This window comes from Vicugna pacos, chromosome 31 (genome assembly GCF_048564905.1).
Source record: "Vicugna pacos chromosome 31, VicPac4, whole genome shotgun sequence".
NCBI lineage: Eukaryota > Metazoa > Chordata > Mammalia > Artiodactyla > Camelidae > Vicugna > Vicugna pacos.
The window spans coordinates 15634369-15745082 of NC_133017.1; the positions used below are offsets into that span (position 1 = coordinate 15634369).

Genomic DNA, 110714 nt, shown 5'->3' on the forward strand with positions numbered 1-110714 from the left:
TTCTCTGCCTCTCCTGCCCTTTCCTTACTTCCAAGGTGAGATCATGACAACATACTTTACATACTTGAAGCACATCCTTTCCACACCTCTCTCGGCTTCCTAGCTCATATTACCACCTGGAAGAATCTGATCAAGTTTAGCTGATCACCATCATCCCATGCTTGGCCAGCTTTTCTCACCAGCACACATCAGTGACTGCTGGTCTCCTGTGGACTGGCTGCATACTTTGTTCAGTCAGCTGTGGCCGGGCAAAAAGGTTCAAGGGGCAGAGATGGGGTTTCTGTACATGAAACAACCCAGGGCTGAAGCTCTTAGCTGAGCAGTTTCTCACAGCAAGGGATGACAGATGTGGCTGGCGTCTTGATTGCTATTAAACTGTAACATGATTCACTTAATAGTTCCCCTGCTCTTGGAGCTTTGGTTTGTTTTAGATTTTTCATCTTACATCTGAGGTTGCAAAAATCACTTTGGGACATTGATATTTGCTTAAAATTGGTAATGTTTCTTTCTAGACCCCCTAGACGTTGTATTATGGGGCATGAGCACTTGACATTAGTGATTTTCAAACTTCAGCGTGCATCAGCATCGCCTGCAGGCTTGGTTCAAGCACACGGTGTGGGGACCCATCCTAGAGTTTCTCATTCGGTAGGTCTCGCAAGGAGCCTGAGAATGAGCATCTCTAACAAGCTGCTAGATGATGCTGACGTTGGAAGTGGGATGTCTCTCTCCTTCTGATACGTCTATAGGACTTTGTGCCACTTTAGAGCAGTTAACACATTCTGCCTTGTGTCCGAACTAAGTCTGCATGCATTCATTTCCTTCCTGAGAACAGGAGCTTAACTTAAACAGTGCCAGAAAGGCAGACACCTAGATATTAAAATTAAACTTTATCATTAGAAGGCTTGAAATCAAGATCAAAATGAGATGTTTGTGAAAGGACTTGGAAAGTGGTAAAGCCCTCTCTAAATCATGAGATTATTTATATGATACATAGGTCATATAATAAAGAGAGGAGATGTAAATATTTAGAAGCTAGCTTCCCCAACTTTATCCCCATCACAGTTCACAGAGACAAAATTCCTACATACTTAGAACATTTAGATCCAAGTCAGGAGAGCCCCCATGAGTCTGTGTCACAGAAGATAAAAAGGCCATTTGGACTCAGATTTGTGAAACTTCCACACCCAACAGTAAAAGATAAGAGGTTGTGAGTGAACTGGCCTTAATTCCCTCGGCACATTTTTAGCTGAGAGTCTTTCCCTCTAGTAGATTTCTCAAGGAAAGCTCAGAAGTGTAGCATTCCCTTACTTCTGGCATGTTTAAAACTGGTTGTTTCATAGACTTGATACTTGAAGAAAAGCTTAGCTGAATATACAATTTTCTTTCATCTTTTCTTTCCTTGAGTTTCTTGAAAATGCTGCCCCATGGTTGCCTTGCTTTCTACACTGATACTGATAGCATTGCAAACTTCTGCCTTAACCTTTCTGACCATCCTGGGGACCAAACTATCTTCCTGAAATCATATAACAACATGCGTGGTGCTTGAAAAATGCTGACTTCTTGATCAGTTCACTATTGTCCACTCTATTTAACTACCTTTCATTTTCTCCAGTCCAATCAAACAGGTCACCTCTTTGTCCCAAGATCTGGGTGATCGTGCCTTCCTGATTTTGTGCAAGTCCAAGTCTGTACTTTAATCCTGTTCCTCATGTCACAACTTACCTGCTCCCTGCCCTGGCTGTGACAATTCCATTGATTTTGCATTTCCTCATCCCCCTCAGCTACTGGGTATTCACTGACAGCAGCAACTATTCTTGTGGGTTTCTTTTTTCCTGATTTTTTATGAAACTAGAGAAATCTGCCTTGTTCTTCTAGATACCTAGTTAAACAGTGAGTTTATCTAGAACAGGAGTCTAGCCCTTCACATACTTTCTTGGCACCAGGCTGCTCTCTTTATGTTCCACTTACTAGGGGGAAGGCTTCTGTTGTAGTGCCACCCGAAGTTCACTGGAGGGTCACCTGTTCAAAAACACGTCTTTCCTGTCTGTCTGGGATTCTCACCGCCAGGATCTCATCAGCATTTCATTGGAAACAGAGGTGCTTTAGTTAAAATTCACACACGTCTATGGAGCCCCTACCATACTCAAAATATTTTGCTAGGTGCTAGTGTGGATACAGAGCTGAATAGGATAAAGGCAAAGTTCAAGAGTACACACTGTGATGGAGGGGAAAAGAACACCTTTGTCTTATTGAAGGCATCATGTTATTTAAAGAGAGACAACTTTTCTCCCAGATTTAGTTATCTGCTTAACTTGGGATCCCATAGATAGATAAGTAGATATCTATCTGTGTATCTATCTACCTATCTATCCATCTATGAATCTATCTACTTACCTACCTATACATATCTGAGGTAGGACATTAAGAAAAGAGATGCGACACCACAGTGCAGTCTTCTCCTCCAGCTGAATTTCCCAAATGCCTTGTACACACCGTTTTAATAGCGCTGACGGCTCTAAAGACTGTTGTTCACATATTTCTTTTCCTCATTGGACTGTGAGGCTCTTGAGGGCACAGTTCACGTCTTCTTTCCAGAACTCATCAAGCCTGGCATTTAATAATACACGGTGATAATGACACAGGTAACCTACTCTTGCTCTCCGGCAGACACTCATAAAAGCTTTACGTATTTCCAACCATTTAATGCAGGAACTTGCTCGAGCAAAAGAATCGAGTCTCCTTCTCCCTCCTCCTGTAGAACCGGGGACCTCCGACCTCTCCCCTCCAGGGGTCAGCTTTCCGCACCTCCCAGGTCTCCGAGCCCCGCCCCCGGACCTTCCGCGCTCCGCCCACTCGCCGCCGCGCTGTCTAGGAACTGTCGCGCCTCAGTGACGTCAGCAGCACGCGCCCGGGCCGCTCAGTCGGCCCGGCGTGCGAGTCCGGTGTTTCTAGCTTCTTCGCGCGTCGGCCGCGCGGTAACTGCCGTAGCTCGGGTCCGCAGGCCCTCAGCGTCACAGGCTCCGCGACATGTCGATGCTGGCTGAGCGTGAGTGTTGGGCACGGAGGCCGGACCAGGGTGCTCGGGTGAAGGTTCCGGGAGACTCGGCGTCCAGAGCGAGTGGCGGGGGGCGCGGGTAGCCAGCGCTCAGTAGGCCTGGGGGATGCCAGGGGCCGGGCGGAGATTTCCCAGCCCGGCCTTCCGCGAAAGTTAGCTGCAGGTTTGCTGGTGAGAGATTGCGAATGTCCATTCGGGACGCTTGTCCTCACGCTCAGACCCGAGCACGCGCGCGGTGGGTTCCAACGGGGTCAGGACGCCGGTTACGGGAACCTGCACTGGCTCTTTCACTCCCGTGGGGCCTCCCAGCTTCCTGTGGTTAAAAAGAGGCGGTTGGTCCGGCAGAATCTCTTCAGGCAGTGAAATCCCGTCCTCAAAGATGTATTGAATCCAGAAAAAGAAAAGCAAAGGAGTTAAAACATAAAACACAGCAAGTTAGCGTTTTTTAGGGAAGGCTAGGCTAATGAGTGATTCTAAGTAAGGCTGTGGCGGTTTTGACTTTGCTAGTTGAAATTATTAACACTCTTCTATGGGGGGAGTGTCAGCCGCAACGGCCCACCCTGCCTCAGTTTGCTTTCGACGTTTACCATCGCTTTGTGAAGTTCTTTAATTCCCTCCCTCAGGGAGGCTATTTAACTTTTGAACGGTACCTGTAGCTGAGGCCACTTGCCACCAGATGGCAGTCGCACTTTGGTCATGAAAAGCCGGCTGGTAACTTTCTGAAAGTGTCTAGTGAGCAATGACCAGAAACACCTTACTTAACAGACCAAGAGCAACCACACAGAGATTCCGTGACATAAATGCTGTTGGCATCCTCTAATCTAAGGGGGTGGAGGAATGGGAGCACAAAACGAAGTGAGTAAAGCACTGTTCACATTTTACAGGGGCAGAATTGAGGTTCAGAGGGAAATAAATTCACCCCCAGTCATTGAGGTAGAAAGTGACAAAATTGATCTAATTATCGCTGTATCTTTACGTTCTTGTTAAAACAGCAGGTTTTTAAAAAAATGTTTTTAAAATAAGGACTTATGGAAGGGCATATGTTTTAGAGTGACCCTGGGGGCTCCATTTCTTCATCTGTGTTACCAGCATGGCTACTTCTGGTTTTGATATTCTTTGGTGCATGCTTAATTCAGCATGCACTTGGGAATATTGGCCTTGGCTATTTATTTATGTCTCTTTCCATGATCAGTGTCTCTGGGGCTGTTAACTTTTTTGATTATGTTCATTGCTAGGTTGGCTTAAAAAAAATCAGTGAGATGGTGAACGTGAAAATAGTTGAAAGTATGAAGTGATATGCAGGCGTGAGTGCCATCTATGGGCAGAAGTAATTCACACTGCATGATTTCAAGAGAATACTTTCAGTTCTGTCTGCACCTTGATTCCAAATTTTCAAATTTTGTCATCATAATAGGTAATATTTTGTGTTGCCTTTCAAAATAATTTGCTAAATTAATGCCTATGGCATCCCTTGTGATTTGATACTTAGCATTGGTGTCCTTATTTTTGGAAATGAGAAAATACAAGCATAGAAAAGTCCCAGTCTTGTCATTTTACAGCCTAGCAATTATTTTCCCCAATAGTTTATAAATTGGAATAATTCAGTAGGTATGGATTTGTAACCTACTTCTTTTTCCTAATTAACATTAGTGAACATTTTCGTTTAACTGTGCTCTTTCCTTTGTTTTCCCTTGTCATAGGACTTGTTTTGTTTTCTTTTATCTTCTCCACATTCTTTAATCCTGCATTTCTCTAATTATAAATTATTTTATGGATTCTCCCCTGTGTAAGGTACACCACCCCATCTTCTCTAGCATAGTCTGGCCAAACTTGGAATCCTCACTACTACACTCAGTGTTTCTTGGATCCGCTATGTAAGGTACATAGGGGAGAATCTATAAAATAATAATTTATAATTAGATAAATGCAGGATAAAGAATGTTTTTGACAAACACAAAGAAAACTACTAGATTTTAAAAATAGGATAAGCCTCTGTGGAGAAGAATAAGACCTGAATGTGAGCCTGAAGGAGATTATGGTCTAACAGCAAACATCAGAGATGGGTATAAACAGCCATAATGCAGAAGAATGTTAATTAAATGCTGTAAAAGAAGCAGATAATTTACTGTGTAAGTTCAGAGAAGGGGTCACATGGCTTCAGGGCATTTCAGGGAGAAGGGATGGTTGTTACTGGAGACTGCATGGTGGTTGATTCTGCCGAAGGTCGGGACCCTTGTATGCTGTGGGTTAAGAATATAAGCTTTGGAGTCGATAGGACCTTGGTTTGTATAATGGCTCTAGTTTTTGCTTGGGGACATTCGGTATGTTTCTTTCTGTAGGCCTCAGGTTTTCTCATCTGCAAAGTGGAGATAAGAGTATCTCCCCTCGTTGGGTTACTGTGAAAACTGAATCTGAGAATGTACGGGTGGCATTTGGCACATAACCTGTGGCAGCAAAAGCCAAACTGACTGCTGCTTCTGGTGACACTGACGCTGGCATCACGGGAATTACAGGTTGCTGTCGATAGCTGAGTTGGAAGGCCTGCTTGATGGTATATGACGTATTTCATTTTGTCACATTTGGAGGGAACATTTTTATTTTAATCTTTAAAGGTCAGTCTGTATGTACAGTTATTGGGGAAATGGTGAATGATGCAATCTGATACTATTGTATAGGATGCTGCATCTGATATCTGCATCTAATAAAACATAACGTGAGTCATGTTTATGCAGGTGGTGTGTGTGCAGATTAGGGATTGTGTGTTGGTGGAATGTTTCCCAGGTGTGAAGGGTAAGTTGCTGATGAGCTCCTCTCATTTACAGGTCGGCGGAAGCAGAAGTGGTCTGTGGATCCAAGAAACACTGCGTGGAGTAATGACGATTCCAAGTTTGGCCAGAGGATGCTGGAGAAGATGGGGTGGTCTAAAGGAAAGGTATTGTGGAGAAGAGCGAAAGAAACGGGAGCCATGCAGAGAGATTACAGATCAGGAGAATACATCTTTCTTAGGAGACTGGGAGAAATTTATTTTGGATCAATAAGTGATTTTGGAGAAATACCTAAATTGTAATGACCTTGTGATGATAAAGTTAGGATTGAACATAAATGTCAGCTGTCTTTGTTTATCATTTAACCTGCTGTGATTTTCATAGATGTGCCTTTTACTTAGTTGCATTTGGAATCATACTTAACCACCAGAGTTTTTATTGCCTAAGAGCAAGATTTTATTCCCTTTTGTAGCGAGACTACGCATTTTCTCCTTGTCGTCACATTCCATTTATTCCTGACTCAGATAGGACTTCTACTGATATCACTGTACTTAACTGCTTCTTGTCAAGGTCTTTAAAGATCTTGTTGCGAAATCCAGTGGATTCTTTTTTGTTCTCACATTACTTTATCCCTTAGCAGCATTGGACATACTTGACTACTTTTCTTGAAATACCTCTTTTTTGGCTTCCACAGTACTGCCCTCTGTCCTGTTTTTTTTCCCTTCTGCCTTACTGGCCAGTCCTAAATTTGTTGCTGGCTCTTTCTCCTCTAGACTTTTGAGCTTTGGAGTTCCTCGAGGTTCAGCCCCAGGCCCCTTCTGTGCTCTGCTCGGGTGAGCTCACTCAGTCCAGACCGTACTTTCAGTTATCTAAATGCTGAGAACTGGCACTTCCCTTTATTTAGACCAGATCCAGCTCTCAGGTTTATCATTTTTATTGTAAAACTCTTGATCCCTCCGAATCTTTTCCTTCTCGAGTTTTCTGTATACTTTCACGTAGTACCCTATCTGTCACCTTATTTAAGCGAAAGCCTGACAGTCATGCTCGACTCCTCGACCTCTCTCAGCCCCGCTTCCGCAGTCGTTGCTCCTATCTGTCCAGTGTTTCATCCCAGACCCGCACCGCCGTCACTTGCCCTGATCAATGCCACAGCCTCTCAGCTGCGTCCCTGCCTCCCTTCTTTTCCTCCTTTAGGCTGTTTGCCATATAACAGCCATCCTGAGCTTTTAAAATACAGACATTAGATCCTGTCACTCCCATGCTTCAAAGTTCAGTGGTTTCTCATTGTTTTAAAAAATAAGATTCAAGTTCCTGTCCTAATTGCCAAGATCCTGTGAAGTCTGGCCCCTTTCTGCCATTGCCATCTTATTTTTCCTTCATTCAGTCTCTTGGAGCTACCCTGGGCGCCTTTCAGCCTTTCAGGTTCTCCAGTACACCAGGCTCTCTGGGACACCTTACGAATGAGTGTTAATTGATATGGGGCACTTGGAGTCCCCTTCCTCAGTGTTGTTTGTAAAATTATTTAGTGGAAAGTGCCTTGGACTTGTAGTGCCTCTCTTGGGCTTCTATGAGTTTGGTAGTCATACTCTGCTTTTGAGCATTAGAAAAAGGCATATTGTCCTTAGTGTTCCCATGGTCCTTGAAGTGGGTCTCAGGTTGAAGAATTGGCCTTCATTATTGTAAGTGCATCCTTGGGATTACAGACATGTCTTGTAAGAATCCAGTAGACTGTGTGTCCTCTTTGAGGGCAAGGATAGTGCCTCCTAGATGTTTAGTGATAATTGAACAGTTGGTGAAGGAAGAAAGGCAGTCTCTTTTAATACCTAACAAAAGTGCTAACTCTGTGTTTGATCTCCATAGGGTTTAGGGGCTCAGGAGCAAGGAGCCACAGAGCATATTAAAGTTCAAGTTAAAAATAACCACCTGGGGCTTGGAGCTACCATCAGCAACGAGGTGAGTACCAGCATGGCTGCCGCGGGGGTGGAGTTGGGCATGTTCCTTGCAGAACTGAGGTTTTCGTCAGTATAAAAAATTTAATCCAGTCAAACTGATTGATCGGTTTTTAGCTCTTCGAGCCTGTGTCATGCATGCTTTGGAGAATGAGTGAGCCCGTACCTAAGCTGGCTGCCGGTCATGTGACACGCCATCATCTTCCTGATTGTCCTGACGGGATTCTTTACTTATTCCTGAGAAATCCAAGCTTAGTTTTATTGCTAAACTACACAAGAAGTATTCTTTTTAAAGGAATAATCATTTCAGGACAAAAAGGAATTTTCATCTTAACCTGTGTTGTAATATTAGTTTATATTGTTAAAGACTGGTGGCGTTTAGTTTCAGAAATACTGCAGGAAAGCAGTATTCTTTTCCTGTCCCATTGTCTGTTGCTTACTGTTGGTGTATAGCAGTTGAATTTATTTACATTTCCTCTTAAATGCTGACACTTTGAAAATAGGACACTGTAATTAAAAGTTCATGGCTTACCATACCTTTCATTTTCAATGAAAGTATCTAAGCTAGAAGTTCACTTTAAAAAGAATCTAAGCTGAAAGCTTTTTTCTTACATTTTTACAGCCAACAGAATCTGGTAGAAAATCTGGAGAATTATTTTAGGTAAACTGGATTACTTTGATTAGTTCAGTAGCTCTGAACTACTGAGTAGAATTAGTTGAGTAGCTAAAATTATTTGGACTAATAGCAAAAATCTTAAACCACTAAAGGAAGAGTTTAATATATACATTTGTCAAATCACCATGTTGGATACTGAAAACTAATACAGCGTTGTAGTTCAATTATGTCACAATAAAACTGGAAAAAGGCGACAGGGGCGGGGGCAATGCTGTAACTATTTCTGATGATGAAATCCAGGACAAATACTTTAGAATGTTTGGACTGTCACACTCTTACTAGATGGAATGTTTAGCATTAGCCTCTGTATTTTCATCAGTTAGTAAACAGACCTTGGATAATTTTTAAAAAAGAGTTTCTATAAGGTTGATTTTGAAGATGGATGTTGAGAGATGGATATGCAGATACACTTAATTTTTTAGGAGACACAGTAAACCAGTAAACCTATTCAGTATGCCTTAACCTTAAGCATTCTTTAAAAAGTGTGTATAAGGCAAATTTTTAAATTGAAACCCTGCTCCCCACAAGTTTATATTATTTTGGAGTTGTTCATTCTCTTTTAAAGCCAGTTTCTCCACCTTGTAAATGGGTGCTGATTGATTCAGGGATCTTGGAGTCCTTTCTCCTCCCTCCCCCAGTGTTATTTTCTAAAGTTGGGGTGGATGCGAGCAAACAGAATTGGGCAAAATACATTCAGCTCAAACGAGCAAAGAAGACAGCCCTCAAATCCATCACTGCTTTTTGCCTTTGACCTACATAATTTTCCCTTAGTGAAAATTTAATTTGCTTTGTTTTAATATTTGGCACATAGATTGCCTGTTGTTTATTTGACTGTAAATTGACTTGATAAATTATCCACTTTTGAAATTAGGGCTTAAGCTTCCAAGATGCCTGTTTTTAATAGTGATACAGATAAATTACATTTTAAATTTATACTATTTCTTCTTCATCCAAATTAATAAAATATTTTGGTGAAACATTTAAAAATTCACTTTAACTGCCAGATTTCCTTGATTCCAATGTGTGTCTTATCTTGGTCAGTGTAGGTAAACTACAGGCTTGCCTCTAATTGAGGATTTTTTGGGTATTTTTCAGGACAACTGGATTGCTCATCAGGATGATTTTAACCAGCTTCTGGCTGAACTGAACACTTGCCATGGACAGGAAACCGCAGGTGGGGAAACCTTTGCTTTTTATCCATTAGGTTTACAGAATACATAATCTCAATATAAAATGTGTTTATCACCTGTTTTCACTGCAAGTACCATGTGTCTGACAGCTAACTGATTGAAGCTGTTCTAGATAGTCATTTCCGCTTCCATGTTAATGGTGCTCTCATTGAGTGGTGCTCTGAGTCACAAGCAGATACTTTTTTCCTCTTTAAGAGTTGAGTATGACAGGGTAAATCTGTTCCGTTTACATCTCTGTGTAAACTTATCCCAGCCTGATAGTGTCTGGAGTCCTGTGGTTCAATCCTTGGCTCTTTCTCCTCTTTCATCTGCACGAATTCTCTTGCTATACTGTCTGGTCTCGTGGGGGTAGGGGTGGGGGTGTGGTGACAACTGCCAGACCTTTCTCTACTGCTTCACCCACTCTCCTCAACTCCTGGCTGGTATTGAACCCACTACGCAGCATCTTCATTCTAGAACTTCACATGTCCAAACTCCAGTTCTGCTCCTCCTCCACCCCAACCCTGCAAACTGTTTGACCCCCACAACCCACAGTCTCCCTGTCTCAGTTGATGTCCACTTCCTCCTCCTGTGTCTCCTAGGAAGTTGTGTTGGTTCTGCCTTCACAGCGTGTGCAGACCCTGACTGCTTCATGTCACCTGCCCTGTAGCCAGCATGGTCTGAGCGGTGGTTATTTCTTGTCTGGATCATTACAGGAGCCTCTAAAGCCGCTTTTCTCAGGCGTGGCCATGCTGGTGTTCATGCTAGAGAATTCTCTGCTGTGAGGCGTGTCCTGTGCATCTTAGGATGGTTGGCAGCCTCCCTGACCTCTGCCTGCGGGATGCCACTAGCACCCCCTCCCCCTAGTTGTGGCATCCAAAAATATCCCTAGATATCGCCACGTGTCCCCTGGGCAGAATGCCCTGACTGGGAGCTGCTGCTCTAAATTGATCTTTCTCTGTCCGTCCGTGGACTCCTTCAGTCTGCTCTCAGCCTGACAGCCAGCAATTCTTTTAAAGCGTGTGTCTGTCTGTGCTTCTGCACAGAACCCCTGTCAGTTCCTCTTTTTCGTTTAGGATAAAAGCTGAAGCCCCTGCAGTGGGGTTGCAGCCTCACGTGTACAGACCCTTTCCCTTTTTGGTTTCATCTCTCCTTCCCTCTGACCGGTTCCGTCCTGACAGCGCTGACCCCCGTGCTGCTTTGTGAAACACCATGTGTGCTTCTGCTGTGGGGTTTGTATGAGCTCCTGCCTCCCTCTGGAATGCTCTTACCCGATGGCTTCTGTGTACCTTCTTAACAAGGTCCACACCTAGTGGCCAATTTGAAATTGCATCCTGTTCCTCGATTCCGTTTTTAGAAGTCAGTTGAAACTTGGTAAGAATTAGCAGCATAAGGGTATTATTTAGAAATAGGAGTAAGGAAAACCCGGAAGAACCAACTAAGAGTCTGGGGAGAGATAAGGCAGGAAGTTGCTATGTTTTTTTGTGTTTTTTTATTAACAGCTTTGTTGAGGTGTAAATCACACGCTGTACTCCTTTTATTGCCAAATAATAGTCCACTGTATGTGTATTCTATGATTTGTCTGTTCATCAGTTGATGGATATTGAGTTGTTTCCACTTTTTGTCTGTTTTGAATAATGCAGCTTTGAATGTTAACATACAAGTGTTTGTGTGGGCATATATTTTCATTTCTCTTGGGTATACACTTGGAGTGAAACTGTTGGGAGACACCAGCAGTGTATGAGGGTTGTGATTTCTCTGCATCTTTGCCAGCACTGTTTGTTGTCTGCTTTTTGGTTACAGTCCTGCTGGTGGTGTGAGTGGCATCTCAGTGCAGTTGTGACTTGCATTTCCACACTGGCTGATGATGCTGAGCATCTTCTCACATGGTTATTGGCCATTTGTGTGTCTTCTTTGGAGAATATCTGCTCAGATTTTTGTCCATTTTGTAATTGTGTTATGTGTCTTTATTGTTGACTTATAAGAATTTTTAATATATTCCAGGTATGTCTTTTGATATCTGATTTGCAAATATTTTCTCTGGTTCTGTGGGTTATTTTCTCACATTTCTTTCTCTGAAGAAACTTAAAATCTAGTATGAGAGAAAGAAATGAAATACCGAAATAACTAGATCCCCCAATTTTTTCAGTTCCTGAATAGTTGAGAGAGAGTAGAAAAGATTTGAGGGATTTATTTGAAAATTTATCCAAATCTCTGTTTCCTAAGCTTTTTCTTTCCCCTCAGGTAGTCATGAATTTGCATTATTGATGACATTAGCTGACTCCTAGCACACATAGCTTTGGGTGCAGAGTGTGCTATTGGGTTTAATAACAGTATATACAGCTGAAAAAAGTACAAAAAGTAAGTTAAAAGATATTGTCCAGAATACAGGTGTGAAAGAGGAAGAGATGGAAATAGATAGAAGTTTAGATGGAGGGTGAAATGAGAAGACTGAATGTCTAATAAAAGTTCAGCAGCACAAAGAAGAGAGAATTGAACAGAGGCGATATGTGAAGAGACCAGAGCTGAAGACTGTCTAGAATTGGTGATAAAGCAAGTCCTCAGATTCAGAAAATTGAGTGAATCCAAACAGGTTACATTAAGAAAACCTCACTTGCAAACGTCATAACAGACAACATAGCATCAGAGCAGAGTATCTCATATACACACACAAAATCGGAGATGCTTAATGCAGCCGGAGAAAAGACACTTACTGTTTTCAAAGGAGCAACAGTTATCAATGAAAGCAAGTTCTTAGCCTTGGGAGCCAAAAGATATTAGCGTAATATACTGAGGGAAATAAAACCGGCAACCTAGAGTTTTACATTCAGCACGTATATCTTTCAAGAATGAATTTCCAGACAAAAAGTTTACCACCAGTAGAGCCTGAATAAAGGAAATTTTTAAGAATTTACTTCAGTCAGAGGAAGAAATCTGCACTATCTGCAGTATCCTGAAAGTGGCAGTAACCCAGATGCCTACCTGTAGTGGAGTGGAAAAGGGACTGCCGTGTGTACATGCAAAGAAGTAAAGTACAGGTTCACGTGAGGGGATAGAGCAGGGGCGGGCGGACTTTTTTCACAAAGGGCCCTATAGAAATGTTTTGCAGACCGCAGCGTCTCTGTTCTAACTCCTCACCTGGGCTGTTGGAGTGTGAGAGCAGCGATAGACGATACATAAACAGGTGGATGTGGCTGTGTCCCACAGAACTGTTTACAGGAGCAGGTGGCGGGCTGGGCTTGGCCCACAGGCCGTAGTTTGCTTCTGGTCTGGAAGAATCTCATTAACCCAGTGTTGACTGGAAGCAGCAGGGCATGTGACAGCCATTGTGGTTCCGCTTATGTAACACTTCAAATGGCAGGCAGAAACCTGATATTTAGGACCCATTCTTGGGTGGCAAAATTACTTTAAAACACAAGGAAATGAGTTCTACTCTATTGTGAAAGTCACATTAGTGATTACCCTTGGGGACAGGAATGGGTTTGGGGTTGAGGAGGGGCTGATGAGACTTCTGGGGTGATATTCATGCTCTGTTTCTTGACCCGGTTGATAGTTGCACAGGTATTTGTGAACATTGTGCTTTACGCCCTGTGTCCCCCACCCCTGTTGCCCGCTCTCCTAATAATGGTTAAAACCAGAACGAAAAGCAAGGAGAAGGATGATGATCCCCCAAATCAGGGCAGTGGTTACTGTTCTGACAGTGGTTCTCAGCCGGGGGTGATTTTGCCCCCTGTGGGGTATTTCACAACATCTGTAGACATTTTTGGTTCCCACAACTTGGGGGGGAGGGGGTGTTACTGACATCTAGTGGGTAGAGGCCAGAGGTGCAGCTGAGCATCCTGCAGTGCACAACACAGCTGTGCCTCTCCCCCTTTCCCCGCCCCAAACAAAGAAGTATGCAGCCCCAAATGCAGTAGTTCAGAGGTTGAGGAGCCCTGTTGTAGAAGGAAGGGGCACAGGTGTGCTGATGCTTCTAGATGCAGGCAGTGTCCTGTTTTCTAATCCAGAAGTTGGTTACAAGGGGGTTTGCTTTATAACTAACTGTACAGACTTCAAGTACTCCTGTGTATGGCGACGTCTGTCACAGTAAAAGATTTCTAAAAATTGCATTGGGCCCCTTTCTGGTGGACTTGAGGGAAAACATGACCAGTGTGATTTGTGTCATTTAAGCCTGTAGTGAAGGTTAACTGACGAGTTTGAGTCTGGGCTCTTTTTCTGAAAAACATCCACATGTTGATTCTTGAATAGGGAAAATTCTCACTTTGGTGTCATCACTTTCCCCTTTGATGTACGGAGTTAGAGAATACGTTGTAACTTGCCGGGTGATAGGGGTGCCCAGAAGTGATCATCTCCAACATTCCACAAAGCAGGCGCTGTGAGGCTCGGTTTTGGATCTATGGGGAAGAGCGCAGTTTACTTTCGAGATTTGACAGTGACAGCTAGAGAGTTACTTTTTTTCCAATTTGACAGTACCGTGATTACTGTTTTCTGTCTGAGAAATGCCATTGTGGTAGTTATGAAAACCCTGGTTTGGCACAGGTCCGCTTTGTGCTGGTTGCCCAGCCAGAGCACCGTCGCTGTAGTTGGGCCTTCCTGGTGGATTCCTGGATGTGCGGGCAGTGAAGTGTTGAATGTGACTCGGGAACCCTGTTTACTTGTCAGGAAGAGTGCATAACAGATTCTAAGTGCTGGCACCAGTCCTTGGGCAGCCCGGTCCACAGGCTTATCTGTGCGAGCTGGTTCTTTTTCTGCATAAGATCTAGAAGCGTCTTAAGTCATTGACAGCCAGTTACTAATCTATAGATGAAGTTGCCCCTCAAGACCACTAGAGGGTGCTGGCAGCCCCGCAGAGCCCCTGAGGGACTCTCAGACAACATTATACCCTATCTCACATTTTCAGGTTGATATGTATAATGCTTTTAATCATAGCTTTAAATAGTTGCAAAGAATACAGTATCTGGCCAATTGGGAAATATTGGCATTTTAAAATAAAAGCATCGCATCAATCCCAGGTGTGTCCAGTGGATGTTAAATTCCAGAGCAATTTGATATCCATGGTTATCTATTTAGAAATACACAAGCAAGTCTTTCTTTAATATTCAGAAATATTATATTTCATAGTTCCTTTTGCTCTGCAATAATATTCCCATTGTATATACCCCATAGTGTTTTGTTAGTTTTTTTTTGTTTAAACTGAAAAATTTATCACCTTGTTCTGTTTCTCTGCTATAAAGCAAACAAATACAAATAAATTTTTGGTTTATTTCTGGTAACCCTAAGACCTAAGTGTAAATACTTTTCCTTTGGATTAAATTGTTGTTATTAATTAGTAGGTTATAATTAATAAAACCGGGATATATATTATAAATTGTGACAAATAACTGTTAGAACAGTAAAACTTTCTTGGAAGTGAATCTCTTAATGAGCTAGATGGGTGTCGGGAGAGGGCCAGTTTCACTGCTTTGATTAAGGCCACCTCCCCGACACCAGTATTCTGGCCTGTTCCCTTCTTACCCTGGTGAGAGGAGAGCTGTGCTCCCCCTGCGTAAAGTGGGAGGGGGCCGCATGATGTGTCCCCGCACAGAATCAGAGCCACCTGAGGGGAGCGTGCGTGTGGACGGGCAGGAAGAAACAGTTCCCCCGGGACGTGGTCTGGCTCTGGTGTACTTTGGTGGGGGGAGGCTATGTTCTCGGAAGGTGGAGAAGCTCCCAGGAGGTTCTGTGTCCTCTGAGGTGCGAGCGCAGCCCTGCTGGGGACAGTGCAGAGGTTGAGAACGTGCGCTCAGCTGCCTGGGTTCGGGTCCCGTCGTGGCCTCCTCCTCTATGTGCCTCATTGTGGCCTGCTGTGCTTCAGTGTCCTTGAAGTCAGTTTAATGATCAGAGCAGCTACCTTTAGGGTGCTTGTGAAAGGAAGTGCAGAATGTGAGGAAAGCTTAGTCTAGCGCCTCGTACAGTGAGCCTTCTATTGATGGTAACTGCCTTAAGCTGGTAGGTTGCTGGGTGATCTGGGTTCGGAACACCCAAATTGGGAGTGGTGGGTGCCACAGGGAGTGCCTGGCCACGAGAGCAGAGACAGTGTCCTGGTAGGTGTGTTCGGAAAGAATCCCAGGCTGTCCCTGGGAGGTGGCTGGAGGGGAGAGCGCTGGGGGTTGTTGGTGTCGTTAACCCGTGCTCGGCGTCATCTGAAAGCTTGAACCGCTGTCTTTGCGTTCTTCAGATGTGATTCAGCTTGGCCTTTGAGATGGCTCGTTCCCGGGAGGGGCTGCAGGTAACTGACATGGTTAACGGACACGTGCTGCTTGTGTTTTAGTATTAAGGTGAAAGTGTCCTTTTCTCTTCTTCCTCTAACCTCGTATTTATATTTCCTAATGACACAACTTTAGGAAAACTCAGTCTCTTTTCTACCTGTGATGTCCTCCTTCTGTTACCTGAACTTGACAAACAGACAAGGACGAGGGGATACAGGCAGCTAGTCCCAATCCTGTAATTGACTCTCACCCCAGACCTACTTGCTCTGATATTTCAGGCAAGGGACTCCTTTCTGGCTCCCATTTTCCTTGTTTGTCAGAGGAGTAACCACGTGAGTTTATTCCTCCGCGATTTGTTTTGTTGCTGTTTGTGCCCTGAAAGGTAAGCCTCTGGTGGAATCTAGGTTTGAGGCAGAGGCTCAGTGCCAGCCCTGTGGGATCATTAATCTGTCTTACCTTTATTAACTTTTTTAAAGAACTTTTTATTTTGAAACAATCATAGACTTTTCAATTATAGGCTTTGTAGAAGTTGCAAAAATGGTAGTGGAAAGAGTCCTGAGTATCATTCACCCAATGGTGACATCTGATGTAGTCATAGCATAATATCACAACTCAGGAGTTGGCAGTGCTGTTGTTGACTGTTAACTAGACCAGTGACCTTATTCGGTTTTCATCACTTTTTTAGCCTTTATTCATGTGTGTGTGTGTGTGTGTGTGTGTGTGTCTGCAGTTTTATCACATGTATAGATTCATGCAGCCACCACCACAGTCAACACTCAGGATTGCTTCATCACCACAAAAGAGCTGTCTCGTGCTGCCTTTTTGTATTCCTACCCACCTTCCACCCTTCCAACCTCCAAACCCCACTTTCATCTTTGTCCCCTAGAAACCTTAATCTGTTCTCTGTCTCTGTAGCTTTGTCACTTGAGGACATTATAGCCTGAGTGGGTCATACAGTACGTAGATCCCACACTGCAGTGGAGCGCCCTTGACGTCCTTCCAGGTCGCTGTCCGGTATCAGTAGCTGCGTCCTCTTCGCTGCGGGGTAGTGCTCAGGGTGAGCGAGTCCCAGGACGTGCACAGCTGTCCACCCATTGAAGGAATTTGGGGTTATTTCCAGTATTTTGCTGGAAGGTGATCATGAACATTCGTGTGGAGGTTTTTGTGTGAACACAAATTTTTATTTCTCTTCCTCCAAGATTTTATAAATTTCTGGAGAATAACCGTGGCTGATCTGTAGCACACAGTTTAAGAATATGTGTGATCACTCGGTTAGAGTTCAGTAATAAATGATGGGGCTTCTGAAGGTTTTGTTTAAATAATTCCACTTCACTGAGGAGAATGAGAATGGGGTGCAGAGTTTAATGCTTTCCTCCTTTTTTTTTTAAAAGACTCCTCTGACAACAAGGAAAAGAAATCTTTCAGCCTTGAAGAGAAGTCCAAAATCTCCAAAAATCGTGTTCATTATATGAAATTCACCAAAGGTAAAAATTCATCATGTCTCTATTTGTTTGCAGTCTCTGTATTCACACTGGGCTTCTTAGAGCAATTTTAGCCATTCACCAGCTCCGCTTGTTTGACGTGCAGGGGAGGGGAGCAGACACCGCGGGTGGACTGGTGGGAGTGGCGCTGGACTTCCAGTGTTTGTTGTCAGTCACTGGGGGCTTGTTGGTGTGGGGTGACATTCACTCGCTCCGAGGTGGGGCCCCAGACTCTGTTTTACAGTGTGTACAAGTCCTTTGGCAAAGCAGAGTGCAGAAGCTAACTTGCTTATTCAGAGGAGAAAGGGAACTTCACGTGGCTAGATCAGAAAATAATTTTAATTTATTGCTCAACACTTTTAGTTACATTTTCCTGTTTCTCAGAGCTTGATATTGGTGCTCCAATTGCTCTAAAAAAATGTACCAGTTTAGGAAATTATGCTCTACCTTGAGAACTCCAGTACGAGAAATCTCACTCCCGAGCTGACTCGCGTTACTCCATCCCAGTCCTCCACTTCATGTGGTAGGTGTTCCGTGGCCCCTGCAGAGAGCGCGTTAGGAAGCGCTTGAGGACTGGGCTGTCCTGTCACCACCTCCCCACTTCACCACGCCTCCCCGCGGTGCACGTGTCAGGCAGTGCAGTTGTCCTCTCTCACCACTAGGCGGCAGTCGTGTATTGGTAAGAAACCATTTAACTTGCCCTCAGCTCCCCAGGTGTTTTCCCAGAGAACAGAGTTATGCATTCAGTGTACTTTTCAGGCACAAAAAGCGTACTATTACATGATATACTTAAACTGTAAACACGGTGATATTGTGTCATTTAGTCATCACTTGATGGTTCTTCTATGGGAGATTGGTTGAGTGTGTCTGCCTCTGTGTGCTGGGAAAGCACATCTTGGCTTTGGTCTTGCTGCAGTGATTGAGAATTCCCTCAGCCCTGAAACCCCCTGAACAGCAGTGGGAGCTGGAGCCCCCGCCCCTCTAAATTGTTAATGGTGGTTCTTACTTGGAGCCAGGACCTCAAAAGGTGGATGGGGCTGGTTTGCGGGCGAGGTGGTGGCGGATTGGATGGAGTGGGGAGCTGGTCAGCTTCGGGGCTGTGTGAGGGATGGGCCAGTGCTCCCCCCAAGTCCTAGCGGGTGTGGCTCTTCACCCCAGTCCCTTGTCTTTCTCTCGTGAAGAGCCTTCTTCATTGTTTTCCTGTGTGGCTTCTGAGCAGGGTTTTTTTCCACCCCCGACCTGCTGCAGAACAGGAGACAGTCCTTTTCAGGAGAGGCTAAATGGTCACTTCATACCCAGTCCCTTAAATATCCCCCCTTCTCATCAGACCTGATGGAAGAAAAATAGATACAGCGGAAGGGCGATGAGCCAGTTAAGGAAAGAAAGTGCCCTGGGACTTCTGGGCCTACGGCGGCCTCTTAAGCTTTCTCTTTTGCAAATAGAACCTTCTCGTTTTCCTGTGGCACCTGACTGCAGGCATGGTTTCATCTGAAGCGTTTGCTGATGCCCAGATAAACCGCTTTAATCTACTTTAATCTACTGGATGCCGGGACTATCTCCTTTCTATTTCTAGTTAAACCAAACCCCCTTGCCGGATGACCCTGTCCACCTGCTTGGTGTGTTGTCTTCACTTTCCCTCTTTTAAAATGAGGTTTGCTTGTTTATTAGCCTTGCCTGAGGAGAAGGGGGCACTGGTATGCAGGGAAGATAATTCCAAGATACATTGTCACAAAGGTGGCTGATAAGCTGTTTCCTCCAAGGTAGACTGTCTCATGTCACAAGAAACTGGGTTCTGGTCATGGCTCTGAGACAAATCACTTAACCTCTCCCCTTCTTTCAGCCTCAGTTTCCTTTTTTGTGAAATGAAGAAAGATTTTTAAGTCATCAGAAATGGTGCCATTAATTGGAACTTTTGGTTGTTCAGCATAATGGATACTAAGGGTTTTAGCCCATGGATGTGCTCATAATTACAGTACTAATGTACTTATCTGATGAGGATGATTGATATAACTCATCAGTGGTCCAGGAAACTAAAACATGGGAAGATGGCATTTTACTTAGCTTGGTGTGAAGAGTGAAGATAAAAATGTTGCATCAGAGAGATTGCAGGAGCAAATAGCGTTGTAAAATTTGCTGCTGCTGAAATATTTTAGTTCCAGTACATAATTTTTCCTTTCTCTAATCCCAAGATTATAATTTAAATTTGGCATAACTCATTACATAATTTTAAAATGTTTATTTTATCTATATTTATTTAAAAACCTAACTTCAACAGTCATTTCTTTTAACTTGAAAATGTTTGGCAAGGCCCTATCTGCAAAGAAGAAAATGGAGAAAATACCCATTTCCCTAAAGCCATCTTTGAGGTTTGTGATGTTATACAGCGAGAAGTCGTCCAGAGAGCGTTGCCTTCTCCTCCCAGTCATGCAGTGGGTGGGCGGGAGGTTGTGTGGACCTGGCTTTTGCAGCTCCGTTGTTCTCATTGATTCAGACTTCTTTCTGTGACAGTTGTGAGATTTTGCTTCTTAAACAAGAAGACTGCCCTTGCAGCACATGTCCCCGTGTGAGCCAGCTGGTGTGGACGCTTTCTGTGGGCTCGCTGGCTGGACTGGCTCTGCATAGTCGGCTCTGCTAGTGGTGGGTGTTAAGATTCCTCTCCTGGCTGTGGCTCTTTTGACATTCAAATATAAAGTAGCACCATTGCAGGCTTTAGAAAAGTTCTGGCTGTCCTGTTATTGGTTGTGAGGGTCTCACTAACTCCATCCCCACTCTGATTCTTTCTGGCTTCCTGGCTTCCTTACACTCTCACCTGCTCAGTGAGGTGGTTGTAATCTTCCGTTCTAGGCTTATTATCAGTCCTGTGTGTTTTCATTAAAAAAAGAAACTCAAAATATAGTATTATTTATTTTCTCCTTGATTGGAGAATTCAGATAAATTTTCTAAGCAAGTGAAGCTGCCTACATAAACCGCCAGTGATTTTTATTTAGCAGACATATTTCTCAAGCTTGCATTTCCTTACCCTGGCCCCTTTACTCGGAGTAGAAAAACTCAGCTTCTCAAGCCCTGTGCAGTGCTATAATACAGTTTTCTCCTGAGAACTTGGGCTCTGTTTGACTTTTGCCTTTAAACCAGGAGGCTCCAAATCTCCGTGAATCTTAGGTTCTTATTTTTTTTTTTTATAGTTTTATTTGCTTCCCGGGTGGACCTGTGTCTGGCTGTAGCACGCATATGGGTCTCTTCTAGGAAGCTGCCCTGATGTACTTGTGATCACAGATAAAGTGCTGTTGTCAGAATGAGCAGATCATCCTTTCATGGACTTTGTTACACCAGCTTGGCTACTGGACCTTTTCTCCTGGTCTGGAAACGTCATGACCAATTGAAGCCAGTAGATAGATAAAACCAAATCCAAGCAGATAATATTTATTTTCTATTCCCTTCAATTTTTTGATTATCATTTTCTCCAAGAGATAAGTTTATCAACAGGATTTGACCACCATTCAGAACTGAGACCAATAACTTTCAAACTCATTTTTAATATATATATTTTATTCCAAAGTGGCCACAATTGTGTAACATTTATAAACTATTCAGCCAAGTCCATTAACTAATAATTATTTCAGTATCACTTCCATCTTCACATTTTTAGCTACCTTTTTAAGTTCCTTTCCAGTAGTCTCTGACTCTTTCTTCTCTGTGTTTTGTTTTCCAGATCAAATCCAGAGCAAGGCCTGTAACAGTCCTGGCTTCTACATTTACTTAAGTGAACTTGCTAAAGGATAAACATTTCTGATACAAGAACCCATCACCAAAACTGTAGAAACACTTGCACCTTCATTGGTACATCTCCCCCAGCTTGGCAGCTTTCCCTTTGATTTGTAGGCTTGTTTTTAATCTCTGCGTGTTCATGTTTTGACATCCTGTTTTTAAAGTGTGATCTCGCATGTACCCTCCCTTCCTTAATCATTACCTTCCAGCATTCTTTTTAGTTCATTTGCTGTAAAAGAGATCTTAATTTGCATTTCTTTTAGGGTATCTGTTCCATTTCAGAAGCTAGCTTAGGGGTGGATGGTCGCTCTACATTTTGAACCATGTACAAGCCCTTTCTCTGAGATGGAAGCTGCCGCCCTGCGTGCGCTCTGTGGTGCGGAGTGGGGTATGCTGGTGACAGAGCCCGGTGCAGATCTGTAGACCCCCTGAGGGTCGTCTACTGCTCCCCACTGGGCCAGTTTTATTCCCCACTTTTCTGGTTTATTTTCTGAGTTCCCACGTGGGACAAGCTTCGTTTTGTTCCTGAGTAGGTTTCTCTGGGGTCTTTTATCTGGGTTCTACTTGATAATCAGGAAGAACCAGGAAGTGCCATTTCTAGCTCAGGAAGAGAGGAGAGCACGCCGGGGGGCCTGTCCTGCCTGGCAGGGACAGGTCGCGCTGCCTGGCAGGGACAGGTCGCGCTGCCTGGACTGGTGAGCCTGGTGCTGCAGCCTTGGAAACTAGTTTGAGCACCTGGTTTTGCCTTAAATCGAAGGGTGTTTGTTTTTTAATTTCATAGAGTCACTTGGCAACATCATATTTGAATGCTCCAGTGATAGTCAGTGAACTTGAACCTTCCTGGGTCATGACATTACTTTGCCAAGTCAGTTTGCTGCAGGAAACCAGGAAGACAAGTGAGTCTGTGACAGTGGAACTTGGGCTTCCAACCCAGAGCAGAAATTCCAGTGTCTAACCCAGAGCCTCGCTCCCCCGGAGCCTCAGGACTTTACATGTAGTGGTTACATTTTACAGTACATTTACCGTGATGTTGACAGATGGGAATAGATCTGGTCGACTGCTCACAGAGTGTTATTGGTAGAAGTGGAAATTTCAAAGAAGTGAATTTTAAATTAGTTGGTCTGTGGGTTTGAAATTAAGTTAAAGAGTATAGTGTTTTTAATAAGAATCATGGATCCTTTGCATGCTGCTTTTGCCAGAAGCCGTTTAATTTCCTGCTCTTATTATGTGTCCTTTTATTTAAAAATTATATCTTAGCAGGATTCTTACTTCTGCATTTCATAACTCTAAGTAAATAGCTCATGTTCCCTTGAAGTAAATGGGGTCTATTTTGTAAAAGGGGAACCAAGAGACCCAGAAAGCATACCCTGAACGCATACCAGTAGTAGAGCAAGCTTTAGAGTGTAATTTTCCTCTCAGTCTACATGCTCTGGGTTGTTTCTGCCATGAAGAGAAAGGCGAGGATTCTGGTTCACTTATTTGATTTTTAAGTGATTTTTAAATTCAGTTAATCGTATTTATTAATTAAGCAGTTGTAATCTGTGAAGGGGAGACAAAGTCAGTAGTCTACAGAATTTTTTTTTGTTTTCCAAAACCCATCTTGTTTTCAGGAGTTTCACAGTTTATACTGGTGCTCCTTATTTTGGGAAGAATGTGTGACTGAAAAGCGTCATGTTGTTTCTCTAGGGAAGGATCTCTCATCTCGGAGCAAAACAGACCTGGACTGCATTTTTGGGAAGAGACAGAGTAAGAAGACTACTGAGGTATTAAGCCACACACGACTGATATGTTGTGTTTCAACACTGATTTTCAACTGTGTATAGAACTATTTAGATCTATTACTAACAGCACTTTCCAGACAAAGTTACCAACAACAACAAAAAAAACATTTAGACGCTTCATATGAAGGCTAAATGTGATCCTCTGAATAATAATACTTGACAGATAATATGTATTACAAGGAACCTAAAAAAGAATATACGTTATTTGGGTTTATTTTCTGCTGACATGAGGGCCAGACTGACCTCCGGGAAGAGTGCCGGTCGCTGATGCACGCAGAGCGGAGTGCATCTCCATCCCCACGGGAGAGGGAGGCTGCGGGCAGCGGTTTGGTCTGCTCTGCTCAGACTGCCAGCACCGTCTGGAGGGCAGCCTGAGGGGGGTGGGGGGAGCAGACTCTGGTCCTGGCTCTTCCGCTGTAAAAGCATTTTGAGGCAGTGTTGGATCGGCGGGGAGAATCTGGAGGGGATTGAGGTGTAGTATCTCCTCTGTTGTACAGTACTGTTTGTTTCAAAACCGGAAGATTAGAAATAGGGTGACCGAACTACCCCTCAAAGGAGGTGGCTCCGTAATCCACAATCCTGAGTGTTAAGCTGGGCTGTGTTATATACCATGGTTTTTGGTGCTGTTTCCAACTGTAAGAGACAGCTCTGGTTGTAGTTTGGATGTCAAAATATTATAGTGTTTTTGAAATGTGGATTTCTGGAAATAATGAGATAAATATACTTTAAATTGACCTTATCTATGAAAGTCTGGGTGCGTGGTTGCTACAACCATCACTCTGCTCATCTGGTATGTCGTGTTCGTGTTCCTTTACTGGTCCCGAGGCCAGGCCCTGTCTATAGAGCAAGAAAGACTTGTTCTGTTTATTTCTGACATTTCTGCAGACTGACAGAAAATTTTCCCAGGATGGTAGCTATTTGCTATTTCATGTTCTTTTCAAAGACTGTAGAATTACTAGCTATTGGAAATTTTGTTTGGTGATTTCCTTTGTAGGTTGGGGCTGAATTCCTGATCTTTTAGCCCCTTTATGCACCTGCACGTTTCGCAGTGAGGACAGAGGAAGCAGGCCCGGGAAGGGAAACCTGAGGGTGGTGTCTGCAGGTCTCTGCTGAGCCTTGTCAAAGGTGGCCGGGTTGTTAGGAGGAGGTGTCCTACACCAGGCTGTACTGGATGCTTCATGCTCAAGAGGCTGCTGGAAAAAGCCAGGATCCTCAGACAGCCCTGCTTCTGGCCATACTCTGCCCCTCAGTGGTTACTGAGTGACATGGGCTAGGCTGTCTGCTGGGTTCACTCAGGACTTGGCATCTGGCTTATCTCAGTCTTCCTCTAGAACTCCTCTCCTTTGGCCATCCTCAGCACATCTGTACCCTCGGGAATACTCTCACCTCTGCTCTGCCCTGACAACCCCTGTACGGTCACACCCTGCGCCTTGACCTCAGCCCCGCCCCGCTCCCTGGGCCCCTGACCATAACCTTTCTGCTCCAGCTCTCCCAGGCTTGCATTCGCGCTGGACTGCTCTTCCAGATCCCTGCATTCTTGGATTCTCCCTGCTGCCAACCTCCATTGCCCTCATTCCTCATCTTTAGAACCCTTCTTGAAATTTTACAGTTGAACAGATCAGGGAAGGAAATATTAATGGGCTTTTGGTGGAACTTTAAAAAAATTTATGTGATAAGCACAGGAAAAGAGATTAGAGGTTTCTAATCCTCTGGCCAAACGTCGGCTTGAGGGCTTACTGGTGTTAGGTGCCTTGAGGCTTTCCAGCACTATGCGGTGTCCCTTGACTTTTCAGTGGTGTGGTCATTTGTGATCATGTTAAAGTGAGAGGAACTTCAGAAGTAATTCCTGAGCACTAGCCCAGGCAAAATCTACTTTGGTACACTTGGGGGTGGAGAAGACCACCTTGTTGTAATTCTGTGTTTTGTGCGAGAATTAAATCCAGGCATGTCTTGATCTCTTGTTCTGATGATGCGTTTGTGATTCTGACTGTTGGTGAGGCTGCGTCGTATCAGGCTGCAGGACCTGCTCGTGAGCCTTGCTTCTCAACGGTGGTTGCGCTTGAACGGCCTAAGGAGTTGTGAAGAAAATGCTCTTGTCAGGGTCCCACCCAGGATGAGTGAAATCCTAAGTTTGGGTTAGGGTCCAGGCATCAGTATTAAAAAAGAGAGAATTTTTTTTTTTTAATTAAAAGGGGAAAAAAAGCCTACTCAGGGGATTTGGGTGATTGGCCCACTGTGTGATGAGGAGTGAAGATTGAGAACCACCAGGAGAATCCCTGCCACATGCCTGTGCAGGTAGAGCTGGCTGTGGTACCAGGACTGTCACCTGGACAGGGCGTCTCAGTCCTAATGTGTGCCCAGATCCCCTGGGGATTTGCTTAAGCTGTGGATTCTGTTCCATGAGGGTTGGGTGGGGCCTGAGAGTCTGCATTTCTGCAGAGCTCCCGGGCAGCATGCTACATGTTTCACGGTGAGCGCAGTGGGCCTCTGCAGTGTTTACATTTGACGCATACCTACTCGTGTGTGTAAGATAGAGTGTATTTAAATCTAATCACATTTTTAGGCACCAAATGAAAAGTCTTTCTCTGAAGCAGTCGCTTTTAAATTTATCTTTTACACACATTTGGATTCTCCTATATTGAAATAGCTTTTACTGAGGCACGTTTGTGCCTTCCCCGTTGCTAAGTAAACTGTTGCTAAGAAACCGTACCCTGTGAGTTACAACAGCCTTTATAGCCAAGGGCAGGAGTCCTTTGATCACATTTGTTTGGAAATACAACCTCTTGGCTCCTGTTCTCAGTTGGAAGGAATATTGCTTTGTTTTACTCCCTTGACCCCCATAGCAACATTGGCCTCAAGTTGTATTTGGCATTGCCGAGGCCAGGGTGCCGCTGGAGGCCAGATGCCGAAACGTCTCAGAAACCACGGCAGTTTGAAACAGCAGTAGTGCCTCGCCGGGTGCTCTGGGCAGGGTGCGGATCCTGATCTTATTGTTGTATCAGGATTTAAAGAACCTTGGGCGTTGTCCACTTCGGGCTTGGGCTGCATCTTAGCTCTCACGTTAAGCCCAGCCCGCTGATTTCTACAACCCCTGACTGTTAAGATAATAGAAATTACAGCTCTATTAAGGGTCTATGTGCCAGGCACTGTGCTAGACACGATGTCATCTATGTCATCTTCATACCAGTCCCATGAAGTAGGCATTATTATCACCTTTTTTTATAGATGTAGACACCCATGGAACCACCACCACGGCCAAGATAGCTAACATTTCCATCACTCCCCAAGAGGTGCAGTTTTCAAATTCCCAGTTTATCCCTTATTATCACCTTTCTAGCAGTGAGGAAACTGAGGCTCAGAAAGGGTTGTACCAGGCTCTAGAGTGGCACCAGTGGGGTTGAAATCCAGGTCTCTCTGACTCCAAAGTCAGAGTTCTTTCCCTTACCACACTACTGCCAATGTTAATTAACTTTTTTGCATTTAGAAAAAAAATCTACATTTAAATGATTTAATTACGTTTAGAAGTTTTATTTGAGATTTTGTCAAAGGGTGAAAACCGGGAAACCGATGTTGGTGTGCTCTGTGGGTGTGGGTCTGAGCCGCGTTGGTGCGTTTGTGGCTCCTGTAACCGCCGTCTGGGTTAAGACACAGAACTGTTCCCTCCCCACAAACATCTCCCTCATCCCTCCCCCAGTTATAGTCACACTCCCTCCACACAGTCCTAACGCCAGCAATCACTGCTGCTAATTGACTGTCTAATTCGAAATGGACTATCCTGTATCTGGACCATGTGATCTCTCACACTGTGATGCTGAATCTGCTCACATCGGTAATGATCGGTACCCAGGTTTTAAGAGCTGATGGTAGTTTCCATGACCTGCCTCTTCCACATACCCATACTAGATTTTATGTCTTCTAGCTCATGGATCTTTAGAAAACGCCTTGTAGAAATCAGATTTTTGATGTCTTTAAAGTCCAAGCCTATCAGTTAAGTCACTTAATTTAGTAAGTTTGGAATTATATCAAACTGCAAAATACTATATAAATACAAGGTGTTACCATAACGGGACAGTTTGTCTTCTGTAACGTGTCAGTCTAGGAAGCCCCCTGGGCAGTACTCGGGGCGCACTCGTGATGGGGAGGTTGGCGAACTCCTTTAGGCTGCACACGGGACTTGTGTGAAGGCCTGTGTGAGTGTGTGTGTGGATACACAAAGTCCAGTGCTTTCCTCAGGGTTTTCAGAGGAGTCCTTGAATCAAAAAGAAGGTTTAAATCTAGGACTAGGCATAAAAAATTCTCTTCCCAATCCAAAAAAGAATCACTTAAAGTGAACTTTTTTTTGGTGAGGATAGTAGGAGTTGCATATAACATATAGAAATAAAAAGAAATTCACATCAAAACAGAACAACAACCCAGGCTTAACCCAAGATGTCTAGTATACGTTTTTGAAATTTAAATTATGCCTTTTATCCTCTCTCTGACCTTCATACATTTAATGAAGAAATTGATCTGCTGTGGTTTTACATGTGGACTTTCTCATCTGTCATGTACACTGGACAGTGGCCTACTTAAAGAGAGAGGACTTGTGCTCTCCTTGTTTCTGGGTCCCCAGCGTGTCATTGATTCCGTGCTTGGCACATGGTAGGGATTCAGTAAATGAAAATCTCATAAAAAATGAACTTAATTGTTACTCATCTTTAAAATCAAGTTTGTATAGCTTCAAGGTTGATTTTTGAAATATTTTTTCTTTTTGAAATGTTTTGATCAATCAGTAAGTCTCTGAGAATAGGACATTTTCATCAGTTGATTTCCAGTCCAGTGCCAAGCATAATCCACTGGTATAGCTGGTAGATTTTTGAGAAAGGATTATTGAATGAATGATTGCTTATGCCATTTTATGCTTTCAAAAATCAACCCTGTTTGCTAAAAATTGGCTTTCCGACATTGCATTTCACTCTGGAATGGTTTTTCTCAGGCTTAACTGTTTTTTATTGCAGTAGAAGTTAAAGCCTTCCTGTCTCTCTGGGGACTTCACTTTGACTTTGTTGGCCCGTAGTATTCCCTCAAGCCGCAGAGGCTGTCCAGGGGCACTGTTTTCTTGCCTGAATCTGGCTGTTCAGAACTACTTGCTTAAACAATGAAAGATCATCTCAAACTACGAACTGCTCAGAAAACTTTTAATCAGCAGTTCTGTGTAATGGTTGGTTGTACATTTCTGATTTCCACATCCTTCGTTTTCCTCAGTCTTTGTACTGTATTAATTGGAAGACAGTAACTCTGGGCTGGAGTACGCCTAAATTGGAGATGTATGTACTTTCTACAGAGACAAAGAAAGGATCGAATATATTGAATTGAAATGACTAGGGCCTCTTGAGACCTGCAGCACATACTTGTGCTGACCAGTGCCTGCCAGGAGTTAGAGATGTGTGTGCAGGCACGTGTGTGTGTGTTCACACTTGGTTTGCAGGTTGCAGTTGGAGACACTGAAAAACAAATTCCATTAGTTCCTATCTGGTTGAACTTCCTGATACTCCTTTTTTTTCCTTTCCTTCTCTCATTTTTTCCCTCCCCCACCTTCCCAGTTTCCTTCCTCTGTCCAGCTTGTTTCCTGAGTCAGCCTTATCACTAGAGAAAATGCTCCTAAACTGTATCAAGGAGTGAGAGTGTGTAACCAGCATTCCTGCTTTCTCTAAACAACGTGCTTCTGGCATAGGCTTTTGGCAAAATAATTGTCAATTTCTTCACCTTTATGACCTGATTGAATTAGACACCTTGTGAGTATTTTTTTATGCTCTCTCAGGATCCCCAGCTAATGATCTTTTTTTTTTTTTTTGCATTCCTCTGACGGCTTTTGGCTTTTTGAACCAAAGCATGACTTCTTTATGGTTTGTGTCCCTTTCTCATCAGTTATCACAAATCTCCCTTTTTTCCCATTTCTAACTGTGATATTTGAAAGTGAATTTCCAGGCAGACCCTTCTGTTTTGGTTGGTTGAATTCATGGGGTATTTTGGACCATTCTTTCTTCTAGTTCTATAAACTACCCTAAGCATCTCATTGGGAAAAGAAGTCTTTTTTTGTTTTTAATTTTTTACTTGAAATGTCTTTGAATTGGAGGCTATTTCTCACTAGTTCTGAATTGGCATGTTAATAACCTGTATTTGTGAATTGGGTTGAGTTTTGTAAATGGTTTACAGGATGTGGACTCTTACATTTAAATCTCCCTGTTTCGTGCAAACCTCTGTCACTTTGCCTCCCCTCCTCACCCCAGATCTGGCATCACCATTCAGAAGCTGAGCAGCTCTCCCAGCTCTCCCAGCCTAGTATCTGCTAAGATAATCTTATAGTGAAGAACCTTTTAGTTAGAGATAAATTTAAACTAAGCCTACAGACAAGCTAAATAACACATTTAAGATCTGTAGTTTATTTTTGCCAGCAGTGATGACTTCAGTAATTCTTGTCATTATTTTGACCATTGATAACAGAGTAAAAATTCAAAATAATTTCTCTAAGCTGGGAGATTTGGCCAAAATTAAATGGATGAAATTTTGTGAAGATATGTAAAGTCTCATTTAATCCTGGAAAAAACTAATTTGGTACCATTTGAATGAGAATTGACTTAGAGGCCAGAGCATATAATCTGACTACAGGTTTAACTTAAGCCAAAATGTGCAGTCTGGCCACCGTCCTGAGTGCAGGCTTGGGCAGCTTTAGAAGCAACTCAAAGCAGCAGGGCTTTTGCATGGTTTCTGCGCTGGTGACAGTTTTTGAACTGTCCTGTTCAGGCCTGGGTGCTGTGATTTGTAAGAATGTATTCAGAGAATGACATTAGGGACAGAGCTATCTGGAGAGCATGCTGTGTACAGAAACGATCAGATGAGCAGTTACGAGATTCTGCCTGTACCACAGGAAGATCCTGACTTGGAACAGTTTCAGTGGTCCCCTAGAAAAGGAACAGATTTGTTTGTTAAGCTTCAGAGGACGAACTGATGGGTGGAATTCATGGGAAGATTTCTACTCAGAGGAAGGAAGCAGCATGGGTGGCAGAGCTGGCCAGCTGCATAGGAGGTACCTCCAGGTGAGATCCTGGAGGAATCCTTATAATAGGTAAGAATCGGAACTAAAGGCATGTGAGCACTTCCAAGTCTAAGGTTCTGATTCTGGAGTAAGGAGAGCACGTGAAATACTTAAATTTGAAATGGTCCTTGACTTGAAGGTGCACGTCTTCCGAGACTACAAAGGAAGGGACGTTACTTGGATTCCTCTCCTTGATTCTCATGTACTTGGGCAGTTTTGGTTGTATCTGCTTATCTTCTTTATCCAAGAGATGAATGTGAAAAGAATTTGGTTTGTTCAGTTAAGAAATCAAATAATATTGAGGTAAAATAGCGAGTTGTCCTAGCGATTCAGGACTTAAAAGCGTGATTAGAAACATTGAACGTCGAGGTGCAGGTGGTTGTGGATATCCCTATTTTATCTGTAAACTTAGTTTTCTTATTTATAAAATGAGAATGTTGAATTATATGTTCTGTTGTAGATTCTGTTTTCCAAAGATGGCCCCCGTGATACCTCCCATTCCACACACTCTTCTAGCTTGACCCCCTCGGCACGTTCTCACCAAGGGATGGAGCCCAGTCCCCTCCCTCCGTCTGGGCAGGCTGGTGACTTGCTCTTAGCCCTTGGAATCTAGCGGTGGGGAATGCTGTGTGACCTCTGAGGCCTTGTCAGCTAGAGTGCTTGTTCTCGAAGCCATCAGCCTTTGTGTAAGCTGTCCAGCTGCCCTGAGTCCCCAGACTGTAAGAAAGCCCAGAGCCCAAACTAGTGTACGCAGAGGGACAATGACAGGAGAGTCGTCCAGGTGTCCCACGACTACTTGGAGACTAGAGGTGCCTGGCCGGCCCTCTGTTAGGCCCACTGTCATGACTTGGACAGCAGCACATTAGAGAGACCCTGAGCAGCACCACGCACCCAAGCTCTTCTTGAATTGCTGATCCATAGAAATGCTGTGTGATAATGAAATGATTGTTACTGCTGAATTTGGGAGGGAGGGAGGGTTGTTGCCTAGGTAACTGAAATGGCTCCCCAAGGAGCCATCATTCTATGGTCCTGTGATTACACATTGATGGTGAACCAGGAAGAACCATCTTAACCAGTAGAAGGAGGAAATGTCTGAAACGTGTAGTTCTGTTTTCTTTTTCTCTTTCACAGAAAGTGTAGTTTGTTGGTACTTGTTGGTGGAAAAGCAAAAAAAAGCTTCAAAGTTATAACAGTTTAACCATTCTGTAGTTGTTGAGTACCTGGAGTGTCCTAGTTACTACTCTAATTGCTGAAGCTCCAAAGACAGTAGGCCCCGGGTCCCCTTCAGAGAATTCATGGTCTGGGAGATAGGTGTCTTGAACATAGTATAAAAAGCTCTCTGTGGGAACTGAAAGTTGCAATAGAATCTATTCTACAGTGTATTTTCCCCAGAGCAACTTGAAGTGATCTTTGGAAAATGTAATTGAGATCATGTCACTACTTTGTTCAAAGTCACCCCGAGTTCCCTGTCACCCTCCAAGTGGACGGTCAGCCCTGACAGTGGCCTAGAGTCCTCCGTGACCACTCACGCGTCACACACGCTGTCCTGCCGTCCCTCATCTTCTGTCTTCCCCGCCTGCGCTGCTCTCGCCCTTCCCGCTTCCTTGGTCTTCCTCCAGGACTCCTGGTACGTTCCTGCCTTACGCTTAAGCACTCCATGGTCCTCTGCAGGGAATGGTTTGCTCCCTGCCTCCTTCACATTTGTGTGCGAGCGTTCTCTCCATTGGCCTTCGTTGGTTACCCTATAGTTGAAAGCACAAACAGTAACAACAAAAAACCCCTGATATTCTTGTACCCTCTTCTTTGCTGTATTTTTCTCCATAGCAGTTATCACCATCTGATGCACTGAATAGTTCGCTTGTGCCGTCTGTCTTCCCTTAGACTGGAAGCCCCACGGGGGCAGGGGGTTTGTATTCCCTAGCATCTAGGACCAGGCCTGGCATGAAGTAGGTTCTTAGTGAAGTTTTTGTTAAAATGAGTTCAGCTGTTGAAGCTGAACATGATGGGAACACAGACCCAAGTGCCATCAGTTTTTACCAAGGCTGTCAGGAGAGGTTGCAGAGAACTGATGGTGGATCTGGGCCCAACGGGCAGGAGTCTCTGAATGGACAGGGCACAGAAAAGAAGACATACCATGAACTACAACCTTTCCCAGGTCTCAGACTCATGCCAGTGGGGCCCAGACCTGTGACTGTAAGTGTGTAAGTAAGTCTTAAAAGTCGAAAGACAACAGGGAGTTAGGGAAACTGATGCCCTGTCTGAAAGTATCCAAGATTCACAAAGTGATAACGATGACGATGGTGGTTGTGGTGGTAGATCCCCTTCAGGACAGTGAAACAGGTTTGTGGTGTTGTCTAATGCAGACTACTAGTTTGTAATCATTTATTTATTTGGAAGCGAGAAATCTGGGCAGATTTATGTGCTTAAGAGTGGAATTGCATCGCAGAGACCAGCTGCTTAGACCCGTCTTGTGGAGTGTGCTTGGCAGTCTACAAATATATTTAAGATGTGCTTCCTGTCTCCTGGATGTGTGAATATTCACACTTGTCCTCTTTAGGAACTTGTGCTCCTCTCATATTTGAGCTTTGACTTCTCTGTGCTTTGGTGCCTGTCAGAGGCCTGGAGATGAGCAAGAGCTCAGAGAACTCATGGCACCGTGGACAGCTGCCTGACCGGAGGGAGGTGGGTGTATAAATGGCGCCTTAGATGAGGTTCCCGCTGGCCTCGTCTAATTCAGAGTGCTGGTGAAATCATTCCAAGTGAGTAAGAAGCATTACAGAGCTGGATTTTCTATTGATCACAGCTTTTGATAAAAGCAAGAAGAGCTGGGTATTGACTTTTGGTGCCTGTTCTATCAGTGGTCTGTTAATCAACAGAGGATAAATTATTGCTCTTCAGAGACAGGAAAGGATCCCCCTTGGCTTGAAGGCGTTTCCACCTTTCTTCTCTTTGTGTTTTCTCTTTATTGGGAGAGGATCTTTCCTCCAGCCACTTGCTCCTTGGGGGTTTTGTTAAGGACTGAAGGGAAACTGAAGGGAGCTCTTTTGATTTATCTTCCATCCCTTCCTTTTGGTCACTCCACGGGGCTAAAATAGCCGAGTTGGCTTTAATATGTCGCCATTAGAGACCCAACATTAGCTGGAATAAACCATCATGCCTCACAATGAAAAATGTCCCCTGATTGGCTAATTAATCAGTCAAAGGGGAATGACATGGCTCTCGGCTTGAGGGACTCTGCTAGAGAGAAACAGGCTGCTGATAAATGGTTTTCCAACAAATTCATATATCAAGGAAACTTAGTCATTTTTTAACTATAGTTTGTGTGACTGCAATTTTTTCCAACTTTTCCTTTTCTGCTGCTCTTGCTGTTTAGGCTGCGTTTTTTGTTGTTGTTGATAGAAAAATACAGGATTTTAGATACAAGAATATAAATGCCTTCTCCTTATTTGTGTCTGTTAGTCTGATTGGTTTTGACTGTGTGTTTATTAGGAGGTGAAAATCAGATAGCTTTTTCCAAAATAATCTGTGAATTATAAATTTTCTTGGCTTCCTTTGAGGTTAAGATCTTCGGATTTCTGGTCCGCACTGCCTACGTTTGAATCCTGGTTCCATCAGTTGCCAGCAGGGAGATACTGGGCAGATTACTTAACTTCTCTGTGCTTTAAACTTCTTCATCTTTGATACGGGGATAATAATACTATCACCTAATAGGACTGTCGTGAGGATTGAGTGATCTTATCTGTAAAGCCTTTGGAACAGTTCCTCTCACAGAGTGATTACTCGTTAAATAGTTATTGTTTTTTTAATTCAAAGTAATATATGCACATAGATTTTAAAAATGAAGCTGCACTGGACACAAAGAACAGCAGCCTGCAGTCGGGCCCTCTCCTCTTAAGCTCCTAAGCCTGCTCTGTGTAGCACCTTCAGTTCTTATGTGGTGTTTATATGGTAATTATCTGATGGTATTTATCTTCATATTTAAAAGAAAAATCTTACATTGTCTTTCTGATGTGTTAGTTTTTAACATTGTCTGGGCTTTTATTTTGGTAGGTTAGGATTTAGGCCCATTACCACTCAAAATACTGATGTACTGTACTTACCAGTTATTGTAGTGTTTGTTTATATTTTTGTGACTATGTCAGTATTGTTCCCTGCTAAGCCAAGCAGTATGCTGTGACTGCATTTCCTCTTACAGTTTTGTGTTGTTTGGGGGGAAAGAAGACGTGTCCACGTAGTTTTTCCCGTGCGCTCTACCATCCCCTTCATGCACAGCTCTCTGCCGGGTCAGGCACACCTGGTAACCTGTCGCTCGGTCTTTCCCCAGGAGGCTGCCCTCCTGGGACGCCGTCTGCCTGCTGGCTCTGGCCTGGCTGTTGGTTTGCTCTGCCCTGTCACCCTAGACAGTCCCCTCCGCCCTGCTTCTCCCACTTCCCCGTCCCAGCATCTCCTCCCCGGTCTTCCAGTAGCTTCCTGAGAGAGGGTGCAGTTCTGGAAATCTCTATCGTAATGTCATGGCAGGGTGTGTGGGTATAGAATTCTGGATTGAAAATCATTTTCTTCCAGAATTTTGAAGGTGTTATCTGGTGTCTTCTGATATCCGTTGTTGCTGTTTTTACTTCAGTCCATGCACACACCGTTTTCTTTGTAGGCTCTTCTTCTCCTTGGATTTCTAAAATCTTGTGGAGATGAGACTGGGTTGGGTGTTTTTAGTCACTGGACACTCGGTCAGCCTTCCATTGAGAGGATTCATGTTCTTCTGTCCATTCTGGAAAATTACCTTTTATTCATTCTTTAGTTTTTTCCCCTTTGTTTCCTCTGGAAGTCATTAGTTAAGTGGTGGACATCTTAGATTATTCCTCAGATTTTTCTCATTTTTTTGTCTACTATTTTTCTATATTTTTGTTCTACTTTGGGGAGATGTTCTTGATTTTACCTTCCAACCTTTCTATTAAAAATGTAAGTTTTGCTCTTACATTTTTAATTTCCCAGAGCTATTTTTTATCATCTGATTATTCCTTTATATTTCCTTATTTTAAAGTAGCATCTTGGTCTTGTTTCATGGGTACAGTATGTTCCCTTGCCTCTGAGTACATTGTATAAGGATATTTAGGGTTGTTTTTCTGCCCTTTACCCCTGAGCTCCTTTACCCTTTTTGGTTTTGGTTTGTTTCTTTCATGCTGGAAGGTTTCCCCTTGGCCTGACGTCACCTGGCCTCTGCTCTGAAAGTCATTCAGTGAGCGGCTCGCTGGCGGCTCTGTCTGCACAGGCGGAGCCACTCAGCTGGTGAGTTCCGCTGCGCAGTGAGTGATCGGGGTGAGCTGGCTTTTTCCTTGGGGAAACCCCAGATGCCAGAATTTTGGCAGGGCTTTTCTTCAGTGTGGTCCGGTTTCCCTACAGAGGTGGTCCTCCTTGGGGAACATGGCCTTGGGTTCTGGTCAGGGATGGGGCGTAGAGCTCACCCCCTGGGCTGCAGCTCAGCAGAGCTGCTTCTGTGCAGCAGAGCCTCTCAGGTTCAGTCTTCACAAGGAGTGATCATCCATCAGTTCTGAACTGTAAACTGTTTTATCTCAAAAAAAGCTTGGGCAGGGGTGTTGTTTTCAAATACTGGCCCTGGCATTATTCCGATTTTAAAACAAAAAACAAACAAAATCTTACCCTCTTTGTTATTCGGATTTACTTCCTGATAAGGTATCTTTAAACAGGATTGGCCTAGGAATAATCTAGATTTTAAATATGGATTCAGCAGATTTCTATTAACTGCCTCTGTACCATCTCCCAAGGCAATAGAAATAAAAGCAAAAATAAACAAGTGAGACCTAATCAAACTTACAAGCTTTTGCACAGCAAAGGAAACCATAAACAAAATGAAAAGACAACCTACAGAATGGGAGAAAATATTTGCAAGCGATGCGACTGACAAGGGCTTAACTTCTAGAGTATACAAGCAGCTCGTATAACTCAATATGAAGAAAACCAAACAACCCAATAAAAAAAATGGGCAGAAGACCTAAATAGACATTTCTGCAAAGAAGTCATACAGATGGCCAGTAGGCATATGAAAAGGTACTCAACTTGGCTAATTATTACAGAAATGCAAATCAAAACTACAGTGAGGTATCACTTCACACCAGTCAGAAGGGACATTATTAAAAAGTCTACAAATAGCAAATGCTGGAGAGAATATAGAGAATAGGGAACTCCCCTACACTGTTAGTGGGAATGTAAATTGTGCAGCCACTATGGGGAACAGTATAAAGGTTCCCTTAAAAACTAAAAATAGAGTTACTGTATGATCCAACAATGCCATTCCTGGGCATACATCTGGAGGGAACTCTAAAATGTGAAAAGATACATGCACCCTAATGTTCATAGCAGCACTATTTACAATAACCAAGACATGGAAGCAACCTAAGTGTCCAACAGATGACTGGATAAAGAAGATGTAGTATATACATACAACGGAACACCACTCAGCCATAAAAGAGAATGAAATAATGCCATTTGCAGCAGCAACATAGGTGGACCTAGAGATGATCATACTATGTGAAGTCAGTCAGACAGAAAGACAGATATCACATGATACCATTTATATATGGAATCTAAACTATGATGCAAATGAACTTACAAATGAGAAACAGACTCACAGACATATAAAACAAACTTACGATTTTCAAAGAGGAAAGGGTATGGGGGAGGGATAAAGTAGGAATTTGGGATGAACAGATACAAACTACTGTATATAAACAGATAAACAACAAGATCCTACTATAGCACAGGGAACTATACTCAGTATCCTGTAGTAAACCATGATGAAAAAGAACATATATATATGTGTGTATATGTGTGTATGTAAACTGAATAACTTTGCTGTACACCAGAAACTAGCACAACATTTTAGATCAACTATACTTCAATTAAAAAAAAAAAGTTAAAAAAAAACCTCTGGGCCAAGCCCTGTTCTTGGCACTAAAGGTGCAGCAGGGAACAGAGCAGACAGAAGCCCGGTCTCGGGAGCCTGTGCGTGGTGATCTTCAGGGAAGATCTCCTCGCTGAGGGCTCTCTTTTCACCGGCCTCTGTGTTTGTCTGAATCTGCCATCACCGTGTGCTGCCTTAGCATGTTACCTCTTTTCTTTATCCCTTTAAGAGTGCCTGTCTTACTCTTCTGCCCCTTAGACAGTGGCCATGACTTGTGTCCATTCGTAGGCCCTGGCCCAGTGTCCCTAATAGTTGCTTACTGAGAAACTAGGTAACTGTGAGTGAGCTGGTATAATTAAATCAACTGAACTTTTTTTTTTTAATGCTCCTGGGAATCAAAATGTATTGTTTTAATTGTAGGTTAATTTTCCTGCTTCTTAATTGATAACTATATATAAGATTTGTTAAGTTTCTGGTTACTTTATTCACTTTATTGAATTTACTTTTTTTTTTTTTTTTTACAAATTTACTTCCGTAATTATGGAAATCTGTTTCAACAGAAAGAAGTCTTTTTCAGTGTTAATAAAGAACCCATTTCAAGGATCAATCTTAGTAACAGTAAAAGTAGAACAATCAGACTTCGTGTGCACCTGACACAGGCAGGATGAACCTGTGGCATATTCTTGCTATAAAAAGTTGAACCTAAACTTAGTTAGGTCTCTGGTAGTAACTTTCATTCACAGAAAATATAGGATATAGCTTACTGACCTCATAAGGAAACAAATAAATACCCAAAATGTGGAAATTGTCTTACATATTTGGGCCTGATTTCAGCAACAAATCAGTGGCATGAAAAAAAAAATTGAGATTGTCAGGGAGAGAAAGACCCAGATAGAAAGACCCTCGGAGAGATGAGTCACTAGGTGAAACATGTGGGCCTGGTTTAGGACCTGACTGGAACCACAAGAAGACCTCCATGACAGCCGAGGAAGCTGGTTTTTGGACTGTGTGTTAGGTGATATTATTGTCAGTTGTGTCAGGTGTGCTAATGGCATTGGGATTGCGTAAGAAAACTCCCTAATGTTTTAGAGATCCGTGCTGAGGGAAGTAGGTGTGGAATGACTGTGTCTGGGACGTGCTTTAAAGTTGCATTAGCAAATTACATGTGGCAAAACCTTGTTAGCTGTCGAAGGGACTGTTGGGGTGGTCACTAACTTTGTATATATTTCAGTTTTCAATATAAAAAATTTGTTAAAGAACCTACTAATAATATCCTTTAACATTTATTTAGCTCTGTTCCAAGATTGGTTTAATTATTTTGTGTGGTGGGTTCAAAATGTCATGGTCATTCATCAAGTGTGAAGTTGTTAGTGCCCAGTGTATTTTTGTCCTACTATGTCCTGGTTTGCTCCTCCCTTAAATCCTTTCAATAAGTCTTCTTGTCATCTGTGTTAATATTAATAGAAATCAAGGAGAGAAGCCAGGGGAGAGAGGGAATGAAAATAAAGGTGGACAAAAGATACTTGCTACAAGAGAATAGGTATTTTGATTCTCTCACAGACTGGACTTCCCTGTTTTTCGAGCACGTCAGCCCCCAGGCCTAGGGGTCGGCCATGTTCCTGGCTCGTGGTTCATCACCCTGATTGTGTGGGACGGAGATGTGGTTTAGAAACAGAAGAGTCCTTGATTCCTCCCAGGACCACTTTCATCTGTCTGCTCGTGCCGCTTGGGAAATCTAGATCTGGAAGCAGAGCTGGAAGCGAGAGGAAGGGAGATTTTGGGGTGTAGGGTAGCTTAGAGGGTTTTGTCATCATTTGGATTCTGGCAAAGAGACTACAGTCTCACAATGGCAGCAAATTTAAAACGTGGTGATTTTATCACAGGACTAAGGAGTAGAATGCACAGCTGTTCCAGGTCTGGAATATCCAAATTTGATTGGTGTTCCGGGAGTGAAAGTTACTTTCCTAGCGAAGTTTTACCCCTCTGTATGTGGAGCGGGAAGTTCTGAGGCAGTGGCCTTCAGTGCATGAGTAACTCAGTTGTGTGATGTCCCAGAGGTCCGTATCATCAGCCCAGGTAGCCCAGGCATTGTCAACTCCCTGAGCTTATTCCCGAAGTCGTTCTTGTGCCTCTGGGGAGGGAGTTCCCGGACTTGTGTGTGATGGGGGTTATGGCTTGTTCCCTTGCTCCTCCATCCTCCTCGCCGGCTTTTTGTTTGCTCATTTCTTTGAAGTCTGTGGGTTCCTTTCTTTATCTTCATTGTGCATTTTTCAGTCTGTCGATAAAGACAGAGTCATGACTTGTCATGACTTGTAACACATTTTGTGTCTTTTACTTCCCTTTCACGGGGGACAGGGCTATAAGTTGGCTGCATTTCAGTAGCTCCCTGGTGTGATAGGATGTTTTCTTCACCGCTTTCAGTCAGGGCGCTGATGATACATCCATGGTCAGTGACAGAAGTGCTTCTATGTTTTAGGCAGACTTGTTTGTCTGGTAGTTAGGATTCTTGAGATACTGATCATAAGCTCAAAGCATCCAGAATCAGATCAGAATGACAACAGACATTCTAATCTACGGGGTTTGGTGTAGTTCAGTGAGTATGATTGTTTTAAAAACCAGAAAACTTCAGTGCAAGTCCCAGGTCTGTCACTTAACCTTTGATGTGACTTTGGGCAGGTTGTGGGGTTTTAGAACTGAAAGGGACTGGTTAGTTCCTTCCTTGACTTTCAGAAAAGGAAATTGAGGTTTCTGGTGGTTAAGCTCAACCACAGGCTGGGTGAGAGGATTCATTCTTCATGTTGGGGGAAGGGACCGTGCCACTCCCTGGCGCTTACCCGCTCTGTGCTTCTGCCTCCTCGTCTGGACATAATGAGTGGAGCAGTGTGTGCGACAGCACTTCTGAGACTTGTTAAGACATAAAGCAAACCTAATTACCCCCCCATCAAAAAAAAAAAGACATAAAGCAAATGTCAAGAGTGGCAGTATCTTTGAAATGATAAGAAGTAAGTACAGGCAAATAGCTGGATCGTAGCCATCTGCTCCTGCTTTAGTGTCTGAGAAATTGAGTTTGAGGTGCAATTTTGTAAGCCTGCAGTGCAGATCCATCCCATTTCTTTATTTACTCCCACCTTCTCTCTCTGCAGGAGGAGGCATGATTCACCTGTGATATTAGGAAGAATTCACTTAAGTTTTTCCATGTTCTAGCATTCCGTTTCTTAGTAGCAGCATGTATATAAAATATATTTGTCTCTGGCTGAGCTTGTGATAATAGAAGGTGGAGCTGGAGAGACCGATGCAGGGATCCCGCGAGGTGGCAACTCTGAGCTGAGGGCCTCCCGTGCTGAGAGAGAGCTGGACCAGGATTACTGCCCGCACACTTAGTTACGGGGGCTCTGCCCGCGAGCGCCTGTCCGGTGCTGTGACTGGAGGCCGTGGGAAGGCGGGGAGGGGGAAGTGCTGTCCTTTTCTTCTGAGGCTTATGTAACCTTAAGAATTTGTACTTTATTCTCAACCAGATTGTGTAGATAAACTCCATTCTATTGTTCTAGTTAACCATGACCAGGAGAAACCCACTTTACTCATAACAGCACTTGCAGTGAAAGAACCACAAAATGATAGTCGTTGACCTTGTATACAACAGTGCGGTGACGTTTGGGTGCATCAGTGTAGTTTAGCAACAGGGTCACCCTTCAGTCGGAAGTGCTTTCATCCATATGCGGTGTGAAGTGTTCACCAAACCCTAAGCCTCGTGCCAGATAACAGCCTCTGACTAGGTGAAGTCCCTACCTCCAGGGTCGCACTATGTGAAAGTGACAGTGTAGATAGAAAAATCTAATTTAAACTAAAACTGGGAAGAACAAAAATCTCAAAGAATGGAAATGACAAATGTGAAAACAGGGTTGGATAGTGGGCAGAGCACAGACCTGGTGTGGACCTGGGTCTCAGTCTTGACTCGGCCCTGTGTCGTATGCGACGTTAGGCAGGAATTTTACCAGCTCTTTAGAGAGTCCCCTAGTGACAGATAGCCCCTGGTGACAAACAGCCCAGCAAGGACTACCTAGACCCCAGCACGGAGCAAGTTCCCTGTTCAGCTTTGTTGGAAAGTCACCCTAACTCGGAAAAAAATAACCTGCTTTTCCCAATACAATTTCTGAGATCCGTGTTCAGATCCTTAGTCCTTAAACACTGTCCTCTGATCCCATCGGCTGACTTCCTACCTCATGGTCCCTGGCTGCTTGCTCAGTCGCCAGACCCCTTCATGCAGACATGCGCAGACGCCTTGGCCACTGCACCCCGACTGGGAGAGAGGCAGTGAGTGGGTTAGCCTGGGCTCGTTGCCCACTGGCTTTGGCCCACGTGTCTGTGCTTTTCCCTGCACACTTCCTCTGGGTTGGGCCACTCACCTGCACATTTCAGACCCTGTCAGAGGTGGACTTTCATAAGCCAGGCAGATGCGGTGGGAACGAACGGGAGTCTTAGTGCAGCAACAGAAGGCAGAGTAAGATGGGTAGCAGGGCCTGGCTGGCGGAAAATGAAACACGCTGACAGATCTGTTTGTCCTGTAGTGTAAAAGCAACCACTCCGAAATGCTTCAGGCGTGAATGCACGTTTTGAAGTCTTGTTAGTTTTACTGAGACTGTCTTTGTCTTATATTGATAACGTATTCAAATATAGGTAATAGTATAAAACATAAATGCGGGTTTTTCATACATTTAGCAGCGCCTGCCATTTTCTGTTTTTTCTTCTCTCCAAACAGTAGAATAGATTCCAAATGCAATGAAATGAAATAGAGAAAAATAAAGAAACCTTTCTCTAAATATTGTAGTTTGTTCAAATAAATTGTAAATATCATGCTGCCCTTACCACTTTTCTACGAAAATAGGAAGAGTCCTCATCTCTGATTTCTTTTCTGTAAAAGTGTGTTTAGGTACAAGCTCCCACTTTCTTACAGTTCATATAATGGAAGGGACAACTTTTCTTACAGAGAGAGAACAGAAAGTGATGTACAGACAAAATATGTAACTTGTGCGTTATAAATAATCCCTAACCAAACTAACAGCCCAGGATGGGGGAGGATTAGGGAGGCCAGATAGCCCTTTCTCTGACCAGTGGTGCCGAAGGTTTGGGTGCTGATTGTTCTAATTTCAAATAATTACTTCTTGTGCACCATTTGGGAAAACCGAGTATTTTCTGAGAAGCTGACACTAGGAGGAGCTCCTGAGCAGTGATTTAGTCACTGCCTCCAGTTCTCAGCTCCAGTTCTTGACAGGCAGAGGGGTCACCTGTGAGCAGGTTTAAAATGCATATTGTAGGTTGGCTGGACCCTAGAAGTAGGAGTTTTTAACCAGCCCATAGATAATTGCAATTCAGAAACACTGACTAGGCCATTAGACTTGGAAGAATTGACCTCTTCTGAGTTAGGGTGGTTTTCCCTCCCTGAGAAAGTTGCAAGAGCAGTTGATGAGGATATGGAAGCATTTCCATTTGAAACAGCTTATTGCCAAAGGGCTTTTCCTAAATACCCACCAGTACAGTTTTTGAATTGCCTGATTGGCGTTTAATAGTCAGGAGTCCTAGCTGTAAGCCTTGAGTGATAATAAGAAATTATATTATGTTTCTTTTCTTTCTTTCTTGTTGGGGGAGGAGGTAATTAAGTTTTACTTATTTTTTTGATGGAGGTACTGGGCATTGAACCCAGGACCTTGTGCATGCTAGGCAGGCACTCTACCACTAGGCTATACCTTTCCCTTGTTTCTTTTCTTAAATAATTTCCATTTTATGTTTTCTTCTATATATGTGTCAATGGAAAATATACCTTCATATTGACTTTTTAACCAACTGGTAAAAAGAATATGTTGCCACAATACCTCGTTCTGAATTGTTTCCAGTCATCTTTAGGCAGATGGATCTGAGAGGGCATGGAATTCAACTGTAAATAAGTCCTTGGGGCTGACGATTGTGATTTTCTCAGCATTTCAGCAATACGTGCGTGCACACACTGTAGTGGGTGTTGAAAGCTCTACCCAGGTCACATGTACTCTAGGGGAAGTGAAGTTTTCCAAAACTTCGGCTGACTAGTTTACTTGAAGAAAGCCCACCTGTGTCGTACAGTCACGTCAGAAGCGCGTCTGTTTATAGGACTAATCCAGAGTGGACTCTGTCTCACCATCTAGCCTTCATTTTTTAGTGTAGCTCTTACTCCTGAAAAATCGAGGTAAATACTTCTATTTTCTCTACTTAAAAATACTTGCTTTGGGTTCTGAATCATGATGGCGGAGTAGGAAGATCCTGAGCTCACCTCCTCCCATGGACACGTCAGTACCACAGCTGCGTATAGAGGAGCTGCCTCTGAGAATGACCTGAAAACTAGCAGAACAGATTTTCTACAACTGAAAAGGCCACATTGAGACAGGTAGGAGGAGCAGAGACACGGTCCAGGCAGAATCCGGCCACCTGGTGTGCTGACCCATAAACTGAAGGGATATCACAGCCACGGAGGTCCCCCATGAGGAGTGAGGGGTCTGAGCCCCTCATGGGGCTCCCCAGCCCAGGGGACCCGCACTGGAAGGTGAACCCCTGTAATGTATGGCTTTGAAAATTAGTGGGGCTTATGTCCAGGAGAGCTGGAGGGCTGTAGGACACTGAAACCCTGCTCTTAAAGGGCTCATGTACAAGCTCGCTTGATCCAAATCCCAGCACAGAGGCAGTAGATTGAAAAGTGCCTGGAGGAGATGGTTGATGGTGTCAGAGCTGTGCTAGAGGGGCAGGGATCTGGCTGGACCTCCTCCAGGGACAGAAGTGATAGTGCCTTTTTTTTTTTTTTTAACTTTTTCCACTTAGCTGGCTTAGCACTGGTAGATGCCATTTCTGTCACTCTCCATTGGCCCAGCTAAAACAGTACTCCCTACTCCAGCGTTCCCTTTAGGACCCAAAAATACACTGAGACAAATAAAAATGGAAACACAATATTGCAGAATCTATGGGATACAGCAAAAGCAATTCTAATAGGGAAATATCAAGCAATACAGGCCTACTTCAGAAAACAAGAAAAATCTTAGACAACATTAAACCTTGCACCTAAAGGAACTAGAAATAAAAGAACAAAACCCAAAGTTAGTAGAAGATGAGAATGGAAATAAATGAAATAGAGACTTAAAAAACAATTGAAAAGATCAATGAAATTAAGAACTGGGTCTTTGAAAAGATAAACAAAATTGATAAACCTTTTAGCTAGACCATCAACAAAAAAGAGAAAGGGCCTAAATAAATAAAATCAGAAATGTAAGAAGAGAAGATACAACCACAGAAATATAAAGGATAAAAGATTACAATAAACAACTATACACTGACAACTGAGAAGAAATGGATAAATTTCTAAAAACATATGGTCTTCCTAGATCGAATCAGGTAGAAATAGAAAATCTGAACAGACTGGTCACTAGAAATGATATTGAATCAGTAATTGAAACACTCCCAACAGACGGAAGTCTAGGGCCAGATGGCTTCACAAACATTGTAAGAAAAATGAATTCCTGTTCTTCTCAAACTATTCCAAAAAATTGGAGAGGAAGGGACTCTTTCAGACTCACTCTATGAGGCTGGTATTACTCTGATACCAAAACCAGATAAAGACATTACAAAAAACACAGTGATGCACATGATGCAAAAAGTCCTCAACAAAATATTAGCAAATCAAATTCAACTGTATATTAAAAGGATTCATACACTGTGATCAAGTGGGTTTTACCCCACGGATGCAGGCTGCTTCAGTAGCTGCAAATCCATTCAGTGTGTTACATCACATTAATATAATGAAGGATAATTAATGCAATAAAGGATCAGAAAAATTATTTGACAAAATTCAACATCTGTACTTCAACGAAGTGGGTGTAGATGGAACATGTCTCGACATGAAGAAGGCAATGTACGACATGCCCACAGCTAACAATACTCAAGGGTGAAAAACTAAAAGCTGTTCTTCCAAGATCAGGAAGAAGACAAGGATGTCTGCTCTCACCACTTTTATTCACAGTGGTGGTGTAAGTTCTAACCACAGCAATTAGGCAAGGATAAGAAATAAAAGGCATCCAGGTTGGAAAGGAAGAAGTACAACTGTCCCTGTTTGCAGATGACATGGTACTGTGTATAGAATGCCCTTATGACTCCACCGTAAACTGTGAGAACTAATAAGTAAATTTAGGAAAGTTGCAGGATACAAAATCAATATACAGAAATGCGTTACATTTCTATACACTAATAGTGAACTATGAGAAAGAGAAATTAAGAAAACAGCCCCATTTACAGTTGCATCAAAAAGAATAAAATACCAAGGAATAAATGTAACCAAGGAGGTAAAAGACCTATAGTCTAAAAACTATAAAACACTAATGAAAGAAATTGAAGAAAACAAATTATTGGAAAAATATATGCCCATGGGTTGGGAGAATTAGTATTGTTGCAGTGATCATACTACCCAAAGCAACCTGCAGATTGAATGCGATCCCTATCAAAATACTGATGGCGGGGGGTGGGGCGTGCTCGGCATGCAAGAGGCCCTGAGTTCAGTCCCCGTTAAAAATCAATAAATAAACCTAATTACCACCCCCCAAATACTAAGGGCATTTTTCACAGAACTGTAACGAGTAATCCTAAAATTTGTAAGTAACTACAGAAGACTGCAAATGGCCAAAGCAATCTTAAGAAAGAACAAAGCTGGAGGTATCATTCTCCCTGATTGGACAAAGTTACAGTCCTATAGCAGTCAAAACCAAGACGGCATGGACACAGACACAGACACACAGACCAACGGAACGGAATAGAGACCCCAGAAATAAACCCATGTTTACATGGTCAGTTAGTTTATGATAAAGGGGCCGAGATCACATAGTGAGGAAAAGATAGTCAAATCAGTAAATAGTGTTGGGGAAATTGGACAGCTACGTGCAGAAGAATCAAACTGGACTACTTTCTCAACATCATGTATAAAAATAATCTCAAAATGGATTAAAGACTTAAATGTAAGACCTAAAACCATAAAACTGGAAGCAAACATAGGCAGTGTGCTCTTTGGCATTAGTCTTAGCAACATTTTTGGGGTATGTCTCAGGCAAGGGAAACACAAGCCCCCCCCCCCCAAAGGGACTACATCAAACTAAAAAGCTTTTGTACAGTGAAGGAAACTATCAACAAAATAAAAAGACTGCCTATTGAATGAGGGAAGATATTTGCAAAAGTTTTATTCAGTAAGGGGTCACTATCCCCAATATACAAAAAAACATACCTCCGAGTTAAAAAAATGGGAAGAGGTCCTGAATAAACATTTTTCCAATGAAGACATACAGATGTCCCATAGGCATATGAAAAATGCTCAACATCACTGTGTCTGAAAGCAAGCTTTTAGTTTTTGTTTTTGTTTTTTTTTTCTGAATTATTAGAACTTATCAAAAGATGACTTTGGAGCTTTTTGTCATGATGATGAAGCACAAGGAATAAAAGTGAATTTCAGATGTCTCTGGTCCCACGCATCTATGCTTAGATTTTTTTTCTGCATCTCTGATTCAGAGGTTCTCTTTTTATTTTGAATAAAATAGCAGTGTACTAATAATGTAATGTAATGTAATCTGCATGACTCAGTCTCTGTCTTTAGAAAGTTTTTGTTGTTTTTGTGAGGGCATTTTTTTTCTTTTTTCTTCTTTTTTTTCTTTTTTTCTTTTTTCTTTTTTTATCTTTCTTTCTTTTTTTTTTTTTGATAAGAACTATATTGCCTCTTATAACCATGTGCTCAAAACTTGCACCGAGATCCGAACACTGCTATTGACCAGTTCAGGCTCCACCTGGCAGGTTTGAGTTAAATGCAGAAGCTCTGTACTGTTAAGCTGGAGCCTTTTTCATTAGAGAAGGAGTCATTCAGTAACAGCAATAATAATAATGTCTTATTTGTTATGGAGCTTTTGGTTTAGAGAGTGCAGTCTCAACACTGTTTCATTCTGCATCCTTAGTTGCTCCAACCCTGAGCGGTGGGCAAGGCAGATGTTAACATGAGGGAGATTCAGAGTTAAGTTCCTCGACTGAGGATTCGCACTAGTACTTGTCACAAGCTGTGCTGAGAAACAGGTGTTTTGACTTCAGCTCAGCAGCTCCTTGCTGTGACTCTGCGGTCTTACACTGCAGGTGACATTGGGAAGCTATGCTAGGGTCGGGGAGACGGGACTGGATCAGCTTCAGTTCAAGCCTCATTGCTGTTTCTTTGGGTTGGTTCTAGTTGGTTGCTGTAGGACAGTTTCCCAAAAGGTATTTCCTGGAACACTGGATGGTGTTAATAGATGTTGGGGGGGAAGGGGTAGGGGCTGATGATTGTCATGTCACATGTTTGAATACATTTGGGAAACACCTGATTAAATGTACAATTGTATGACAGGTTTTTTTTTTTTACTGCATCCTTTTTAAAAAATTTTTTTTATTGAAGTATAGTCAGTTTACTGTGGTCAATTTCTGGTGTACAGCACAATACTTCATCATATAGGAACATACATATATTCGTTTTCATATTCTTTTTCACAGTAAGTTAGTACAAGATGTTGAATATAGTTCCCTGTGCTGTACAGTATACACTTGTTTTTTTAATCTATTTTATATATAGTAGTTAGTATCTGCAAACCTTGAACTCCATTATCCCTTCCTGCCCCTTCCCCCACCCCCTGTAACCGTAAGTTTGTTTAATATCCCTGTGAATCTGTTTGTTTTGTAAATAAGTTTGCCTTTTTTTTTTTTAAGATTCCACATATAAGTGATGTCATATGGTATTTTTCTTTCTCTTTCTGGCTTACTTCACTTAGAGTGACATTCTCCAGGTCCATCCATGTTGCTGCAAATGGCATTTTATTATTTTTTATGGCTGAATAGTATTCCATTATATAAATATACCATAACTTCTTTATCCAGTCACCTGTCAGTAGACATTTAGGTTGTTTCCATGTCTTGGCTATTGTAAATAGTGCTGCTATGAACATTGGGGTGCATGCATCTTTTTGAATTAAGGTTTCCTCTGGATATATGCCCAAGAGTGGGATTGTTAGGTCATATGGTAAGTCTATTTTTAGTCTTTTGAGGAATCTCCATACTATTTTCCATAATGGCTGCACCAAACTGCATTCCCACCAACAGTGTAGGAAGGTTCCCTTTTCTCCACACCCTCTCCAGCATTTGTTGCTTGTGGACTTTTGAATGATGGCCATTCTGACTAATGTGAGGCGATTACTGCATCCTTCTTTAGAGTTTTTTATTTGGTGATGGGCATGGTGTATCTTTAAAGCTTCTGTTACTTACTTGACTGTGGACCCCTCTTTGAAAAACCACCTATTTACATCTCTTAGAACAAGTTGAGGAAAACTGCTCTAGGTCACTAAGAGAAGAAATTACCCATAAGAAAATGTAGGCAGAGTAAGAGATTTGTATAATCTCTCTGAAGTTAACAAGTTAGTTTTCTGGGACTTCCTATGTCCTAAACATTTTATGCTTTAAGGAAAGTATATTACCAGAATAAAACTAAACAAATAGAACAGCAGTACAGAAAGCATGCCTCACTAGCTGGGTCTTCAATATAATAGAGAATTATTGTCATTTCTTTTCCCCTTCTATCCTCTGGAATGTGATCTGATGGCCAAGTGAGTACAGGAAGGAGGCTGGAATACAAGGTAGAAAAGTTCTGACCCATCAGATTCTTATAGATTATCTCCACTCTGGTTGAAATTAACCAGATCAAAACTCCCCGTGAGCTCCACTTGGCCCAGGGGACACCTGTGCCCCTCACCTGCCGGGGGCCTTTGACTTCAGGTGGGAGCTCTCCTCCCCGGGCTGCCGGGGACTGTGGTTTTGCACACAGTTCCACAGAAGCCTGTCATATCGGAGCGAACAGTCTGCTTCATGCCTTCAGTGGTGATTGGGTGTGCCTTTCTCACTGTCATTATCTGCAGCCCTAGAAATTTTCTGTCTCATTCCCGTTTGAGCCCACCGTTCCTCCATATCTGAACTCTTTCACCATGTGGCATCCAGAGCTGTCAACTAATTCCCTTTATGAAATACCTTACCTTTCTTCTATGAGGATAATAGTTTTTCTTAAACCACACCAGGCAGTTAAAAGGATCACTTCATTTTATTTACCCAGACAAATTCTGTGTTCAGTTGAAAGGCAAGGATGCTTAGGCGCGTGAGAAAGATCAAGTGATACTTGTGGATGAGAGTGCGTTGTTGTTGTTGTTTGGTGACTGTCATAGTATTTGGAATTCCCGATGGTGGATTTTAATTTTTAAAAAATGTGAGATGACTTTAATTGTAACTTTACCTACTTAAGTCATATAGTATGCTTTGAGAGTCTTGGGTTTTTTTCTTGTAAGTAGTAACTATAAAATATGTCATGCCGTTGTAAGGTAAAGACTTTTACTTAAGGTGACAGTAATTGTTGAACATTTTTGTTGGTACCTTTAGAAAGGATCCTTTCTGCTTCATTGATTATAGCAGGTAAGAAAGACAGCCTGGGGGCGAGCCACATCCCTTGCAGCCAGGTCAGAGAAGTTCTGCGAACGTACTTGGCTGAGGTGGAGGTTTGATGACTCTTAGCCGTGTAGGTCTGGTGATTTTCCTTACTTTGATATTAGCACTTTCACCCAGCCCAGGTGGTTTTTTGTTGTTGTTTTTGAGTGAATTAATCTTAGAATTTTTCACTTACGAAGTCAAGAAACTTTTGAATTTTCTCATTCTTTAAATACTAACTTAAAAAAATTTATTTATTTATTTTGATGGAGGTATTGGGGATTGAACCCAGGACCTTGAGCGTGCTAAGCACACACTTTACCACTGACCCATCTATACCCTCCGCTCTAAATGCCCACTTTCTAGGTGGGTGTAACATCGACCTCCTTTAAATATTTGGAAATGTGTGATGTGTCATTTCTAACTTCCACCTGCTTTAGCTCAGTTTCTTTTATGTTCAGTTTCCCATTCTGACATGGACAAAGGAGCTTGCCCTGAATAAATACAGTAAATAGATGGTCTTTCTCTTCTTGGGAAGAATTTAGAGCGCTTTTTGTTCTTGTCACACACACAAAGATTCCATCTTAAAAATACTGGTGCACTCAGCCTTTCGTTTCAAATCCTGAAAGTCTAATCTGAAGGCACGTATTATTTTCTCACTCATTTAAAAGTAATAATAGGCAAAAGATTCGAGGCTTTTTACTCTGATGCTCCTTCTGCTTTAGGCAGATGTATGATAAAGTTGCTTCTGGTGAGAAAGCAGAGTTCCCTTTTCTTCTTGGTTAAAGATGTTTGTGTGAATGTTTACAGAATCTGTATTTTTAAAATATATTAATAGTTACAAATTTTAACTGGCGACAAATTGCCAGTTAGTGAGCATTGATAACTTTGGTTCTTAGGAGTCCGTTCCTACAAATACCCCTCCATTGCCTTTCCATGGCTTTCTCGTTTTTGAAGAGAAAAATCAGTGAAGAGACTTACTATGTTAATGACAAACAGCTGCAAGCAGTGAGCAAATCCATTTTTTAACGGTTTACATTTGTTCAAATTTACATTTGTTCATATTCCCAAATCTTTGCATGTAGTTTTCTCATGTAAAGACTGGGCTGGGCTGGGCTGGGCAGCACAGCTTTCACACACCCCTCTTTGAATTATTTTGCTTCTTGTTTGAATCTGTTAATGGATACTCATTGCAATAATATTTGTTTTAAGTTCATCTCAAGTTAAATCTCCACAGGTAATAAGGAATACACTAAAATGCTCTTAAGCGACTCATGTTACCATGATTTGTTATAATAACATTAATCAACTGTGTTCATGTTGCTGCCTTGACAGAGATCCCTGAGGCCAGGTGGCTTGTAAACTCATTGTTTTATTTTTTACTTTTTGTTTGGTTATTGAAGTTAATAACCTTTTGTAGTAAAAATTACAACGAGTGCCTGTATTCCACTGGACGTGTGTCCTTCCTTCAGCATTGGCCCGTTAGAAGCTTTTGAGGGGGAAGATACTTGTCTGAGTCAAGACATTTGAGCAAACCAAGCTCAGGAACATAACTCTTGGCTCAGAAAACTATTGTGCCATAAAGAATAATTTGGTTTGAAGTTTTTTATAGACCAGATAATAAAGGATTATATAGATGATATGCTCATTAAATAGCTTAGGGAATGCAGACACTAGTGGATACTACTCAAGCTTGTGCTTCTAGAAGCTCCTTAAGGCAGATCTCCACCCCTAGCAAAGCACTGGCGTGTAGAAGGCACTCAGCAGATGCTGCGAGGGTTGGAGGAGTGGGTGCACTGAGAGCACAGCCCAGGGAACACAACTGGAAGAAGACTGTGAGGGGGGAGGGTATAGCTCAAGTGGTAGAGCGCATGCTTAGCATGCATAAGGTCCTGGGTTCCATCCCCAGTACCTCCTCCAAAAATAAATAAACCTAATTACCTTCCCCCACCCAAACAAACAAAAAAAAGAATGAAGGCGGGGGAGGGGGTGGTGTGTGAGACTAAATAGGAGTTCAGTTAAAGGGCTCTTGTTCCAGAGAGGCATGGAAAGCCAGGGCCCAGGTTGTGGCAGAGAGCTGGAGAGAAAGGAAAAGGTTTGAGTGATATTGAGGGGGCGGGGGTGAATGCCCCAGGACTTGGGGTCCGACCAAACGTGGCGGAACTGAGGCTCTGACTCAGCCTGGGCAGCTGCGTGAGTACACGGCAGTGTGGTTCCCCGGGATGGGGCGTGCTGCGGGGGGAGCAAGTCTGTGGGCACTGATGGGGTCAGCAGTGAAACATTAGCTCACAAACGTGTGTGTGTGTGTGTGTGTGTGTGTGTGTGTGTGTGTGTGTTGTCCTGGGCCTTCCCTGCACTCATGCCTTTTAACTTTGCTTCCACTGACTGTCCACTCGCCTCTCATTTCATTGCTATTGCTGATTGGTTTTTTCACAGCTCACCTGTTGCTGTTTTTCATGGACCATCCACCTGTGCTGGAGCCTTTCTTCCCCTGAGCCGTGTCTTCCTGATAAGCCTCCTTCCTTCTCATTTGGCTGCTTTCTCCTGTTTCCCCCGTGGGTCCCCGCAGACACAAGCTGCAGGGCGGGGAGGAACCTGGAGAGAGGTGTCGGGACCAAACAGAAGTGGAAGAGGTGAGAGGAGGAGTAGGGGGCGAGAGGCCGAGGAAACTCAGAAAATGCCGCCTCCTGTGATGAGCTCAGAGTCGAGGGCCAGCACCTGCCACTGGGGACCACAGCAGTCTGCCCTAAGTGTGATCATCCTGGGGGAAAGCGCTGTGCTGTGAGCTTGTGGATTTTTTTGTTTGTGTGTAAATGTCATGTGATTTTTTTATTATAAGAGCAGTAAATATTCACTGTAGAATAATTATTGCCTACAGGTATGTATTAAGAAGGAAAAAAGCCAGGATCCAAACACAGAGCTATCCATAGTGGAAACTGTGGCCTGTGGAGGCGTGTGCGTGTGCTGGGAATGGGGTCTGCCACTGCCTGGCTGTCTCAGAAGCAGACAACGCTGTACATACTGTGGTGTCACTTTTTAAAAACTCACTCATTTCGTCTCTTGCATTTTCAATTCTGCCACTAAGCCTGAGAAGAGAGCCGCTCCTGGGCCCGGGTTTCCTGGCAGCCACCCTGAAGGCACCTGGCTTGACCTCGGCTGCCTTTGCAGTGGAAGGGAGCTCGTCTACCTGCCTCCCCCTTGTCGGCCTGCTGTTCTCTTTACCTGAACCTCTCGAGAAGTTTGGCCTTTCCACTCTCTTGTCAGGTTCTGATGGCCTCAACGTTGCCTGTGTTGGAGGGAGGGAGCCGGCTGGAAGAGGGAGGCTAGCAGGAAGCTGTCCTGGGCTTGGCCCCTTTAACGGGCCCATGAGCAGTTTCCACTCCCCGCCTCCACCTTCATCCTGTGCTCTTCTCTACCCCGCATCCTGCTTTTCCCGGCCTCCTCAGTTCCCTGGTATTACATAATATTCCTGTTAGGATCAGTTCCTGTTTTGCCAGCGAGAGGAATTGTGACTCTTTCAGGGAAAAACCCTGTTCTAACATTAGTAGTGGCTGCTGGTGGCCAATCCATGATCTCATATGGGAAACACACCGCGCTCCTGGCTTCTGTGTTCCCGTCTGAGTCAGCGCAGCGCACAGATGGGATTACCTTTCTGCTTCGGTCGGGTTCCCCTCTGCCTCGCCTCTCCTGTGCGAGCCCGAGGGGACTTCTCTGAGGATAGTGGGACTGCCAGCTTCGTTAGCTCACTTAGTGGTCACTTCACTTACGCAGAGATGCTGTCGGTCGCTTATTGCTCTCCAGGAACAGTTCTGCTAATGTACTGGCAGACGTGCATTTGCTTTGAAATCATTTTATTATGGAAAACTTAAAGTGTGAGAAAAGTAGAAGAACAGGAGTCCCCACCTCCCCGCTCCCAGCTCGGCAGTGGTCAGTGCTGTGGCTGGTACTGTGCCGGCTGTTCTCCACCCACTTGCTCTCCAATTATTGAAACTGTTCCTAGACATCATGCCACTTTATCTTATTATCTTATTTCAGCATTTCATCATACGTCTCTGTGAGAAAAGGGCTCTTGAACACACCATCACAGTGCAATTATAACACCTAGAATTGAACCACAGTTCTTTAATGTCATCAAACCCAGTCAATATTCAGATTTCCCCAGTTGCTTCATATTTTTTTGTTTGTACATTTGAATCAGGATCCTAACAAGGTTTGCATATTGCAATTAGTTGATAATGTCTTTTAGACTCTTATCACTTATGGGTTCCAATTTCTTCTCTTTTTTTTCCTTGAAATTTATTGTTGAAGAAACCTTGATACTTGTCTTGTAGAATTTTCTATATTCTGGCTTTTGTTGATTTCGTCTTCCTATGTTCTTTAATACATTTGATACAGTCACTTTTTAAACCCTGCAGTGAATCCTTTTATAACATAAATTCCATCCCTACTGGGATGGACCCCTTTTTATCTTTTTTTCTTTTTCAATTGAAGTATAGTCAGTTATAGTGTGTCAATTTCTGGCTACAGCACCATGTCCCAGTCATTCAGTTGCATGGCTCTTTACCACCTAAATGGTCCCTGCCTTCGAGTAACTCACAATATACTCTGAAAAACAGTAGTTAATATTGTAAACTCTTCCAGAGTACTAATGTCAAATAATAAATACCATAAAATAAAATGTCAAATATAGGCATTTCTGTTATAACACAATATATGTGTTCATGAAAAACACTGCATTTTGTAGAATTCCACATTAAAAAACAATAAGCTTGTAGGGAACGTCAGGTAAGAGGTAAACTGCTGAAATCTGTGCAGTTTTGTAACCAAGACCACACACGTCGCCCCCTTTCTCTCTCTTACACACATGCACGTGCGCACACACACACACACAATAATTGTTGTCTTATGAGATAATTCACTCAGACCAGGGAGACTCCTTAGGAGGATCTTAAAAATGCTCAAAACAGGAGAATGAGCACACTGGCAGGTGCTGAGCTGCTAAGGACGGCAGTGGGGCTTGGAGCTGTGGGGACCATGAAGGTGACTGGGCACGCGCTGTGCAGGTTGGCTCCCCCAGGGCGCAGACCCTAAAACGGACATCTGTTAGTGTGAAGGGAGTGTAGGGGAGGCGCTCTCTGCAGTGATACCTGGGAGAGGCCTCGGGGAAGGGGAAGCAGGACTGGCGGGGTTGAGGGGGGAAGTAGGCTACTATGATGTAGCCAAATGTCCTCAGCTGACTCCGTGGCAACCTCTTCAGAATCGCCCCAGGGCCTTCGTGGCCCTGCATGGACCAGTCACTGGGGCCAAGCCCCTGCCCCTGCGGAGCGGGAGTGTGCCCTCAGACCAGGTGGCTGCTCCCAGAGCGGACTGACCAGGAGCAAACCCTTCAGTCCTGCAGGGTGGACCTTGGGACACAGCACAGTATTTGCTGCTGGAGCTCATTTTAATTTTCGGGAAACAGAGCCAAAAGGGTCCTGCCTGAGCGGCAGCAAGCCATCATTTCTCTGGCCATCAGAAAACTCAGCTGGCTAATTACTTGCAATGACTCTTCCAATACATTGAGGAGGAAACAAACAAATGATGAAGGATAATTCTACAGCATTACAAGGCATTTTGCATTAATGAAAATGTGAAAAAATGACTAGTACCAGGAACTCCAAACAGCTTTCTAACAAGTGCTTCAGCTTGCTTTACCTCTTGATTTTAGTAACCTAGATGTGGGGAGGTTTCTATTTCTGTAAATGGAAAAGCTGACCTGGGGAGTAACTTTACCTGAGTGCAGTGTGAACATTTCCTGTCCCGTGGACTCTGTGCGCCTTCAGTGATGAATGGACGCCTCCTCTTGCTACGCACCATGTCCTGGCTCTGCTGTGTTAGCAGTATCAAGTCCCTTAATCTCCTAGTGCTCTACCCAGCCCAGAATCTTTTTAGGTAACTAATTCTACCCCCTTAATTTGATTTCCCTGGCAACAAATCTAAATACTTGTCTAGCAAAGGAGGAAAGAGCTGTTCATAGTACATTGTTGGGTTCCTTTATAGTGTGCATTACTCCATCCTCGCGTGGGGAGTGTTTACCATGTGTAGAAAGAGATGTAGACACCCGTGTACAGTAGCATACGTTCATAGATGGGGTACTTAACAATAGGCCTTTCTTTCAACACTGGCTTGTTCAGTGTTGTGAAAAGTATTTGCATTTAAGATTTTCTTTCATTTCTTACTTATGTTTAGGGTTTTAGAACCTTTGTTCCACGGGGGGGGGGAAACAGCCTCAGTCCCAGCTTATCATTTAAACTGTCCCAGTGGGGTTGCTTGGATAAGGACTGACTGTAATTAGTACAGCAAGTGTTTATGAAGTGAGCATTATTAAATTGAAGCTGCCCGAAAGCAGTTCTTTGAAGAAATTTAAGTAAGTATTTCTCTTAGCCTTAGGAGTTCTTTGTAATTTGAACTGTTTTATAATTAAGTCATTTAGATAATTTATCACTGAAACCCTGTTGGATGGAGTTTAAGAATCTTGGCTTTTGTAGACTTTGGTTTTAAAGTGAAGTATTAAGGAGGATTCTGATATGTTAATTTGCTAGGTCATAGAGATAATGTGAGAAGAAACTTAAACCCAGCCCTAAATTGGTAGAATTTTACTAGAAGCTCTAAATTGAAGACATTTCTTGTAGTATATTTACATATATGCTTCATATATAATATTATATAATATATAAACATATTAGTTTATTTCTGTAGTTTAATGTGTTTCTTGACACTTATCAGGTGTTAAATTGTCATCCCAAGTAATTCCATTGGAACCACTTGATAACAGCCAAAAAATTCTGTTTAAAACTCAACTTTAACCTAAAACTTTATGGGAATTTTCCAAATAATTTTTTTCTCCCATAAGATTTAAATTAAAAGTGCTCAGTGTCTATTAGGAGGCAGAGAGCTGGTAGGTCTCTCTGTTTGTCAAGGTTCTGTTACTTCTTATCTGCAGCCCAGTGAGCCTCTGGGAAGTCCACTCAGTTGTATTTCTTCAAACAGCACTAGTCTCTGCAAACAGCGCGAGGCCAAGTGGCTGGGTTTTGTTTTTATCCCGTTGTCCTTTGACACGTTTGTCTTTTCTGCATCAAAAGGGGTTGTTTTAAGCAACACAGTAGCAGTAAAGACAGCCAGCCTGTAGTCACTTGGGTCCCCTGACAGGTTGTTTCCGGGACTCCTTTTGTAACTCTCATTCCAGTTCTTAAAATCACATGGCGGGTCTCAGTTTTACTTGACTGGTTTTGAAGCATTTTGTGAGCCTGAACTTTAAATAGCTTTTAACAAGTGCTGAAACTTGTTTTGTGTGTCTTGATTGCAGGAGCCTAGATTTGAGAGGTGTCTGTTCCTCAGGTAGAAGAAGGGGAAGCTGCTTTCCCTAAGTGCAACTGAACATTCACGTCAGTCCCTTTGTAAAACATAGGTAGCTTTTACAGGAAATTGTTGAGTAGACTCTGGAAGTCAGGAGAGTTAATGTATTTCTGTGTACCACTGAAACCTGTAAAGTGTCAGCTTTAGATATTTACCTAATTCTGATTCCAAAATTGTTGAAGTTTCAAATTGGAAATTATTTACCTGCTTACTTTGTGACCCTAAGAAAATCTTGTTAGAAATGTATGTTTTTAAACAGTGGCATTATTCATTTAGTTAAATCATTTAATTTTAGATTATCATCCTTATGCTTATCCCATCCCCTCCTCCCTGTCACGATGATGCATACATTATTAGGGAAGCAAAAGCATGGCATTCACATTATTTTGTTTTTTAATGGACCCCAGCTACTCAGAAGTGGATTAATCACAGGGCGTGACATGTTGTCATCATTGGTCCCAGTTTATTTTGGACTCCTTTTTAGGGATCCTTGTAAGGATCTGGAACTGTTAGCTGCAGGCACCTTTTAAGCAGAGCCTGCCTTCTGGTCACGTGGGCTCAGCCTGGACCCAGCGGTTTGGGCTGTGCTGTGGCGGGGTTAGTCCACAGGCTAGGGTCTTGGTCACGACCCCCTGCGGTGTACTCTCTCACTGTTTCAGCTTTCTTTTTGTAAGTAATATTATTTTAATTGCTTTCTTGCTTTCTGGTTCCCCTGATCCAGACCCTTTTTTCTACTTAATTCAGATGTTTTTTTCCTTGCCATCCAATAGCGTTGTTACATGACAGATGATTAAATGAATAAGGTACAACTCCTGTTTACAGTCTAGCTGGGAAGTCAGAGATGTACACAGTCTGCTGGTGCAAAGGCCTGGAGTGGTGTGTCAGAGGTCTGGGGACACAAATGATGAGATGAGACGGAGTCAGCTTGTGGAGATTAAAAAGGTAGCACAGGTGTGGTGTCTTAAAGGAGCAGCAGTTTACCAGGTTGCAAGGCCTTGCAAGACAAAAAGAAAACCACACCCACAGAGACACAGATCCTTGAAAAAGCAATGGGGCTTCGAGGGTGACAAGCCTACTGGTCGGGCCAGACTGTAAAGGTGGGTAGAGAGGGGTGAGCACCCCACACCCCTCTCCCCTCCGTGTTACTTTAAATAAATCCCAGAAATCATAACATTTCGCTTGAACTGAATACTCCAGTTCTTCAATAAGCATCTCTAAAAGTTAAAGGACTTTTTAAAAATGTTTAACTCTAAGACCGTTATCATGCTCTATAAAAATTGGTAATAATTGTATAACATCATCAGTAAGTGTTCAGAGTTTCAATGTTCATAGTCATCAATTTTAGTTTTCTTTACAGTTTCTTGGAATCAGGATCCAAACATAACGATTGATACATCTTTTTAAATTTCTTTCAGTCTGTGGATTTCCTCCCCCTATCTCTTTCTTTTCCTCTCTCATTTTTAGAATGAAATTTAGAATAGAATTTTTCACGTATCTACTGTTTGATTACCTGGCAGTAATAAGTAAATAATAAATATTTTATTTCCTTCATTTACCAGTTTTCAAATGGAAGAGCTTCTCTAACATTCTCTGAAAGGGACCAGTGAGTTTTCCTTTTCTCTATCATTTATGGATTGAATGTTATGTTTCAGTGTGTTGCATTTATCTTCTTAATGATCAAATTTTTCCTCTGCCCAGTGGGAACCTCTTCAGGTTGGTTCCTAAATTCTTTTGATGTGACCCTGAGTAGTATTTGATCGCTCCTCCCTAGCCGGTATAAGATTTTCTAGGCCCACCTTGTGCATTTGCTGCCCCTGATTTGGGGTCATCCATTTCTCCCTGGTTCCTTTGGGTGGTAAATGATATTTAGAGACCGCAATCTGGGCAGTAGGGTTGCTCATTGCCACTAAGTTGATCTTTGTTCCTAGGCCTTGTTACATCAACAGAGCTATAATGTTTTTTCATGGTAAAGTACATTATGAGTTCTTACTCACATTGCTTGTTCAAATTCAGGACCACCAGACTTAACAAGGTTTGAGGAGGGTTTAAAGCCTTGCTTATTTCTCTGCAACATGGAAATGGAGTTGTGAGTGCGTGCCCTGGCCCCAGAAAACACTAGTTGTTTAAATCTATGGAGGCACGTGAGCCTGTGGAAAGCGTTCTGTCTGCAGCCTGTGGCTTGTAGGCCCCCCTCGGAACATCGACTGGCAGTTAGACTTGTGCTACGTGCCCAGGAGCCAGTAGCACAAAGTAGTCAGGCGCAGGGCTCAAAGCAAGGAAGGTGGTGGTGCACTCCCAACGGAAAGGAAGTCCTTATAAAAACGTCTGTCCCTGGTGCTACAGTTTTAGCAAAATGAGATGTAAAATGTATGTGTTTATTTTTTAAGGCAATTTTATTTGAGCCAAGCCATTTTAAGATACATTAAAAACCTCCACTCTTTTCTTCATCCCACACCCCTTCCTAACGCACTCCCTCCAATCCCCAAGCTGCTCGCACGCCCAGCCCCCCTTAGGCTAGTTCGTTTATTGCCAGTCCCGCTCTGGAAAGTAGCAGGAAGGGCTGATAAGGTGCCGAGGACAGAAATCTCTGGTCTTATCTCTCTCTAGCACACGGTGCCGAGAGTGCATCCTTTTCCTGTCCTCGGACGGGAGACATAAACCCACCAGCTCCGGGCAGCAAGGACTTCAAACAGGGCTCGGGGGCCTGCCTGCATTTTCTGTAAGAGCCAGAAAGGGGAAAGTGGGTCACTGCTTTTTTGAAAGTTGTTTTAGTACCACTAAAAATGTGTGTTGTCTTCCAGATCAACACACATAACTTCGTAATAAGGCACTATTTAAAAAAGAAAAAGAAGAGAGAAAGAAAAAGAAGTGAGGGCTGAGGGGGAGGGCTACCAAGACAACCAGAGGTGTAAGGCAGGGGGCTGTTTTGTTTGGTTAGACTTTTGCCAGGCCATAGGTTTGGCCTGAGAGAATTAGATTTGGCTTTTTGTTTGTTGACAGATCAAGCAAATGGTTTTAAGAGCTTTTGTGATAATAAGAGACTGACAGGTAGATGGCCCAGTGCTGGAGGAGGAGAGTGAAATATTAGCTCATTTTTCCCTCGACCCCTCTGTCCTGCCAGGAAAGCAGAAATAACAGCCTCCCCCAGATTTTCAGCCTGTGATGTCATGATAGCCTGTGAGGAGGGAGCTTCCTTTGGGCTAGAGCACAGCTAGTGGCTGATGGGGTGACGCTTTGCTTCTCACGCTAGGGTCTGCAGTGAGCGTGGTGGGGACATTGGTGTCGCGGGTCTGGGCGTTACCATCTCCCCTCTGGGTCTTCTTCTGAGCCTCACCAGGTAGACCAGGAAGAGTTAGCTAACCTTGACATCATCCTCAGTCATCTGGGTCTTCAGAGAGATCCCAGCCTGCAACTTAAGGCTTCACGGTACTGAAGAGATCAGGCTTGATACTCTGTTACCATTTTTGGAAGACTTTGGTCCCTGGACAAGTCTCACAGCCAATTGTTGGAATTCCAAAAAGTTACTGATGCCTTAAGAATTGTACGTATTATGTAACAGTTAAGGTTCGGTTTTATTCTTGAAAGCTTCTTAGTCTCCTCTGAGTGCTGTGAAGTTATCTAGGCTACAGTGAATGTTAGAATGGTAATGGACCTCAAGCACATAGCTGTTGTGTTTCAAACTGTATTCCTAAGAGCCCGGAGAGTTCATCAGAGATGTCTCGGGGGCCTTCCCAGGGGAGAAGAGGGTCAGGACATGAGTCTGGGGTTCCCCCAACCCCACCCCAACCACAGTTCCCCTGACACGCTGGTCTCTCATTTAAGATTTCATTTGGAGAGAGACATGCGTTGCTAAAACTAGGTTTGAAAAAAGTCACCGAGTAGCCCTCCTTCCTTGTTTTGCAAGCGATTCACTTTGAAGCCCAGAAAGTATGGTGACTGGTCCAACAAGACCACACATTCAGATGTGAGTCACACTTTTTGGCACCTAGGTCATTGCCATTTCTACTACACTGAATTCAGGACCTTTCTTTCTTTCCTTCGAATATTTTATACCAGTGCCACTCAAAGCATGGTGCACAGATCCACCCCGTGACAAGGATGGAAATTGAGAGTAAGCATTTAGCCACTTTTATAGTAGTGTGATACAGGGTTTTAGAAGTTGCAACTTGTGTCTTTTTAAAATTTCACTTTCCTAGTAATTTTTAATTTTTTTTTTTTAACAAAAATCTTGGCCCACAATGGATTGCAGTTTTTAAGAAGAGAAAACATTAGCCCTTCACCCCAGATGGTTTGGGGAGCTCTGTGATACAGGGCATTGAATTTCCACAGAGGATGAAGCAGGTCTTGCTTTCAGGAATCTTTTTGGAGTCTGAGCAGGTCGGGCGGCACTATTACTTGCTCTTTTTCACTAATATCTTTCTTGCTTATAAAATAAAATGATCATAGCTTGCATGAAGCTAAGAGAAGAGAGTGTATATTTAAACATATATATGTTGATAGTGTGTAAGTGAAGGAGTACACCTCTCGTATCAGTAGTAATGCTTATTTTTATGAGCTCCTTGGTGCTGTGATCTCAGCTTAGTTGGTTAACGGTTTTGTCAAATGGACTTGTTTTGTAGCTGCTTTTCTTGTTTATTTTCTGTCTATTCTAAAAAATAAATTCTCCCAGTTTTTTTTTTTAAATCTTTTTATTGTTGTAAAAACACTTACATGAGTTCTACCCCAGGGCTTTTTTTCTTCTTTTTTTTCTTTTTTTTCTTTTTTTAACCTTCTGTCACCCCCAGGATGGGAGCTCCTGTATGGCCCAGCCCCGGTCAAGTAAACAGTGTGTGCTCTGCCCGCTCAGCGGGTGTTCAGGAAGGACTGGATGGCCACGTCTTTGGCCCTCAGCCTCTTCTAGATCTTATGTATTTTTGAATAATTTAGTTTTATTACATGACTCAATGATTTCACGGTTTTATTTAATTTACTCTTACTAACTTAAATATCCTTTAAACGTAGAATGGCTTTGCCCTACCAAATTCATTCCTAGAGTATGAGTAAAATATTTTTAAAATGTATTTATTTGCTACTTTAATTTCTGGTCAGTTAGAAAGAGTGTATAACGATTAATTTAGGTAGCCCACAGGAACCGAGGGATAAGACTGTAACTTCATTCACCTAATTTACCTTTCTCTTCTTAATAATCTTGATTATTCCAAATAACTATTCATACTCTATTCCTTGTTTTCAGGATGCTGGGGTCACTAAAATCTTCAAAAGATGCTGTGCTTTCTGTAATAAAAAGGAGTCTGAATTTGAGTTGTCATGATTCTTAAGCCATTTTCAAATCAGTGCGGTCAAGATGGAAGAGACAGACCCTTTGTAGCCTCCGGTTCTATTGATTGAGATGCAGGTACTAGCCGTCAGCTACTTCTGTCTGTCCTGCCCCCAGAGAGCAGGGAGCGGAACCAGTTGACCTAGAATTACAAAATATAGTCAATCTGGATTATTTTTAGACTTCATTCAGAGAAGCTGGTACGTGTGTCACATTGATCGTTCCTCGCTCTGGAGGAGCCTCGTTTATCTTGCAGGGGCCAGTGTGAATGTTGTCACGTGAGTCACCACTACTTTCCTAGCCTTCAGACCTTCCAGGGAGGCCGGAAACCTGCCCTTTCCCCTTTCCCCTCTCCTTCCCCAGAGGCTGTTAGGACTCTTGTCAGTAGCTCTGATGTCAGTTACTTGAGACAAGTTGTTGCCATAGAGAACCATCCTTTTAAAACATGTTTGTGTTGGCTTTTCCTAATGAGTGGTAATTTGAGCAACTGACTAGGCAAGTGGAAAAAATAAAAAAGAAATGAACAGTTTTGTTAGCACTGGCCTTCCCATGAGAGTTTGGCATTATTTGTATTTCTCTACCATTGTCCAGGAAAAAGCAAGATATTCTGTCCCTTCCAGTTCCCCCTTATCTTCTCTGAGATGTCCAGTTCACTTGTCCAAGTCTGTAAATTCACTTGATCTTTAAGAAAGTGATGCACATGACTGCGTGCGAAGGGTCCAGAACACTGAGGGGACGCGGTGAGGGACTGCAGCGGCACATTCCACCCTCTTTGTTGGCAAAACATTTCCTGCTTACACGGTCCAGCACTGCCTTCATCTCAGCACCGCCTTCCTCTTGACGAGTCATGAAATGACTTCTTACCTGGATTCTTTGCTGCCCAGAATGGATGGGTGCAATTTCTGCCTCCCAGGACTACGTCAAGTCATAATCTATGTTTGTCATAACTGTCCTGCTGAAAAGTCTAGAACAGACACAAATCGTCCTTTCAAACTACTCACTTGCCAAGCGTCCTTAACTTTTCAGGGACTGAGCCAGCCCAAGCAGATGACGAGGAGGTGAGTGTTGGTTCATCACAAGCAATAGCTATGACAGCGGACAACCCCGGTCGTTAAATCCATTTTCCTTGAGCTGCTTTTTCTTTCGATGAGAAGAGTTCGGTGAAGGATGACTCTTGCAGCCTGCTCTCTGTGTCTTTACGTGGAAATCAAAAGGCTTCAGTCCTCTTGTCACTTAAGATCAGCAGTGACATATGACAGAGGCTGGTGAGCCAAAAGCTTTGCCTTTGAAAGCGCATCCCTGGGTCTTGCACTCCGGGTCAGGAGTGAGGTTTTGTTTGTGTGCATCTTCCCCAAACGCCTCACCAGGTTCTCTGTCCAAACTGCTTTGCTTGCCTGTCCCTGGAGTTACTAACAACGCTCTTCTGAGAATAATGCAGAGGATCCTGTTTATCTGGGCATCTCACTGTTAACCCATCTCAGTGTCTAAGTCTGAAGGACACAGGACTGTGAGCCCAGAAGAGCCTGAGCAGGCAGCTCACTGCGCGGCAAAGCCTCTAGAGAGAAGACCTCAGAGAAGCACAGGACAAACTCCTAATTCTGTAGACGTGTGAGAAAAGGTGACGTGCAACCTTCAGACACCTGGGATGGTTGTGGTACATTGTAGCCAACAGCGTAACCATCTGTCCCTGCAAGGTCTGGTTTCCTTTGCGTCCACTCCTCACCCCTCCCCCATCCCGCTGCTAATTCAGAATCACCAGAGGTACCTTTGGGCCTTAAGATTCTCTGGCTCTAGTCGTGGTACATGATATATACAGTCACGAAGCACTTGAGAAAACCCAGACAAAGCGAGTTCGTGGGGGAGCGGACTGCCTGCCACACAGAGGGGTCGCTGTCTGTACTGGGGTGTCCGGGTGGGAGTCTTCCACGCCTGTCCCCGGGGAGGCTGGTCTTGGGTTTTACTACCTGCTTTAAAACACTCATACTTTGCCAAGTTAACTTACATGCTAATTTGACAAATTATCAAACTCAAGCCTGGCTTCAGGCTATTTTTTATTTATATGAATTGCAAACTAGATAATAGAGGGTTTTTTTTTTGTTGTTGTTTAGAAAGTAATATCTATCTCTGGTGGCAAAATACTAAAAAATAACTGGTGTGTTTCTCAGTACCGGTTCACTTTGAAGCAGAGACCAGATACAAAAGGTGTTAGTTTTCCTGAGAAGGTGTACATTTTTCATATTCATGGCTGAGAATATAGAAATGGAGGTTGTAATCACTGTATATGTATATGAATTTATAAATTCATAAAATTTGAGCTTATGAAATATGATTCTGGGCCTTGCTCCTACAGGAATCAGATTTGTAGCCGAGTCCTTTGTTTCCATGGTTTTTCAAACAGATGCATCCCTGGAGTGTGGGAGGCTGCCCAGCGAGCCACTGTGCTGCCAGCATCTTCCCTGGGATGAACAGGACTGGGCGCTGGCAGCTGTCTTGTTTGCCTCCACGCCCTGCTGAGCTCAGTGTGCAGTGGCCCGTGATCAGCACAGTCCTTATCACCAGAGGACTTGATTACAAGCAGGGTTACTTTTCCGGGTTGAGAAAGGCCTGCTAAACTCAGCAAGTGGCTCAAAAGTCATCTTAGATTTTCTAATAATTGAAAGTGTGATTAATACCAGTAATTAGCTCCTGTGATTTTAACTATTAAAAGCAGGAATCCTGAAGGTAATAGGTAAACAAGGTAAGGAACCAGAGGATATGACTTGAATTTGAGTTCCTAAGACACAGGTACATTCTGGAAAAGTGGGACCCTCCCCCAATAAGACAAATTCCTTTAATCCTGTGAAGCTACCTGAGACCCTTGTTCTGTAATGGGGCCATCTTTGCGGATCCCTGCTGAGGAGCTGTGTGCCCTTCCTTAAGTGGAAGGCAAGACCTTTCTTGTCCACTGGACTGAGGTTGGCCAGGATCAAGAGAGCCTTGAGAAGATTTTTCATTCCACTCTGCAAAATTTCAGCTCTTTTCAACATTTGAGGAACAAAAAGACAGAGTGACCTTGTTTTTTGTCTCCCATGGCAGCTATTTTAAAATTTTTCTCAAAATTATCTTACGGGATTCCTGCCGAAATTGAGTGTTGATAGATAACACTTTAAAAGCTTGGTGGGTTTATTCCACATGTTCTGCATTTTACCTTTTGAAAATTTCAAAACTGAATGATTTTGTGTTTTTAGCCCTGAGTAAGATAAGTTGTGCTGATTGGATGAGTTGTGGTGTTGTTTGGTAAGGTTCCCTTTGGTGAGAGCTCTCTGGGGCAACAGCCATTCAAAGCCCAGTTGTCCATTGATAGGATATTGATTTGGCCAAAATTTCAGACGGGATGCTATTCTGATTCCCCCGAGCTGGGTTTTCAGTGTCTCTGTGACAAGAAAATATGTGGTCCATTTATGTATGTTGTAATAAAGTTAGCTGGACAAGCAGAGCTTTGCCTGCCAAATTCATAGTAATTTGTAGGCTCCTAATTTGGAAGAGGGTTTATTCAGAAAACTTTTCCCACCCCACAAAAGAGTCTAACCATTCGTCTCTTCCTGTGCGAGTAAGTGAATTTGAAGGAAGAACCAAGTAATTAGGAAAACTGAAGTTTAGCAGAGCTGTTTAGTGGCTCAGTTGCTTCAGAAGACTCTGGACAGAAGACTCCAGGCATTGACCTGATTTAACGCACAGTCCTGTGTTCTTCCGTTTGAACATGTTCCTTGTTCACACACACGTTTTCATCACCTACTGCTGGCTAGCCTCAGCCTGTATGCTGTGACACCAGCATTGCATTTTTTATCCCAGGCTATTAAGTTAGGATTTTTTTTTTCTCTTTTCAAGCCTTACAGTTGAATGAATTTATTTAAAGTTAAAATGTAAACTGCACTTAGTCCCAGCTGCTACAAGTGAGTAATTCCTCATTTGGAAACAGGATGGACACACATGAGGATCTAGTTCACACCAGAGTCATCCCAGAGAGGGAGGCTCCCGTCTCCCATCCCAACCAAGGGGAGAGGCCCCCGTGGTCTCCTGGTCCTTCTGGGAAGAGATGGGACGTGTGCCCTTCCAACGCCAGTGCCTTCTCCCCTGGAGTGGTTGCTGGAAGGCCCGCTTTGCATCTAAACGTAAAAGAAGGTGCCCGGGACACACCAGGCTGGCATCGGGCTCCTGTTGTGGGAAGGGCTAACATGTACACGTGGCACCTGAGTTTGCAGGTCAGTGCGGGACAACCTGTGTAATCATGACGAGCTGAAATGGGTGACTGACAAAGTCCCAAAGCTCTGGGGTTTCAGGGCCTTTGATTCTGATGGAGACTCTAGGAACTTAATCACACTCATTACATGTAACAATGTAATGTTGCTAAGGAGCTGTTTACTCAGAATTCATCCAGGTGACTCGCCCTCTGACTTCCGAAGTCAGCGTCTGTGTGTGCAGCCTCCCGCCCCGAGTCCGTGCACTGCAGCTCAGCCTGGCCTGACCGCGAGCTGCGGGTGGGGGCCCCCGGGTGCCGTGAGCCGTGATGAGCTGACGCCTACCTGTTTTCTCTTCTCCCGCACTGCAGGATGACTCCGGCCCTGCCGCCCCAGAGCAGGTTGACATCTCCACCACGACCACCAGCGCCTTCACCATCCAGGAGTACTTTGCCAGGCGCATGGCGGAGCGAAGGAACCGGCCGCAGGGCACGGCTCCGGAGTTTGCTGTCTCAGAGACCCAGACGGAAAGGAAGAGGGGAAAGAAGAGAAGGAAAGAGGCCAAAGATAACGATGTGGAAAATTACACCCAACCTAAGGCAAAAAAGAAGCAAGACCAAGTGGAGTGGCAGCTGGGAGGCCCTGGATGGGACGAGAATTTGGACGCTTCAGCTGAGGATGGAGAGGACTGTGCGAGGCCGCGCGAGGACCAGGACTTACCCCCGAAGCCAAAAAAAAGGAAAGCAAAGAAAAAAAAACAAGACGAGGCAGCAGTGGATGGTCTGTTAGATGAAACACCAGTGAAAAAGAAGAAAAAGAAGAAAGGTTCCAAGTAAATTCTCTGAGCCAGGGCTTCCCGCTTCCCAGCTGTGGGGCGCCGCCGGGGCCGCGGGTCTGGCCCCGAGTCAGCGGGTTCCCGGGGAGCCCGCGCACGTCCCCCGACATGCCCGGCCACTGCCGAGCCTTGCCCTCACCACGTTCTCCCCAAATTGTCTTCCCAGAACTTAATGTTCCAAATCATGGCTCTCGTAAATAAACTTCTTTTTAGACTCCGAGTCCTCCACCATGTTTGTTCCTACCCGTGTGGACACATCACGTGTTGTGCGTGTGCAGATTGTCACAGGCCCTGTTCGCTCCTGGTTTCCTTCAGTAATTACGAACTGTGCTTCCTTCTGAAGGACTTAGTCTAATTAAAGGATTAAGAGGCAATAGTTTGGATTCAGATAGTTCTTTTTGTTCTATAGCCAACCATACATTTTTGCCAAGTCGGTATTACATGATTACATTCCCAGAGAGTTGTTTTGGTTTGGTTTGGTTTGGTTTTGATGGGGAAATTGAACGCCCTCTCTTTCACTAAGCAATGGCAGCTGTGTATTTTGAGCTCTTCTCCCCAAGACTACAATGTTTAAGAAGTGAACTGACGGTGGGGACAGTTTGACTTTCCAGCCCTCCCAGGAGGCCCCTTGTGATTCCTCAGCAGGAGTTGGGGGTCAGATAGATTTCCATTTGGTGTGCTTGCAGACAGGTCCCCTAGAGTGGGCTCTAACTTATTTATAGTGATCGGGAGACCCTCAGAAGATTAAAAAAAAAAAAAAAAGCTAAGACTCTTAAGGTTATGGAATTTCACCTAGATTAGGTCTGTCTTGTGAAGTTCTTATGTTGCGGAAAAATGTGTTACAGCTCAGTTGTGACAACAACCTGGATCCTTGCGAGAGACCAAGCAGCACTCAGTTGGAGAACTCAGGTTAATTAGGCCAGCAGGCCTACAGGAGTTACCACTCCAAGCTCCAGACCCTGTCTGTAAGTTTACACAGGCCTTTATAGGCTGTCAGTTTTACACTTTGCAGTATCATATGCAAATAAAGTATAACAGAAGTTGACCAACCAGGAACAAGCTTTGTAGAAATAGACCAATCGGGAGTGAGAGAGATAACCAATCAGGAGTGAGCTCCATGCAAATGAAGTACTACAAATGGATCAATCAGAAGTTAGGGAAGTGGATCAATCAGAAGTGAGAGTAATAACCAATCAGGAGTGAAGGAAATAACCAATCAGAAGTGAGCTCAGGGAACCAATAGAATTTTAGGGGCAAGTAAGCCATTTTAGAGGCAAGAAAAAGTGAGAGCCTCTGGGCCAGGGAACCGGATGGTGCTGGCATGAGAGTAGTGGCCCTGCTTGGGGGCCCTGCCGATTTTTTTTATGGGGCTTCCCGCCTTACTTAAAAGTATAAATATTATGTAAAGAGTAAAAGATACTTTCCTTCTTGCTCACACCCAGTAATGTCACCTCCTGTGTTTATGCTGCCCCCGCCGCACCCTGGCGTGTCTCCCTGCATGCTGACTCCAGTCTCCCCTGCGGGTTTCCCCAGAAAACTGCAGGCACCTTCCCCTTCACACCCTCTTTGGGACACAGAGTGAAAAAGAAAGTGGGTGCTTAGGATTTAGAGGTACGGTGACTGTTTCCTCTCCTGCTTTCCTTGTTCTCTCTATCCCTTTCCTTTTTCATCTTTTTGCCCTTTCACTCCCTCTTCCTCGATCCCCCCAGTTTTCAGTTCCTGGTTTTCTCTTACTCCCTTGCTGACTGCCTGCTGCCGGTCCCGCTGGTCCTGTTGCCGGGGTCTGGCCCCATTGGCCTCTTCCCGCAGAGCTGTGGGGTGCGGCTCGCGGGCTGGCTGTGCTCTGCCCTCCACCGGATTTACAGATGCTCCTGGATAACAGAAACGGAAACGCATCACAGTTTGCCCTTGATTTTAACACCTCGGGGTCATACACTAGGTATGATGCACGGCCCCGAGATTCTTAAAACTGAGAAGATGCATGAAGAATGTTTGATTTTAGTCTTCTAAGAATCTGAATGGTGCTGATTGTTTAAAAGGACACACACACCCCCACCCCACAGAGAAAAGTTTTATGAGTTCAGAGCCTGAGGTCTAGTTTCTTGAGTTTTATCACGGCTCTCAGAGTTTAGAATCTTAGGCAAGGAAGGTCCAGCCTAATAAAGCACCAGAGATTTTTAAAGTCACTTTTCTTCCCAGAGGGCACATGTCCAAGTTCTCTCTGCTTGTCCTGTCTTGTATACGAAACCAGAGTTCCAGAAGGGGTGGGCATGTGTGAAATCTAAAGGGAATTATCTTTAAAACACACACACACACACACACACACACACACACACACACACACACACACACGCAGATGGATAGACTGGGTTTGCTTTCTTTTGCCTTTTATTTTATTTAACTTCCTTTACCAATAATAATGAGAGCCAGGAGAATATACTGAATGCAGGAGGAGGAAGCAAAAGTGCGCTTGGGAGCCGGTGAGCTGTGTCTAGGTCAGGTGAGGTGAAGGGGTGTGGGAGGTGCTGGGGGAAGTCCTCGGGGTTAGGAATCCAGGCAGTCACATCGCGAGACTGTACTGTGACTTCGATAGAGACAACGTGTAGCCCGTGACGATTATTATTTTAATGGGCCGCAGAAAGTACTCCGGAATGATTTTATTAATCGAGAGGGTAGCCTGAGAAAAGGTGCACGCTCAGCCAAGAGCAGGTAATCTGACTGTTGGCTTTGAATGACACAGAATCTTTATTTTCACTAGAAATGCTCAGCTCTCCTTTTTCCCCAGTGTCTTTTTCAGGCCACTTCGTTTTCTGGATCTCAGTGGAATTTAGAACAATGAAACACATGCTCTCTGGACACTTGGATTTCACAGGCGTGATATTTTTAAAATCGTTAACATAGAAACCCTATTTTTGGCCTTATGTTCTCCCACTCGGTGAAAAATGTACTAACTCTGTATTCGTCCGTGCTTTCCTCAGCATCCTTCAGTTTTAAGAGGCAAAGTAGGTTCCCAGGAAAAGATTTATCCAGTGAAGAGGTTCTTGAATGTTCTTGCAGTGACTTCTTCCCTCTTCTGTTCATTGTGGTGGATGGGTATTACTATGTGAGGGCTTGTGTGCGTGGCCCTGTTCCAAGCACTTTGAATAAATCAGTCTCATTCAGTCTCAACCCAGTAAGACAACCATTATTGCTTTCCCCTTTTACATATAAACTCTGGTTTATAAAAGGGCCTCTTTCGTTTTTTCACTGGATTCATGCTGCTTCCAGGGAACCAGCGATGGTTCAGTCCCCTCTCTGGCCGCAAATCTGTACTTCTGTATTTAGTCCTCACTCTTGGGACATCCAATTTCACCTGTCTTTAGATTTTCTATTCTTGCCACTCTTACTTCATGTCGTTGTTACCTTTAAATGAGGATGTATTTGAAAGCAGCTGGCGGACTGTAGGTTTTACAGTTAACCTGAGTTAGTGCTGTTCATAGGAACTGTAGAAATCGCTTTTGGGTGACTCAACTTCATAAAACCTGTTTGCCAGCCTATGAAACATAGACGGAATTTCTTCTAATTTGTTCAAAATACCGATGCTTCTGAATGATGAAACCCAATGAGCATTCGTTTTACACCGGAGCGCGTATCCCTGCTCCTCCCCTCAGCCGCTGGCTGCCTGTGGCAGGAGCAGGCCGGGAGCAGCACCAGAGAAACGTTTCGGCCCCGTCTGCCGAGCAAGCCTAGCCTGTGGGCCAGCGGGCAGCGCTGTACGGGATCTGAGTGGGAACTTCCCCGCCGACACCCTGTTTATCTTGCAAATTCTGCAGCCACTGCAGTTTTGGAGCCCGTGGGGCTGGGGAGGTCAGATCAGGCGCTCTGATAGCTGATTTTATAGCGCTCAGTTATTAGTGAGCAAATTAATACCAGCCCCAATAAAGAGGGTGACTAAACTCCTTGCAAAAAAGCACTATCCATTAGAAAAGACTGAACACACCAAAGTGACGTGCACAAGGCCTGGATGGCAAAGGTCAGGGCGGGGGGATGCAGAGAGGGGCAGCCCAGAGCATGTGGTAGATGGGAACAGGGGTGCATTTGGGTTGCCAGTGTCGGGGCTGTGCCCAGGCCCGCCGGGCTCCTCCTCCCCTCTCCCCGAGCTGAACTTTTGCATGAGCATTAGCAGCGAATATGTGAGGAAAAACTGCAGTGAATTATTTGACCAAAGGAAGAATTTTATAATTAGTTACATCTTAAATTTTCTGTTATTATTTCCTGTATTGGGTTTCCTTAGAGCAAAGTACATGGTTGCTGAAAGACAGTTATTTATTCTAAAAACGTTTCCTGAGCCCCGACTTTGGACAGAGCGCAGGCCAGTTCAGGACAGAGAAACAAAGCCAGTGCAGGGTCTGCCCACCTTCAAGACCTGCCAACTCGACAAGTCCCCTCCGTGGGGCGCACCCGGGACCTGGCCGCCTGTCCTTCAGCAGCCGTGCGGGTGTTAAGCAGGTTGGGTGGTGGCCCATGAAGGGTCCTTGCTAACTCATTTGACTTGAACCTGAGGGGTGACTTTCTACTAAAATCTCCCTTATTAACAACATCTCTGACTCTGAGAAAGAAGAGAATCATATGCGCATCCCTCCATACAGAGCGAACTACAAATGTGTTTTGCCTCATGGGGAGTGTGAGGAAGACAGACCCCGGCTTCTCTCCCTTCATGCCCCCCCGCCCCCTGTCACCCACGCATCTGCTGAGGGACCAGGCGTGGGAGGACTAGGGGAGGCGGCCTTCAGGTGGCCGCACTGCACCTCGCAACCAGGACACCCTTTGAACATAGACGGAACAAAAACATACTAATAAACATTGGTTAAAGAAATGGGGAACTGCTGAAAGCAAACTAACTCCAGCCTCCAAAACCTGGGGAGACGAGGGTGTGCACGCTCGGGGGGCGAGCGCCCAGCCCTCCATGATGGAACGTCCCCTTCTCCCTCGTCCTCATGGCTCCCCTGGTGAGGGGCCTCTCTCCACACTGTCCCTGCCTTCCTTCTTCAACTCTTCCAGACTCCCTGAAGCCCCCTTCCTGCAGGTCCCTCCCCGGGGCCGCCTACTCCGGCGTCTGCTCAGCATGACAAGGGGACAAGAGGCCCTTGGAGGTTTCGGAGTCACAGGTTCCCTCTTCTCTGTGTTCCCTGGACTGTGTGTTCAGGGCCGACGTTTCTGTTTATTTCTGGATGGGTCTCAGCTCTGAATCTCTACCCCTCACCAGTCAGTCTCAAGCTTTTATCCGGCATCTCCAGCTGGCCATCCCGAGGGCCCCTCAAATTCAGTGGGTCTGAAAGCACTCTGGTCCATCCTTCCTGGGCCCCCCGTGTACCCTGTTATCACTACAAGTACCCCACGCTCCCAGTCCTGGCTTTAACATCTAGGGTTATTTGCAAGAGTTCACCCCAGTTACATGGCAGCATCGGTGGCCTCACGAGTCATTGCCCCACGGAGCCCACAGCTTCACGCTCCCTCCCTCTTGGCCCCTCTGCCTGGTCAGTCCTGCCCCAAACTCCACCTCCAGCTTGTGGCCTCTCCCTTCTTTCCGCTCATCCAGTTGCCTCCCTGATACTCCCTCCCCGGACCCTCACACCCACTGCCTTGAGGGTCCCCATGGCCTGCAGTCTCTTGCTGTTGCCCGTGACTGTGGCTCTCCCGTATCACCGCCCCTGACCCCCCGGCCTGCCTTCTTCGCCCGCTGGCCTTTGATGGCATCACCAGCTTCTCCAGCCTTTCCTCACTGGCCCCCAGAAGCAGTCTCTCCTTTTTGTGAATTTTTGTCTTGCTTTCTGACTCATCAGAGTCTCCCCATGTTAGAACTTTGAGGTGTATCATTTCCCCTGTTCAGGTCTAGCACCTGTGAGGCCGACACTAATCTTTGTACCCCCAGAGCACCCAGTACAGTGGCTTGCCCGTAGTGGGCACAGGGGGACCCTTAAATGGAGAAGCAAATGGACAGCCCATAGCGGGGCAGGCAGCCATGCCCCGAAGACCTGACATGCACCCCAAGATGAAGATGCCGTATCAGGGCGCACTGCTGTGGCCACACCCTCTGCCTGGATTCCTTCCGATTCCAACACTAGAGCCGGTGTCTGCGAGACCTCCTCACCCACCTGGGGCTGGAGAATGATTCCTCCCCGCTTTGCCCTAGGCCCTCCAGTGACTGTCACCTCGCCCTTGGGAGCTCCCAGGGCCCATTTTCAAGGCTCCCTTCCTCGAAATTAAACGAAAAAAGAACCTAGCAGAACACTGAACAGAAGGCCCTCAATGCATTTCCTCTTCCTTCAAGTACAAGAGGAGAAAAGGAAAGTCAGGGCTCCCTGCACACAGTTAGGGACCCCGGCCACGGGAAGGGCTGGCGTCCTCTCAGGGAGAGGAGGGAGCCCTGGCCTTCGAGTCCTCCCAGTGCCCTGCAGAGCTGTCACTGGGCTCCCAAACACGTCATATGTGCTCATGGCCGACAGGCTCCAGAAGGAAACACATGAAGGTGTGGCCAGGTCATCCTGAAGACACCAGAGTCCCAGGAAGGCTTAGGGCTCCCCAGCGGGGGGAGGAACCCGTGAGCCAGGCCCTGGGGCCGGGTCGGGTGTGGTCACGTTGACTCAGACTTCTCAGGTGACAGGCTTCGTTTGGGATCCTGTCCTTGCCTGGGTCTCTTAGGTGGCCTGAGTTGAGCAAGTTGTTGCAGTTTAGCCTGGAGGGATTACCAAATCCTGCCGTACCGGGCCAGGCACTGCCAATCCGAGAGGAACGAAAGATGTGGACTGGGCTGGAGGAGGGGGGACCAGTGCACTCGAGCTTCCAAGTATAGAGGAGCCTTCCACACGTTTGTCCCTGCGACCAGTGATCCCGCTCACCTCCACCCTGTAAGAGCTGCATTCATACTTTCCTCATCTGATAGAATGAAGATGTAGGCTCGGAGTTTCTAAGCACCTTGACCAAGGTCACCAGTTCATAAAGTGGCAGGTGGAATGGCTGTCTCCCCAGCGCCAGCCCTTTTTTGATCCTGGAACAATTATGGATACTGCGTTTGATTTTATAGTTAAATTTATTCTGCTCAAGGTGTGAGTTAGTCCATTTGGGGATGTAAGGTGCCTTCCTAGACACTGCAGGAGGAGAAGTTACACCGTGATGGGGCCGAGCCCTGCCAGAGGGGCCCACTTAGCCTTTTCACAGACCTGAAGCGGCGCAGGCTCTGCGCTAGGGGCTGGGCAAAGACATGGTCCCAGCCCCAGGAAGCTCCACAGTTAGTGAATGTTTGTCATGAAAGCTGGAAGCACTAAGCCATATCCTTCCTTGGGATATTCACAGTTTTATGTATCCAGATCCAGAAGAAAACTGTCAAAAGACTTTGCAATTATATTTTTTATGCTGTAATGAACTATTGGAAATAGAAATTAAAAGCACAATACTATGTTCAATCACTCAGAAAAATTAAATACATCATCAAGGTGGCAGAGTAGGAAGCTCCAGGCCCTGGTTCTCCCACAAAAACATCAAGTAAACAACTAAATGCTAACTCAAAATGACTTTTAGAAGCTGTGGAAACCAGCCAAAGATCTACAGAAACCAGGTGAACACCTAGTCAAGAAAAAACTTTTAACATGGTAGGAAATTCCGTGATGTTTTTACTTGCCCTCAGTCCACCCCCACAGGGAAGTCGAGAGGAAGTGACCTAATCTTCCAGAAAGAGTCAAGCGGAAACTGTTAACATTCTAGCCTATCTGTGGGCTGCCCACAGGACTGATGTCTTTCTTGCTGACTCAGAACTTAGGGAATAGCTGCAAAGTTTGGATCTTAGGCTGGAAGCCGTGGAAGGAAGTGGTGGGCACCTTGGCATGTGAAACTTCAGGGGAACCACAGATCCACAGGTGCCTGGGGATCATTGCCCATTCAAAGGAACAAAATAAATCTCAAGAAAAACACACAGTGGATACGAAGGACAAGAAAAGCTATAAGCATACAGACAAATACAACTGCCTTAAATATGCTCAGAGAACTAAAGGCAAACACAAAGAACTGAAGGAAATTAGGAAAACTACATATGACCACAATGACAATATAAAAATGAACCGAACAAAAACTTTTGGGCTGAAAAAACAATAATTGAATTTTCACTAGAGGGATTCAACAGCAGATTTAAATAGGCAAAAAAAAAAATGGAACTGAAACTTGAAGACTGGAGATTTGAAATTACCAAGTATGAGGAGCAAAAAGAAAAAAAAAGAGGAAGAATAATGAACAGAGGCTCAGAGACTTGTGGGACATGAACAAGCAGACCAGTATATGAGTTATGGGAGTTCCAGAAGGAGAAGAAAGAGAGAAGGGGCTGAGAGAATATTTGAATAAATAATGGCTGAAAACATATCAAATTTAGGGAAGTATATGGATATGAATTCAAGAAGCTTAACAAACTCCAAGTCAGATAACCACAAGAGACTTACACCAAGATACATTATAATCCAATTTTGAAAGCCAAACACAAAGAGAAAATCTTGAAAGCAGCAAGAGAAAAATGACTCATCACATATAAGAGGTCTCCAATAAGACTATCAGTAGATCTCTCAGCAGAAACCTTGCAGCCAGAAGGCAATGTGATGATGTATTTTAAGTGGTAGGGGGAGAAAACCCTTCAAGTTGAAATACAGAAACACTGGAGAGTATCTCAAAGTCATAATAAAATATATGGTTTTCTAGTAAAGGTAAATCATAGAAAAATATAAAGAATAATATCATGATTTTGATTTGTAACTCCAATTTTTATTTTCTATAGTATCTAAAAGATAAATGAATAAAATTTAAATCTCTTAATGGATAGACAATATATAATTATGTAAGTTGTGATCAATGACAGAGGGAAGGGAGCGTGTGAGCTCTAAAGAAATGGAGTTTTTGTATGTGGTTGAAATTAAGTTGGTATTAATTCAAGGTAGATTGTCATGACTTTAGGATGGTATATCTAATTCCCATGATAACCACAAAGGAAATACCTATAGAATAAACAAAAAGAAAATGAGAAGAGAATCAAAATGTGTTACAACTAAAAGTCAACTGAACACAAAGGAAAGCAGTAATGGAGGAAATGAGGGACAAAAAAGCTGTAAGCATACAGAAGATAAATGGCCAAAGTGTTTCCATATCAGTAGTTAGTTTAAAGGTAATCAAAAGACATAGAATGGGAGAATGGATAAAACAAAAATCAGAACACAGCTATAAGAGACACTAGATCTTTTAGATTTAAGAATCATAGGTTGGAAGTGAAAGTATGGAAAAAGATATTCCATGCAAATACTAACCAAAAGAAAGCAGGGGTCCTATGCTAGTATCAGTCAAAAGATACTTTAAGTCAAAAACTGTTACAAGAGACAATGAAAGACATTATATAATAATAAAGGGTCGATTTGCCAAGAAGATATAACAGTTATAAACATATATGCATTAAACATCAGAGTTTCAAAATATATAAAGCAAACGTTGACAGAATTGAAGGGAGAAATAGATGGCTCTATGATAATAGTAAAGAGTGATGGATTTAAATGAATAGAAACAGAGGACTTGAATAACACTAAAGACTAGTTGTGCTTAACAGACATACATAGATCACTCCACCCAGCAACAGTAGAATACACATTTTTCTCAATTGCATGTGGAATATTCTCTGGGAAAGACCATATATTAGGCCCCAAAACAAGTCTCAATACGTTTAAAAAGACTGAAGTCATACAAAATATTTTTTTCCAATCACAATGCAATTTAACTGGAAATCAACAGTAGAAGGAAAACTAGAAAATTCACAAATATGTGGAAATTAAACAACAGATTCTTGAACAACCAACGAATCAAAAAGAAAAACAAATCACAAGGGAGATTGGAAAATACCTTGAAACAAACAAAAATGAAAATGCAACATACCGAAACTTAACAGATGCAGTGAAAGAAAGCAATGCTAAGGGAGAAAATTATATCTGTGTATGCCTACATTAAAAAAGATGAAAACCTCAAATCAACAATCTAACTCTACATCTTCAGTAACTAGAAAAAGAAGAACAAACTAAAGCCAGAGATAATCAGAAGGAAGGAAATAGTAAAGACTGAAGCAGAGATAAATAAAATAGAGGACAGAAAAAACAATGGAGAACATCAACAAAACCAAGAGTTGGTTCTTATTAACAGTCAACAAAGTTGACAAACTTTTAACTAGATTGACTAATTTAAAAAGGGAAGATTCAAATAACTAATCTCAGAAATGAAAGAGGGGGGCACATGTCAATTTTACAAAAATGAAATGAATTATTATACAAGTACACTCTTATAAGACAGTACTATGAACAATTGTGCCAACAAACTGGATAACCTATATGACATGAACAAATTCCTAGAAATACACAACTTACCAAGACTGCATCATGAAGAAATAGAAAATCTGAATAGAGCTATAACTAGTCAGGAGGTTGAATCAGTAACCAAACTCTCCCAACGAAGAAAACCCCAGGATGAGATGGCTTCACAGGCGAATCCTGCCAAGCACTGAAAGAAGGAAAAACACCAGTCTTTCTCAAACTCATCTAAAGAGTGAATTCATTCTGTGAGACCAGCATTATCTTGATACCAAAGCCAGACAAAGAAACAGGAAAACTACAGGTCAATATCTCTTGTGAATATGGATACAAAAATCCTCAAAAAAAAATACTAGAAAACCAAATTGAACAGTATATTGAAAAGATTATACACCATGACCAAGTGGGATTTATTCCTGAAATGCAAGGATAGTTCAACATATGAAGATGAAGGAATGTAATACATACATTAATAGAATGAAGAGTGGAAAACCCCACATCGTCATCTCAAATGATGAGGAAACACACTTGATAGAATTCTTATTTTATGATGAAAACACTCAACAAATTAGGAATAGAAAGAAACTACCTCAACATACTAAAGGCCATGTATGAAAAACCTACAGCCAACACCATACTCAATGGAGAAACACTGAAAACTGTTCCCAAAGATCAGGAACAATTCAGTAATGTGCACTCTCACCATTTCTATTCAACATAAGACTGGAAGTCATAGCCAGAGCAACTTTAGGCTAAATAATAATAATAATAATAATAATAATAATAATAATAATAATAATAATAATAATAATATAATAATAATAATAATAAATAATAATAATAAAAAAATCCAAATTCCAAGGGAAGAAGTAAAACTACCCTCTATTCACAGATGACATTATCTTGTATATAGAAAAACCAGAAAGATTACACATATGCAAAAAAAAACCTATTAGAACTAATGAATTCAGCAAAATTGCAGGATGCAAAATCAACACTAACAGTGAACAATCCAAAGAGGAAATTAAGGGGGAAATTTTCACTTAAAATAGCATTAAAAAGAATAAAATAGGAATAAACATGACCTAGGAGGCTAAAGACTTGTACACTAAAAATTAAAACATTGCTGAAAGAAATTAAAGAAGACAAAAAATGGAAAGCCAACCCATGTTTATGACTTGGAAGACTTTACATTGTTAAGATGTGGGAAAACTACCCAAAACAACCTACAGAGTCAATGCAATGTTGATTAAAACCCCAATGACAGGCTTTTGCAGAGAAAGAAAAATACATCCTAAAATTCATATGGAATCTCAAGGGACCTCAAATAGTCAAAAACAATTTTGAAAAAACAAAGCTGAAAGTCTCACACTTCCTGATTTCAAAACTTAGTACCATAACTACAATAGCGTGATATTGGCGTAAAGACAGGCATATAAACCAATGGAAAAATAGCACAGAATTAAGTCCTCATGTATATGGGCAAATGATTTTCAACAAGGGTGCCAAGACTATTAAATGGGGAAAGGGCAGTCTTTTCAACAAATGGTGCTGGAAAAACTGGATATCCACAGGCAAAACAGTGAAGTTAGACCCTTGCCTTACACCACATACAAAAATTAACAAAAAGCATCAAAGAACTAAATATAGTGGCTAAAACTATAAAAAACTCTTAGAAGAAGACATAGGGGCAAAATTCATGACATTGATTTTGACAGTGATTTCTTGGATATACACCAAAAGCACAGGCAACAAAGGAGAAAATAGATAAGTTCATCATCAAGCACTTCATCAAAAATTAAAACTTTCATGTGTCAAGGAACGTTATAAACTGTGAGAATGCAACCCATGGAATGGGAGAAAATATTTGCACATCATGTATTCTATCCAGAGTATATAAAGAACTAAAACTCAATAACAAAGCAAAGCTCTTTTCAAAAATGCTCAAAGGACTTGAATGTACATTTCTCCAAAGAAGATATACAAATGGCCAATAGCCACATGAAAAGAAGCTCAGCATCACTAGTCATTAGGGAAATGCAAATTAAATGCAAGATACCATTTCATACCTACTAGGATGGCTGTTATAAAAAGAAAACAAAACCAACCAACTGAAAAAAAAAAAAGGTAGCAAGTGTTGCAAGGATGTGAAGAAACTGGACAGTTCATTCCACTCTCTTCTTGCTTGGATGATTTCTGAAGCCCAATGTAATTCTGATTCTTGCTTTTCTGTTGATAAGACCGTTTTTCCTCTGGCTTCTGTCAGGATTTTCCCTTTGTCTTTGATTTCCCACAGTTAGAATATGATGTGCCGAGTGTAGATTTTTGGGCATTTTTCCTACGTAGTGTTCTCTGAATTTCCTGAATATGTTGTTGTTGTTGTTGTTGTTGTTGTTGTTGTTGTTGTTATTATTATTATTATTACTAGTGCTTGAAATATTTTTCTCTCTTCTTCTAGCACATGAGAACATGTGTAATTCCCATTATATGTATGATAGACTTTCTGTAGTTGTCCCACCATTCTTGAATATACTGTTTCAATTTTTTGTGTGTCTTTTTCTTTTTGCTTCTCAGTTTGGGAAATTTCTATTGGCAGATCATCAAAATCACTGACTCTTTGCTCAGCTGTGTCCAGTCTAATGAACCCATAAAGGAGTCCTTCACTTCTGTTACAGTGCTTTTGATATTGAGCATTTCTTTTTTTATTCTTTTGCAGAATTCCCATCTCTCGGCTTACATTACCCATCTGTTCTTACATGTTATCGAGTTTTTTTTCCACTGGAGCCCTTATCACATTAATCATACTTATTTTAAATTCCTGGCCTGATCATTCCAACATCCCTGTCATACCTGAGTTTGGTTCTGATGCTTGCTCTTTCTCTTCAAACGGTATACATTTGTAAGTTTTAGTATAACTTGTCTACTTCAGACACCAGTTGCAAGCCCAGGTTATCCTGTGCTGCTGACCAACAAGTAATAGATCAGAGGTTCCAGCAGCCCCCTCCTTGAGTTTGATTAGTTTGCTGGGACAGTTCACAGAACTCAAGGAGACCCCAACTTACCTATGTTTACCAGTTTATTAAAGGATATGATAAAGAATACATATGAATAGCCAGATGCAGAGATACATCGGGCGAGGTCTGGGTGGGGGGCGAGCGCAGGGGCTTCTGTCCCACGCAACCGGGGTGCACCAGCCCCTGGTGTGGATGTGTTCACTCACGTGGAGGCTCTCTGAACACCGTACTTGGGGGATTTTATGGAGGCTTCCTTCAATGATCCAGTATTAACTCCATTTTCAGCCCTTTTCCCCTCTCTAGAGGGGAGAGGGTGGGGCTGAAAATTCCAAGCTTCTAATTATGGTTTAGTCTTTCTGGTGACCAGAGGCCACCCAGGGGCCCACCGAGGGTCCCCTTAGTAGAACAGAAGCTGCTGCTAGTGCTCTAATCACTTAGGAATTTACAAGGGCTTCAGGAGCTCTGTTCAGGGAACCAGGGGCAGAGACCAATATACATTTTCTATTATTTCACATCCTGTGACCTAATCCTCTGATAGATCTGAGAAGAGTGCTTGATTTGCAGATTGTTCATCTTTTTTTTGTTGTTGTTAGAATGTGAGTGATAACATCTAAGCGCCTTACATGACAAACTAGAAACCTGAATTCCCATTCTTTTGTTTTTAATTTATCTGTGTCTTTGTGTTTAAAGTGGATTTTTTTACAGGCACCATATTCAGTCTTGCTTTTGTATCCAATCTGACAGTCTCTGCCTTTTCAATGGAGTGTTTAGGCCATAAATGCTTAATGTGATCCTTGACGTGGTTGGGCTTCAATCTGACATCTTACTATTTGCTTTCTATTTGTCTCATGAGTTTTTGTTTCTTTTTTTCCTCTTTTCCTTGTCTTGGATAAATTGGATTAATTGAATTTTTATCATACAATTTTATCTACATTAATAATCTGTTAGCTCTTTTTAAGAAAAATGATTGCTCTAGAGTTGACAATATTTATCTTTAATTGAGCAAAGTCTACCATTAAATAATGTAATACCACTTTACACATGGAACAAGAACTTTGCAACAGTATATTTTCATTTCCCTCCTCATGGTCTTTGTGCTATTATCATAACATTTTACTTCTACATATGTTAATAAATTCCATAATATAGTGTTATTATTTTTGCTTTAAAGACTCAATTATCTTTCAAAGAGATTTTAAAAACAGAAAAAAAAAGTCTTTTATATTTAACCGTATGTTCCCATTCCTTTTTGTGGATCCAAATTTCCATCTGGTATCACTTTCCTTTTCCTGAAGGACTTCCTTGAACATTTTTTATAGTGCTGGCCTACTGATGATGACTTCACTAAGCTTATGCATGTTTGAAATGTTTTTATTTTGCCTTCATTTTAAAAGTTATTTTGGCTGGGTATAGAAGTCTAGGTTGAGAGATTTATTTATTTATTTATTTTAACTTTTTTTTGATTTATAATCATTTTACAATGTTGTGTCAAATTCCAGTGTAGAGCACAATTTTTCAATTATACATGAACATATATATATTCTTTGTCAAAAATTTTTCTCTGTGAGCTACCATAAGATCTTGTGTATATTTCCCTGTGCTATACAGTATAATCTTGTTTATCTATTCTACAATTCTGTCTATCTCTTCCCACCCTCCACCCCCTTGGCAACCACAAGTTTATATTCTGTGTCTGAGTCTGTTTCTGTTTTGTATTTATGCTTTGTTTGTTTTTTTAGATTTCACATATGAACGATCTTATATGGCATTTTTCTTTCTCTTTCTGGCTTACTTCACTTAGAGTGACATTCTCCAGAAACATCCATGTTGCTGCAAATGGCGTTATGTTGTCAGTTTTTATGGCTGAACAGTATTCCATTGTATAAATATACCACCATTTCTTTATCCAGTCATCTGTCAACAGACATTTAAGCTGTTTCCATGTCTTGGCTATTGTAAATAGTGGTGCTATGAACATTGGGGTGCAGGTGTCATTTTGAAGTAGGGTTCCTTCTGGATATATGCCCAGGAACAGGATTCCAGGGTCCTATGATAAGTCTATTCCTAGTCTTTTGAGGAATTTCCATACTGTTTTCCACAGTGGCTGCACCAAACTGCATACCCACCAGCAGTGTAGGAGGGTTCCCCTTTCTCCACATCCTCTCCAGTGTTTGTCATTTGTGGACTTTTGAATGATGGCCATTCTGACTGGTGTGAGGTGATACCTCATTGTAGTTTTGATTTGCATTTCCCTGATAATTAGTGATACTGAGCATTTTTCATGTGCCTATTGATCATTTGTATGTCTTCCTTAGTGAATTGCTTGTTTAGGTCTTTTGCCCATTTTTGGATTGGGTTGTTTGGTTGTTTCTTATTAAGTCATATGGGCTGCTTATATATTCTGGAGATCAAGCCTTTGTCAGTTTCATTTGCAAAAATTTTCTCCCATTTCATAAGTTGTCTTTTTGTTTTACTATGGTTTCCTTTGCTGTGCAGAAGCTTATAAGTTTCATTAGGTCCCATTTATTATTCTTGCTTTTATTTCTATTGCTTGAGTAGACTGTTCTAGGAGAACATTTTTGAGATGTATGTGAGATGATGTTTTGCCTATATTTTCTTCTAGGAGGTTTATTGTATCTTGTCTTATGTTTAAGTCTTTGATCCATTTTGAGTTTATTTTTGTGTATGGTGTAAGGGAGTGTTCTAGCTTCATTGCTTTACATGCTTCTGTCCAGTTTTCCCAACACCATTTGCGGAAGAGACTGTCTTTATTCCATTGTATATTCTTGCCTCCTTTGTCAAAGGTTAGTTGACCAAAAGTTTGTGGGTTCATTTCTGGGCTCTCTATTCTGTTCCATTGGTAGGTTGAGAGATTTAAATTTTTTCTTTCAGTGTTTTAAAAAATGTTATTCTATTGTCTTCTGGATTACATGGTTTCAAGCACAAAGTCTACTGTAATTCTATCTTTGTTCCTCTGTATGTAATGTGTTTTTTTTCTTCTGATTCCTTTTAAGACTTTCAGAAATTTGATTATCATGTGCCTTTACATGGTCTTCTTATGTTTCTTCTGGTTAGGGATTGTTGAGATTTTTTGAATCAGTGGCTTTATAGGTTCCATTAACTTTGGAAATCTTCCAGCCATTATGTTTTCAAGTATATATTCTAATCCCTCCTTTTCTTCTAGGACTTTAATTACTTAATGACAGGCCACTTAATACTGTCTCACAGGTTATTGCTTCTCTGTTTTCTGGTTTGTTCTCTCTGGTTTTCATTGTGAATATTTGTCTCATGTTCACTAATATTTTTTTCTGTAATGTCTAACCTCATGTTAATCTTAGCGAGTGTACTTTGTATTCCAAATATTGCACCTTTCACCTGTAAAATTTTGACTTGGGTCTTTTAAAGATCTTTCTTTCTCTCCCCATCTTGTTCTCTTTTTTCTCTGTCTTCTTGAACATGTGCAGTATATTTATTTTTTATTTTTATTTTTATTTTTTGCCACTTACTTTTTTAAAGATTTTTTTATAAACACACAAAAAATTTTTTTGGTGGGAGGAAGTAATTAGGTTTATTTCTTATTTATTTGTTTTTAATGGAAGTACTGGGAATTGAACCCAGGACCTCATGCATGTTAAGCATACACTTTACCACTGAGCTATATACCCTCCCCCTGGAATATATTTAAAATAGCTCTTTTAACATCCTTATTTGCTAGTTCCATAATTATTTCTGATTCTGTTTCTATTGACTGTTTTTTCCATGCTGGTTTTGAGTTTTATTTTTCTGTTTTTCTGGGTATGTTTCCCAACTACTTTTTTCAATGTTTTCCCCACAGTCTTCATCCGTTTCTCACACACATATACAGATGAGTACTCAGCCAAAGATCCAAGGAGACGCTTCTGCAGATCTCTGCGGTCCTCCCTCTGTGCAGTCTCCTCTTCTTTGCTTCGTCCTCCCATGACTCAGAACACTCTCTCTTCGACACAGCAAGACCGCTGGTCTGTTTCAGTTTCCCTTCCCTGCGCTGTGGCCTGGAAACTTGGGCTGGACTGTGTGCAGGGGAACTTATCAGGTTCGCCTTGTTTGTTTCTCTTTCCCAGGATTATTGTCCTACACTGTGCACAAGGTCTGAAACTTTTGTTTCATATATTTTATCTCACTTTGAAGTGGTTTAAAGTAGGAAGATAAATCTGATCTCTGTTTTTCCATACCTTCATCTTCTGTCATTTAAAAGGTTACTTTCTTAAGTGATATTGTTTGTTTGGCTCCAGCCTCATTCCATTCAAGCGCTACATCTGGTAGAAAATTAAGCAATGAATGGGTGTCCTTGAGAGAGCCTTGGAGTGAGTCATTTTACCAGTTCTTCCACTTACTAGCTGTCATTTCATTTCTACGGGCCTTCATTCCTCATCTCCAAAACTAGGGTAGAAATGAAGTTACTATTACCTTATTCCTATTATTTTCTTTGGGGGAGCTTGGAAAAACCTTTTGAGGGACTGGCATCATGTAGTGTGTCTGCGAGGAAGGCATGAAGAAAAGGGTCACACGCTTCTTTGCCTTGACATTGGTCTTGGGGTGGGAAGCACTGTTATGAGTTACTTAGTTACCTGCCAGTTTTAAACCTCTGGTGTTCTCACCACATCATTTTACACATACACATACCTCATGGTGGTTTGAACACATGGCCACAATTCTTTGACACTCCTCATATTGAGAACTGGGGATCTGTGTTCTCTCCCCTTAAATCTAGCCAGGAGAGGGGACTTGGGACTGCTTTGACCAGTAGAGTGCTGGTCAGAGGTGATGCCACGTGATTTTTGAGCCTAAGTCATAAAATACCATGCAGTTTTTACGTGGTTTGTGGAACACTCATTCTTGGAGCTGAGCTGACGTAAGAAATCATGCTAAAAGGAAGCCAAAACAGTATGGAAGCCATGTAGAGACACTTTAACAGTCCAAGCTTAGCTCAGCCTTTGAGTCATCTCAGCCTTGGTGTCAGATGTATGGGTGAAGAAGCGTCCAGCTCTTGACCATTTAAATTAGTTTGAGCCATTCATGTCTTTTCAGGTGAGACCTCAGATGTCGTGAAGCAGACACCCTCACTGTTCACTGTCCATGTTCCTGCCCACAGAGCCACTGAGTGTAATAATAGTGGTTGCTTGCGCTGGTACTCTTAGGGTGGCTTGTTACACAGCACAGATCACTGGAGCACATCTCATCCCCAGGCACTGGCTGATGCTGGCAGAAGTACAGGGTGACCGGCTCAAGGACCAGTTTAGACTGGTGGTCTACGTGGGTGTGGTGAATGAGGGGCGTGTTTCTCAGTGAAGTCTTCATAAAGGGACGGCTGAGACATCCCAGCTTTCTGAATAGAAACCCAGGAACTCTTGAATGGGGTGTCTTCCCACAAGTTGCTGTGGGCAACTCACTTCGATGCTTGTGGGGTGTGAGGCTGTAAAGTTGGCCTTCTTGTTGCCCAACTAGCCAGCCCACTGCACTGTTTCCTTCTGCCCTCCCTCCGTCCCTTCATTTTTCTTTCCATCCCTCCTCTTCACTGGGTGCCCATTACATGCGACACATCACTCCAGGTTCTGGCGTGTCCGGGATGAGTGTATATGTTAACCACGTCTTTGGTTGTCTGTGTGCTGATGCTTTGGCATCCCCAGCCTTGCTGACTCTGGAGGGACCGCCCCTCCCAGGCCTGGCTTATTCCCAGAGCAGTAAACAACTTGCCTGCTAGTGCAATTTTCATGTGCAAACCCACACCCAAAGCCACGTCCTTTATGAAACGCTCACACTCTGGGCCACTAGCCACCTGCCCTAATCACCCCAGGGCCAATTACCAGGCAACTAGGGACAGCCCCTCTCCCCCAGGGCCACCCAACTTATTCAGCCTCACCAGTCCTAGGCCTGCTTTCCCTCCCTCCCGTGTTTCTTGCTGGGGCAACCACAGTAAGGCCTCTCGCCTGGTCTCCCCTTCTCCAGTGCCTCCCCACGTAGCCCCCAGAGTGTGAAGTACCCTGCTTGGGAACTGTGAGTAACTAGCTTTTCAGTGGCCATCAACTCTTGATCTGTTGGCCTGCCTATATCTCAAATTTTCTGTTAATATACCACATCTTAAAACAGAAGGATATCCAGTCCCAGCCCTAAAGGAACTTAAAATGTCATGGTGGTGGAACCCATAGAATAGGAGGGCGGGTAACCGTCTCGTGCTGTTAGCGCCGTATGCTGGTGTGCTCTCTGGTGACCGCTCAGCCCGCACCTCCGTCTGTGCCCATCTCTGTGGGCGGCGGTACTTCAGTGAACGTTTTATTAAAAGCCAAACATAATAGGTGTGGATATAGCTCAGTGGTAGAGTGTATGCTTAGCAAGCACGAGGTCCTGGGTTTGATCCCCCACACCTCCATTAAATAATAAGTAAATAAACCTAATTACTCCCCTGCAGAAAAAAAAACCCAATAAAATAAAATAAAATAAAAAATAAAAACAAAACATAAAAGAATGGTAGCTTGAAATCCACCCATTAAAGCAACCTCATAAGCCAAACAAATGAGAAATGTCCTTGGTTTCTCACACCAGCTGTTGGCTGCTGACAGAATTCTCCATGATGAGATTGCTACCAGCATCGCCTCACGGCGTCACTCATCACCCTGGCATCACGTCCTCAGAACTCAGGCGTGTGTCGAGAGCCTAAGAAAAGACTTATTTTCCATTTTGCATTATTTATAGGTGGTTTCTCATCAGTTTCTCTTCTTCCTGTTAGGCATATGGACAGAAGAGGCAATAGGGTTAAAGAGATAGAAACATAACTCCTTGAACCAGCTGTTAAGTTTTCCTTGTAATTTGTTGGTTTCTCCATTTAAATTTGTCTGAAAGTTTAGCTCTGACCAATTAAATAAAGATCATTTCAATGCAGTAATCCTACCCTTTTGGAAGGAAATCTGATCATCGTTCAGAGCGGAGTGGGAGAAGGGCTTTGTTCTTGGCTTGGATCTCTCCTAGCCCTCCGTGCTAGGAAGAAGCAAACGCAGCTCCCAGGATGAGCACCGCTTACCTCGGGGCTGTTCTCGGCGTGCACTCGGCCCGGGCAGGCCCATCGTCGCCTCACCGGTCCTCACTAGGCTCTCCGCCCTGTGCCCTGGCCAAGAGACTTGCTCAGATGTGCACGGCCGGTAGTGGCAGATGGGACTGGACTTCGTATCTTCTGGCTCTGAGTCCAGGTGCGGCCACTGTTCACGGGGAGACATGGCTGAGCAGAGACGCGCATGCACGGGCAGAGGGGATGTGCTGTAGGAACCGGAAAGTCTGACCAGGGGACCCCAGGGGAACTTGGGTTTCTCTACCCCAGTGTTTTGTTACGACTGAGTCCCTCTTACGAAAGGATCTTGCTGTCGTCAGGAGGTCTGCACTACCCACACTCAGCAGCAGTGTCATCTGAAAACCCCATTCTTTCTCCTCTAGTCCCTACTGTTAAACCTAAGACACTGTGACACTCTGTCCAGGTGTCCTTGTGTCCTGCCTGCTTCCAGTCCGCCCAGGTAAGCCGCTGGGTATGTCTTAAATCCCTGCTGTGTGGCTTAATCCCTCCGAATTATTCTAAATCAGAGATCTTGATGAATTTCTCATAAATGACTCTGGAGATTTCTGGTGGTTAAAAGAGAGGAACTCTGCTTCTTGGTGGAAGCCCATCCAGGGGTGGGGGAGAGGGCAGCTGGCAGGCCTGGGCTAGGTCTCCAAGCTCTCCAGCATGCACCTTGCCGGTGGCCAACAGAGTCTACCCATTTGCTTTTCATGTTACCTTGAACTTCAGCAGCCATTTGGATGAGGAAAGGTCCAGTGGAACTTGAGCGATGGATCAGTCAAATTCAGATACATCAGTGTGAGCAAAATGTGGTGGTGATTTCAACCTCCAGCCTGGTGTGAGGGATAAAACACACTAGCAAAACATGCACAAAACTGTGCAGAGATGAGGGCCGGGAGTGATGGCTCCCTCTGCTCAGTGCAGCCGCCTTCCACTTGGTCCCTTGAAGAGCCTGGTCTGGTGCTAGGTGCCAGGGCTGCCAGGTTGCAGCAGGAATTGCGCCCTGTCCCCCCTTTCTCCTCCCCCTAGAGTCACGGAAACCCTACAGTTTGGGATAGAAGGAGGAAAGCTCCTTGAGGGGAAAGTTTTGTAGGTTTGTCCCTGTTAATTTTACATTTAAAATTCCTTTCATTATTTTACAACATTTCACAGTTATTTAAAATATCTGAGGCGCTTTCACAAACAGTAATCCTGTATCATCCCCATTTTACTGGTGAAGAAACGAAGGCTGAGATCAGGTCAATGAACTATCATCACACCACTAGTGACCTGAAGCAACTTACACTTGGGGGGTTCCTGACTTCGAGTCCTGTGTTCCTGGAAACCCTGCTCAGTGAACTACAGAGCTAAAGGGAGATGGGCTGGAGTGGGGAGAGGGGGAAGGGGAGGAGGAGGAGAAAGGGAAGGAGGGAGAGGGAAGGAGGAGGCAGGAAAGTAGGGAGCGAGGAAAGGGGTGTGGAGGGTAGTAAAAGGCTTTTGAGAAAGAGAGCAGAGCGCGCATTTCACAATACACATGGGAAAAGTCAGACGCAGACCTGCGGCCCCAACTCTACTCTCCCGTGTCTTTGGGAACCCCCATCCCATACTGTTTCGGGTCCAAGGACCTGCGGGACTGGCATCACAGTCCCAAACGTCTCCACCCTTCTTGGCACGGCTGCTTGCGAATTCACTGCGTGGAGTCTTCACGGATGAGCCTCTGTCAACAACTGGCCATAATCCTGGGCTCAGCGCAGGCCAGAGCAGGTGTGGGGGATGCCCCGGAATACGCCAGCCCTCTGAGCCCCGGGCTTTGGGGACGTTTGAGCTCTCTGCGGAGCTCCAGAGGATTGAAGGTCGCCGTGACCCGAGAGGCAGTGGGGTCACAGGACCCAGCATCCCTTAGCTCCGCCTGCACCAGGGCACGCTTGCATAAATTTGCGCAGGTGAATCAATGCGTAGTTGCAAATTAAAGAAGAAATAAAGGAGTGGAGTGAGTGAAAGAACCCGGGTTCCCGCGTGCATACAGTGCACACGCTCGGGGCGGCGCCGTGCGAGCGATATGGCTGTTAACGCCCAGGTCCTGGACAACCCAGGCTCGCGCTCTCTCCGGACAGAATGCAAGAAATTATGATTGGAAACAACATCGCCAACATGTGTTCTCTCTGCCTCCGTCCCCGTTGTTTTCTCCATCTTTGCTGTCGGACTCTGGAATCCAACTCCATGGCTCTGCGCTCCGGGAATCTCCGGGGCCTACGCATCTACCCAACCTGGTGCGCCCCCGTTGCGTGCACTCTCAGCTCCAGAGCCGCGCGGAGAGGGCGCCGGAGGTTGCGGGCGGGCGTGGGGACGCCCGCGGCTGGCAAGCGGGCGCTGTCCCTTAGAGACCTCTGACCCTGCGGAGCATCGTCCTGCCCTAGAACGGCGATGGGGTTAGAAAGGGTCTGAGTCGAGTCCTTCCGGAGACCCTGGGCTGCGGTGCAAATCCACCTGCGGGGATCCCTTCTGCCCCACAACAGCGAGCTGCACCCCCCCGGCCGGGCGCGGCCCTAGCTACCCGCGGTTCCTGGAGCATTCTGGTCTGGGGATTTTTATTGAAGAATTTCTGGCAGAGGGGTTCAACACGGGAACCGGCCTAGGCTTCCCGGAGTAGGGAAGTCTGCCTAGACCGCGAACACGTGTTCGCCTCAAACCATCCCCTTCCAGCTCAGTCCTCGGCGCCAGCCAGCTCCGCCTCTCTACCTCGGGTTGCAAGATGCTCTCTCGGCTCCCAGCACGCACTTGCCAGCCAGCACCGCGCCCCGCGCTAATCAGCCCGGAGAGCAGTGGGTGGAGTGCTCGGGCCTAGGGTGCTGCTACTGGCTGCTGGCTGGAAGGGCGAGAAAACTAAGCAGCCTATTTTGTGTGTAAAGCCCGTTCTTGGATAAGTATTATCCCGGGCTCCAGAGGTTAAAACTGGGACTTAAAAACGGAGAAGCTGCACTTCTCCATTCACTTGCACGGTCTCAGCCTTGGGGCCCGCCCGGGAGGGCGCGTTGCACACAAGGTGCCTGTGAACTCAGTCCCTGCACGCTGGGACACTGAAATCCGGACTTAGAACTTTCAGACTGCATGTGTAGAGTTCTGTTAACATCAACCAACATGTACAGAGTTCTGGCTTTCATACACAATCCTGTTAGATCAGTCTTACCATCTTCCTCATTTTAGGATTGGGAAAGGAGGCCTACAGAGATGCTTGACTCTTGCAAAGTCACACAGTAAGTAACCCAACACTGAAGACAGGTCTTGACTCCAGACCCCACAGTCCTCTCACAATGCTACCTCCTTTCAGGGTCACCTCTGGGGAGCCCTGCTGGGGGGGCGCTCAGTAATACATGCGGATTGAATTCTAGGATCTAGTCAAGTCTTATGGCTGCCCCGTTTTACACAGCAGGGTGTGTCTAAGTTGTATCTGCTCGCTCATTTATTCACTCACTTATCTGGCAGTTCCTGAGTGCCTACTGTGTGGCAGCACTGAAGTGAGAGCCAGGGAACAGCCCTACTCACTCGAAACCGCGTCACGCGGAGCTGCCGTCTGAGCAAGGGGTTTGCGTCTTCGAGGGACGAGGGACGAGGGACGAGCTCCTAGCCCGCCCAGAACCCGCAGCCCCGTCTACCCTGGGGTGTCAGGAGGAGAGGAACTCGGAAGCTACCAGTTCGGGCCAAAGCCTAGGGGACGCGGGACGGGAGGGCCGGAACGACTCCGCTCTGAGAAGCAGGACTGCTGGTCGGAGAAAACAACCATGAGAAAGGAATTCCGTGAGAGAAGGGCTAGCGGCCGGGACACTGGAGACTGGGGTGGGGTGGGGTGGGAATGGGGGTGTGAGGAGAGAGAAATCAGATGTCAGGGGGAATAAGGAAGAGCTGAGAGCCAGGGAGCTGCGGGGCGTCGCGGGGGCCCTCGGGTGGGCGCTGCGAAGAGCCCGATGCGTGATCCGGCCCCAGCCCTTGCCAGCCTCTATGGCCGCCCAAGTCGGCTGGGGGGAGGTTGTCGCCCCCCGGGTCATTTTAGGCAAGCAGTAGGTGTGTTCTGTTAAGAACGGTTCACAGGCTACTCTGGGTTGGGGTGGGGGATGGGGGATGGGGGAAAAGTCTCTCGCGCCCGGGCTTTCCCAGCGAAACCTGTTTGGCCTCGGTTCTCCGTAGGATTCCACGCGCGGGGGGAGCTGGCGGGTCCTGGCCCAGGGAGGCCGCGCGGCCAGTCAGGCCGAGGGCCCGTCCGGCTCCCGCTCCCGGGCCTGGTGACTGCGGGCGGCGTCCGCCAGCCGGCCGGAGGCACCTGCGCCGGGAGCGGGCCGGACGAGGGGCGGCCGGGCGCGGATCCCCGGGAGGGACCTGGGAGGCGGAGGGGCGGGCCAGGGGCGGGCACGGGGAAGCGGCCCTCCCTCCCGCCTCCCCTGCCCGCAGGTCGGAGCGGGGACGCGGCGGCCCGGGACGCAGGAGGGGGCTGCGCCGAGAAGGAGGGAGGGGCCGCGCCGCCTTCGAGAGTCATTGGAGGACGCGGCCGCCCGAAGCTGATAAATAAGGGGCCGGGCCGCGGCTGCGGGCCAAGTTGGACGCCCCGACCCGTGCGAGGGCCAGGTCAGCGCCGGCCCGACGACGCGAAGCGAGGCGACCCCCGTGCGGCCATGGCCTCGCTGCTGGGAGCTTACCCGTGGCCCGAGGGGCTCGAGTGCCCGGCCCTGGAAGCCGAGCTGTCGGACGGGCTGTCGCCGCCGGCCGCCCCCCGCCCGCCGGGGGACAAGGGCTCGGAGAGCCGGATCCGGCGGCCCATGAACGCCTTCATGGTGTGGGCCAAGGACGAGAGGAAACGTCTGGCGGTGCAGAACCCGGACCTGCACAACGCCGAGCTCAGCAAGATGCTGGGTGAGTGGGCGGGCGGGGCGCGCCCCGAGGTCGGCGGGCCGGGGCTGGCGGCTGGAGGCCGGGCGGGGGCCGCGCGGGGGCGGGTGGGACAGGACCCGGCGCGGGGGCCGCGCGGGCGCGCGCCGTGCCCGTGAGGTTGGGCATCGGGGCCGGGATTCCCAGCAGGGACACCTGGAGGAAGCCCAGAGTGAAACGGCGCGGTCCGCCGAGGTGGCTGGGGAGGCCCGCTCGCGAGGACCGGAGCCGAGTTAGGGGTCCCGGGGCACAGGCGGGGCCCCGCAGCGGCCGGGCGGCCGAGACCCGCGCGCACCGACGGGCGGGGACGGAAACGCCGAGGCCGGGTAGAATGGGCGTCTGCTAGCAATACCGGAGCGGGAAAACCATCATTCCCTGAACTTCACCACCAGCACAATCAATCACAGAGGGAGGCTGGAACTATCACTAACGAATATTCTTGAAGAGAGATCTTAGGGGAACGCATTGCTGCTTTACCTTAATTATTAAACCAACAGCAAAATTGACTTGATTTCGAACCTTCATTTCGCAATCGCAGGAGTGTAGAAAATTTGCTTCGGATGCTTAGGACGGCCGGTGAGGGTTTGTCCTGCAGCTCGGCTGCTTCCCAAGGGCTGCTGAGCTGTCCCAACCCATGCGGCCCGACTGGGGACAGGGACGAGCCAGGCCAAGGAGCCTAGAGAGAGGATGTTCCTGGAGTTCCTGTCGGGGTTTCTCCTCTCTCCCTTGTCAGGCGCTGAGCACTTATCAGCTCCACCCAACTCCTAACCTCTTTGCCCTTCACTGTGGTTTTTACTCATTTTAACCCATGGGAACCTTTCAAAGCAGGCGCCAGGCCCAGTGAGAAGGCCCAGTGTGTGGGCACTCCAGGCTGACCCTGACCTCTCCAACCCCACCCGGCCCAGATTGGAGAATTTTTCCGTTGGGGCGCCAGGCTTCTTCCCCAGATCGGTAGTGAGGGCGGACCTCCATCTTTGTGCTCCCCTGCAGAGGGCCTGCCTGCAGTTAGATGCCCTTTCAAAGCCACTGATGGAGTACTGGTTTCAGAGAGCCTCCTACCTATGGCCCAGTCCGCTGGCTAGCTGTGCCTGGGGTGAATGAGTGGGCCAGTGTCTTAGCGAGCCCCTTCCCACACAAAAAAAATATTTAAAATCATACTTCATACTGTGTTGGCATGAAGACAAATATATTAATATGTTCAATAATATAAAACATTTTCCTTCCAACTGAAAGTCCATATTTTTCTTCAGATTTCTAAAGAAATGAGAATACTTTCTTTATTGTGGGTCCCTGAAAGTTTTTCTGGTGTCCCCCAGTCGCCATGCCAGGAGGGAGCAGGCCCAGCCTGGGGCAGAGATCTCAGGCTGGGGAGCCTTGCAGGATGGGGGCTGCCTGCTCCCAGAGAAAGGATAGGAGAAGGGACCCGGTTGACAGACACCTCCTGTGAGCTGATTCCTGCTGGCAGCTGGCACTTGGGCTTCCAGAAGTTACAGTGCATTATGCAGGAAAGACACTTGTTGCTTTCTGCTTAGCCACACAGCCCCAGGCACTGGGCAAGGGAAACCAACATGGTGTTGCTTTGAAAAATGCAGACTTTCTAAACCTGCTCATAGAGGGGGCAGCAGGATGGTCTGCGTCCACCCCCTGGGATCGTGCCCAGCCTTTTCCTTTCTGACTTAGGGAAGGGAAAGGGCTGAATGTGGGAGTCCAAACTTTTTTGACTATTAGCTTTCCAATCTTTAACATTAAAAACCTCACCCAGTAGCACTTGTATTTTTGAGAATGAGAAAGCATGTAAAGACAGTTATACATTTGGTGGTGTTTAAAATGAATCTGTTTTATGAATACTACAATATCCAGGTACACTTAGAAACTAGGGTCACACTGCATATTCAGTCCACAGTCAGGGTGTGGGTGAGTCTGGATCTTGGGCCTCTTGCAACAACTTTGTGGCCTCAGCCACAGGCTGGAAACTGGTGACCAACTCCAAATCTGGAGTTCCTGACACTTTTCAAGTTGCCCTTTTAAATGAGAGCTAATTATATTAATTGACAATTCTGTCAGAATAGTTACAAATTTTCATCCAAAAGGTAGAACGCGTTTAATAAGGGCCCTCCTGCAGCCCCTTTTGCGGGCCTGGCACTCAGGGCCTGCCAGCACCTGCGCCGAGGGGCCAAACACACGGCTCTGGATGTGGCCCTCTGCAGAGTGCTCTGAGTGGGAGATGTGGCCCCTTTCCTTCCAGGGCTTAGCAGAGGGCCTGCCCTCTGGGCAGGTTGGTCTCAAACTTCAGGATATAGTAGAGTCATGGGGGAACTTGTCAAGTTGTAGAATCCTGAGTCCACCCTAGGAGGTAACAATCTAAGGGGTCCCGAAGTGACCTTCAGAAAACCTGCAGCAGAGTGAATGTGCAGTGTACTTTGAGAGAGAAAGAGACACTAAGGTGATTTACAAAACAACACACAAGTGAGTGAGGATGAATAGAAAACACAAGTGAACCCAGCTTCTTTGCATCAGTGGGACACAAGTGTGGGATGTTTCTTTAGGAGAAAGTTTTGAGCTCAGAGGCATCGGAGAATTAAGGGATTTGCTCCTGTGTAGAGGTGACCCCTGACATGGGCAGAAGGCCCTAAATAGATGGCTGGAAGCTGTCTGGTGTGTGTGTGTGTGTGCATGTGTTGCAGGCAGCTGCTAGCATTCTGGTCACAGCCAGGTCTTCACGCAGTGGGGTCCTATTTGACCTTCAGATATAAGGGCTAACCCTCTGTTGCCAAGTGAGATCCTCTAATTTACATCCATTTGTGAAACTATGGACTGGGCGTGAGTTCCCTCACAAGAAAGCCTGCGAGATTTATGCCACAAATAAATATTACAGCATCACTTCCTTAGAGGCGGCTGTAATCAAGGAAGGCAGAGTTTTCATTAAGATGCACAAATGATTAGAATTGACCCTGGAGGGGAAAGGGAACCCAAATCAATGTTGGAGTCGTTACATATTTTTGTCCTGTCGCTGACATTGGGCCAGGTGGGCCTTTCACTGTGCATCCCGCACTGTCTATACCTACATCTGGTGGCTTTGATGTGAGAGGTGCCCTGGCTGTGTGTGTGATTGGCAGGAGCGCTTTGGGGAGTGCAAGCGGGAGAGGTTGGCTTGGTCTTACTGAGCGCGCAGGACATGGGCTGGGGAGAGGCGCGAGGAGTGCCGTGAGTCCTGCGCAAAGGGCCGGGGGCCAGAGGCGGCCGGCGTGTGCATGCATGATGCTTGGAGGCCCCAGTCCGAGACAGGTGCGTGGGCCGCCCCAGCCGCGCAGGTGCTGAACTTGGCCTTCTCTGACTTGTGTGAGCAGGAAAGTCGTGGAAGGCGCTGACGCTGTCCCAGAAGAGGCCCTACGTGGACGAGGCGGAGCGGCTGCGCCTGCAGCACATGCAGGATTACCCCAACTACAAGTACCGCCCGCGCAGGAAGAAGCAGGCCAAGCGCCTGTGCAAGCGCGTGGACCCCGGCTTCCTGCTGAGCTCGCTCTCCCGCGACCAGAACGCTCTGCCCGAGAAGCGGGGCGGCGGCCGGGCGGCGCTGGGGGAGAAGGAGGACCGGGGTGAGTACTCCCCGGGCTCCGCGCTGCCCAGCCTGCGGGGCTGCTTCCATGAGGGCCCGGCCGGCGGCGGCGGCGGCGGCGGCGGCGGCGGCGGCACCGGCACGCCGGGCAGCGTGGACGCGTACCCTTACGGGCTGCCCACCCCGCCGGAGATGTCGCCCCTGGACGCGCTGGAGCCGGAGCAGACCTTCTTCTCCTCCCCCTGCCAGGAGGAGCATGCGCACACCCGCCGCATCCCCCACCTGCCCGCGCCCCCCTACTCGCCGGAGTATGCCCCCAGCCCCCTCCACTGCGGCCACCCCCTGAGCTCCCTGACCCTCGGCCAGTCCTCAGGCGTCTCTATGATGCCTGGCTGTCCCCCGTCCCCTGCCTATTACTCCCCTGCAACCTACCCGCCTCTCCACTCCAACCTCCATGCCCACCTGGGCCAGCTCTCCCCGCCTCCCGAGCACCCCGGCTTTGACGCCCTGGATCAGCTGAGCCAGGCGGAACTCCTGGGGGACATGGATCGCAATGAGTTCGACCAGTACTTGAACACTCCTGGCCACCCAGACTCTGCCGCCGGGGCCGTGGCCCTCAGTGGGCAGGCCGCGGTGTCTCAGGTGACACCAACGGGCCCCACGGAGACCAGCCTCATCTCCGTGCTGGCTGATGCCACGGCCACGTACTACAACAGCTACAGCGTGTCATAGAGCCGGGACAGCCAGCCTGGCCCTGCCTCGAAGCCGTTTCTCCTTCCCGCGCCGAGCGGAGCGGATGCGCAGCGCCCCGGGGCGGGCAGGTCTGAACTGCCGCTCGCGGAGCCGCTCTGCGGATCCCAGGGCCCCTCCGCCCCCTTCCCCGCCTGCCCCGCCCCCTGCAGCCTGCATTTCGAGTTATAGTCCTTCAAATGAGTTTTCACCGGCTGCACCGTGGAAATAAGGCACGGTCGTCGCTGAAAGACGGTGTTTCCCGGTAGAATTTTCACTGGCCTCTCCTCCCCCGTCCTCAGACCGGAAACAAGTTGGGGAAGAGCCCAGCAGCATTCGGGCCTCTCCTGCTTCTGACTCAGCCGCAGGAGGTTCAGCCGTCCTGACCTGTGGGTCTTCCAGGTGAGGGGAACCCGGGCTAAGATTCAGGGGACCCAGGATGCGATCTCAATTCTGCCTCAGGGGGCTGGAGGCAATCCGACTCACTTCTCCCTTTCCAGCCCGTTCCCCCGTCTATAAAGTGAGGGACAGACATCTGCTCCAGGTCACTTCTGCTCCAAGGTTTTCTGATTTAAGGTTCTCTCAAGGCTAACAGGAAAATGAAGTTTGCCTCAGTGAGCTCATTAATGTGCAACCTGGCGACAATTCGTGCACAGCCCAAGGATACCAGGCTTTGCTGCACTTGGCCTGCCTTCCAAAAGGATCATAGTCTTCCAAAAGGAGGCTTTTCCAGTTTGAGAAAAAATACACATCTCGATTTGGGAAATTAACCACTGAGCTTAAATGCATCACTGAAAATGAGATTAAATTCATGCTGATCTTTTAAGAAAAAAACCATATTTTTAAAGATAAGTTCTTTTTTATTACACATACATTTCAAGAGAATATACACAGCCTGAATGTATACAGTGTGTGTGAGACAACACAGCACACACACCTTCATGCACTGCCTGGATCAGAAACTCCTGCTGGTATTAGCAACTTCTCATCAACCCTCTGTGCCTAACCACCCAAAGAGCAGGGAACTGGAACAGAATTTCAGCACAGTACCATCGATTTCCTCCAATCTGGATGTGTTGATTTCTTGAGCAAAGCTTCATCACACTCTCCCGCCTACAGATGCAAAAGAAACTTCTTTCCCACTGTCCCCATCTCCCTTTCTCGGTTTCCTGGAATTTCTTTTTTCTCTTCTCCCCTGCTCTTCCTTCACCCCTGAATTGGCCACTAATTCAAAGATCCCTTGACTTTAAAAATCCCAGGTGTGTTTCCTATGGCTGAGATGGAAATTTGTTCTCCTTAGCAGCCAGCTGGTCCTTCAGGTAATATCTTCAGCCAACACATCAAAGCAACCTCCCCTTTGTTGTATTTACTTCCCAAAGAACAGAAATGCACTGTGATTCAGAAAATGTTTCTGAGCCCTGACCCCACCCCCTGAACATTTCCATCCTTCCCCCAAACCTCCTTTGAAGGACCATACCTATCAGTGAGCTAAAAGACAGTTGTATTTTTGATTTCAGCATATTATTGCCTGTATGAAATATGCGTTTTATATATTCTCCTATTATTTTCACCTTATATTTTGTATTGTTGAAAGATCTTTTTTTTCCTTCCAAGGAGTCCTCCTGTAAAATCACTTATCAGATATGATTAATCTTTATGCTATTACTGTATATAACATTTGGTAATAAATAGTAAATCATGGACAATATGATTGGTGCACTCCAGAATGTGTGTTGGTAATCTTGTAAAACATTCTCACAGACATTAAGCTAAACTGTTCCATTTTCTGTAAGAACTACACATGCTTTGGAACGGTTGTAGATATTCATTTGTCTAAAATATTTAATTTAAATAAACGTTTTTGTACCGTGACCATTCTATCATTTGAAATATAGTTTTGCAAGAAGAAAAAGTTTTCCAGTGGGGCGTAGATACGATGCCCAGCGCTACTTACAGTGTTGGTCAAAATGTTTTTATTTTAAGAAGTTATCTTGTAGGAGTGGTTGATTTTATTTTATGAGTGACGATAGAAAGATAAAGCCTAATTTTACACATTAGAAACAGTGTGTTGTTGTCACTGACACTGAAAAGAAAGACAAACTCATAGCCTACTTGCGAAACAGTTTTCTCCTCAGGAGGGATGACTTCATACTTGTAAAGTGGGATGAGGTGATTACCAGGCTGTCTGGAGAGAGGAAGTTTAAGTTCTGCCCAATTATTTGCTCACTGAAGGCTACCGCATTTCTCCTTCTTTTTGAAATAGTCTAAGAATCTTTACTGTGCATTTATAGGTGTAGGACTACAAGAACTGTGGGCTCTTGAAACCCCATGGAGGGTTGTGGAGAAGACAGGGGAGCACGCGGATGCGTAATTGAAGGATGTAATATCATGTGAGGGTAGGAATAAAATTCCAGCCAAAAAGTGCCCAGAAAAAGACCCTGATGATTACTCAGTCCCCATGCGGGTCACCGTGTCTAGCTTCTCTCCATGGGGAAGCGGTCGTAACTTGTTGAAGTCAAGAGTAGCCTTGTGTTCTACCAGGCCCTCTGGGCCAAGGAGGGGCCTTGGGACGGCCCAACTGGGCATACGTTCATCCTGCAAATCTGATCATAATCTCTAGTCATTACTTTAATAGCACTTTATAGGCAGAGGGAGTTTTACAGCAAGTTTTATGATCTGTTTCTCATCCACAGCCCCAGGTGGGGCCCGTCATCTCTCCACTCCATTGCACAGCGAGGGACACTGAGGCCTAGGGTGGGAGGTGGCCCAGCGTAGCTCACCTCACCCCACTGGGCCAGTGGAGGCTAGGGTGTCAGCACGTCGTCAGATAACAGTTGCTGGAACAGCCTCTCAGCTAGAGGCTCATGCCTTTTTAGCGCTGCACCAGGGCATGGAATTACCTGTGGTCCACTCATATCCGCCACAGCCCAGGCAAGAGGATGGATGGAGCGGAAGTGACAGGGCCGGCATTCGACGAAACCCCAGTTCCTTGCTGCCCAGGTCCCCTGCTGTGGTCGGCTGACAGTGGCCGTCTGCAGGTCATCAGCTGGCTGGAGGGCTTGTCCTGTAGCGTCCCGGGTCTGTCTGCCAGTATCCCACCCTGGACACTGCCAGGTGGGCGTGTCTCATTCCAGGACATACTCTTGGGCGGGGGCGGTGTCCCTGCCTCTAGAAGGGCAGGAAGCAGGCAGGCGACAGGCTGCTGTCTCGCTTTTGCTCGGCTGGGAGGGGAACAGTCGTGCCCAGAAGCCAAGGGCATTTTAGAGCTTTAGCTGCCAGTCCTGGGGACCCAGCTGCCCCCGGTGACCAGAGCGCTTTTGGCTTTGGCTGACGAGAATGGGTGGGGATGGACAGTGATGAGTCGTTTTCCTAGAACGTAGAGGTCGCCTTTTCACACTTTTCCTGGAGATCCTTCAGTGCCTGCGTGTTGCCCACGGCACACAGGGGGCAGAGGTAGGTTCACGGAGAGCCGGCGAGGTTCATGCCACCGGGTGCCCCCCTCACCCAGGGTCCTGGGAAGGGCTCTGTCACGTGTTCATATGGACACCCTCCTCCCCCACGCTCTACCTACTGCACGGAAGACCTATTGTTCTCCAAAAACGCTCTCCTTTCCCAGGCTTCTGCACCTTTCCCAGTGCTGTTCCCCGACTGGGGAGACCCTCACTCCCACCACCTGTCTGGTGACATCCCACTCCCTGTCCAAATCCAGCTCAGATGTCCCAGCCCTGCGGGCGGGGTCGTGGTCACTCTCCTACCCGAGCTCCCGCAGGACTTGCGCACATCTGGGTTCCGGGCGCCTCCCCATGGCGCTAGTGTCACCCACCCGTGTGCCTCTTCTCCAGCAGAGGAAGCTGCTCAACAACAAATAAGTGAATGAATAAGGTGGCCATCTGAGATGTCCTGTAGGTATTCCGGTTAATCCTGGTGCTAAAGACCCGAAACTTTCTGGGTCCCTAATGTCACTCATCTCCCTGAAACCCAGACCCTGGAGCTCTTGTGTGTGCAGTTCTCAGGGCCCTGAGACTGGATGTGATGCAGCCACGGCTGTTCACCCTCACCTGCTAGAGAACTGCCTGGAGTAAACAAGTCGGGGGGCACAGGGGACTGGAGGATCTCTCTCCTCTCCCATCCCATCCTAGAGCTGCAGAATGAATTGCAGCATTTGTAACTGCCTGCCTTTCCTTTTGAAAAGTCTGTGCTGTTGGTTTCATCCCAGTGAAAGAGATTTGGAAGGAAGGAAGGGAGGGAGGGAGGAAGGAAGGGAGAAGGGAGAAAATGAAAAAGACCTATCAATCTATTTATCAGTCTGTCTATCAATCTATCATCCATCCATCCACCCATTTAACCATCTATCTGTCTCTCTGTCAATCTGTTGTTATCTGATGATACTTTAATTCTCAAAAGGGACAACATCTTTGTAGAAAGTTTAGGAAAAATATTACCATAGAGAAAAAAAAGTCATCTACTGTCCAAGACTTAGACACATTATTGGGTAATTTTTTTAAAGGTATGTCCACCGAGTCTTTTTTGTTTGTTTGTCTAGCTCTGCATATAATCATGTCTTTTATAGTTGACCTTTCTATTCTTTAATATTAAACATTTTTCTAAGCCATTCAGCTTAATTTTTCTGCAAAGGATGTTTTCTTTGCAGTTGAAAAATCAATATGAAAAAATTTAAGAGAAAGAGAATAATTACCCACTCTGTGACCTTGATACAACCATTTTCAACATACCCATTTTTTGTAAACTGAACCCCCTGATCCTGTATTCATGTGTGTAATATGTACATACCATCATAGCATCAGTATTTGGCTTTATTCTTTCAATCCTATGTAGAAGGTTTGCCACGTTGATATCTGTCTCCCTATCTGTCATTTTTGGCTGCCGCACGGTTCTTCAGTGCATTAGTGCAGTTTGATTTACTTGAACATCCCCTTGCTGTGGCTAAGTTGTTCCATTTTTATTTTTTGTCATTATGAACATTTACTTGTCTCTGTCCTTGGCTAGATTCCCAGGTGGGTATCACAGGTCCAAGCTATGAACAGATTTATAGCTTTTGATCAGACTGCTGGTTTGTCAGCTCCCCTAGCTGAGTTTCAGCTGATATTCGAGGCACAAAATGACTCCATGCAGTTCCCAGAGTGAAAGCTTTCAGGGAGAAGGACAACTCCTGAAGGCTATTAACGACTGACCCAGTACATCCATGCGCAGTGGATGCTGCCTGAGGACCATGCGTGCTTGCCCCTGGCTTCCCTGGGGGGGCCCCTTTCCTCAAGCGCCACGGTCGATGGCACGCCTTTCCTTGAGCATAAGTTTACGATGTGGGGGAAAGGCTTCCTCTGTCAGCACGGGAACCAGATTTGTCCCTAGAGTCCCCCGGAACACAGAGTGGCTGGCGGCAGTCGCAGGGCACTCAGAGCTCCAGGCAGTGGGAGAGCGTCTGCAAAGAGCCCCTTCCCTCCTTGTTATGAAACCATGTTGAGGCCCCGAGGCAGGTTGTGCTTCTCTCCAGATCCTCTGTCAGGGCTGCTTTCCCATTAATTGGAGGCTGAAGGTTGTACAGATGTGGGAAGGGGAGGGACGAGGAAGGTCCCATTATACAAATCACGAGTGAGGAAGGCGGGGATCACCCGAGAGTGGGAGAGCGCGCTCTGCGGGCACTCCTAGAATGTTCTGCAGGTCGTCACTTCTCAGAGGGTCACACTGCTGGGCAAAAAGGCGGGTCCCCTAGCTCTGTTCACTGTCTTCTCACTGGACATCCATTTTCCATCCATCCGAGGGGCTGTGGGTGGCACAGGTTTGGGACAAGAGGGGGGTCCTTAAGACAAGAAAAATATTCCACTGGATTCTGGAAAAATCAGTGGATTCTGATGACTGAAATGTCTTTGCAGCCTCCAAGGCTTCAGGGAGCTGGCCATTGTGTCTTAGAGGCTGTGATGACAGGACATGAGAGGTGAGACCAACTTCTCTGGGCGAGGGTCCTGCTATGAAGGCAGTTGCCCAAAGGTGTCCGCGGGCTCCACCCGTATCCCTGCGCGCTGGTTAGTTCTTATCATGTCGGAGAATCCAAGAGAGCTTTGTAGCTCCTCCAGTCCAATTTCAATAAGACTTACAACTTTCTTTTTCTTTATTCCCTTCCCTGAAAAATAGAAGCTCCAGCTCCCACACCTCAATGTGCTGCGAAAGTTCCGGGAAAGCTTACAACATCCTTAAAATCTTCAAGACAGAGTATAGTAAGAGAAAGTGACTTGTTCCGATGGGGACCATCGGTTATTTGGAGGTATCCTTACGTAAACAGAGCAGTTACATTTTTACTGGAAGGAATTCTCATCCCAGCTCTGTGACTTTGGAAAAACTGTGGAGGTCCGAGCTGGAAGGAATTGTTGTTACGGTGTTGTCAATCCCCAGATTTGATGAAAAAGGAACTGGAGGCCCAGAGAGGTCAGGACCCCGTGCTCAGTCTTCCTCAGCAGCGCCAGCAAAGAGGGCAGCTGGGACAGGGCTCGGGAGAGCCCCCTGCCCCCCACGGCTCTCACTGCTGGATCGGGGGACTGGATCTCCGCCGTAGGCAGGGGCTGGCGACACAGGTACAGGACGGGACGAAGAGGCCAGGGAATGCAGACATAGGGCCAGGAGCCCTGGGGGGTCCGCATGCCTTCAGGAGGCGTCCCAAGACGTTTCTTCTTGTGCTTCATGAAGCCCAGCTGGTCTTGGTGGGAGCTGGCCCAGGAGAGGGAGGCTGAAAGCAGCATCCTGGGGACAGAGAGCCCCAGTGTGCCCTGGCGAGGGCAGGTGCACGGCCCTAGGGTCCCAGACTCTTCAGGGGACGAGGGGGATCACAGGGGGACCCGGACATCTCTGGGAGCCTTGTCTCTGCCAGCCCTGCCTGCCCCATTCCATGACCACACTCTGCCTGCCCGGTCGGCTGAGGCGAAGAGGAGGGCGAAGGCCTGCAGGAGGGGCCCGGAGAGGGCGGAGGAGCGGCCTGGCGGCCGAGTGTTTTCCTGCCCATGGGAGCTGCTGTGACCAGGAGGAGGAGGATGTGGCCTGAGCCCAGTGTTTCCTGCCTGATAAGCCGGCCCCTCCCTGGGAGCCCTGGCCGGGCTACCTTCGAGCCCAGAGCCCTGCCCAGGGAGGGGCTGGCTGAGGAGGAAAATCACTTCTCCAGATTAGCTCCCCCGCCCGGCCCCGCAGCAGCACAGGAAACGGGGCAGAGGCCCAGCGCGCCCAGAGGTCCCCGCCATCAGAGCACTCAGGCTCAGGCCCAGGGGCTCCGGCCTGTCTTGGGGCCTCAGTGGCCACGTCCCCCGAGAGCGGAAGCCTTCCAGCTCCAAAGTCAACCATTTCCAAGGAGGGCAGTGACTGCAAATCTTTTTATGTGTTTGTCAGATCTCATGCCTGGAGTTCAGGCCTAGACACTGCTCAATTTATCACAGTCAGTCCAGCACCAGCCCCCTCCCCGGCCATTGTCCGAGGGCAGAGTGCGGAGAGCGGTGGGCCTGGGAGGGACACCGGGCTGGCACAGAGGGCGGGCAGGGGCTGGCCCGGACCCAGCTGCTGCCCTGCTCTGTCCTGATGGGCTGTGTGGCCAGGGTGAGTCCCTGGCCCTTTCTGGGTGTTGCTCCCTGTCTGTAACCGGGAGGGTGAACCCCACGGGAGCTAAGGGCTCCGCTCTCAGCAGCCATGAATGATCGAGGACACGGGGAGCTGCAGGGACCGTGGCCATCCCTGAGGAGGGCGGGGCAGGCTAAAGGCAGCCTATCCCCACTGAGGGAGGGCCTGAGGGACAGCACCTACTTATCAATGTCACCTTGAGCTGACCCTGCCCTGGCTCCACTGTCCTCTCCAGACAGAACGTCCTCTCTGGTTTCCCACCGCCATCCTACCCTCGGGGCCAGTCTCCTCCCTGGGGTGGCCTGCTTCATGGGAGGCCTGGAGATGGGAGAGGCGGGTGAAGAAAGTTAGACAGGAGTCTAAGCCTTTCCACTTTAGGCTCTGCAAGGTTGGCCCAGCCACTCGGCTGCTGTGTGACCTTGGGCAAGTCACTTTCCCTTTCTGGGTCTCTGTAAATCAGGTTGGGCTTGACAGTTTCCAGGCGCTAGAAGACCCTGTTTCTCTGAGCCTCTGAAAAAGAGGAAGAAAAAGAGGAGAGTTCCCCTCCTCTCTGCTCCTGGCCTCAGCGCAGGAATGGTCTCTGGGGAGGTGACAGTGCTGGCGTATCCTGGGTAGGGTCCCCCTGAGCAGAGCCGAAGCTGCGCACATCAGGGCTGGTGCTGTGGCTCCTCCATCCAGGCCTTCAGCACCTCCCACTGCATCATCCCCTCCTGCCTCAGCTTCCCTGGGCTGTCGTTCAGCCTTGCCATCAGGCCCCGGCCCCACCTCCTTGGAACTCTGCCCACCTTGCCCACATCACCTGATCTCTCTGCCTCTCCACGCAGGGTGTCTGGCCAGACAAGATAGGGCAAGAGGCCTCAGGTGTCTGAGCCCAGCCTGGCAGGTCCTCACGTAACCCTGACACCCAGGAGCACCCTTCCTGTCAGGTAGGACCTGGTGTAAAGGCTACAGCTGGTCTCCTGAGGGAAGCCAGGCCCTCCTTGGTCCATGGGGACTCCTGGACCCCATCTTCCCAACCCCACAACCACTGTCCACTCCAGACCCTCACCACAGTCACTTGGCTATCGCCTGGAGTCTGTGCCCCTCCAGTCCAGCTAGAGATTCCATCTGGCCTGAAACTGTCACCCTTTTGGGGAAACTTCTGCCTGCCGGGTACCATTAGCAAGGTGGAGCTCTGGCTGCAAGGGACATTCAGACCCGCGCTCAGCTGGCTAACGTCTTCCCCACTAACTCTCTCCCCTCAGCACCTGTGTTCTGGGCGCAGCAAATTTCCAAATAGGATTTGTTTTCTCATCCTCCAGTGCCTTTGCATAGGCTGTTCTCTCGGGCTGGAATGCCCTTCCCCACATCTTCACCCTGTGGACTCCTACTCACGTCTCAGGACCCAGCTCAAATGTTCCGCCTCTCAGAAAGCCTTTTCCACAGTCCCTCCATCCATCCAACCTGCCTTCCCCAGCCCTCACCCCCGGTGAGTGTGTGCGTAGTCCCACATACTCTTACACAGCACCTGGGGTGTGATGACACAATCCCTGCTTTAAGCCTGTAGCCTCCCACTAGTCTGGGAACCTATTTATCTGGGAAAGACATCTTATTTGTCTTCGATTCCAGGGGGCCTGCTTCATGCGTGGCACGTAGTAGGTGTCCCGTCAGTATCTGTTGGATGATAGATTAGCTACTTGGAGCTTGAACACTTAAATGGTCCACCCTCTGCTCAGTGTCTGGTCTTAGACAAGTCGTATCATTTCTCTGTGACTCAGTTTTTCTACCTGTAAATTGGTACTAGCTTATGTCAAGAATTTTCAGATTATGGTAAAAAATAAAAGCTCAGGAGATGATGGATGGTGAGGCATAAATTCCTAACGCAGCCGCCTTTTGATGAGCCCTGGAAAGATTTAATACTATGCTGGCTCTCTGCCACCTTTTAGTCTGTGTTCATACCCCACCCTTGGCCATCTGTCAGGAATGACAACTATTTGTAATGTTGTCCCCACCAGAGCAGATCAGGAAGAAAATTTGTGCTGCGTGTGGGGAGATGATCGATACACGCACATATTACATACACTCATATATACATAAATATATATAACACACATGTACACACATATATTACATACGCATATCACACACAGTCACACAGATAGACATATACACCACATATATTACACACACACATCATGACTTTCCAAGGCCAAACATAAAAGACACTGGGGATAACTTGCTCTCCTACTGACCCCGATGGGGCAGGTACAGGGGACTGACACCAGTGACTAGTGTTTCGGTTTATCTAAGTAAGGAGTTGGCTGTTAGTTCTGTGTTAATAAGGATGCTAAGTTCTCTTAGGAAGTAAATTTAGCCCTTTGGTAACTTACCTTTTCCAAGCCTAATTAAAAAACCTTTTATTATTTTCTGTTTCACTCCTTCTAGACTTTTCTCCCTTAGGTTTATGTGTGTGCTCACACACCTATTTTTAAATTTGATTTCAGAATTTAGGGATTACATTGTTTTGTAAACTCGTTTTTTTTAAAATTGAAAATGCAGCCTGAATAATGTTTTTGCATCAAAGCGTGCCTCTGAACGGGTGACGAACATTCTGTTGTGGGCTCTCTTGCAAGCCACTTCTCTGTCTCCACGTTACCAGACCCCACGAATGCTCTGGGTCTGCTGAGGAAGCCTGAGTTGCCCTAAAGGAGGACTCACCTCTTCCACATCACATCTGATGAGCAGTGAGCACAACCCTGACCTCTGTCGGTGTCTTGGCCCCGGCCAGGCCCCCTTTCCAGAAGCACTGCCACGCCAGGGCTCTCTCTGTGCATGTTCCCACCACCCAGGCAGTGTGCGGGGCTTTCTTTCCAGAGGGGTGTGTGATGGAGCTAAGGAGGCACACTTTCACCTAAAAGTCGGGTGTATTTTCCGTCAAGCATCAGTTCTCTGCTCTTCCGTGTCATCCGGCCCCCTCCTACTCGATCAGCTGCCAGCCAGTGCTGGAGGGAAGGCCCCTCGGGCCCAGGTGCGGGCCACAAGGATGCCCACTTCCCATGGCACGCCGGGCGCCCGGGAGGGAAGTGACTGGTGTGCAGTGAGTCAGTAGCTTGGCCCTGCCGCCCCGAGTGCTGGGAACTGGCCCGGGGTCCGGGGCTGCCTCCCGGCCTCTGACGTGCGCCGTCTTGCTCAGGGCGGAAGCCTCTCTTCCTGGGAAGGAGGGCAAAGGCCCAGGGGTGCCCCGGGCCTGGAGATGCCTCCTCTGCCAGAAAGCGGCACTGCGGCCTCTGGGTGGCCTTTTCCTGTGTATGTCCCCTCTGTCCAGCCAGACTGTGACTCTGCAGGACGTGGCCTTCCTGTCTCCTGGATCTTCCCAGGCTGAACCCCTTCCAGCTCCCTGCTGCTGAGAGAAAGTGTGTGCAGAGAGCACACCCTCCTCCCGAGACCCCCTCACAGGGTGGATGGGTGGACTGGAATTCCAGGCCGTCATCAGATGACTCAACGCCGGCACCTAATAAACGGGCACTTTTCTCCTGGCTTCATCCTGTCGCTGCCCATCTGGGAATCACGGCGGCTCCCTCCGGGAACACAGACGTTCCAGCCTCACACCGAGCGCCCTTTCCCACAGTCCCTCCCGACCCTGGTCTGCCCCAGACTGGCTCCGTGGAGGGCGCCTGGGTGAACAAGCCAGTAAAAAACAATAGGGTCGCTGTGAAAATGCAGCTTCAAGACAGGCGTTCCCGTTTGAACTCGGATTCCAGGAGTGGCCAGGTCCTCCCTTTCACGCGGATTCCTCCAGCCAGCCTGCCCCCCGACACTGCCGCCCACTCTCACCATCACCCTCTGCCCGGCAGGAGCCCTCGGTCAGGTGCCTCGCCCCAACACCCTCTCTCCCAGCCTCCTGCCCCCGAGGGCCTCCCTCTGGTGCCCTCTGGGGTCCGGCGGCCCCTCCTGCCCGGGTCCTGCCTCTTCCATGACCTTTGTGCCTGTGGGCCACCATCCTTGGTCACACAGCACCCTATGGCCTGGGTACCAGATGTTTGGGGTTCCCCTCTAGATCTAACCTCCTAGAAGGATGGGGTGGCATCAGTGTGACGGCTGATGCAGGGAAAAGGGTGGACGCTTAGCGTTAGGTGTGAGGGCCTGGGTTCGAACCCCAGCAGGTCACTTACTAGCTCAGGAGCAGTAGAGAAGTTCTCTGCAAAATGAGGAGAATGAAATAAAGGGCCCGGCACTCGCTGGGCACTCAGTGTTAAGTCAGAGATGATCTTTATCCTGCTATTTCTGCAGTCTCCTCTGTGCCCCACATATCCCTGGGGCTCCAGAGATGCTCCTGAAGTGGGGCGGCCACACACCGTCGATGGGACAGCAGCCAGTGTGCTTGGCTGGGCCGAGTGGCGGGGATCAGCACGAACGTGGGGCCGGCCAAGCTGCGCGTGGAGGCCTTGTCGCTTCCGGTCCGAGCTCGCCCCGTGTTGACACCCTTGGCGCTTTCCCAGGCTCCCTCCTGTTCTCAGTTTTTGAAGAGTTTTCAGCAGCTGCTCACAACAGATGGGGGTGTAGCATTTCCGGGGACAAAGACTCCAAGGAAGGGGGAAGGCAGCCCCTTCCTGCACCCTCCCAGCCAGGGTGGTGGAAAGGTCTGGGCTGGAAATCTGAGCCCTGGGTTGGTGTCATCACTAATGACCATGATGGTGACCTTGGACAAATCCCTCCCTTTCCCTGGGACTCACTTTCCCCAGCTGTACTGTGAGGTAGCCAAAGTGGGCTGCCCCTAGGATCCCTTCAGACCTGCTCTTCTATGACTCTGAGGTCAGAAATCCTTCTGGTCTCAAATAAGTTAGTCTTGAGGAAGTGTTTTATTCTCCAATTTCAGATAGAGTGACAGTGGCTATGGAGGTGGGGGGAAAGATTACTGTTAAGGAATGGCTGGTAGCATTAATGAATGGATTTGCTTCTGTAATTAACCACTTATTTAACTCTTCATTTATCTAGTGTTTATCTAGTGGAGGATTGGGGCTCTAAGTCAGTGGTCTCAGGTGAGCTCCCAGTTAACAACCAGCACCAACTTGCCAGCCATGGAGGTCCAGCAGCTTGGAAGTGGATCCTTCAGCCCAAGTTGAGTTGTTCCAGCTGATGCCACATGGAGCAGGGACAAGCTGTCCACATGAACCCTACCCAAATGGCAAAATCCTGATTCTTATTAGTTTAAGCCAGCAAGTGCTGGGATAGCTTGTTACGCAGCATTAGTCACTGAATCATACAAGCTAGTGCTGGTGTATGGGAACCCAAAGATAAAGACATGTCTTGGCCTATGTTCCTCTCAAAAACAGAACCTAAGACACAGGTTTGCCTGCAGCAAATAGCTTCTTTGGGAAGTGACCTCAGAGACCAGAAATGGAGACCAAAGAGGAGATAGAGTAGGCAGAGCCAGTATAAGGGTTGTCTCTGAATTGTCCACCACTGTGGGTGACTAGTGCTTGAGCCCCCAGGACCTTCCAAGGAGCCCTGTAGATCGTGTCTCAGAATTGTCTACCTGACAGATGAAAGGGAGATGCCTTTAGCCAGGTGTTCCCAGTTCCCATTGGCTGGGGTGGTCCGTGGGATGTTCAGCCCCCTACTTCTGGAATGTGCATATGTGTGTGCCACTCTGGGTCCTGACAGTGCCCCATGCTGTGCCATCAGAGAAGTCTCTGGGGAGGAAGCAGGGGACATTTGCCATCTGCTAGAGTAAGGTGCTGTCAGCATGAAGTGGACAAGATGGTCATGGAACAGTTACTGTATCCTTGGCTGAAATCGGAGGTGAGGCCGTGAGAATGGGAGGTGGGGAGGTGGCCCATGAGAGATGTCTGGGATGCCAGGGACCTTTGAGAAGCTGACTATCCAGTGCCTCCTCTCAGCCCGAGAGCAGTGGCTACTCTGTGAAGCTGGCTGGCTGTCTCAGCTGCACCTGAAGCCTGGAGTTGATTCTGGGCTTTGAGTCCCAGCCGCCAGCAATCTCCTGGGTCAGAGTTTGAAAGTGAGTCTCCTCCAGACAATAAGATGCCTGGCTGGTGTCCCTCCAAGGACAGTAGCCACCGGTCCAGGTTCCTGCTTCTTCCAAAGAGCCTTGAGTGGTGCTGCCCACCTATCACCAACAGCTCTGTCCTTTTGCTAGGAAAGTTCCAAAGCCTTTGGTCACCTGTCTGGCCTGAAGTATTCAAACTTCAGAGGCATTTGGAGTCCTTCTTAAGAAAACACCGAAGACTGGTTTACATGAGAGACTTTCCTTCCTCTGCTTAGAGGTCATGGAGGTGCTATGTCCAGATTCTGCTG

At 45.6% G+C, this 110714-nt stretch overlaps 2 protein-coding genes and 2 long non-coding RNA genes across 6 annotated transcripts; 3 read left to right on the forward strand and 1 right to left on the reverse strand.

Moving 5' to 3' along the window:
* The first annotated feature begins 2893 nt into the window (after positions 1-2893).
* Positions 2894-67392, forward strand: PINX1 (PIN2 (TERF1) interacting telomerase inhibitor 1). Of its 2 annotated transcripts, none has more exons than XM_015238252.3 (7): positions 2894-3046; positions 5878-5987; positions 7681-7773; positions 9541-9619; positions 17254-17346; positions 22795-22871; positions 66709-67392. In XM_015238252.3, exons 1-7 carry the CDS (start codon positions 3028-3030, stop codon positions 67171-67173), a joined length of 936 nt encoding a protein of 311 aa, XP_015093738.2. In that variant the 5' UTR covers positions 2894-3027; the 3' UTR covers positions 67174-67392. The 2 variants fall into 2 exon arrangements, with proteins under 2 accessions (XP_015093738.2, XP_072808884.1); XM_072952783.1 differs by lacking the exon at positions 2894-3046 and adding an exon at positions 3318-3910.
* Positions 54684-62099, forward strand: LOC140690791 (uncharacterized). Its single transcript, XR_012066115.1, has 2 exons — positions 54684-55339; positions 62037-62099. It is a non-coding gene; the product is annotated as an uncharacterized lncRNA (long non-coding RNA).
* Positions 67393-86868: 19476 nt separating the features above from the next.
* Positions 86869-91953, reverse strand: LOC140690790 (uncharacterized). Of its 2 annotated transcripts, none has more exons than XR_012066113.1 (4): positions 91763-91953; positions 88343-88458; positions 87599-87773; positions 86869-87300 (listed from the first exon to the last, which is right to left on the reverse strand). It is a non-coding gene; the product is annotated as an uncharacterized lncRNA (long non-coding RNA). The 2 variants fall into 2 exon arrangements; XR_012066114.1 differs by having other exon boundaries at positions 87470-87773.
* An 89-nt stretch (positions 91954-92042) lies between these two features.
* On the forward strand, positions 92043-98727 carry SOX7 (SRY-box transcription factor 7). The gene is made up of 2 exons (XM_031692570.2): positions 92043-92506; positions 95869-98727. The coding sequence occupies exons 1-2, from the start codon at positions 92269-92271 to the stop codon at positions 96807-96809; spliced, it is 1179 nt and encodes a 392-aa protein (XP_031548430.2). The 5' UTR covers positions 92043-92268; the 3' UTR covers positions 96810-98727.
* The last annotated feature ends 11987 nt before the right edge of the window (positions 98728-110714 follow it).

Coding starts and splice junctions, on each gene's coding strand:
- PINX1 (XM_072952783.1), top strand. CDS start 3,856: ATGCTGTTGGCATCCTCTAATCTAAGGGGGTGGAGGAATGGGAGCACA. Junction 3,911..5,877: donor GAATGGGAGCACAAAACGAA/GTGAGTAAAGCA, acceptor TCTCATTTACAG/GTCGGCGGAAGCAGAAGTGG. Junction 17,347..22,794: donor TTATATGAAATTCACCAAAG/GTAAAAATTCAT, acceptor TTGTTTCTCTAG/GGAAGGATCTCTCATCTCGG.
- SOX7 (XM_031692570.2), top strand. CDS start 92,269: ATGGCCTCGCTGCTGGGAGCTTACCCGTGGCCCGAGGGGCTCGAGTGC. Junction 92,507..95,868: donor CGAGCTCAGCAAGATGCTGG/GTGAGTGGGCGG, acceptor TTGTGTGAGCAG/GAAAGTCGTGGAAGGCGCTG.